The following is a 120,872-nucleotide window of genomic DNA, read 5'->3' on the forward strand; positions in this document are numbered from 1 at the left end:
GCGGATCGTCGATCACAGTAGTCCCGTCCCCGCAGCTGAGCAACAGCTGACCAACAAGATTGGTATAACTCCGTCATTTGTGGATCCCTTAGACATCCGGCTCATACTTGGACAGCAGAGGAGAGGGGAACTTTGTCCTTTGTATCCTTAGATCTGAACATCGGGTTTGGTTTGTCGTCATCTATAGGCAATAAATCAAGCAAATACCTCAGGTAGGTATTACCCACCTTGGGTACATTGCTCCCAGGTAAGCTTTGTGTTAGTGTAAGTTCCTGCCTTCGTTGACCCCTCAGATCATCCGCAATCCACACTCTGCACTTCGGACGCCAAGCCCGATATGCCCCCTGTCAAACGCTTGGGTAAGCTGAGTGGGTCAAGATCACCAATGACAACCTGAGATGCGCAAGTAGTAGTATGTACACTGTATAGTTGGGAAACCCTGTTCTCAGCCCAACGGGTCTCTGGTTCCGAAAGGCATGGCCAAAGTCCATGCTACACGTCATCTCAAGTATTGTCGCCAACATGACATTCCCGCTTGCTAAGAAAGTCTGTATCGTCGGTGAGTTATTCTTGTTGTCAAGCCTCTGAGTGTCGACTCTTCTCCACCATACTAGACGGCTGGATAGCTGACTGCTTGTTGTATTGCTCATTATGAGCTGACTCGTGATAATTATAGGCGCCGGACCCTCGGGTCTCGTGGCTGCGAAATCACTTCTACACGATGTACCCAGGGGAACCTTCGAGGTTACCATTTTCGAAGCCAAAAATCGCATTGGTGGTATTTGGCCATCAGACAGAAATGACACTGATGGCCTGGTGCATCCGCTAATGGCTGCGAACCAAAGCAAGCACACAGTTCAATTCAGTGATCTTGCTTGGCCAGCTGACAGCCCTGAAATACCTCGCGCATGGCATATTGGTCAGTATCTCCGCCGTTATTTCAACAGATATTGCACCAATGTCAATCTTCATCTTGGCTTCAAAGTCGAGAGCGCACAACCGGTAACTATTGGAGCTTTGGATCACAATGGGTCCTCCCAGCTGTCGGGTTGGCGGATCCAAGCTCGATCCTCCGAGGGAGAGGTCAAAGAAGAGACCTTCGACTTTCTAATTGTGGCTTCTGGCTACTTCAGCAAGCCAGCTATACCAGAATTCCGTCACGAGAAGCCTGACACCAACGTCCCAATGATTCATAGCAGTCAGTTCAGCGATCTCCAGAGACTCTTCGACAAAAAGAGCCCTCTGGGAGGTAAGATCCTCGTCGTTGGTGGTCAAATGTCCGGGGTTGAGATTGCGAGCACGATTGCTATCCAGCTTTCATCTGCCATGCATTCTCCATCTGCGAACACAAGCCAGGCTGCGGTCAACAACCCCAGAGGATATGCAGTTTGCCACCTTATCCAGAAGCCTCTCTGGATCCTTCCGTCTTATATTTCTCCGAAGGTGAGGTGGAAATGCTGGTGAAGCTTTATGTTGGTTACGGATGCTAATGTTTCGCAGCCAGATGAGCATGCACCTCGGTTCCTTCCTCTTGACCTGGTGTCCTTTAATCTTTCCAGGAGACCACAGCCCCTGACAAATACTCAGGGCCACATCTCCGAGGACTTGGCAAGAGACTTCCATAGGAAGTATCAAACTTCACTTGGTACTGACCAGTCGGAATTTTGTCCAAAACTCACTATTACAGCTTCAGACACAACCAATCCTCCATTGATTGCGATCAGTGACTACTACCTGGACCTGGTCCGTTCCGGTCTCATCACGGTCTGTTCTGGAAAATTGGAGGCACTTTCTGGCTCTCAAGCAATCATTTCTCCTTCTGGTGAGCACATTGATGACATTGCAGCCGTTGTGTTTGCCACAGGATTCGAGGCCTGGCCTTCGCTTTCTTTCCTAGCTCCCCTAGTCCTGGAGGTTCTGTCAGTTCGACCCTCTGACTTGTACAACACTGTTGCACTCGGATTCCACGGTACCTATCACCCTGAAATACCAAATCTCGGCTTCGTTGGCTTCTACAGGGGTCCCTATTGGGGGATTATGGAGATGCAGGCACGGTTTCTTTCCAGTCTCTGGGCCTCGGGTGGTCCGTCGTCGCCCCGACTACCCCAATCACTTAAAGACGCCTTAAACAACGATACGTCGCTTGATCGAACTATACGCCTTCGATCTGATTCTCGGTCCTCGCAATTTCCAATGGGCGATTATGTTTGGTTAATGGAGCAATTCGCCTCAGCGCTCGGGATCAACCGTCAGCCGATGCACAGGATCTCAAGCCTGTCATCAGATCACGATGACATGGATATTCTAACACCAGCAAGATACCCTTCTAAATCACTGAGCGAGGTACAGCAGGCAGAGGTGTCAGAGTCACTCCGACAAACGCGAACAGTTGTTCTGGCTGGCATATCATCTGCAAAATTCGTGGCCCGCGCTGTTTTCCGCTCTCTCCTCGGAGAATGGAAAGTGGAGCGTGATATCCGCAGCCGAAGTCCTAACTACCCTGCCGGTTACTTTACTGGGACCGCCAAATTTCTATTGCGTCAAGGGACTCGTGAAGGTCACGAGGTTGAATTTGACGCTCTTATCCAAGATGGCTATCCAAGTTTGGAATACCTCTATGTTGAAGAAGGGGTATTCAAGGCTGAGAATGGCTTGGAGTTTCCAGCGAATCGCCGTTATGTGTGGCGCTATAATGAAAAGACGGATAAGCTTTCCATCTGGCATATACGAGCAAACGATCGTGAGCGACTAACTGTTGAGAATCTCTTCCATGAGATCGAATTCACTATTGCTCAAGACAGTCGAGGCTCTCCTGGCTGGGCAGGTAGAGGAAGCCATTTGTGCGGCTGTGACTTTTACAAAAGTTACTATCTGTTTAACTTCAAGGCTGTCAACCTGGTCCACTGGAAATGGATGCATGTTGTCAAGGGCCCTAAGAAGGACTACACTCTTGATGCGAAATTCATCAGGTGAGAGGAGTTGGTAGTCCTCTAAGTACTGAAGCTGCAGTGGACGATCGACTAGTCTCAATGACTGCTTAAAAACTTCTTGCTTTCAATCATATCACATGCTCGCAAAACTGCGCTTGTCAGAGACATAAGTAGTACATATTCAACTGGAATTATAGTACCCCCACTTTACATCTTCGGGGTGCTGGTGTTGGGTATGGTGGGAGGGACGTAATGAGTGCAACTGACAGCGAAGGTCTCGGAAACAAGCAACCAGGATATTGCAGTGGTGCTTTAGCAGGATGAAACCTCCCTCAGAAACAGAAAAAAAACTTGCATGTTAAACTGTAGGTTGTATGGCTCACACCACTCCACGATATTCAACACAGTCCCAGGGGCTTGGCACACAGGATCCCAATGTTCGTGCTCTCCTACTGAAGTATCTGATGAAGACCTGAACAAAACTCTCCTCTACCGTTCAAGTATGGCTGGTAACACAAGTCTCTAAGCAGTTTTACCCTTGTTCGTTTGTTAGCGTGGTACCATTTTCCAAGTCACATCCCCTTTTTGGCAGGTAGCTTGAAGCTCTCACATTTCGAGCCCATCATCATTGATTGTGAGTATCCCGGACATTTTTAGAGGCAAACTTGATTGGGAGGAATTTCGCGCTGTCAGAGAAGAGATCCGGCAGCTGCATCTGCGATCTTCGAGCCTTCTCAACAGTCGCCGACCTTCGGCTGCTAGCAGTCTGAATCAGCAACCAAAACCTTGCTGTGGCTTGCATCAAGTACCACTTTAACGAACCAACAAGGTTAAAGCTATATGTACAAGAGCAGTGCACGAAAGTAAACAGAGTCAATGTCCTGCGGTCACTGATTAGTTAGAGAAGTGGGCGAATATCTTCGCGTGTCAATGATATTTAGGCTTTAGAATCTCTTGAGTGACAACTGAGGTATATGCTTCAAAATCGGCCGGCTATTTTGAGAAACGTCACACATACTGCGTGTCGAGGGAGTAAGATATTAGCAAGGCAAGCTTCGATCACACTTTCGAAATCACACATCCCTGGATTAGGTGGGACTTTGTCGAAAAATGTACTCCCCCTCCCCTCCCCTCTTCTCTCTCTCTCTTCTCTTTCTCATCCCTGATCCCTGGGCTCTACCCTTGCTCATGGGCGGTTAACTGCACCGTCTGCATTATGATAATGTGCAAATGCTCGGAGGCGATTCCGTCTTGACATGACGTCCTAGAAGTTATACAAGCAAGTATTAGTCCAAGAGAACTAAAAGATATGGAGTTGCAAGTCGCACTAAAATGTGTGTCATCCCGTGGAAGGTACAACCAGTCCAATAATACCAAAGAGCCAGAGAGGGGGATCTTGACTTCCTTGTTACACCTCAAGCATATATGGCCAATGAAAAGAAACTGATGTGGATATTTTTGCAGATCAATGCGCAAGCAGCCGTTAAGCTCAGATAGGGCTAGCCTACAATTTAAGCCTTTCTTTCATGTATCGAGTTTCTTGTCAAGGAACGCAATTGCTGTCTTCGTTCGGGGTTTTATCAACTAGGGTGTTATAGACCTTTTGATAGGAGCTCCGTCAACCGCCTTCTACTCGAATTATTCGGCTAAACATGATGCAAAGTATTCGGGCACCGGTGTCGGAATGGTAACACATGCACCAGCGTACGCTTGCCGTAAGCGCAAAAAATACATGGACAGCTGCATGTCATGGAGCCGGGGTTTGCACGGCGATGTTGGCAGCGACAAAATCTGGGGGTAGATTTAGTGTACAGTTGAGGATTTGTTGTCTTCATGCTCAGTGACAGCGCCTGCCTACTGAGGCCGAGACCTTTCTGTGGCGCATGCGGCCCGAAAATCGTGTTGGATCCGATTTCTGCTTTATTTGCGGGAGTCGCCACACAGCTAGAAAGCAGACCCTACATAGTGTAAGCAATCCACATGATGGTCGTGGTTGGCTAGCAGAGACCTGAAAGACTTGTTTGTTTTCAGCAAGTCCTGATGCATCCTTCGCTCGTGGCTAGCAGTGCTTGGAACTCTCTCGCCGAGCCAGGCACAAGGCAAACGGGTACACAAATAGTCTACTTTTTTCTCCATAATCAATGATGACTGTGCTATAACCAGTAGCAGAAAGATCACATGCATGTATCTTACAGAAATGCAGACTGAACTGCGAAAGTGAGTTGGGCTTCAAGAAGTTCTATACCTTCAGAACCAAGTTGCGGGCTTGGGATAGTTGCAGAATATCGATACAACGACACAGTCAGCTGCTAAAGCATCCCCCTTCGACATGGTCTAGCCCTAGATCATGTCCCGCTTTCCGGACACAGTCTGATGTTAAGCTGCACATCCGCGACAGACAGTCTGTTGTGACCATATTGGCGTCCAATCAACATGACAAACGGTCTCATCAAGTACCACATACCCCCAAATGGCGTTCATCCGCTGGCGGTGCAAAAGGTAGCCAGGGGCAAGCAAGCTGCCGCTTCGATTTGAACAGCGCAGACACAAATCTCACAAACTCCCTTGTCTGGCCTGCTCAAAGATTGGTGTTGCCTTACACCTAACAAGGGGCAAAAGTCACGGCTCAGAGGCTGCTACAACTGTCATCAGGATCTGCGAGTACACCACCTCTTCATCTTATGTACAATCAAATCCAGCACCCTTTGCGCCAGTAACGTTCGAAACTTCCCAGCCAACTAAATATTTTCTCCTCCTATTACCCTCAAGGAGGTGACACCAGTGACCGGATAGCACATATTGCATTTGCATCTACTATCACAGCACTCTTCAACTTGCTAGGTGCAAATGTTTTTATCATCACCAGTATTCTAGCAGCCCTCTATCTCCATCAGGGGTACGTTGTCCTGGCTCACAGTGTCAAGTTCTCGAGCCTTCATATCTTTTCACGTTCACCTACAGCTCAGGTTCTCATTTGAAGTTTTGGCCATACGCTTTATCACTACTGCCAACCTAACCTGCTCCTTTAAACGAGTATCACATAACTAACTAACCAGAGGTTACTCAGCAATTACCTTGGGTTAACGTACATCCCGCTTCAACTGCTCCATGTACCTTAAGGGTGCCCACTTCCAGCCTATTTCGGTGTCGAGATCCTTGCTTGTCAACACTTTGGTGATAAACATTAATGCCACCACCTTCTCATCAAGAGCTATTCGCTACAGCTGGTCGTAGCGCGTCTCGAAAGAAGGCTACAGAAGTGGTTTGCGGGGCCGTGCTGGGGGGTAAACTGACTCCCTTGATTCTTTGTACTTCCTCAAGCCGAAAGCTGCGACCGCCACAGTTCGGACAAACTGACCCTCATCGTCTGCAATTAACGACCGACTGGCATAAAGCTCGAAACGAAGTCAACTCACACCCGTGTGGCTGCCCCGGCACATAAAACACTGCTGCGAGCAGGAGAGCAAACCCATACACTTCAACTTCACGTGCGAAAACAGTTACTTCAGCTTTTCTTGCGTCGCCGGATCTGCATTCATGGCCTTGGGTTTTCTGCAGCCTGTTTTGCAACATGGAGCCAGCATCTTGGGTCCTGATATACGATCGCTCTGAAAGCATCGCGAAGATGAATCTTACAGACAAGGAGCGTCTCACTATTCAAGCAATGGAGCGGATCGGTGCATCGTTTAGTCTTGTCGGTATTGCATTCATCATCTTCGCTTACGCAATCTTCAAGAGGGCTCGAACGGTCCCAAATACCTTCATTCTTTTTGCTTCGATTGCCAACTTTGGGGCAAGCATTGCCTGTTTAATCGGATCCGCAGGTCTTACGGATGGATCATCGTCCGCACTCTGTCAGACTCAGGCATTCCTCTTGGAAATGTAAGCATTCTACTTTCTACCCCTTTCAAATTCGCTGAAGGAATGATTCTAACTTCATCTTTTCAGGTTTATGCAATCAGACCCTTGGTGGTCATTCGCCATGGCAGTCAATGTCTACATGATCTTCTTCATGGCCTACCATCCCAGTCATAGACACATGTGGTTTTACTGCATTATCTGCTTCGGTGTTCCTGCAATTCCAGCCACAATCTGTCTTCTTTATTCCCCTAATGGGTCTAAGATTTATGGGGATGCTACAGTAAGTCGCCACTCATCATTTCCAATCTACATCAACAGACAACTTAGGCTGACAACCGATCCTAGATGTGGTGCTGGATTGATGACGAACACAGCCCCCTGAGGATATACACATACTATGTTCCCATATGGACCTGCATTGTTCTATCTGCTGTTATCTATATTGCAGTTGGCTACCACGTTTTTCGCCAGCGAAACCAGCTGCGAAACCTCACCTTGAGTAATCAAGTAAAGGAAGCTCAAGATGAGCTAGATGTCGAATTCCATCCACTACCTGAAAAGGTCTGTTGTTCTTCTCTCGGGACTGAGACATCTTCCGTTCCATTGATCCAGTCTTGACCAATAGTATCCTTTCATATAATACGGAACTTCGTGATTCTGACATTTATCTAGGGATCATATGGAGCAAATTATGGGATTGTAACAACCGAAGTCCGCATTACTGCTGAGTCTTCTTGCAGTCAGACTCCTCCTGCTACGCCAGCAGCCTCTGTCGATCCAGTCATTCACAAGCTCGACACACGTACAGCCCCTATCCATTCGTGGGGTTCTCCACCGGAAGATGGTATCGAACTAATCACACACACACAAATGGCTCAGCCCAGGCCATATACAACCATTGCCACCATCACAACAGGGCACGTAAAGGAAGAGGAGGCGAAACACAGCTATCTCCGTGAGCTATGGGAGAAAATAAAGTACAAGCTGCACAAACTTGACCCAGTCAAGCTTGCATACCTGCGAACGTCCTTCGTTTTCGCCATCTCCATCTTGGTGACTTGGACCCCCAGCAGCATCAACCGAGTTTACTCCTTTATCTACCCCGAAAGCGTCAGTTTCTCTCTCAATCTCGCTAGTGCTATCGTTCTTCCTCTTCAAGGTGTGTGGAATGCCGTCATCTTCATCGCAACCAGTTGGGGAATACTCAAAGAAGAGACTCAAATTTTGCTGTCTAAGTGGGCCCCTCGGTTTTCTCCCCGTGATCGAAGCCGTGACCCTTCGAAAAGGGCAATAACATCAGACAATCGAGGTCACAATCCTCGAGGGAGCGTAGCAGGGGCTGAAAAGCACAAAATGGCTAATATTAGGGTCATTCGTGGGGGCTCTCTTTAGAGTTGGTCAACCCCTTAGGCTGACTGGCCAAAGAGGCTATGGCTACTTGTGATGATGATTTTATTTTAAGAAAGGGTGCTCAATCACCACTTGCATCCCTTGGTCTTGCTTTCCAACCTTTCATTGGATCTACTTAACCACCTTCTCAAGCTCATATGATCGAGGGGTGCCTTGGGAGGTTCATATCTGTTAACGATGATTTGTGATCGGTGTGCTAATGAGGGAGCTCTGAGCAAGTTGGTACATTCTCCACGAGAATCACAGTTATGATTATTATGATAGCAATATACCCACATTCATGTTTGGATTCGTTTCCGAATCATAGTGTTATGATCTTTGATACCTCCATGCTTCTTAGATTCGTCAGGGAGAGCATGCTTCAATGGGTAGATAAGGCATTGCGATCTCTAACAGGCAAGGTTGCATGCAGTTAGCTTTCTACTCGTCTGTGCTTTTGAGGTTATAGTGATCCGTAGAAAGTGTAGGAAAGATCACGGATTCAAGTGTTTTAAGCCTCAAGTGTGTAACCGTCAAACTCTCCTTAGCTGGCCTCAGTACTTGATTAGAAGACTCTCAGGCAATAGAAGTCACCAGCCCGCATGGCTCAGTGGTAGAGCGTGACACTAGTAAGCGGATTTGGGGTGTCACTGGGTGACATGTTTCTTCTAGCCCGCATAACTATGTCAAGGTCGTCAGTTCGATTCTGGCTGTGGGCATTACCCTATTAACAGGGTTTGGTACTTGTTTTTTGTTTAGGCTTGTTAAACCCTGAATGTGTGGATGTGGGGTGCAGAGGAAAATCTTTGCTGGTGTGTTACTTTAGTAGGTGTAATCCTGCAACCAATTGGTGAAGCGTGAGTGTGTGACTTTCTCCACCCAGCAGTGACACGTGACTGTCACATGATCAGGCCAGAGGAGCACCTGGTTTTCAGAAACTTTCCCAATGGCTCGTCATTTGGTTGTTCCGTGAATTGATCATCCACCCACCTTCAGTCCGCTTTCAGCCATGTTGGTTTGTTGAAGTCTTTTACATATTGCCTGACTCTTCAGCCATTAAAAACATGCAAACACATCCAGGCTTCCCAGTTATGTCCTTCAGGATCTTTGTTATGGGTGAAAACAGGATTTTTTTGCCAATCTTCCTTTACCCCAGGATGCCCCTCTATTAAGGCAGATAAGTCGATGGGCAAGCTGATCACTTGAAACGCTGGTTTCTGGTGCAGTGTGCAACTTCTACAGATGACCGGCCTATCAGTCTAACGAAAAGTATGGAATGTGAATCATGATTGATTGCATTAATAGGACGAGCCATTGTCGATTCAGCAGACAGAAAAGCGATCCTGCAGGTGAATGACATGCTTGCAACACTTTCTCACGAAATCCTGTCTGTAACATAGTTCTTCTCAGTAAAACATTGTTATACGTTACACCTTCAGTGCTGAGCAATAAGCACTTCGTATCCGTTGAACGGCATTTTGAAGGGCATATGATGATATCAGTATTTCGTCAAATGAGGTTCAAAGTACTATACGTGGTGCGACGGAGTGCTATCTCAGTTCCAGAAGTGTCACGACGTGACCCACCATCCTATACAATTCCACTCGAATTACTTTTTCAAGGTATTCACTCTGCCGGAAGGCCGACAATATATCTGAATGGTTACAACTGTAAGATCACATATGCGAGCCTAGGACAAAGTGATGTGTCTACCTGATTGTAGTTGACCAACAGTTCCCTCCTTTCCCGGTTCTTGGTACCTCACTCCCCATGACAACAATGCCTTAAGACATATCGCACAAGATCTTTGATGCTCATGCAATAGCGACAGATGGGAAACCGAAATTTCTATCACTGCAGTACAGAAGTATATGGAACTGAACAAACAGGCTAGGAAAATACTGTTCTGGAAAACAGTCTAGCAAGTGGTCTGGTTCCTCGCCTTGTTCAAGATAAACATTCCGTAAACAGATTCGGGCTCTCTGCCTAAGGACTCTTGTTGTACTGTTCGTGATGAGGTAGGTATATTGATCCCTTGAATTGCCCCTGGCCGATCTTTTCTGACAATCCGTTCCTGATGGAGGGCCTCACCAGTTGGAGCAGCACTCAAGTAGAGATCTACTCTTTGTCAAACGCAGTCTACTTGATGGTGATTGGGCTCTTGAGGCATTCACCAGCAAAACCCATTGCTGTTGCCACAATGCTCAGCACTTTTACACAACACGGATATGCTTTGCCATGGTCCAGATTCAGAAAGTTAAGCTCCTATCTCTTCTCACGGGCTTCTCAAACGTTAGCTGTAGTTTGCCAATACCAGGAAGGTGTGGAGCAAGCAGTAATCCGTTAAAATGAGGGTAGGCCAGAAACGAGACACCCATTTTGCAGTCTTTTAGAGCAGTGTATTCTGCACCTGTGGTGCAAGTAGCTCGGAAACAGTTGAAGAGGGGCCTGACCAGGAGATGATCATGAAAGTGTAAGAGTGTACAAACAGAAAGGTCCACAGAACAGTGGTAACAACCACACATTTTATGCCACGGCAGACCAAAACATCCGAGAATACTGTATCACAGATCACAAGCACATACCAGCTAGCAAGGCGGGGTCTCCAAATCGGAGACCATGTCTAGAAAACAATTGCGAAGGTGTTATTCACTGTAAAGTGGTACGGTGCCATCACAGCATATACTGTGGATCCTAATGGAGCATGCCATACTCCTTTCTTAGCATTGATATGGTACTGACTGACCTTGCTAGTTAGAGACCGAGAGCCCATCGAACAGGCCTGGCACAACACACATGACTCTGTCATAACAACAAATATAAAGGGACACATAAGTAGAATTACACTTGCATAGGCAGCGCGAGCCTAAGACAGATGTGGGTTGAGCCGCACAGAAATTGTTGTAGGACGCCGGAAGGGCACTGAGCCTCAAGTGGCCGGTAACAACGTACATGAAGGTATAAAAAGTGTCGTGGAAGATCAGTAGCAAGTTGCTTCTTGCCGCTTTGTTGGACCAAACAATCTGTGAATTGGACAAACGGCTGTCGAGCACACAACATAGGTGGTTTTCACCCAGCCAGGACATTGATACTAATCCCCAGGAAAATGACAGCAATAACCGACCGGACGCCAACAGCGATCCTGTCTGATGGCAACCAAGAACCCTCCTACATGCTCAGTAGCGTCTCCGAGCATCATTACCAAAGTTGTGGACATGATGCAAAGGCAACACCTCGGATGTCTAATGAGCACCAAACTCAGGTTGCATCAGGGCTCCCATCACTAGAACTTTTCAATTCCATTACCATCAAATCTTCTGCTAGTTCAGTGGTTTTAGGCGAAGTCGCAATGCACAGTGCTAGCCAAAGCTACTATATGAACAAGGATTTTCAGACACCAGAGGAGACCTCCACTACCGCGATACAATACGAGATTAGGACAACATCAGCAGTTACCAACCCTCTTGTTTACCCAGTTAGCGACGTCTCCAATATCTTTGAGGAATCAGTATCACCAACCTCTTCGGCCCCGTCAACAGCCATTTCGAGCCTGTGCCGGACCGATAGCTCCAGTGCATCACAGACCGAAACTGCCACCAGCATTGGGAGCTCAAACTCTGCGGACGAGCCCTCCCACCTAAGCTCAGTAGACCTCAACATGATGCTGGCTGTGAGCCCAGAACACGTTAGTGAATCCAACCTGTCACCGCCCATATTGTTACCGAGTCTCGATACACATTTTCCGCAGGCTAAGCCTTCCACCCTCACAAGTACATTCCTCACCTCTCCAATGCCTACTGTTATTGATGCGGACACGGGGCCCAGGGGCACTGGCTCAAGCGAACAGGGCAGCAATAACCGGCAAGAGGAGGGAGATGGGGGTGGAAGTAGGGAAGGCATAGAGGCAGACTGGTCTACATCCCACCGACATGGGCCGACCTTTGAGGATTTGAGGCGGACAGCAAACCTTTTTGGGCAGCTCCGTCAGGCCAGGGATGAGGCTGAGAGAGCCGGGCAACCGATCGAGGACGAGGATGAGGTGGCACAAGTGATTTTGAGCCACCAGAGTGCGAGCCAGTGGTGGGGAAACAACACGGAAAGTGACCTGGTTCTGGAGGAGTGATGGGGGAAGGTGGGGAGAAAGTCGGGACTCTTACCTCAATGTATTCCCAGCCTATTCGAAGGGTTGATGTGTACCTGAAATGTTCCATTTTCTTATGCTCAGTTTGGCTCACCGTTTTCATGCTGCCTTCCGTCTAAGTTCCATCTATAAGTGCTTGTCAAGTCAGCTCAAGTCTTATGTTCTCTTTGTGAAATGGATGTAGTTTGTGACACCCCAGCCTTACTGAGGATGATGGCAAAGACTGTTCGGTGAACGCAAGTAGAAATGATGATGCCAGAAGGGTAACACCAGAACTGTTGTGAACTCTGTGAGAAGAAAATTCCCGGGATGTGAGCATCGAGAAGTATGGGTGATAGTATGTTTTTGCACCCGGTGTCACATTTTAGGATGAGTAAAGGACAAAAGAAGTGTATAATGTCTCACCGCCACAGCTAACAAGAATCTCAGTTTTCTGAAATGTCAAAGCAATAGTGACGAGCAGTACTTGATGACAAAACAGAATCTGATGTTTTCAAAGCAATGAAAACAGTGCAGCAGCAACACTAAACAAAGCAAAAGGAGCCAGTATGTGGCTAATGAAGGTCTATCAGTAATATTAACCATGTCATATACACATTTCAAAACCTATCCTCTGGTCTTTTCCATCCAAACGACGCACCAACCTCCCTTATCCCATTGCGAACGCTATCGACAAGCGCTTTGGCCATTCCTTGACCGCGCCTCTTGTGCGAATTGACAGTGATAGCTCCACCGGCACTTATGGAAGATGTAGACACTGGCGGCTCACTGCCCATTGTGGGAAGGACGTTGTCGCTGGCTGAGAGACTAACAAATAGGGAGAACGGAACAAGCCAGACACAGAGACCAAAGTAAGAAGCAATTTCAGAAAAGGTAGGCAGATCGTGCGGGTGGTCGTAATAGGAGGACATGCGTTGGTATGCTCGTTCTTGGCGGTGGGAGAAGTGTCTAAACCAGACGTAGTGGTTGATCAGAACGAGAGCTGGTTTCAGTGTCAGCACGCCTTGTACCAGGGAACAGGTACTTCCAAAATGACCCAACCAGACGTCCATACCGCATGATGCAATGAATAGAGGATCCGTGAGCTTGACAAAGGGGAACCGCCGCATATTGCCAAGGTAGATGAAGTGGGAGAAGACACCCAGGGCAGTCGGCCAGAAAGGAAAGCGGTCGACGAGGCAGAGAAGCAGCTGGAGAGCCATCACCGAATAGATCATTTTCGTGAGGAAGCGCTTTGCAATTACGGTATGCTCTTCGACAATCTCTGACAGGTAGTATAGCCCAGACGCTGCAAGAAAATCGCCATAGTCAGCCGACAAGAGCAAAGCAAGAGGAGCTCCAGGTAGCTTGGTGCTGCGTACCGATGGCTAGAGTCATGAAGCAGAAGCCTAGGATGGTACCGAAGTACCCAACAAGCGGTAGAAGCCACATGTTTTCTTTCCCTAACACCAGTCACCCGGATATCTACGTAAACGTTTTAACGTTCGAGCATATCCAGAGGGGCGACGGCGGCGTGGAACTTCGCTGATCAGATGTAGTAGTTTCTTTGGAGGTCTTGGCGTTCAGGAGGCTGTTGCCCGGCAGAGCGTGCCATGACGTTTTGTAGCGTGTCAGCTGCCGAACCACAGGGGGGGATATGTTCTTATCTTATCGATAAAACTTGATACGTCTTGGCCGCTCTTTTATCACCCACAACAAAGTTGCGCCTGGCCATGACAATTTTGGAATCCGATAACATTACGAGCATCAGAAACTCTGTTGCATCGCCGCCCGCTTTCGATGTCGAACTGCTCTGACGGGCTAATTTATTGATCCATTGACTGGAAGATCAAAAGCCTATAACCGGCTCAACCTTGGACATATGTAGTTTGCTGTGCTTCAGTGTTCAAGATCTTTGCAGAGCCCCACCACGGCCGCCAAAAATCTGACACTACTTTTGCAACGGCGCTTCCAGTGGCCTTGCATTGTACACAGCTCTCTCTGGACCATCTCAACTTCCCCAAACACCATACGTGTGGTTTTATAGCCTAACGCAACGATCCGACCTTGACCATGTCTCGCCCCGAGGACACCCTGTAAGCCTGCCACCCGTCACCCTGCCTTCACCACAACAGACACTGACAACCATTTAGCGCGGCCGATGTCCACTACAACGATGCTGAGGCTCGCAAATATACCACCAGCTCTCGTATTCAAAATATTCAAGCGGCAATGACTCGCCGCGCCCTTGAGCTCCTCAACCTCAAATCGCCCAGCTTAATCCTTGATGTTGGCTGTGGGAGCGGCCTGTCAGGCGAGATCCTTTCTTCCGTACCACCCGAAGAAGGCGGACCCCATGTCTGGGTGGGAATGGACATAAGCGCGTCTATGCTGGATGTTGCGCTACAACGCGACGTTGAAGGAGACCTCTTGCTATCCGATATTGGCCAAGGTGTACCCTTTCGCCCAGGTACGTTCGACGCCGCAATCAGTATCAGCGCAATCCAATGGCTGTGCAATGCCGACACCAGCGAAACGTCGCCTGCGGGGCGGCTGACACGCTTCTTTAACGGATTATATGCGGCGCTGAAGCGAGGAGGAATGGCAGTGTGCCAGTTCTACCCAAAGAACGATGTGCAAAAACAGATGATTACCAGCGCGGCTATCAAGGCTGGCTTTGGCGCGGGTCTGCTTGAGGATGATCCAGGAACAAAGAATGTTAAGGTGTACTTGGTGTTGACGGTTGGCAGCACTGCTGTTCAGGCCAAGGGGGGTGACATCACTGGTGTTGTGGAGGGCATGGATAACGTCGAGGTCCTCGATAACCGCAAAAAGGCTAAGCCAAAGAGCGGCAAAGGGGAAATCAAGAAGGGGAGCAAGGCCTGGATCATTAAGAAAAAGGAACAAATGGAGCGAAAGGGGAAAATTGTCAAGCGCACATCTAAGTATACCGGACGGTCTCGCGGGCCTAAATTCTAGCTTCAGCCTTCTTGTTGTAAGATTCTGTTGTATCTGGGACGGCGTTTTCGGGTCACCTTGAGATATCAGTTTGCTTAAATTAGTGCCTCACAAATCGATACCCAAGTTCTTCAATTTATATACGATGAATTAGTCACTTCGGGCTTTGGTATGATTGAATTAGGTGACACTCTGTGGCCCATCTCCCCTTCAGCACAATCGTGAAGAGAGGCCTCGATGACCGCTCTCTTGCAGGTATGTATGCTACTCTAAAGTCTAGAGCATATCACCTGATGATAGATTGAGTCGGCAACCTCCGTTCTTGGCTTCGATCCTGGTGGGCTGGGAGTAGGTGTCAGCTTGGGATGTTTTGGCCGACCAACCCACGAAACCCCACCTTGCAAAGCCCGCTCCACTTCGATCCGATAACTCCGCCGGCGATCCGCTCGCTATTCGGCCGCGACTCGAAAACACCGGAGCCAAAAAAAAAACAACTCTCGTCTGTTAGTCTCGGCCGATTGACAGGGATTGCGACATTGGAATATCCTAACGGTTGGATCCACAAAATTTTCGAGAAATGAATGTGCGCGTGTTGCTTTCAACTCTCATACCCAAAATGTACAGACCATCATCAGCCACAAAGAGGATGTGTACCTGTCTGCCCACCCTAACATCACTACTGTAGTAGTTTGGTTAGAGTACATGAGTGTCGAACAGCCTGCCATGGCTATATGGATATAGCTGCTCCCCTTGACTCAACGGTTGTTCTGTGTTGTGTACGCCCGTTATGCGCCGTGCAAATCTATTGACGCAAATGCTATTCACCTGTTTCCTACCCCCATGGCCTAATGGCTAGCTGATGGGTTTTATCCTATCAGCTGTGGAATGCCGCGAACGTTGTCAGGGACGCGGTGCAGGTGGTGTTTCAACGTTTTCGCCGTTCCCACCGAAGTATGACATGACGGAAACCTATCCCATTTAAAGAGCCTTCTCCATGGAGTCCAGAATAGCACGAGTGAACTCGTGGGTACTGGCGTTGCCCCCCATATCGCGGGTACGAACTTTGCTGTAAGAACAGTCAGTATATAACAGCACTGATGCTACCTGGTTAGCCACTAAACGTACCCCTGAGCAATCACATCATAGACCGCGTTGGAAATGCGGTTGGCGTGGTCATCAAGGCCAAGGTGGCGCAGCAGCATGGTGCCGCTAAGCAGCAGGGCGGTGGGGTTAGCCTGGTCCTTGCCCTTGATGTCGAGACCGACGTGACGGCAGCCGGGCTCAAAGACAGCGACGTCACGGCCCATGTTGCAGCCAGGGACAACACCAGGGCCGCCAACGAGAGCAGCAGCAATGTTGGACAGAATGCCACCATACAGGTTGGGCATGACCATGACATCAAACTGTTGGGGCTTGCTGACGCACTGCATGGAGGCGTTGTCGACAATCATGTCGTTGCACTCAAGCTGGGGGTAGTCCTTGGCCAAACGCTGGAAGGTTCCACGGAAAAGACCGTCGGCAAGCTTCATGATGTTGGCCTTGTGGATACAAGTGACCTTCTTGCGGTTGTTGGCAAGCGCGAAGCTGAAGGCAAACTTGACGATGCGCTCAGACTTGGCGCGAGTGATGATCTTGAGGGACTCAACGACACCTGGGACGCTCTGGTGTTCGAGACCGCTGTACTCGCCCTCGGTATTCTCACGAATGATGGCGAGGTCGACGTTCTCATGGCGTGTCTTGAGACCAGGAATGTTCTTAATCAGCGAGATGGAGGCATAGATGTCGAGCTCCTGGCGCATAGCCACGTTGAAGCTCTGGTGGCCGGACCGGTCGATAGGCGTGTGCAGGATGCCCTTCAGGCCCAGCTTGTTTCTCCTGAGCGAAGCGACAGCCTCCTGGAACTTCTCCTCTCGGCGGGCAGCGGTCATGCCCTCATCGAGACCGGAAACCTCGATTTGCTCCCAGGTAATAGGGACATTGTCGGCCTTGAAGATTGTCTTAACGCTCTCGGCAACTTCGGCACCGATACCATCACCAGGAATGAGGGTGACAGTGTATTTGCCACCATACTTGGTCGGCTTGAAGATGTCGGACTGGACGGTCTGGGAGGGAGCATCGGCGATGCTAGCGAAGCCGCGCGCAACATTCAGGCGCTGCTGGGACTGGGCGGCGGCCCTGAGCACGCGCTATGGATGATGGTCTCAGCAATCTGTAGGGACTTCACATGGTGGGGACTTGGTGCATCTGGGCTGGCATTTTGTGGCAGCGAGCGCAGAAGAGCCCAAAGCAATACGACAATTACATACCTGGGCGGTGCGAGCCGAGTTCCGGGAGAGCATGGTAGGCAATCGGATTGTTTAAATGTTGGCGTTCGCAGGTCCAGCAGGCCGTCAGGGTGAGATGGGAGCATGCAAAGGGCAGCGCAAGAAATGTTCAGAACAAAATACTGGTCAAATGCCGCAAAAACAAATGGCCATTGCGGCACTGAATGCTCTGCCCTGTTGGTCGAGCTCTTTTTCGGTCTCCATCTTGCCGGATGCGTGGGGCTTCAATGAGAACCTTGTTTCCACTAAACCCCTTTAGTCTTAGCGTCGTTTGGCCCGCGCGCCTGTGACGTCTGCGCGTGGAGGGCCTTGCAGCCCAGCGAAGAAGACGGTGCGGAAAGCTGCGGTTTCTTTCACATGCTGTTGGCTCGATTGGTCCTTTATCTCTGCCAAGGCAAGCTTGAGGGCACGTTTACATCAACGCATCTGCAATTGATAACAACATCGGCTCCCACACCTGAGGTTCGAACACAGATCAACGACCATAATAATCCAGGAGTCCGACAAATAGGCTGCGGAGAAGGTATCTTCCGAGTATCGTGCACTTTGACGACATTCGCTAATTATCCCTGCTCCGAGACAATGGTGCGGGCTTCCCATTGCTTCGGCCCCTTTCTTGCACTGGCAATAATTAATACCATAAGTCAATCCTCTGTTTTCCATATCGCTCTTCACAAAATAGCCATCTATTAACAACTGATTCGTTATTCATGGCATTTCTGGGCCGACTAAACGAGAGAACACCCTGGAAAATTGACAACTCCAGGAACGCGGATCACACTTTGTCTTTGATTCCTTGTGGAATATTCTGGGATTCTAGTCTACCTGACAGCCAAAGGGTTTTAGCTATTAGAAACGGATTAAAACCATTCCGGATGCATCAAGCCGTCGGCAGGGTACGTGAACAGATTGCCATCCAGCAACAGACGTGACTTGAGTCGTCTAAGGCCAGCCGCGCCCTCATTTGGACTTGCGCTTGATAGCTCTTGCGGGATCTCTGGCTCCAGGCTGTTGTCTTGGCATTCTGGTATGAGCTTTCCGGAAGCCAAAAAACGGTTTCCTTGGCCCCTCCAAGGGCACACAACCTGGCCTCAACGGTCGGCCCCACAGACCCAACAGCGACGAGAAAAAAATTGACCGATTCTTCGGGTCACGGTCGGGAATTGAGCCCGACGCGGGGGTCGAACCCGCAACCTTGAGATTAACGGAGAATCCTTAAGAGTCTCACGCTCTACCGATTGAGCTAGCCGGGCGAGGCTGCTTATGATAGCCGAAGGTGTGAGAACTTTGCGAAATACAAGAGTGATCATGCCATCATAGCTTCTCCATGAGGCCCTTGGACTATTGTGACTTGAACTTAACATTCGGTCGAAGCTTCCATCTCCCCTCCGCTGGATCAGGCTATGCCCAAGAATCCCTTCGATCAGCGCAGCAATCATTGGCGTCGTCAACCGAAACTGATTGGTGTACCGTGTATTCTCGGTGCTCAACACCAGCCTGTCAAACAAGTCACCCAGTCCAGAACATGACTGGTGAAGTTGAACTTTAACGGCAGGTGGCTGGGTCGGGGTAAGTCGGCCGACATATAGGCAGTGGTAACATCATCCCGCGGTAGAACAAGCTTGCACATACATTCGTCGTACCATGATGGTTTACCCGACACCACCGTTTCAAGTTGTTCGCAAGTAGCTGAAGAGAACGGTTGTGACTCTTCTGGACTTCGATGACTTTATGACTTTCGGGCATAGTGAGGTAGTAGGGTTGTCGGACGAGCAGGTTGTTTGGACGTGGAAGAGACGCCACTGTGAGGAAAAACTCGACCTTTGTCCTTGTTCCTCCTTCAGAGGATCTAGGCCTGTGGGCAAGCTCTGCGACCTCTTTTATTCCCAGAGCCATTCGATCTTCGTCAAAGCATGTCTAGATCCCGTCTCGGAAGACACAATACAATTCTGCTGGATAAACGACCGGCTTTCGTGGTAGGCCAATGATAAACCCGTCGCATACTTCGACCACGTCGCTTCTGCAGTTTCGGATTCGGCGGCTTCAACAAACACCCGCATCCTCACGGGAACCATCTCGAGCAGAGTGTCTATCCATGTCTCGTTGGATGGATCGTCAAGCAACTCCTCCATAATCTTCAGCCAGACCTTGACGCAGTCAGTAGCAACAGTAACAAGGTTGCCTTCGTTTGGATAGAAGGCGTCAAGTTCAACCAGTAGTAGCTGTCATTTTGACTCTTATGACCACATCATGTCCGAGAAGGTCCTTGACAGAGGCAATTGACTGCTGCACTTAGCTTTCCTCCTTGTCCCAGTAGTCGCTTATCGCTAGACGTGCCTTGAAGGGTCTTTAATTACCCAAGTTAGGATTTGCTTGTTGCCCTGATCTTTCTCCGGAAAAGTCGCTTACAGAGACGAAATTTCGCTCCTCGTTACTTCCAATCCTTGTTTATTCAAAAAACACTTCGTTTCTTGCTCGAAACTGTCAACAGCTCTGGCTGCTTGGTTTTTTTTTTCCTATTTATCAAACATGGCTTCTCAGCGAATGGCCAGCTCGGCTTGGCTCCCCAAATCAGGGAGGTGACGGGCCACATCCCAAGCAACGTTGTTTAAAGCAATAATAACGAGAAGAATGTCGAACCGGGACTCAGATTGTTGACACGTTTTGCTATCTCCTCGGAATACGAACCAAAAATTGGCAGCGTGAGAGAAAAACTGGTTAGCTTACTCAAGATCTCACCCGATGAAATCATTCTGACACCAAATTTCGAGACAACTTTGGCCAAGCTTGCCGATCTGCACTCATCATCACACCAAAATCTCAGTTCAACAATCCAGAGAAGGGCCAGAAAAACGGATGGCAGCGCAGCCTGCTTGCCTTTACCCTTGAGCATTTCAAGTCCCTTGTCCGAGGGTTGGGCCGCATCAATGTGGGTACTGATGACCTTGTGCGGAGCGCGGTGCTAGATGCGGTGAGCAAAGAAGCATTTTGCATTTCTTATTGTAGACTCTTTGAAGGGGAATGGCGCAGATGATCATTGTGAGATAGAAGTTTTTGTTGGTGTGTTGTATCTACAATCCACTGCTAAGGGGTTTGAGCTGAGTATTGCAGATATTGCGGTCAACTTGTTGGACCCGTTGTAAGGACTCCCAACGGCAAATAGGACTGCAGACAGGATGAATCACTTGTACACCGGATCGTAGGGCACTTTTCCCTTAGATCAGAGTTAACAATAGCCGGAGTTATGGATACACATCTTCGTACTGCACTGATCGTGCCTCGTAGGGCTTGGAAATATGGCTGGTAGAAGGAAGTATAAAATACCTACATTGGATGGCTAGTCTATATTCCCGAGTCCGCGAACTCTAGCATTTTCCCGGTTTCCCATGGCCTTCTGCATCAGCAGCAATATCAGTTGTTAACGAATCCGCTATACCAAGCGAAGTATTACTGGCTCTTGCAAAATAAAGCTAGGAGATGCATGGTGAATCATCATACCTGGAAACAGGTGTTTGCTTTTTTGTTATCATTTGCCAAGTCAATTACAGCAATTCGTGGACAGAGGGGGTAGCGAGACCGGTCATGATACCACTGGAAAGTGTTCCATGAATCTCTCAGCAACTGCTAAGTGTGACAGTAACACGGGATGAATTACGTCTAACGGTACATCCCACAGCCAAAATCGCAATATGCAGCCGTATCCATCGAAGAGAACAGCAGCCTTGCTCCCGGATTCAGTAGCACAACTTAGAATGCCGACAAATGCCGAAGAAGAAGATCAAAGTCTGCCATCTTCTTCATCCAGGGGCTCCACCCTGACCAAGATCTCTTCCAACAATCCTTCGAGGAAGGTCCCGACATCATTCCCCATCCCAACCGGCTCAGCTTTGTCGGTTTGGTCGATTTCTTTGCAGATATGCGCCAGCTTATATACCAGTTTGCGAATCTTCTCATGAGCAGCCTCTGCCCGCTGTTGTTTTGGAGTTATCAGGTGATGTTTATGCTGCCCCTCACTGTTGGTAGCGCCAGACGGAGGGAGCTGGTATTTTTGTTGCAGGTTTACTTGACGACGCCGGAGAGCCTCTTCGAGGGCAGGAAAGATCACGTCGTTGAGGGCATCTAGCTCCCCGTTAGGGTTGGGAGGGGCAGGGGAGGGGAATGAAAGTGGAACTTCGTTGGCACTGCCGCCACTGGGGTGACGGGGGACTTCTTTGGAAATGAGGGGTTGGATATGAGAGCTGGAGTAGACTGGCCGGGGAGGATGGCTTTGGGACAGGTGATGACTGGCTTGCGATTGGGGATATTGAGGATGATAAACTGAAGGTTGAGCCAGGCTTTTAGGTGGAGGATGCAAGGGCTGATGTGTCGATGGTCTTGATGTGTGTTGATACTGCTGTTGCTGTTGCTGTTGTAGGAGATGCTGTTGACTTCCGCGGAACGGAGGAATATCTGGAACTTTGTATGCGGACAGCTTTGAGGAAGCTGAATGCAAAGTTGGGCTGCGCGGTTCGATAGCTGCACCAAGATTCAACAAACCCATTTCCTTTTGTAGCTCCTCCTGAAGCACACGGTCGTAATCAGGCGAACTGCTCTCCGGGAGTGGGGCAACTGGCCTCGAAGCAATCGAGGAACGGGGTGTCTCGGGGACAGGTAGTGACTTCTGGGGGGAGGGTGGAAGTGAAACTTTGCTTGGTGAAGGAGGTCCAACTGCTGAGGATGGAACAGGTTTTCTCTGAGGAGACGTCTGTCGGGGCGTTGCGGGGATACTGGCAACCTTCATAGTGTCCCTCTCCATCGAGACTTTCGCAGGGCTGGGATCCCGTCTCCTCTCTGAGTTGTTATCGTTCTCGAGTGTCCGCGAAGCCCTGGAATTGGCAGCCGATTCACCCATGTGGTTCAACATAGCTGGCCTGTGGATAACGTTGCCCTTCTCATTCACAAAGCGCACTGTGCCAAAGTCCCACATGTCCTCGTCTGCAGGGTTACGATTCTCGGGCTCATTGTCTTCAGCGGCTTCATACTCCTCCTCTTCTTCTTGCTTATGGGTGGCAGCCCACCGATTGTACCGCTCAATAAGTTCTGTAAGATAGCTTGTTTTCTTGGCTTTCCGGACAAAGGGATGTTTAAGGAGCTCCTTGGCTGACGGCCGTTCCTTGGGATCTCGTTGTAAGCACAGTTCAATAAAATCTTTGAAGGCCTTGGTAAAGTTCCCTTCCAGTCTCGGTGGCGGGTTCTTGGGGATCAAGAAAAGCACTTTCATGGGATGGATATCGGCATAAGGCGGTTCACCGTTGGCTAGCTCCAGTGCCGTAATACCCAGGGACCAGATATCCGCCTTTTGGTCGTAGCCACTTTGCTTGATGACCTCAGGCGCCATCCAGAAGGGTGTCCCGACAAATGTATTCTTCTTCGTCATCGTTGCTGAGAGTTGACCCGATACGCCGAAGTCTGCCAGCTTAACCTGGCCGTTTGCCGCCAGCAAGATATTTGCGGCTACTTCGGGTTAGCAAAGTCACATCATGTGTATGGCGTAGAAGAGAGCCACAAATCTTCGTTACCCTTGATATCTCTGTGCAGCTTCTTGTCTGAGTGCAGGTAATCCAAACCCATGAGTAGCTCACGGATGATTATGGCAATGTATTCTTCGCCAATAAGTCCAGGCTTCATCAGATCAGCACAGCTTCCGCCTGCGCAAAATTCCATGACAATCCATAACTCTGCGCCCTTGGCGTAGGAGCCGTAGTACTTGGTAACATATGGCGATTGCAGCTCAGACAAAATCGCGATCTCTTGGATGATATCTTCGACCTCATCTTCAGCGCTTTCGATGTCGATGATTTTGATGGCGACAGCCTGGCCGGTGCGCTTGTCGATGCTGGAACCAAGTCAGCACTTGGAACGCGAGAGACAAAAGAGGAGTCAAGAGCTAGGCAGCACAGGCGACTGACATACCCCTTGTAGACTTTGCCAAAGCTTCCGCCGCCTGGTAATTGTTCAGCAGTGAGGACTTTTCCAGATGGATCCCACGCTACCAACCAATGCAGTATTCTTTGGTGTAAATCGTCTCCGGGTCTATGGGCCCATCGCTATCGTTCAGGTGGCGCTCCCGGTCGGCCATGGTTCGTCAGCTGCTTCAGTCAAAGGTCCCCGGTGTTGTGACAACAAAATCGGTGCTCCAAGACGAGGGGTCGCTCTGATCGGTCGAGGATCGTAACTCGAGATGGACGTGTGAGGACGATACAGGGGGGCGGCGGTGATCGAAGCCCCAGTGAAAGGCTATCTCAAGTGCTCTGCCGGATTTCAGCAAACTGCCATGGCAATCTTCGGTTATTGAACAAGTTTGATAAATAAGAGCCAAGGTCTAAGGACATGTTGAAGTAGCGAAAGGAAGCAATTCAACAGGGTGTGATGTGAAGGTTGCCGAGCAAGGCTGGCCCAGCGCATAGGGGTCGCATACCTCAAGCTTTTCTCTCCTTTTTTTGTCTTGCGGTTTGAGTGAGGTATGTAATCTGTGCCTCTCCTGGGGCCTGACACCGGGAACGAACAGTTCGGGGAAACAGATCGGCGATGCAGCGGTGCGGACAAGCAAATGGGGCTTGTTGGCAAACAAAAGAGCTGCAAGTTGGACTCAACGGCGTCCTTCGCCCTCAGGAATTTCGGTATGTCAACTGCAACAAACATAAGCATACCTGAGTCGCACCACCAAAGGCGGGCAGCCATCCATCACGGGCAGGAACCCCTCTGCCGTGCTCTGTGTCTCGGCGTCGGTGTGCGGTTGCCATGGGATGAACCTGGCTGGAGCGGAACCTGAACTCAAGCCGTGTGGGGTCATCGCGCATCAGCTGCTTGCAGGCAGCTACCTAGCCCCCCCCCCACTTCTCCACACCTGCCAGGGGGTATAACGACGAGTCACAAGACAGCTGGGACAAAGAAACATGAGGAGGGCCACTCATCTGTTTCCAGCGCATCTACGGCCAGTTGAATTGGAGAAATGCACCAGCAGCAAATCATGTTTGGTCCCAAGAGGCGACTTGAAATCCAGTACGCATTCGCCGTCAGCGTGGAGCGACAGCATCTGCGGCTGTTGTGATCCAGCCTAGGCATGATTTACTTTCACTGGCCTGGGCCACCTTGTGCTTTCTCAGTACGTCCTCTCTGTGGTGAAGAATGCTGCAGGTAATCTGTGTCGATAGGTGAACCCGTAAAATGTTTGGACAGACAAACCGGCATAAGCTCATTACTTATGGCATCTTTGACGTCTACCTTCCTTGAGTCTAGAAAGGAATTTCTTATGACGGCTGGTCAATGCTGTCATGCACAGTAACCAGCGGCAATAGTTGTCACGTCCAAGAAATGACTGGGAAAACCAAGCCAAATTCAATTAAGTGAAGATAAACTCCTATTTCGTGAGCAGGGCTGTGACATCGTGCCCAATGGCCCATCGACAAAGTGCCTTATCCACCAACAAAACTCCAGAAGTCGATGAGGTTCAGAGTGAAGAACTGAAATACCGAGTGTCACCGCCCATAAATCATGCCATGGTGGAACGAAAACAAACCCAACATTCTGTTCCGTCTATGAGGTGTAAAACCACCGCCATCGCTTCTACGACACACATCCCTCAGAGACAACCTTTCCATCCACTTTAAGGAAGTCCGCAAAGCATACTTAGCCCATGCAGAAAAAACCGCTCCCAGAACGAATCTAATATCAGGAAGAACGGCCTTGGATCAATAACCAGCACATTTCGTTTCGTCATCTGTCCCCTTGGAAACGTATTTCCTTGTTTATTCCTCCTCGACAAACTCTAGCATCACTGTCCCATTTGCGAGCCCTGCATCCTTGATGGTCTCGTTCAATTTCTCGATGAGATCAACGCCCTGTGGCATGGCCTTCAGCTCGAACACAACACCCTCTTTACCAGGGAAGAGGTTTGCCTGGTCAGCTTTGATCCACTCGTAGATTCGAGACACAGGATCATCAAGGAGGAACCGCCGGATAATGCGCCCAGCTGGGTTCCTGACCTGTATCCTGGTCGTCGTCTTGGGATCTGCGGATGGTTCCGTGTGAGGGCGGTCTGACGGGATACGTGCCCAAGGCGATGCCTGTTGAGACTGTTGCTCCTCCTCTGACTCAGGGGTCGAAGGCTCAGACGAGCTCTCGGATGTCGCCCTCTCCTTACCCTTGGCATTGGAGAGATCGCTGGAGGACTTGGTGAGAGCGTCGGGATCAATGACTGTAGAGCGGTTGGCAGATCCACCGTTCGGCTCAAGACTGTTCTTCAGAGCCATCTCTAGCATTTCCTCCTCTGTCATGCGGTCAAGATCCACGGTGCGTTCGGAGCGCTTGATCTTTGAAACCGGGTTCTTGCTATAAACATCCAGGCTGTACCGGTCGAGAAATTCAACCAACTGCGAATGGAACTCAAGCGCGGTTGGGAACGGTCTGCCGCTCCAAACCTTGACCTGCTCGCCTGTACGGGGATCGATAATAGACACATGAGGGTAGTTGTTGGGATTATGGTGGGCATCGTTCTGGAAGTAGTAGGTGATGTATCGCTCCGCTTCGAAATCATTCTTCTCGTATTGGAGAAAGATGAAGTTTTCCCGAACCAAGGACTTCACCGCATTGTCCTTCCAGATATCGCGATTCAAGGCCTGACAGTTGAAGTCTGACATGTCCTGGAGGTTAACTAAGAGCCATTTTTTCTCCTCTTTGCCGGTATCGCGAGCCTCGTCCCAACTCAGACGGGAAATAAGCTCGTATGGAGGACGGAACAACTCAGCCAAGCGCGAAGCTCTGCTATTCTCAGCCCCCGATGCAGATCCCGATCCACTATAGTTGTCTCCCCAAGGTGATTGTGCGAAAGGATTATTGTTGCGAACTACTTCTCCAGCGTGTTAGCTAGGAGATAACAAAAGTCGCACAAGGGTAGAAACTGGTTATTCTCGGAGACTTACTGCGCGCTTGATGCTGCCTGCGACGAAACTGCTCAAGCATGAGAGAATGAGGGTCGTCCTCCCCATAGTCGGGCCCAATCAACGTCTCCGTCCTGCGGGCAATTGGGGCGCGCACATTGTCTTCCACTACTTGAGCCGAGTACAGTTCCTCCTGAAGACGCTTCGCCATCGCTGCGTCCTCCTCCTCCTGTGCCTTCCTCGCGATGTTGGCAGCCTCGGCTGTGTCGTCGCCACTATCAACTTCTGTCATTGGGGCATCATCATCAGAGTCGATGTGGATAACCCCATGTTCATCTTCACGTCCGATCCGCGAGCGATTCAAACGGCCATGTTGACTCGTCGTGCCACTAACGGCGGCGATGGACGAACCTGTGTCGGCGCTGACAGTCCGCTGCAAGTCTTCGTCGGCAAACCACAGCTGAACGGCTTGTTCGAGATCACCACACATATCCAGCATCTTTTCAGCAACAGCCATGGTAGCGCCTGTGATACCTATAAAGGCATCAATGTCCCCCGCCCTCACCATGTTTGGTTGAGTCGATGCTGTGGAAGTACGGTTGTTAATGATGTTGGCTGTTCTTGCACGTTTCACTGGTTGTAGGAGTGTGTTGCCAGAGAGAGCTCGATTCAAAAGGATTTAGCTTGTGTAGGTGAAAGTTTGTTGGGCGAGAAAAAAAACCAAGGTAAAGCAGAGATGTAAACCAGCTGCCAAGGTGAGAGATCAGATTGATCGATGAACCGTGCCCCGCGCAAACCAAGTGTTAAGTCCCGACGAGGTTGTGGGTCCGAACTCAACAACGAACGAGCGGTTGATGCACCAAATAAATAACCGCTGCTCAATCACCTCAATATTCATGCAATGAATGATGCGGCTGTTTGGTGCCAGATGATGGATGCGGCTCCATAAAAAGATATTGTCGAAGGTGCGTCTTTGGCTTCTGGAGCTTTCGCAGGCCACCGCTGGGTGACGCAAGAAGCCCAAGGCTGCTAAGCGACCCCACCATGACATGAGCTGTGGGGCTTGACAAGTGTCAGGGTTAGGAGTATTTCAGCCACTTGTGTTGGTTGCACTGTGGTCCCAGCCAACCGGGGCTAATGCAAAGGGGTAAAAAAATCATGAAAGGTGAACGTGTATGACTGGCAGCATGTAGCACAAATCTGGAGTCATTGGTTGCCTCTTCTTCAATTTTAGTAATTATAAAGTTGAATTAACTGCCTATTAACATGGTACACTACATCAACTTTCGGCCAGCGGCGTCCATCCAGCGCTGGCCTCGATGGATTTGGACTCGAGCTGCGACTCCTGCAGCATGAGTACCAGCGGCCGAGAGCGTAGATATTAGTGTAGTAAGAGCCCATGCTCATGCAAGTGCTAACATCTGGTCACCAGTCTTCATCTGTGCCTTTGTGCTAAACCTTGAACAGTAAGTCCAAGCACTCTCTCAAAGTCGTTTGGACATCCAGTGATCTTTCTTGGGAGAGTGTCTTTTCTAGCAAGCCCTTGACTTCACTCTTCCACTCGGCACTCACTACGGGGGAAACTTTCGAATTCACCAACTGAATGAGAGCTTTGGCCGCTCTTGCTCTCGCGAGACGGTGGTTTTCTGTTCCTCCATCCTTAGCGCCAAAATCCAAGGTGTGAATGAACCACTCCATGACTTCCACCACACCAGGTCCCTCCTGCTGCAAACTTGAAGCGACCTCCCCTTGACCACCGGAAAGAGCATCTTCCAGAACCTCCCGGACACAGTCGTACCAAGGTCCTCTTCTGATCACCGCGTATTCTTCTTGTGCCACACAAGGTGACCGAGCGTTGAGGGTCTTGCACTTGCCGGCAGCAGCTTCAAGTGCCGAGGCAGCTTCGTGGAGCACTGTGATGGGGTCTCTCCTCATCTTAGGCCTGTTGTATCCTTTCATCACGGCTTGAATTGCCGCCCAAGCTGTTTGTGTCCTCAAATCCAGTATAGCTTTGTCCTTCTTGCCTGCTCCCGTGCTGGTTGTGATCATATCAATGTCCATCGAATCACTGTCCTTCTCTCGTTCTAGGACGAGAAACTCCCTGACTATATCAACAATCTCTCCAAGAACATCAATATCTTCCCTCTCTCTGGCAATTTGCCACAAACACTCAAAAGCGTATGGCCGATAGGCATCATTATTCCGCTTTGCTTCCCGTACCGCCACGTTCCATATCCTTTTTGCAAACTTGGTGTCCGACTCCCAATTACTTCTGGTAGCCTTGACAAACATTGAGAATGGCTTCAACAACTTATCTTTGCCATCGAACGTCTTTAATGCTAGTGCCCTGTCGTACACCGGCCACACTGTCCCAACCAAAGCTTCCGGAGACACAATTGGCTGCGATCCATTGCCAATGACTGCATCAACAGCGGCTGCCATCGACAACGCTCCGGCATGCTTGAGTGCCCATTGCGCAGACTCAAGGCACTTATCAGCAAGCACGCAAATTTCGTTCAAGTACCTCGCCACAACCCTTGTTCCTGTCCCTGCATGGAGATCCCAAGCTTTCACAAACCCGGTCGAGACGTAGGTATCCGTATCATGCTTCCCAAGAAACACAAATGGTAGTAATAAAGACTCCAGGGCAGAAAAGTGATCGGGAGAAACGGTAGCCAACGCAAGGATGGCGTCAGCGACTTTCTGACGGCGTGTTTCAGCCTCAGATGCCAGATATAGAGAAGACAAGTTGGCAGCAAAGGACTGCTGGGCTTGAGGAGGGCAAACACGCAGGACGTAGGCAGCTGCGCGGGCATAGTGAGCTGAAACCTCGTCATTGCGGTCAAAGAGTGCCTCTTTCTCGAGAAGGGTGAGGAACGATGGCCCGTGGGGAGCGAACGACAGAGAGTGACGTGTTGAAAGGGTCGAGAGGACACGAGAGCACCCAATCTTCGTGGGCATACCAAGCGCAGTTTTCACGGTATCCAGAAGAACTGGCGCGAGATCTCGCATGACAGTATCGTCAACATTACGCAGACAGTTGTCAATAGCCTCAGCAATGGGAGACTGAGAGACCATAGCACTGCGTAGCTTGTCGATCCTCTCGCGATTGTCTTCTCCTGCTCTCTGATAGTGGTAGTTTATGGCTTCGGGTTCAATTGTGCTCAGCAGTCCAAGCAAGTGAGGGACCATCATGGGAATGTATGGCTTGAGAGCCCGTCCGCCACTCTTGGCAATCTTGATCACGGTAATAGTGGCAAATATCTTGACTTCTTGGACACCACTCTCTATGCCTTTGTCAGAGAGAAGGAACGGAAGCGCCTGATTCATCATGGCCTGGGATGTGATGGTTGATCCTGACTCCTCAAGCTGCCGCACTAAGGTATTGGAAAGAGAGATGCAGAGATGGAATGCCGCAGTACGCACTGTCGCTTTGACATCGTCCAGAACCTTCAGGGCAACGGTCCAAATGTCTTTGTAGTACCGCTCATACGCCTCAAATGGGCGTCCAGAAAGCAAATCGGCAATGGCAGCACAGCTAGCCTCTCGAACGCGCCATTCTCTACCAAGAACGCTCTTCAGTAGGTCACTTATGATGCTCTCAAAGTGATGTTCAAGAACAGCTCCTGGGTTCTTGACTATGGCCTTCCAGATATCGTTCATTGAGCGCTGAACGTTGGGGTTTGGGTCGAATCTGTACCGATAGAGCTTTGGATACAGTTTCGGGTCCACCTCGGATTCTGAAAGAATATTACTCAGCCCGAAGCGCCCGAACGCTGACCGCGTCGACCAGGTTGCCGCGTTGGTTGCTAATGACATGAACTTGTAAACAAGGCTGGGGTCGCCAACTTCATTTGCCAAGCTGATTATATCCTTGTAGGAAGTGATTGACTTGCCGTCGCCTGTAGAAAGGGCACCGGTATCAAAAAGTTCAGTCTCGTGATCGACCTTGAGCTGTGGTCCTGATCCAGTGAATGTCGATACAAGATCGCGGACGAGAGTCTCTTTAAGAGTAGCATCCCCCTTTTCATACACAAGAGATAGTCCGCGCGACGCTGTCTCCTGTACTACTTCATCTCTTGCGCTCAACAGTTTCATGAAGGCGAGCTGACATTCTCTGAGTCTTGATTGAATTTCATCGAGATGCGAGCAATACTGGATCAGGCAGAAGAGCCAGATGCCAGATGCCTTGAGTAATGACGGCTTCGTTTGTTTGCAGTCTGTGAATAGCTTTTGAAGAACTGCTGTTAGCCGATTCGACTGTCGTGGGAGTTGAAGTCCATTTTCTCCAATTTCCACATCGATGGTGAGCTGAACGACATCGGCGTCCCAGCATCCTACTGCTGCGGTAATGGCTTCTCCGATGGCAAACTGGGTTTCTAATTGCTTGATCTCATACAAAGAATAGAGCTTTTCTAGGATGAGGTCCAGAATTTCTTCCGCTTTGCCCTGTGGAAAGGGTGCCATGGAAGATCTGAGAGCAATCGCCAAGCGTCCAAGAGCGACTATTGCCTTCTCATTTCCCTTTTTTCCTTGATTCATGAGCGGTTCAACGAATTGAGTCAAAACTTTATCCCGAAAACTCTCGTCATTTGTGTCTTGTTTCATGATGAATATGCCCGATGTCCATAGCTGAGCATATGCATCAAACAACGCTTCCTGGGTAGATAAAGAAGTCGACGCGAGGATTGAGAGAGGAGGAAAAGTTTGGCCGACATCAGAGATTTCGCCAGTGATGTCCAGGCGTGAGTAGTAGATTAGCCGAGAGGAGAGGTGACCGAGGGCAAGGAATGACCCTTCAGCGGCATTGAGGTCTGACCCAACCGAAGAAGCATAGGCGCTTGCAGTTTTGATCAATCTGATCTTTAGCTGCCTGGCTTCTTTGAGGCTAACAGATGGATGTGCTGCAAGGATGCCAAATGCCTTGGCCCCCAAAGCCCGTAACTCCTTTTTGTTTGAGCAGATCAGAGGCCACAGTTCGGTTGAACGAGGAGCTAATAGCTCCAAGGCACTGCTTGGAGAAAACGAGGCAATATCCACGAATGACTGAGCACAAGACTCCGCCATTTTAAGATCATCTGGCTGTACCATGCCTTCAAATGCTGCGCGGAGAAGGATGATAAGGGGGTTACCTTTGTGTGCGAAGCCAGTCAGATACTTGCGAATCGCTACGCGCGATGGGAGGTCTGACTGAACGATGATGTCTAAACGCCTTTCCCAACCAGGCTCTAGCTTAAAACTTCCGAGGGCCGTTAGAAAAAGGATTCGGCGACAGTAGTCAACAGCCACGGGGAAGGCTCCTATCGATTCTGCTGAGAAGTTAACAAAGGGATTGTAGTCATTAACGTCCATCCGTTCGCCTTCAGAACGCGAGAAGGGTTTAACGGGCGCAATGGTTTCCATGAAAAATGCTTTCGTCATCTGCTGCCAATCCGGAAGGTCTGTGTGACCATCGTCGTTTGCATAATACGTCCAGGGATCGAGCCCTTTATGACCTTCTTCAATTACTTCGCTGCGCTCGCCGGAGCGACCTGAGATCGCAAGGATGTCTATCCAGCGGGCATACACATCAGAAAAGGGCAGACAACGGTTTGCCCATCTTGTCACAGCATGTCGGACACTCCGGACAGTATCGCCCTCGCCATCTTGGAGAGTCATGTAGGTGAGAAGAATGGAATGTAGCTGCGTACTGACTGCCAAGCTATGGGGCGGTTTGAAGAGGCCGGTAAGGCTCGACAAAGCCTCATCGATGCTGACTGCCACGTCAGCCGTTGGATCTTCGCTGAGGGAGCGAAATAGCCATCCAGCAAGAGATAGTCTGTCGGATTCTGACATCGAAGTGCCCTTAGCCAGCAGGCCAATAGTCTCGTAGGCTCTTGAACGCAGAGCAATGTCATCCAGTGACTGACGCTGTGGTTTTGGCCAGCCTTGGTCCGCGACAAACTCCTTCAGAAGCGTCACCAAAGGAGGGCCCACGTAATTGTAGTCTGCCTTCCCAGGCCCTATTCGAGCCACCCAGTTGATAAACTCAAACAAAGCCCGGTGAAGCCTGGTTTTTTCCAATCCAGAGGGCTTTGCCGTTGATAAACTGCCATCATGTTGTATATCATCAGCCGGCTCAGCTTTAAGGACGACGTTGTGGCGAAAAACCGCAAGAATAGCATCGGTGAAAGTAGTTGCTAGCTCCGACTTGCTAAGGAGATTAAGAATGCGAATTCGATACGCTGCAGGCAGCTTCATGTGTTGATCAAAGAGTTTCTGGAGGAGGGCTTGATCCTCTAATGAGACTGAGCTACGCTTGAGCATATCCTCGCCAACACCAGACACACGATAGTCGGTACTTGCTGCAGCGTACAAGGCAGGCATGAACTTTTCAGCGTCAGTAAAGGCACCACTTGCCAATAGGTGGACTACCCGAATCCGTGTTTCGGGCAGGCTCAGTCCTCCTGTACTCGGATCCCACGTTCCCGGCTTTCCCAGGGTTAAGGAGTGGACATCGGCATCTGTCAAACCGGGCGATGGTAATGCTCCCGTTGAGTTGACTCGAAGAAGCAGCAGCTTCCCAAACCATTCTGCAAGGAGCATGGCATCTTCAGGCTGTGTCAGACCCAGCGCTTCTCGAAAGCTAAGATCCTCCTTGCTTCCCCGTTGTGGAATTTTAACGGCTTGAAGGAGACGAAGTACGATGTTGAAAAGTTGGCTGAATGTTGTAGTTGAGGAGGTGCTGATACCCTGAAGGGCTTTGGGAACCAGAATCCGCTGCTCATCTGGACTTAGCCTTCCCACACTGTGCTGGATGTAGACCAAGTCGAAGTGTTTGATGAGAGGAGACGCGGTCGTTTTATACTGATCCAGGAGTGCGGCGACGGGGAGAACGATGCTTGGGAAGTGTCAGTGAGAAGAGCTGAATGAGCAAAATCGCGTTAGACAAAGGCAGGGATAGAGATCTTCAGACCTTGGGGACTTGATGAACTTGTTGATAGTTTGACATGTCGAGATCACCTAGGCCAAGTAAGCAGTCTTGGTTAGCTTATATCAAGTGGTATAAAGCGACTAGGGTTTTACCTTATTGCGAACGGCGACATGTTCGCTGCCTGCCTTCAGAAGGAGCGGAGCTAGGTAGACCTTCAAGAGCCGATCCAATTTTTCATCATCGGAAGAAGCAGACAAGATGCGCCATTCAACCTTCTCAATGAGCTGAAGTTCTCGCTTCTCGTCCGATGGAGCCGTCATTGTTCGAGTGATCCAATATATCCTATGCTTGTTCGCTGCTTCTTATCGGGAGCCTGAGCACCATTGACTTGCTCCGTGTGATGGAAAAGTACAAATGAGGTAAGGATATGTCAGAGAGACTTGACTTTTTGAAGCTTCCTTCTGTATCGATGTAAGTTGGTGCTAGTTCGTGCGCCTCTAATTATCAGTAATGTAGGCACCTTTGGACACGCAATGCGGTGGGCTGTGGAGGAGCTTGGCTGGGCGCCATGGCTCGAGTAGGGGGTCAGAGATGACTAAGCAAGAACAGAGAATCCCTAAGAGGGTGAGAGAAACTCCCCAGGTTCAAAGACCTTTTGGTATATTACAACCCCGGAAATCCTGAAGAAAAATTAGAAACCCGGTCCAGTCTCTAGATGATTAATCCGGTCCGCTGTGGGACAAGACTGGCGCAGAGTGCTGGCAGAGTATGTCCAGAGAGTCCATTTGGGTTGTATGACGTAATTTACATTTAGTGAGACAGTTATTGGAAATCTAAGTTTGTGCATTAGAAGAATTGCCTGAAGTGCGGACAAGACGGACAGCTTGCTCTTGACTCTTCGTATCTGCGTCTTTTGTTTTTTTATTTTTTTCACATATGCATACAGTCCAGCATATACAGCGTACTCCAGAAGTAAACATCTTCCGTCGCCGGCAAGTGGTCAACGTAGGATTAAAAGTGCTTAAGTGATCCATGCCGTAACAAGCACCTAGCGGCCCCAATGTACTTCTTGCACTAGAGATGATTGAAGACAAGCTTGGGAAAAAAGCATAAAATGGAGTGTACTATACCCCGAACACTCCGTACTGTATCCTATACTAAAGGCATTTTCTACAGCCGCAATATCTCTATACCAACTTCATAATCTATCATTTATACATCGGATTCTACTTACAACTGCAAATGCTCGTCAAGGTAGGTGGGACACCCGAGGGTCGGGTTTTGGGGTAAGGACCTCTTAGCACCTATCTCCACATAGACACATACTCATGGGCTGCGATGGAAAGTGAAAACAGCAGACATAGAAACTTAATACCCAAAGGAAACAGAACACTTAGCATTGAGAACTGACTGGCTGTACTCTGTAGAGAGATTTATATGCTGTTGCGGAGTGCCTGTCCAGACTGAGGAACGGTTGAAGCATACAGAGTACAGAGCATCCGAGGTAGAGCTGCTACAAGACGACGTTTTAAAGAATAATCAAAACGTTTCAGAAATATTCAGTTCTATAGCCGGCAGATGAAAATTCATACGATGCAACAGGCACCTCTATTTTTGCGTGTCACCGTTGGGAGATGCTTCTATTTTGCCCTTTGCCCTTTACAAATCCTGGAAAATGGGTTAATGTTAAGGAAGGAAACTAAATCGCTCCATGATGTAAGGTTGCAGCGGTTTTTTTTTCCGTGACCTTACATTGGTTTGTCTTGTTTACTTCTGCTAGGCGTTACTCAGGTTACACCGTATAGTTATTTATGATCCACTGTCGTGAAACTGCCACCCTATTAGGAAAATCGAGACTATCAATCCTATCTCGCGGTTGGCACGACAGTGTGTCCATTTGAATTACACTTCAACGGTCGTTATACGTGAGTCATAATCCATAGCCTTCTTAAACGATGTCGATTACCTTCAAAACTGCGTTTTGTGCCTGAGGTGATGCAGCGAACTTGTAACTAGCTTGCCAAGCTGTTAGACACGTGACGTGTCTGTTAGTTTTAGCGCTCGCTCTCAGATGATGAGCAATGACTATTACCTTGTAAGCTGCCGCTCCGTGTGGCAGTTTATGGTTTAGTAAAGTGGTACTTTGAGCAGTTCTGGAAGAGATTGCTGAACATTTTTGTACTAACGACACGGGTCTTGCACATTGAAGCGTCTGTCAACCGGACAAGACTGATACTGAGTATATGGTAATAGGTGCTTGGTTTCCGAGAATGGGAAGCCTCTGGCCTCAAGAGTCCAACTGCAAAATGCTTCATACTAGAGCAAGGGTCCGTGACGTCACAACATAGAAGTTGTAAATTTGGAAAGTTTATTTTACTCCATGTATTAGGGTTTAGTCCTATGAATGTGAAAAATAAGAGGAGTTTTAATTTTGGAAAACAAGAGGCCAAACAAGTGCTTATAGGAAAAGGAAGGGAGCTGGTCATTCGGTTCCCTACGTACGACGCCATTTGCAGTTGTGTTCTCTTGCTGCATCGTCTGTAGCTGACTGTTGCATATCCTGAAAATTGCGTCATGATAAGCGTACCCAGCATGGGGTACCCTTGGCTTACTGAATCGCATTCGGTGGTCGGAGCGCTCGGCGAGATGAGGGAGAAGACAACACAGATCTAGGTAGAAGCAAGCACGATGTAATTTTTACTGAGGTACTGGCATCACGATATGGTTCTATACTCGTTGACACATTACCTGCTGTCCTGAAGGCATGGTCAATGGATGCATATAATTTGCTGTTTACAGGAAAAGTTATCCGTACCTCAATAAAGACTGGATGCAAATCTATCAGAGTTGGTGGTGCTGGTTGACTTGCATGCCGCTAGTTCGAAGCAGAGATCGGCGTAGCCCGCGGTTGTGTCGGGATGGCCGAGCTTGTCCTGGGCATTCTGCATGTTGTTAGCACCAGAGAGAGAAGGCTGTTGTCAACCATGCGAAGCTAGAAGGTTTGGGTTTAGACTCAAGTCCACACTGATTTCACTCCGGTACACCGCAGCCAATGCCGTTAATTCTCGGTTTCGACTTGAATTCCATGCCAGAACCGTTGCGCGTCCAAAGCTGTCAATGCTGACCTTTGTGCCAAGCTCAACAGGCAATGATGACGGAAGTCTGTTGCTTTTGTATGTCCCTCTGATGATGTCCAGTCAGACGCTATCCTTGTCGGACTGCCTGTTGCCACACCATCGTACTCGAGCCCTAAAATGTGGACCTGTTTGCATCCAATCCGTCCGCATACAGGGTTATGTACAATTTCCACCATGGCTTTGTAAATACCGAGTCTTACCCTTTATACTCATGGGCAGGCAGAGAGACTAGTTTGAGCGTTCGCAACACAACGATTCCAATTGACTTGTGGTTAAGTAGAGTAACTGGGATATTTCGAGGCGGTATACAAAAATACAGAAAAAATGTGCAGTTAAATGATGATTTGGGTTTAATATGTCAACTGCATTAATCATTGACGCCGTTTACCGTGTCCACAAACTCTGGGATTGGCTCGTGGGCCAACTCGTCCACCAAACGAAGCTGATCACCCTCGCTCGGCGTGTACTGATGAAACGAAACATCGAAGTATCCGATTCTCACATCTCCAACTAGGTAGCTACCCATGAACTGTGGAAATCATAATTAACGGAGCAAGATCCGAGGCTCTTCGTCGAAGCTTTTGAAGCTGGATAACGTTAATATGATCAAGGAGACTTCATTTTAGAACCAAGTGACTCGACTGCCGGAAGAGGAGCCTTTGTAGAAAGCTATCCTGTTGTGTCTGGCCGCGTCGATTTAGCCCGTTTAAGAGAAACGTTTTCAGACCCTCTGGCGTGCTACTTGAGTTGGAACAGGAAGAATGTAGTGTCCCGAGCACGTGTTTCAAACTTATGAAGTCGCTTCTCGAGCCCGTCACCGTCCAAGTTCGCTCCTATTACACAAGGGCCCGGGAAGGTTAGGTGCCATGCCAAACCCCGTTAAACAAACGGTGCATTCCAAGGTGCTTCGTCCTGCTAGAGGGAGCAGCAGGCTCACCGGCACTCCGATAAACGCACACCCCGATCAAAATGTCACGCCGTCCCAATTTTCGCAGCGGGTTCTAGTCAGAATTTGCACTCCGAGCTTCCGATCACCCCACTTTGGCAGGCTGGGACACCCCGCATTCACACCTACCGCGAGAAAGATCTCTGCTCGCTGGTCCGAAGCTGGAGTGGGGCACAACTGTATGTCGAAAGGCTCAAAAGTCTGAAAGCCGCTGCCTCTACCAGCTAACGCAGAGACAGCGGCCATCACCAGTATTGTGTTCGTGGGCGACACCAATCGCCCGTTAGGAGTGGCAGTGTTATCGAGAAACACGACCAGTTATGTTTCAACAAGATTCCTAAGAGCAAATTCTACGTTGCTCAGTTCCCTTGTGGTTGGCACGTGTGTAACTTTTGCGTTGGTTTGCAGGGGGGCATGGACAAAACATTATGAATGCCTTGTCCCCGGTCTACCGCAAGTATCAACCCTAAGCGCTGCCCGAGCATTTGACACCGACAGGAGCCCGGTGACTGTCTGGCCGTGATGGGGAGGGTACAGAGGATGCGGTGCGCACCAATCCTTATGAAAGCCAAACAACCAGGCACATGCCGTAGGGTTTCCAATGGAATACGTTATCGTGCGATAGTGTACATACAGCACCAACACCGGTAGGTAACCTAGTCTCAATCCCAATCCTAATCCATTCCCATCCAGACGATCTCCCGCACTGGGTACCTGAGGCAAGGCTCGATGTAGTGAGTATGGATTCTGCACGCGTGTGCCGGTGATGGCAGCGCAAACTTTTTTGTTTGAGAGGACGAGCTGTATTCGGGCACGCGGCCTGTCGGCTGTGATGCGGGGACCCTGACACGGTCACTGTGCTTTGCGCCTGCCTGCGCGGCGCTGGGGCCGCTTTGGGCTGGGCCTTCCCCACTTCCAGGGCAAATTCTCCCACGGTGCTCGTGCTTTCCCGGTTTTCGTCTTTTCCATCCCATCTGCTTCCCCGAAAAAAAAACTCTCCACCAGGACCTCTGCGTCTCTCTTTTTCTTTTCCTTCCGTTTCACCCCCGGCGCGCAGTTCCTGCACTTCTGCTTTTTCTTTCCCCTGCGCCTCGGATATTCTGCGATTTCACAAAGCATCCTTTTTGCGTGTGTTTTTGCCGTTGTTTGTTGCGCGCTCCGGCCCTTGCTCTCTGGCATCGATTGGTTTTGCCGACAGCCGACTGCACTCATCACTCTGCTCTCTGCTCTGCCCGCCTTGTCGCTCCCCGTCCTCATAATTCGCGCGTCCCTTGCCTGTTGACATCCAGCGAATCTCGGCGTCCTTTGTTTCTTTCGCCGACCGTGCCGATCGACAATCATTCGCTGCTCTGCGAGTTGCACGAGGACCAGCTGCCCCTCCGCAATAACCCCGCGCACGTTGGAGTTTGGTACAGTCAGAGTAAGTAATGCCTTATGGACACAGATATCGCGAGATTCCGTTTGTCTGGGTGCCCCGCCCGCTGCCGATCGACGTATGGCTTGTTGTGGAGTGTATGGACATTAGGATGATGGGCCGAACTGGAGTTGCTCGAGGAGATTGGGGGGGGAGGGCTTTGTCGGGAGAACGTCATGGTGGGCGGAGGACATGGTGGTGGCAGTGGGGCTGGAGGACGACACCAAGACGCTCGATTCCTTGCGCAATCAACCCCTCGAACAACCACTTCGCCCCCGATATCCCAACCCATTGGTCGACTCGGACCTCCGGTAGTCGTTAATCTTTAATCCTCTCGTCGATTTCGCCCCCCAGCAATTACCGTGATCTTCGCTTTCGTAAAATCTTCGCCAGAAAGACACTACCTGGATGTCCATCCGCAACCTTATACAGCATTTCCACGTTGTCGGAACCGCGAGACAGCGACATGGGCATTGGTCTGAGATAAGAGCCATCTGGTCAGCTCTAAGGCCACCTCATGGCCGCTCTCGATCTCGGCATGCCCGGTCCTGAGCCCTCCAGCTCTCTTTGGCCATGTGGCGCTTGTCGACATCGTCCGTCGAGTTTGTCACCGGGCTGCGTCAAACCTGAGATATTCCCACAGTTCCCCCCTAAGCCTCATATTGGTCGACAAGGGTCCGGAATCCCATCATCATATTGGTCAGGATGGTCTTCGCCTTCCACCATTCAAGAGCCTGCCCCAGTACCACTCTTCGGTGATTGCAAACTTCGCAATATCGAGGACCCATGGCGCTTTGATCCATGACATATATCGCATACCCTCCGTATCCCCATCTCGCGCTCGCTGCCAATAGCACTTCGGATATGGCATGACATTCGTTGTTTCATGCTGTCACGAGCGTTTGGTCAACGTTCTCCCTGCGTCTCTCCAGCTCATCCTTGCGTAGCCAGCCTTTTGAGTATTGAGCATGACAAGCCATGTGCGTCAATACTACGTTTCACTTTCACGAAAGTTGCCAAGGGCTCGGATACTTCGGGAATGGATCCAACGTGACTTCACCGATGATTGCGTTTCACCGCCATCAACATCTGGCTTTTGGGGACTCCAGAGAACAAGATATGGTGGTCATGGTCAACGATTATCTCTTACATGGAGACGGATCAGGTCGACGAATCTTCCGAGGCAGCTTGAGCGGGCGGGGCACACCTCGATTCTCAAGCATTTTATAGCTGACTCAATCTGACAGTTCTCTTTGATATAGTATTTCCCTGGGGTATCATTCGAGACTTAACCTTCAGTCACCCCATCCGAGTTTCCTGGAACTCAGCCATCTCTTCCCGTCTCTTCCACAGTGCGCCGTCAAGACCTTGAGTTACAGGCGTGTGGACATCGTTTTCAACGGTGCTGTTTCAACTCCGGCTACTGTTGACCTCCGGCGATCTTGCACCGTATTCGGACTAAACGATTGTACCTTGTTTTGTCCACCAGTGTTTCTCTTTTGTAAGTAGGTCGTTTTCTCATTCACAGTTTCCCTTGACTCTGCTCTGTATAACTTTGAATCATTAGCCAGCCTTCGTGATCAAGCCCGACGTCAATGATGTCTGGTGCTTGCTGTTTCTCTGTCACTAGTGTGATAGTCTGCTTTGAAACACTTACAGCAATTTAGATGGCTCGTCACAAGGCACAGTTCTTCAACGTCTTCTGTTCAGATGGCTTTCACCTTCAATAAATCAGTTGCATTCAGATGGCTCCTATTCAGACGAGCTTAACGTTGGCGATGTTCAGACCGATGGTTTTCAGGGTCGGACGAGCTCGCCTTTAATGTGAACCTGGAATTTCAGTGCTCTAAAAGCAAGCCACCAAGACTCGTCTGTTTAGCCATGCATTTAGCCATTGGCGAAGCAAACATTTCAATGGTCGAATTTGTTCGAAAGCTTTGCATGGCTGTCCTCTCTCAGGGGTTCTGTCAGCTTTGGACACCAACATTCCCCTTGTTTTTCATGCTAGGCTATTGGCATCCACAGTGTGGCTGCCTCCGGCCAATATAGATAAGCGTGTCTCAGTGCTTCGGCCTTCGTGCTGGTCCTATCGTGTCTTGCAAGCTCGGCTAACGTCAGTCCGTCAGATTCACTTTGACCATATTGTCAAGGTACCATCAACCGTTTTAGGTATGCTTGTTTCATCTCCTTCTTCTGCTGTTCTTTATGGATCACAGTCGTCGTATGAAGTGTGACGGCGGCTCGTTGCACCCATAGGGCTTGCTCCTCTATTAATTTGCTGCTCCTCCGTTTTTGCTTGTCAGTCAATCCGGAGATTTCATGCCTCTACCACCTCCCCTCCCCTTTCCAGAAACAAAATTGCTTTTCTTCATTGTTAGCATTCTAGTCCCTAGCGGGATAACATTTTGGGTCCATTCTGAAGGTCTACCCTTTCAACAAAGCTCTGACCTCGTCCGTATGCGTCTCTGGCTCTACCCGCCCCGTCGTCTTGGGCATGATAGCCATATATACCTCTTCCCTCATCTCTTCTATTGATTTCTACTATATCTTTGCTTAATGCGTCTCGATTCGAGTCTTTCGCACATTACTCATCCTGTATTCTGCGATCATAACATTCCTCGGTAACCTTCCCGTTCTCTCCTTGATTCCTGGCCTTTGATCGTTCGAGTTGAACCTTCTGTCTTACCATTTGGTGCCATAACTCGCGCCGATATTGGTGCCGTCTGATGCGATGTGTTGAAGCCTCAAGAGAGGTGTTAAAGGCAGCATGCTATTCAAAACGTCCTGCTTTTGCTGTCGGAGATGACTACCCCTCAGTGAGGCGGTTTGAGTTCTCTTCAGGAAATCGCGTCGACTATGTGTAACATCAAATCAATCAGACTGGCAATATCTCCTGGAAGTGAGGCGCCAGATGTGAGACGAAATCAAAACTTGAGATGAGCCGGAAATTGAGTCTCCTCAGTACTGTTTAACTAGCTATCTATGCAGTTATCGACATCATCTCTTGGTATTTGGGAGGGCACGAGTCTAATCACGTGCTCCCGTCCGAACTCTGGCAGTCTTCTGGGCCCGAGTATATAGCGCCACTTTTCTTCCCCCATCGTTCCGCTTCCTTTCCTTCACAATAGTCATTTGGGACGCGTAATCTCCGTTCCCGCGCTTCAATTGACCATTTTTCTCACACCAACGATCCCACTAACACATCGTGGTCAGTTAGGACAGTGACGTGACAACATCGTGAAGCCAGGTAAGTAACCAGTTCTCTTTTCGTTTCACTTGTCAGCGTTTTTCCCCTCAACCTGACTTTCTAAGTCCGCGTGCACGCTGTCTGTTTGGGTGAGCTCAGTCGATCTCCCGCGTTTCTCTCGGACTGGATCGCGTTTCCATCGGTCCAGCTCCTAGATAACACGGCGTCGATGCCATCTACGCCCCTCCAGACTCCGACACCGCGACCTTATCCATACGTTAGTCAATACTTCGGTAATTTTCAGTTCTTTTGGTGGTGCAGTTTTCAATTTTTGATTTTGCTCATTCCTGGCATACACGGCGCTGGAGATAAATTCAAATATCGCCCGAGTGGACACCGACTTGCTTTTGCTAACCAGCTTCGTTTCAGCAATCATGGCCGACTACTCTTCTACCGCCGCACCCGGTACTGGTACCAATGGCCCGAACATGAACGGTACCAACGAGGCGAATTTCTCGGCGCCTGCACCCATTGCCCCTAACCCCGATGCCCCAAAAACACTCTGGTACGTTTTCCCTGTTTATCAACTTTAACATGCATTAACGGTGTCTAGGATGGGTGAAATGGAGGGCTGGATGGATGAAACGTTCATAAAAAATGTGTTCCAGACCGTTATGGGGGAATCTGTCCAGGTGAAAGTTATTCGCGACCGTAACTCTGGGTAAGTCCATTTGATATTTCAAGTTTTGCGTCCGATTTTCTATGCCGACTTCTTTGATCTCCCACCATTCCTGCGACGCTCCCGTCAGACCTGTCAAAAGGATAATCTACTGACTCGTTATTAGCAACGCGGGTTACTGCTTTGTTGAATTCCAAACTCCGGAAGCTGCTCAGAAAGCGCTTGGTTTGAATGGCACCCCCGTTCCCAATTCAAACCGTGTTTTCAAGCTCAACTGGGCCTCTGGCGGTGGCCTCGTTGATCGACGGTACGTTTCTGTCCCGGGATCAGAGTGATTTTTCAAATCTTGATATTAACAAGGCTTCAGCGACGATCGCGGTCCGGAATACAGCATCTTCGTCGGCGATCTTGGCCCCGAAGTCAACGAATTCGTCTTAGTCTCCTTGTTTCAGTCTCGTTTTCCGTCATGCAAATCCGCCAAGATTATGACAGACGCCATGACAGGCCAATCGCGCGGCTACGGCTTCGTTCGCTTCAGTGATGAGGCTGATATGCAGCGCGCTCTGGTTGAGATGCAGGGAGTTTACTGTGGCAATCGCCCAATGCGCATCTCTACGGCTACCCCTAAGCAACGCTCTCATCATCATCAGTATGGTCATCACCCGCCCGCCCCGATGATGCCCCCGGTTCCCGGCCATCCGGCGGCCCCTCCAATGTGGGGTAACTACCCGTACTATGGGCAGCAGTACAACCCTATCCAACCTATGAACCAGTTCACGGACCCGAACAATACCACTGTGTTTGTTGGTGGCCTATCCGGTTACGTTACTGAGGACGAGCTCCGGTCCTTTTTTCAGGGCTTTGGAGAGATCACTTACGTCAAGATCCCCCCTGGCAAGGGCTGCGGCTTTGTCCAGTTCGTTCACCGTCACGCCGCAGAAATGGCCATCAACCAAATGCAGGGCTACCCAATTGGCAACTCGCGTGTCCGTCTATCTTGGGGCCGCTCTCAGAATAACTCCGGCGTAGGCACTCCCTACCGTCCTGCTCCTCCGCCACCCCATTATATGGGTGGCATGCCCCCCCATGGTGCTCCCCCGGCTCCCGGCTACGGTCCGCCGTTCGGTGGGAATCCCCCTCAGGGCCCTCCCCCCGGCCCTATGGCCGTAAGTCTCTGTGCCTCCTGAGGCTTTGAAAATTGTCCACTAATGGCTTTTCCCCAGTAAATCTCATTTTGCCTCCTCTCACTTTTCAGTCCTTCATCGCACGGCGTTTGGTGGTGATGGCGCAACGGGGGCACGAAAAGCATGAAGAGGCTGGTTTTTTCTCAAGCCACCGTCGCAAGTTCTTTTCTCGTTTGGGCCTTCTCCGGTTTTCGGTTCTCACGATCAGCTTGCTTTGTCCTTTCGGCATGGCTTGGCGTTCTGGTCTCGTCGGCTGCTTTGGTTCGTGACGTTTCCGGCATGCATATGTCAAGAGACATGCGAGAATCGGATGGAGGTAAAGTGGAGGGCTTGAGAAACTCATTTCGGTTTTTCTTTTCTAGGTTGTTTCATGCCAGGTTTTACTCTGCAACATTTCGAAGCGGTCACGGGTTTGCGCGATCTACCATGCCGTCTCGTTCTAGGCGTTTGGGAACACATTGGTCAGTTGGGAGGATGGTGAGGTCATTGGCCGATCTTTTCACCCTTTGGCGACTCGAAGATTTCTTGATAGATTCTTCGATTATGGTTTCCCGGCGTGGAGGCGACAGAGGTTCATCGGGCACAAAATTCTCTTCGGGACAATTCAGTACTGCAGTGGTATCGCAATGAGTTTTTTATCACCCGTTTTGATGCTTGGTGACTTGATTGCTTCAATCCCTCGTTTGAGTCTTGTTAACTTATTGATCAGTAACTCGAACTCTCAGTCTGGCACGATTGCCCTTGTCCCATGACTGAAGTATGCCATGTACTTCAGATCACAACGAGGAACCCAGATGTGAGCTCTAACCTATCGCAGGAATTCGTAAACGGAAAGGAGCTAAGTGTGACTGGATTAAGTTCTATACGTCGCGATGATGACCACGATAGCAGCCAAAGATAGGTGTTAACGAAGCAAGGCGATATGTTTTTTTCACGCTGTGTCTCATCACAATGGAATTATGACCGGGGTATGACCAAGGTAAGCTAATTGCTGAGCTACAACCCTGACAACCATGGTGTGTAGATGGTATGTTGCGGCGACATTATTGTTCGAACCGTTCCAAACCTCGGGTACGTTGACAACTTTGTCAGTCTCTCCCCAGGTGTCTATGTTCGGTTATTCTGTTTAACCTTTGCTGTTGAGATTCGAAACCATAGTGTCAAGACTGACGCTATCATCATGGATTTCATTCGGCATTTAACAGGTAATGGGGGAGTTGCTTGTGATACGGAGCTGAGATTTAATAAAAAGGAGGGAGAAATACAAAATATAAGAAGGGATGAATGAAGAAACTGAATAAATGAATGAACAGAAGAATTAATAGATGGAAGAAAAGAATGACAGAATGGGAAAAATCAGAAAATGAGAAAAATAGGACAATGGGGCAAGAGATAAATGCAAGAAGTAGTAAAATAGTATCAGCGTGCGTGGAGATCAAATGACAGTGTCCAGATTTGTTTTAGAGCCTGAGCATATATGTGGGAGGTTGCACGGGAGAGAGCAGTGTATTGAAAACAAAGGGGCAGACCTGGAGATGGAGAGTTCCGAAGAACTTTGCGATCCCGGCCTCGACTGCCAAAATTTTATTTTATTGTTCTGAGCTGCTCACTCACAGGCTTAACAGCAAGCTTTCTGAAGATGGGAACTCACCAAAGCTATCTTCAGAAGGACCAGTGACTCAAACGATCCCTGTGATCCCATTGTGGAGTGGTGTAGTGTTGTCGAGCTGTCGGAAGCAGCTCTGTCGCTCATCTTGTCGAAATTTGAAGGAGTGTACCATTGGGAAGAGACAACCCAAAAGCTGACATCCCATGTCCCATGAAACAGTAGTCGTTGGTGTTGGTGAAGCTTTGGGATACAAAATAAAAAGTGTGGGCGCACCTGACGTAAATTGGCTATCAGGTAGTCTTGTTGGAACAGCCATGAGCCTGTGTACGTAGTATGGACATGGAGCTGTGAAAATGAATCGTTAAGATGACCAGAATAGGAAGGTTATTGAAGGAGAGGGAATGGGGTGGAGCACAGGTTCCAGTGCAAAAGACAATAATCGGCGGCGGGAGAGCTTGAACGAAGAGATGAAGCAAGGGAGAAGTCCAAAACTATCCTGGAGCATGGAAAGCTAAAGACAACAACCACCGATTTCCCTAGTTGAATATTACCTGGCACCTTGAGAGATGAGTATCATTGGAACTATTGACTCAGCTTGGAGGCTGTCAAGATGTGGCATGCACCACTAATATAGGCAGTAATGCGCCCTTTTATACGTACAACAGAGGCTGATGTGACTCGGAGGTGTGGGGCCATGATGAACCGGAATGACTGGGACCTTCGGCGCTGGAGGTGGGTCACCGCTTGGGGTGAGGCCGCCAGGTCAGATTGGCCACTTCCTTCTGAGACATCAACGCCGGGAAGACGTGATTTCTTGAATGTAATCAGCAAGGTCTGCATTCACAGCAAGTTGGAGCTTGAACGGCCTAACTTCGTTTGGCTCTGGTTTGGTCTCAACCAAGTTGAGCATGAATCGATATTTTGTCAGCGATAGAAAAAAGAGAATGCGGAAAATTCAGGGGCTTCAAGGTAAATAGGAAGAATCAAAAGCCTTTGTCGAATCAATTCCTTGCACTAGTGTGCGGTAACAGGAAACGAAAGTAAGTGCATGAAAAAACAACAACGCAGCTAATGGTTATCATTAACACAGCGAATAGTTATCGCATCCAGTATGGAAGACAGCAGAGTCGCTCTCTATATTTTGTTTTCTGAGAGATATTTTCAACTCTCCCTTTTTCCTTACCTAACAAGAGCGGGGTATCTCCTTACCAATCTGGAGTCCGGATCTCTGACTCGGAGCAGAACTAACCAAGAATATTGGCAGTCAGTGGCCTTTGCAGTTCATTTTCTTGTCAAATTCACCAATACCACATGGGTATGGTCCTTCGCTTCGGAAACTTTGTTAATCTTTCTCTCACAAATGCAGAAAACCAATGAACACAATGTGTGTTACAATAACAGAGCACTGTTGCCTGTGTGGCTCTACCAGTGCCGGAGTGACGTTCAGCAAGAGATGCATCGATTCTGAGTGTTGTTCTTATCATAGTTGATTTCCGATCCCCGTATATTCCCTAATACAATGAATGCATCAAGCACTTAGCAAGAATCTCTCAGGTGGCAATCATGGAATGTCACATGGACACAGCAGTCCAAGGAGAAGAAATATCCCTTGACAGTCGATATATAGAACACTAGTGACACAAGAGCTGAGAAAGGGCAAAGGCATATCTGATTGGTAGAGACCGGAAAATTTGAGGAGGTGGCAAGAATGAGTTAGATAACCTTGCCACGCTGAAAAGAACCCTGATGATTGCAGGAGACCGCGAGGTGCTCACAAAGGGCAAAGGGATTTTATAGGGGGGCTACTTGGACACGATGAAGTATTTCCCTTGGGCTTTCCTCTCCCCAACACAAGGACACTGAGGACCAAGAAAGATTATTACATGTAGTAATTGACTTCGCTGTGCACCCACATCGTCAGTGGTCTCATTTAACCCATTTGACCCATTGTCGATCCATGTCTGCACCAGAGCAAGTCACCCGTTACATGGAAGCTTCCCATTCTGCCAGCATCACAACATTTCTAGGCCCATCAAGAGCCTGAGAGAGCTACAACATTTCTCTGTGCGCAGCACCTTGGACATGCTTTGTACATATGAGGATATCAATGTGTTCTTGACCTGTGTCATGGACCAACAAAACCGCCACTTTCAGCTTCATTCAACGTCCAATATCGCTAGAACCATGGTTTGTGGATGGAAAACAGCAAGATTGTTTCACAGTCCAGCACAACAACTCTACTACCTTGTGAGCGGTGATATTGGTTTTGATATAAATGGCTTTAGCTTTGACATTAGCACAGAAGTTGTCACAGAATACGACAGTCCAAGGAAAGGGTATACTGACTGCTAACATAAGGACACCAGAGATAGAATGAATGTCAACGACACAAATATGTGGATAATCGCTGAAATATGTGGAGCCATACGACCGAAGAAGTTAGATGGCCGATGCAGAAAACCCTGGAAAGCCTGGAAGGCCGAGGCACTCACAAAGGCAAGAAGATTCCATAAAGGAAGCTGCCTTGACACGATGGACTTCTCTTGGATTATTCCTCCCCCTAACACAAGGACGCTGAGGACAATGAAAGATTATTACACGTATCAACTGACTTCGTTATGCATTCCACATGGTCAGTGACTATCAACTAGCCCATTTGACCCATTGTCGATCCCTACCTGCACCAGACCAAGTCCCCCGTTACAGCAATACAGCCCCAGCCATCCCTACCAAACGAGGAGATTGAGGTGACAATGCTTTTTAACAATACGGTTGACGGCAGCGTTGAATACGAGAGTCATACTTGGTAGTATCCCTCCTGCAACCACGACCTTTGCTTCGCCTGCTATTGCCAAGGAGCCTGCCGCCGCTTCTGCCCCTTTTGATGAACCGGATCTATTGCCACTGGTAATTCTTGTTAGAGCCAGATGCCTTTTTGGGCGTCCGTCGTCTTCTTCGCGTGCTGCTGCTCTTGATAAGGGTTCAGTTACGATCCCATCCCCTATGACTTATCAAGCCCAGCTCACAACCCCACAGAAGGGAGTAAAAGGTGTCACGCGCTAAGCGTTGAGAACCCGAAGAAATTCAAGGCTTCGGAACTTCACCACAAACACCCCCAGATGACTTACGAACAATGGTGGCATATCGCTTCTTACCCGCCATTGTTTGAGATGCAACAAAGTGAATGGTATCTTGACACAGGACAATGGTCTCTTCCCACAGTGGATCTGGAAAGTCCTCGAGTCTCGCTACTACGTCCTTAACAAGAGACACTCGGTCTGTAGTCAAGAGAGTCCTTCAACTAAGAAGACACAACGGCCAGCGTTGGGTGAGGAAGCGGGATTTGATGGAACTATTTTGATGATGGGTGGGACTAAAGATATTGAAGCCACGAGATGATGCTACCCGCTTCTCTATGACGAGCGTCTTCGCCGAGTCAGACTACACTTACCAATGATAGCAACAGGGCAGCAGAGCCACTGGGGAACCATATGGCGGTATGAAGTCATTAGACAGATAGGAAGTCTGGACCATCGATCTTCTCGACTTGCTAGCCTCTAAAGTGTTTCCACAAGATTCGACATCATCCAACTTTACCATGCGGGGACGTAGTAACGTCATAACGTTGGACCATTGAATCGCAAGCTTGCCAGGTCTTACTGAGCAGACAGGTTTTGGGACTGTTCCCCATCGATGACGTTGGTTGAAGACGCTCTCCACAACGACCCAGCTGGGGTCGTCTTTATCAAGTCGGCCTATAAGCTAAACTAATCCCTATGTTTATAACACTTTAGCCACCTATCTTTTTCCATCGCACCCAACCTTGTGGTCAATTTTTGATTTTCCACTGTAACACTAAAATTTGACCTTTCCGCAACCAAAAAATAAGCCCCAAACATGAGCGACCCTACCAAGAAAAGCCCCTCTGATACAGGCATCACTGGTGCGGGCAAAGCTGTGACATCAACCCTGGGTAACACCGTTGGTGGCTTGGCCGACACGGTTGGGGGTGTCTTGGGCGCTACGGCCCGCGGCGTCGGCGAAACTGTTACTGGCGCCACTGGAGGTCTTGGCAAGCCCTTAGGGGAGGCACTGGGCAAGGCTGGCTCGGGAGTTGAGGGAGGAGTGGCGAATGTCGCTCAAGGAGTCCGAGATGCAGGCGAGTGGAAGATGAACTCAGAGGCCAAAAAGTAGATGACATAGTACTCATGTATTCGGTTTCTTGTTTGGTGCCACTGGACTTTGGGGACAGAGGAAGGCGAAAGGTGGTGGTTCGTTCTACTGTCTTCAGCCTTCAGCAGCATGTTCGAGTGAGACATTCATCAAGGTTCTTTCACTTCTGTATATCCACATTGTTACAAAGATGCTGTCAACAGTGACATGCTTTCAACACAACAATCACATTCAAAGGCCATTTACCAGTATCATGGGAACTTCATTTCTCAGCGTCATATTTTCCTTAGATCACATGGTAGAGCCTTCAACAGCAAGCTGAAGTACACTACTCACAGCCCACAGGCAGAGAGGTCACAGTATGGGTTAATGTGCTGTTCAGGTAGGCATAAGAAAAGGGCAGTCATTTTGCTCCGCAGGTCTTAGGTCCTTCGTGTGCGATATGCATGGTAATGATTGCTTTAGTTGAATCCCAGAGACATCGCCAACACATGAGTGTGGGGTCGGGCGCAAAGGGACCTCTAGGACCCTATTACGTACCGGGTACTATAGGTACACAGCTAGAGTTTAGCTGTATGGTAAGTGGATGGAATATTCAATGCTTCGTAAATGGTCAACAGCTATCTCGAAAGTCTAATATAAACATTGAGCTTCGCAAAAATACCTATCTGCATAAACTCCCCAGTCCTCGTGCTATGCATATATGTTTTCGGCAGTGTCTTCGGTGGATATTGCCCCGAAAAGCCGATGCAAGCTACCAGCCCAACCATCAGGCAGGCTGAAATGTTGATAACTGCGGGCTGTGGCAATGTCGCTGACAATTTAACCTCGCTCGTCGGTGTTCTATCCAACAGAATGAAACTTAAGGAAACGTACGGTGTTGAACTCGTGACAACAGCCATATGCTGAAGGATGCCCAATGCACTGCTACATCTTTTACAGACAGTTCGAGATGCGCATGTTGCCTGATATTTCATGAAGTCTTTGTTCCTCGAAACCGGAATATGACATTCCATGTACATGCATGTACCAAAGTGCATTTCCATTGGACGTGAGTAATGCCTACACTGACTGGTTCCAACCAGCAACTAATTAATGACGAATGACAACAGGATTCGCACTTATCTAGCTTGCTGCTTCGTAACGAGGGCAAAACAGGCGATAGAACGGAAGCATGGGGGCTAGCCCAGGACATGTGACCCGTTGGCTCTTCTTACCCCCCTGTCACCGACTTCTAATGACCAGTTCACCGGTTCAAAAGGCGACCTGCCATGACGGAAGTAGCCGCCATCGACCCGGTAGTTTAGCTTCCAGAATCACATCCGAACTCTATGACTAGCAGGCTGGAGCGATCAGGGGATGGATCGACGAGATATCTGAACAGGCAACTTTGATCCTTTGGATTCCTTAACTAGTCGGCGAAATCACATCAAGGTGAAGTTCAGTATCTGCTAATGCATTAAGTACAATCTATTGGAAGGGGTCTATCTCCATTTTAACTTTGAAGACTGTGGTCCGGTGAAAATTTCCAACTATCTCGTGATGTCAATCCTCCAAGTCCCAGTTATCTACACTACTCCCTAACTTCGTTCAGCGGTGAGAATGGAAAGATAGTCTGTGCCATTTGCTGCACAGGTCCATAGAAACGTTACTACTGCTGTCAGGCAGCGATGTGTCGGTGACGATTCACGAACTGAGCAATCGGAGCCATTCCCAGCGATTAACTTTGCCAAAAACTAACGTGTCGAGCAACGCATGTACACTTGAAGTCTACAATTAGCACGGCCTTTTTTTCCGATATCGGATGTTATTCTAGTTAGATCCCGAAAACTTGTCAACCTGTCATCAAGGTTGCTAGCTTTACATGGAAGTCAACGCGCAGATACTCGATCTCGCAAACTATAATCCAACCAAAGTCAGACAGCGTTCCACAGAACTCCAAAGGTCGGGCCGGTGTGCCAAGTAGGGAAGTTCTCGGGTTGACACAACGGCACAATGACAAACAGAAACTGTCAACACACTTGCCACATCATTCTTGATCTGAAAGGATGAGTGCCATCAGCAGAGCGGTGAGAAGGATGGAAGGGAAGGGATATGGCCTACAAGAAGACGCGATGCGCCCATGCATTGCGTTCAAAGCAGTGTAGATATATCTGCTCTCTTGTCCTTCTCACTCATCATAGGATGCTAGTACAGAGTCATAGCAGCCCAGGGTTCTGAAAAAGCTGTTTTTGTTGCATGTACCGAGCAGATCGATTCCCCTCCTCGGAATGAAGTCACTATGGCTCTATCATCAAGCGAACATTTAGACGAAGCCGACAAAAAGCTGGAAGCTATGGGATACAAACCAGTACTGCTCCAATTTCTTTGCCATGCCTTCCAGACCTCAAAATACTGGCAGATACTGACTTTGACCAGGTGTTCAAGCGCGAATTTTCTTCCTGGTCCACATTCAGCTTTGCCATGAGCATATCCGGCATATATGGCTCCTTGATATCTACTTGGGTCTATGGACTTCAGGCTGGTGGCGCTGCAGCCATCATGTGGAGCTGGATTGTTGGTGGTGCAGGCGCTCTAGCGCTTGCTGTAAGCCTTGCCGAGCTGTCATCAGCTTATCCCAATGCCGGGGCAATGTATTACACCTTACGGTTTCTGGCGCCTGAGAAGCACATGCCTCTTCTTTGCTGGATGTCAGGTATGTGTCCCTTGAACACCTAGGATCTTGTAAGACAGATTGTGTATACTGATAATGACGGTTGATCACACAGGATGGATTACATTGATTGGGACAATCGCTGGCAGCGCCTCGACCGAGTATGCCACAAGCCAGATGCTCCTTGGTGCCATCTCTATCGCCACAAACTCGACATACAAACCCACTGTTGGTCATGTTGTTGGAGCCATGGCGTTGCTGACCTTGATTCATGCCGGCATCAACACCTTGCCTACACTCTGGCTCACCCGTCTGACCAGCAGCTATGTGGTGCTCCATATGACCGTGCTTGTCAGCGCCTGTGTTTACTTGCTGGTTCAGACGAAGAATAAGAACAGCCTAGCCTATGCTTTCACAGACTTCCAGCCAACATCAGGATGGTCTCCCCCGGGATTCGCGATTCTGTTTGGCTGTCTTACCCCCGCGTGGATCATGACAAGTGCTGACAGCACTGCTCGGTATGCTCGCACTGATCTCATAACCCTCAACGATACCACGCTGACAATTTGGGCTTCCCAAGCATCGCCGAGGAAGCAAAATCCCCAGCATTGACCATCCCTCGCGCCATTTTCGTTGCATCATTGTCAACATATATTTTGGGGTTTGTGTTCAACCTTGTTTTGGTTCTTTGCATGGGCCCAGGAGGTCCCTTTCCGCTGCTAAATTCGCCATCTGGCCAACCCGTCGTGGAGCTGTTCACTCAAGCACTCGGACGGGCTCCAGCCATCTTCTTCACACTTTGTGGAGTTATTATCATGAATATGGTTGCCATCCCTGGTGCTCAGGCTGGTAGCCGTATGGTCTTCGCTTTGGCTCGCGACGAGCTGGTCCCTTTGGCACGCATGTGGACACGGGTGGATGTCAAGAGGGGCACGCCTATCCTTGCGGTATGGGGGTATGCCGTAGCTGTCGTGATCGTAAGCCTCCTCGGGCTTTTAAGCGAGATAGCTATCGCAGCCGTGTTCACTGTGTGTGCCATTGCCCTTAACGTGTCTTATTTATTGCCCATACTCTGCAAGATGATGTATCCAAGTCGTTTCGAGCGAGGGCCCTGGCATCTCGGACGTTGGAGCATTGCCGTCAACGTCATTGCTGTCCTTTGGAATATTTTTATCGCCATTATATTGTTCCTCCCACTGCGGTTACCTGTAACGCCATCGAATGTGAGTCGTGTTTCTTTAAAGTACTGACCCTTACGCAGTGAGCCTGAGATCTAACATCAATATTCGGAGTAGATGAACTATGCGATAGTCGTGTTCATTTCAGTGGTAATTTGTGCATGTTGCTACTGGGCGCATGGAAGGAACTACTATATGGGGCCAGGGACACAATCCTTGAAGCCTTCCCACAGCACAACCGGCACGACAACTGAGGTTGGAGTCTAAGGTTTAGAAAGGAAGAACCGAAGGTGAACCATCGGAAAAGGGCAGGGGGATCGAGGAAGAGGAAAATAGAGTCCTTATATCTTAGGAGTTTTGATGACTGGATAGCATAGCGACACTCTACAGATTGATTCTTGAAAAAGCTGTTTGTTTGAGGTCGCAAGACAACTTGTAGTGCCGACCTTAGTAACTTCATCCCTGGCATCCGTGTCTCGGAGTGGATCCTCGGGAAGTGAACCCATCGTCCGAGACGCCGGCGCTCGGCGCTCACTCTCCCGAACCCCCCACCTTGCTGGTTCTTTGCCGGAGCTTATCAAGATGCCAGAAGCAAAACATCCCGTTCCATACGAAAGGAAACAATTAATTTCGTCATTTCTGCAAGATCGGTGGCATGTTATTGATTATGGCAGTGAAGGTTGCAATTCGAAGGAACATGAACGAAGTGAGTCCTCAATACCACTAATCCGTTTCTTAATGCCATGGGCAATAGTCCACAATGATATCATCTGCCCAAGAATCTTTAGTGCTAACCCGTGTTTTGAAACACTGGGTAACCTGTTTGTCTTGGCTGACGGAGCGTCAACCTTAAGATGGATGTCGGAGATGGACAATCCGCGTTACATCGTCTCTTTTGGGACTCTTCATCCATGTCGTCGGTTAAGGAGCTTTTTTTCATCACTCAACCCCTGAGCACATTCACATCATGGCAAGGTTGACCACAGCTGAGCACGCCCTGGCAACCGCCTCATTTTGGGAAATCGGTCGTCCTTGTACCGCCCTCCAAAGGCCTTGATGGGAACTTCGGCGGGCTCCATTCCATGGGATGGGCCCGACAACAAGCTTGCAGCGCTGCTTTCGCGTGAATACAAGCATTTACCATGTAACCATGTCCCAAGATATCCCCTGCCCGGCCCCGGAATTAGGGATCTTGTAACCTGATTACCGCTGGTCACGGAGGGTCCACATCCCGCGATCCCCATGAGCCTCACTCCTAGCTTTGAACCGACGTCTGGCTTGTTACCGACAACCTACAAATTATAAAAGTTGTATTCGAAAAGCCCAAGAAGTCTTATAGATGTCTTGTCCTCAGATCAAGCTCATGATCGCCGATCGATCGAAGTTAAGCTTGCTCGGATCGCCAAGATGAAATCTTATATCCTCGCTGGCGTTCTCACCACTGGCGTTGCCGCTCAGAGCGGACCCTGGCAGCAGTGCGGCGGTATTGGCTGGCAAGGCTCGACTACCTGCGTCTCTGGCTACCACTGCCAGTACTACAACGAGTGGTACAGCCAGTGCATTCCCAGCCAGGGCTCGACCACCCTCCGGACCTCCACGACTCAGGTTGCCCCGACTTCGACCATCTCGTCTGCCCCGGCGACTACCACCACCAGCTCCCCTGGCGGCGGCAGCAAGAAGTTTAAATGGTTTGGTGTTAACCAGTCCTGCGCTGAGTTCGGCAAGGGCATCTTCCCCGGCCGCTGGGGCACCGAGTTCATCTTCCCCTCTACCTCTTCCATCTCGGTGCGTCGAACCTTGTAACGATCGTTCAAGGTCACTGAACATCACTAACTGCTCATCCAGACCCTCATCCGCGATGGCATGAACACCTTCCGTGTGGCCTTCTCCATGGAGCGCCTGGTCCCCAACACCCTCACTTCAGCATTCGACCAGGGTTACTTGAAGAACCTGACCGAAACTGTCAACTACATCACCAACAACGGTGCTTGGGCCGTCCTCGACCCTCACAACTTCGGTCGCTATTACGATAACATCATCACCGATGTAACCGCGTTCAAAACCTTCTGGTACAATGTCGCCAAGGTCTACGCCAACAACCCGCGCGTCATCTTTGATACCAACAACGAGTATCATGATATGGACCAGAACCTCGTTTTCCAGCTCAATCAGGCTGCCATTGACGGCATTCGCTCTGCTGGTGCTACTCAGCGTATGTTCAGTCCTTCGAGTTTGTTTACTTACCAGCGTTTTCAACCAATCAAGTCCCCAAAACCCAAGTCAAGACGACCCTTACAATTTGACTTGACTTTGACTTGTTGGAAACGCTGTTATTTATTCTGTCTATGGGGACATAGTTATCACATTTCCAGACCCTCCACGGTTAAGGCTGGGTATGGGGTCAGGCTTGATGCTTGATTCAAGGGCTCGATGTGTTGGCGCCAGGAACTTTGTTCAATCACAGCTAACTTATAAACAGAGTACATCTTCGTTGAAGGAAACTCCTGGACCGGTGCCTGGACCTGGAATGTTACCAACACCAACCTCGCCGCGCTGGCCGACCCCGAGAACAAGATCATCTATGAGATGCACCAGTACCTCGACAGCGACGGCTCTGGAACCAGCGAGGCTTGCGTTAGCACTGAAGCTGGTGTCCAGCGTGTGATTGGTGCCACTCGCTGGCTGCGCGAAAACGGCAAGCTCGGCATTCTGGGCGAGTTCGCAGGCGGTGCCAACCCAACCTGCCGCACCGCCATCACCGGCCTGCTCGACCACCTCCGGGAGAACAGCGACGTCTGGACTGGCGCTCTCTGGTGGGCTGCTGGTCCTTGGTGGGCATCATATATTTATTCAATGTTCTGTTCCCCCTTTTCTTATTGTTTTCTGCATTTCGAGAAAGTTTGGCTAACATTATGTCGAACAGTGAGCCTCCCTCAGGCACCGCATACACTTATTACATCGACTTGCTGCGGCAGTACGCTTGAATCACTTAAATAACTGCAAAGAACGTCCAAAGATCGCTTATGAGCATACATCCTTTGAACGCTGCATTGCATTGCCAGAGTTAGAACTGTGGTTAAAACTCATGCAGGACAAGCATCCCAAGATCAAGTCAAGGTCACATGACATGGATTGTACATAGATACCTTGTCAGCTTTTCTGTACATACTTTTGCTAACCTATATTGAGCTGGAGACTGCGCTCGTCACTTCATTCCTCGCTCCGAACGGAGGGTTTGTGTCGAATTTGACTTAGTTCCCACCCCTCCAAACTCATCATACCTACCACATTCCTTGGTACGCCCTTCCGGGGGCTTGGAGTTTTTTCAGAATCAAATATAAGAACTGGGAACCCAAGCTCAAAATGCCGTCGATTTCAAGCAGTCCCGGAGTTAAAACTAGCAAATCGACGAATAAAAAGCTAAGCCTTAAAGTTAGGTATATCGTAGCTAGAAACAAGGTAAATGGAGTTACAGGTCACAATAACAAGTCAGAAACAGTACTTTAGGAGGGAAACAGCTTGTAACTCAAACCCGCTAAAGCTCACTAAAGGCCAACTGTGCTAATCGGAAAATACCTACTTGTGTGTGGAATATGGGAAAGGGACCCAACAAACTAGTTTTCTCGAACTACGTTCTCCAAAAACTGTTATGGTAGCAGGTCGGTCAAGCTTCATGGTGAGGTCGGAAATCCGGCATCCAGAATTTTGCTGCCCCACTTCCTGGTTACGGCCTGCATCGACGTCATTGGTCCTTGCAGTCGGGTACATCGCACACAAGGGCCACGCCGCGCTGCATATGGGAACAGTGCCTTACATATATGTGGGAAATTACCATTTACCAACATCATATCCCTTGCCAGATCATTGAGCTCGCAAAGTCAAAAAGTAAAAGCTGATTGCCCACATGGCGGAGCTCAATTAATGCATGCGGCGCGCTGCCCACCCGCCCCGCCTTCGCTCAACAAACGGTCAACGTCTCAACGACAGTGTTTTTGGATCAGCGCTCTAGAGCCCACGCTCGAGGTTTACGTTGTTTGTTATGGGATGCGGCTTCTCAATTGTAGCAACAACGTAAAACTCTTTGCGCTATCAACACTTGCCAACTTCACAAGGAACTGATCTTAGATATTGATATGGAGCAGTAATTGCCTGATTTAAAAATCTTCCAACCCCCCCGTGCACCGACTCAATACCTCCTCCGAGTCCCCCTCTACTTTTTTCCGGCCGACTGCCAGTTCCCAAACCACCCGATACAACACAGTGCTAAAAGATCTATTTCAGTCTACCTAAAGCTGATCCGAAAGCGAGCAGTCCTTAAGTTACTTACAGCAAAATCTTATTTGACGATTGAAACTGTGAAACGCGCTCTGCATCGGCTACAGCGAAGCTGCATTGCCTAGGTGACACCACGTGGAGGTTGCAGAGCCCGACTTCGCCCTGACCAGAACGAATTAGCTATGATCGAAGTAGGAGATCCTCCTCGATAGCTGGGGTCATACTCAAGCCATCGTGCCGAACAACGGATAAAGAGCATGGCGATTGGAAGTCATGCCAAGGAGATGTAGGACACCTCAAACCCTCCTTTCGTCGGATTATGACACGATTTTTGACTGTCCCTAACTGTTGTCGACCAACAGTCGCAAAGGTAAGCAAGAACCAATAATTTGGAAACGCACCTCCAGAGAGATTTAAACAGAAGATTGCTTCGTGCCATCGCCAGCTCCACTCTCCTCTTTCTTTAACTTTCTTACTGTGGTTATAGCTTTTTAGGCACTTGGAATACCCCATAAAGTCAGCCTATCTCAGCGTGCAGTCAGCTGGGTGAGGTTTGCTGTAAACTTGGCACACATCGGCATGCCTTGAGCAAGTCATTTCTCATGTTTCTTGAGCACGCCAAGTTCGATCCTCTTCTACGAGGACCCTTGTAGGTGCCGTTCCCTTTCTCAAGGGCCCGGTTCCTCGCATCTTCCACCTTTTTTATTTTCCCCAACAAACATAGACACCATGGCAGCAGGTCAAAATCGCTTCTCTTTGTGCCTATGATGGATCGCTTCTCCTCTGATCTCTCCCTGTTTCTTTATCATATAATCAGACACTAAGACTAATATATTTCTCCTTCCTTGTTATACTCTTCGCTTCCGCCTTCTTCTTCTTTCCTTTGTTCTCTCTTTTCGTCTCTTCGTCTTCTCTTGTCTTTCTCTTTTTTTGCCCTTTCCTTACGATAAACCCTGGAGGTAGGTATAAAACCGAAGAATTAAGGCTGCAAGCTTTATTAAATACGAATGATAGCAGGATCTCAAATATCCCTGTAATTATCTGCAGGACACTGAAAGATGTGGGTTCATTTTTCCACCAATATCTTCCATGAACAGTGACAGCATTTGAGTAATTTGATCAGGAACGAGTCTTTTGCCGGCAGTTGGGAATAATTCGCTGAGATTCTGCCGTCTTTGAAGCAATGCCAATGCTGCCAACCCCCAGCATGGCGGAACCACGCCGCGGTTCAAGCGAGAACTCCACGTGGGGATCCCGAACCGCCAAATCATGATCCCAGAAGGAAACATAAACGTCAGGACGTTACCCACTAGGTAGGGCTGAAACGAAACGAAGAGGCGTGGTTGCCATGTCTCGAGAGGGTTGTGTCTGAGCTCCGAACGATGCCTTCGATCAAGGTACGTACTCTATCTTCATCACCAACAAGGTCAGAGCAATAGCCAATCGGAGATGAGCATCTCATCATCTACGTCTTTAAAGCTCAGCCATGGCCCGGGGGTTCCCCACAATATCGGACGCCAAGAGTACGGGGTTTTCGAACCAGAGTCCCCGATCCAGGCCGGCTCCAGCTGGGTACGACCAGTTCTGGTGTTGTTATGAGCATCGATTTCCGTCTGCTGTATGAACGCGCGATTTCCCCATCAATATGCATGCAAAGATACTAGGTATGCAATGCCTTTTTGGATGGCTGCAAGCCGAGGGACTTTGAGTACTTCAGTTGGCAAGTACTGTATGAAAATCGGGCAGCCAGCTGACGAAAACAAACTTGTCAGAAGTCAGATTGGTATGCTGAAGCAGTATAGCCGCCAGCCTAAGGTTGCGTATCATCTAATCTTGGTTACATTACGACAAGTGGTGTCTCGGCGAGATGCCGGGGCGCCCCAGCTCTCAAATTTCACTTCTTTTGGAACTTTGACCCCATCACTTCATTGTCTTTCTCCCCATTGCAGACAGAAACACTCCCTTTTTTTCTCCAAGCCAGTAAGTTTCTCACAGCTAGTATTCTCGAGTTTCCTATGTTTGGGCCCCCTTCAATCTCGTCTTGCATTTTCCATAGTACTTAATGTATCATGCACTGTTGTTTTTGGTTGTTTTTGGTATACCAGCTCTCAATTTAAGCGCTTCCCCGCAGATCCAACGATAAAGTCCGGCCGGCTCACTGACCGAACTTTGGGTCCATGCCACCTTGAGTCGCATTTTCTGTCGGCAACCTCTTCTGCTCTGCTTTGACCTGAGACCCTACCGCATTGTCTCTTGTGTTTCTGGTTGGCCCCTCAAAAAACGGTGGCTCGCCTGTTGTTGCTTGCGCGTTACCTGCCTACCCCCGATTCTGCCCGCCACCAACGGTAAACCTCCCCGATCAGCTGCTACCTCAGATAGATGTGCCTCCTCCGGACTCGTTCCCTTGCAACCATCAAACTGTCTGCGGAGGGAACGCGTCCGCCCCTGACAAGACCGAGTCCGCAGGGCGCTGTCAGTATATGTCGGCGGGCGCCCCAGACCCCCCTACATCGCGGACGTCATCTTCACTATATCAGGCAATGAGGAGTTGGCCAAGATGTCTGAAGTTACAGACGTAGGCGTTGTGTGGATATGGCCAGACAACACTACCGTACCGACGAACTTGAGTGATTCGACCAGCACGACGCCTGCATTTCCGACACCATCGTGGATCATACCGCCGAATCCTGGGCGATCGCTACAAGTGGATATCGCCGTTTGTACAGTTATTACCTTTCTCATCGGCCTTGGGTTCGTGATAATTCGCTTTTACACGAGATGGGTCAATCGCGTGCTATGTCACTCGGATTGGTGCATTTTGCTGGCTCTTGTAAGAACATGTCTACTGCTTTGTTATGCTAACAGCTCTGCTGACCTTCCTAGCTCTGCTCCGCCGGTCTCGTGGGCAGCACCTTTGAACGTTAGTTGCTCCTTGCCAGGTTGAGTGACATGCCGGTTGCTGACAGAATCCATAGAACTCTCTCACGGAGCGGGAAAGCATGTCTGGCAACTGGAGCTCTCAAATATAGCGAAGTTCCAACGAGTATGTTGACATGTCCCTTCCCATATTTCCCACAGTCTGCGTTTGCTAAACGTTCGCCAAAGGCAGCATGGTATGGTATTCTCTGTTACACCTCGTCTCTTGTCTTCACCCGGGTGTCCATCCTCTTACTTTACCGGCGCATTTTCAGCTCCAGCTCCAAGATGAAAAAGGCGATACTAGTTGTCATGGTATTGGTCTTAGCTGTCAGCATCTGGCTAGTCGCAACTGTGTTCACTGTCTGCGTCCCCTTACAGGCCTTTTGGGATTGGACGCTCGGCTCCAAGAAGCTTGTTTATTGCCACCCCGGTAGCATGTACTGGTTTAACTCTGCGCTCCATATCGCCTCTGATCTCGTTATTATTGCGCTTCCTCTGCCGATACTTTGGAAGATGAGGCTTCCTCGCCGGCAAAAGATCGCTCTTGTTGGCGTATTTGCGTTGGGTTTCTTGTAAGCAAGTCCTCCGCTTTTCCTAGGGCAACCAGCTGACCTGATCCTTTTTAGTGTCTGCATTGTGTCCATCGTTCGCCTGACGAAACTCATCGATATTTATGTTCCATACCCTTCCATGGATGCGTTTTACACAAGCGCCCCCTTGATCTACTGGACCACTGTGGAGGTCAACTCCGCAATCTCCTGCGCCTGCATTATGACCCTCAAGCCCCTAATCGAGCGCGTCTTTCCGCGACTGCTTTCCCCGGAACAAGACCACCGCGACCCGACACTGCCTTGGATCACACCCATCAACAACGACGACGTTGAGTCACACTGTGACGCTGCTAGCCAGGCATCGAAAGTAAATGGTCCCGCCGACAGCATCACAGATCCCAGCTCGGATCCTAATAGCAATCACCGACATCCAAGCCGACGTAGTCTCCTCCCAGAATGCACTTGCAAACGAGGACACGGAAACAGCAGCGGAGTGCTGTACACTGCAAACTCTGAGGGTGACGGAAATACGAGCGATGGTGACGACCCGACCGAAAAGTACCATGAAATTTTGTACCTACATCACAATGAACTCCACGGCCACAGCCATCATCATACAATGTTTGATCTAGAGGCCCAACGCTCCATCGGCAGCACCAACTTATCAAGAACAACCACGACAGCTGTTTCCCCCACAGCATCTGCCCCTGCAGTCGCTAGAGCCGCGGATCCCTTGACAACGGGGCGTGCAACGAACCGTGAAGGAGACGATGACCACGACCTTGATGAGAAACGAGACGAGATACCTCTTACGCAGGGTGAGGAGCATATCTTCACTCTGCAAGCCCCTCCCAGAGCTCACCTCCGATTGTCCACGGCCCAAACGGGGACCGAGAGGCGTGATCAGAAAGAATCGGAGAGCCCGACGAATATAATGTCCGCATAAATCAAGAATTGGTTCTCCTTAATTCCCGCCGACACGCCGACTTTTCATTCTCTAGACCATGAGTACGGGCTGCAGCTTGCCGTGAGCATGCTTCATGCATCAAGATACGCTTTCAACAAATTTCCTTAGTCCAATTGCCTGTGGCTGACAGACGAAGCTGCTTCGCTCATGATCACGATTTCGCATTACGTTAATGATGTTTACATTCTTTCTATCTGTTGATACCCGACGCGGATGTCATGTTTGTTCTCATGAGGGGCGATGTAACATATTCGGTCACTACCACATTGTTGGATGGTAAATTCAATGGGATTGGGCGTTCAGGGTTGATAGGTTGGTTAGAACTGACAGTTGTGCACTCTTCAGTTCTCAGAAAGGTTACTTCGTAATACTCCGATATGTACTTGTGATCGTGGTGGGGAATTAGGCTGCGTGCTAAAATTTATGTCCTCTTTTCGTCAAGTATCTGCCCTTGAGTTTCAGAGGGTAAACCATACGGAGGTTTAACGGCGCAGCGCTAACATCTCCATTTCAGTGTTGAATGGCGTGCCCGGTGCCGTTTACCTCATGTCACAAGCCATGCCAAAAGAAATAGATTGCCTCGGAGGGGAATGACTGGAGGGTTAAACATGAGAAACAAAATAACAATAAAAATGATGAAGAGTAGGAAGGAGGAAAGGAGGGAAGGAAGGGATGCAGGAGTGAAAGAATAGAATAATGAAGATAGAAACCGCTGCATTATATGGTATAGGCTTAGCGTCCCTTCTACCACAGATGGTTCTTTGGCTGCTGGAGCTTGATGTTATACCTTACTGAGGTTGCAAGACCTGCCCTATGTAGAAGGACACTCGGGCATTCAAGTCACATGTTCAAGTCGCATGATTTTTAAGTTACTTCACCAAAATTGTTGAAGTGCTTACCTAGTAAACATCATCTTTTTTAGCCTAACAATTGTGCACTCATCGACCGAAGATTGTTGTGAAACATCTTACCCTTGGCTCTATATGAGCACTGGAAAGGATTTTGGATGATACTCAACTTGAGCCTTGTTTGCTCCGCATCTATCATCATTTTCTGTTTCTTATAATGTCTGCTCTGTTTTACTTTCTCATGGAATTGCTCTTCCTTAGCCTGTGTGAGCAAAATGGTGGTGTAGTACAACATTCTTTCTTTCCACCTTCAAAACAAGGCTTTCACTGCAGTTTCTCCATTGCTACAATGAAATATAGCTACCTTGGTGGAAAAGTGCTTTCATCTCTAAGCTCCAGAACTTCCATGGTCATCTTCACAAAAGTGGGTTTGGCCGAAGAGAGGAGTCTGTGAGCTATAAAATTGTCGACACAGCCAAAAACCAACATTTTCCTTTCTCTTCTATATCGCTCTTTGCGTTCAAGTGCTGTAGGCGACATTTAGTTGGCCTCGCTAGCGATCGTTCGCTGTGGCCAAAGTTGGCTGGAGTGGTTGAACCTGTCTATAATCGGCTAGAACTTATGGTTCCGGCCCTTCTCCCCCTCTGCATGATTCCGATTGTCCTCAAGATGACATGATCTAGAATGAACCCATAGATTCAGAAACTCAATGCCCACCAGTCTATGAACATCATGCACAAACGGCTCGATAAATCCACTGATACAGCATGATGTGGATGTGAAGATGCAGCAGTGAAAAATGGTGAAAACACTTTTTGAAAGCGGCACAACAACACTGCACCTGGCTTGCATACACACTTTCACCATATATTGCGAGATAATGAAGGCTGTATCACAAAACTTAAGCCATTCATCGGCAACTAATGTTCAGGTAGATGCAGCTTTTAGTGAGCGGAAGAGTGTTCCGGGCGCATGATTGTGCGAAATCTCATCATTAGCACTTCTTGAAAAGATAGTAACACACATATTCTTGTGCTTTTCATCATCTAGGTCCCCCCAAAAAGGGCATCGCTCACATTCCAAGTTATCGAAGATGGGTTATCTCTGTCTTCTTTTGCGGGGGCTCTTTTTCTCAAAAACGACGGACATGCAAAAAGTTAATAGCCGGGACGTCACCTCCACATTTCCTTATCCTACTCTCTGGGATGTGTTTCTTCCCTAGCACAAAGAAGCATTGAAGTGCCATAAATAGGACCACATCTTCCAATACAACTCGAACCGTTGCATGCAATCATACCTCGAGGTCCAGGACAGGTTGCAATCTCCTACTCAGTTTTTGCACTAGGCTCTTTTTACCACCCTGCGTATGCTGTAAATGCAGAAGTTAAGCTTACCATGGGCTGCTCAAGGCAGTAACAGGACAGCCGATGGGTCCCCCAGAGAAGTTTCCGGGACATGAACCTCCATGCTAGTCGCATCGGAATTGACCTCCGCTACATGTGCCACCCAGCAGCATTCCCGTCGTCACCTTACAGCGCACCCCATCTCCAAGCATCTCTTATAGCCAGGCACAACGCTACCCAACGTGGCCCGACAGTGAGTAAGACATTGGTTAAGCAAGGGACACAAGCAACAGGTGGTGTGACAAAGCGTGAGAAAGGGCTGGACTCAATACTACTCAGATGCATACCTTCAGACGGAGTCTAACAGCGCATATATCAGTAACATGAGATGTCTTGGGGACGAGTTGTCTCTGTTCCCCTCTCTGGTCCATACCTCGCCTACTTGCTTGCCTCCGGGGTTCCCGCTCTGGTTCGTAGCGACGCTTGGCACTGGTTTGTACCAAGGGTTAACGGGAGGACCTATTTTTGGATCTTAAATTAGAACAGCCAACTTGCCAATCCTGGCAGTCGGATTTGCGGGAGGCAATATGGATAAATTGCCTAGCTCCGCAACCAAAATCTTGACGACCTGACATTCGACCGACAACATGGTGGCGACCCAAATCCAACCTTCGCAATGCATCGGGACCGTCACCGTCACCATGGGGCTCTCGAGGGGCCTGTTTGGCATATAAGGACAAAACGCTACTCTGCAGAATCACGGCCGTGAATCCTGGAGAGTTTCAAACCCAGCAACTTTTCGACCCTGATCTCCTAGAGATCCCTCGACCAGCCTTTTCGCACACTCACCGATCAACGAAACTTCTTTGGAAACCACTAAACCTTTAAACTATTCAGCCATGGGTCTTCTATCCTATCTTACTGTTTTCCTGGCGGCCACTGGCTCAGCCCTCGCCGCTCCAGCCGCTGAGTCTCCCGCCGACATCGCCGTTCCGACCCCCAAGATCACTAGCATTACCTACTCCGGCAACGGCTGCGTCAGGGATCCCAAGTTGTCGGGTAGCTTCAACGACCCGACCTTCACCTACCAGGGTTTCACCCTGTCTCTGCCGACCAACACGACGGCCAACTGCCAAATTCACATCCAGGCCAGCGGTGCCGGACCTGGCTGGCAAGTCGCACTCAAGAGCAGCCAGGTTAAGGGTCGCCTGGTCCTGACCCCTGGCACATCGCTTACACACTACACGACTGTGTTCTTCAGCCAGAACCCCACCAAGACTGTGAGCTAACTTCTCAGTTGCCTTTCTTTGCGCTATGAGGCTAACATCAGCTATCAGAGCACTGTCTCCGGCACCGTCAGCAACGACAGCCGCAACACCATTAGCCGCAGCGTCACTCTGGTCAGCAAGGCCGATAGCAGTGAGCTCGCCTGGTCCCCTTGCACCGGTAGCGACGGCTACACTGGTATTATGAACGTCAACTTCCGCGGCGTGCTCAGCGGCAACAGTCGCGCTTACTTTGAGGCTCAGACCGAGACCTGGGAGCTCCAGTGGCGGCGCTGCTGAGCAACCCAATTTAGGAAGGGTAGGGGATGGCAGATTGTGAGTTTTGTTGCTATTAAAAAGCTTTCTGTTATATAGTTGATTCGTTTCTTTTGTAGATGTTTGCAGAGTACAAAAGTTTTTGATGCAAACGTTGGGTCTCTCTTCCAAAGCCAAGAAATCTGTAATTTCATGCTTGAAGGGGTCTGTGGGGCGTTTCGTTGCTTTCGCTTCTGGAAGTTGTAGCATCTCCGCATGAGCCATTCGCGACTGGAATACCACGCAGTTGGCATGAATGTGTATATAAATAGGTACCGTTGCATACATGATGGTGCAGAATATGTCGTAAATAAACTATCTGGGCCAGGGCAAAACCGGGTAACATCGTCTCGCTAGCAGCGAGCATATCAAGAGAGGGCAGCCAGAATGTCTTTGACATTTGTCTTCTATTACTTTACTTGATGTAGATATCTATCTGGTATCCAATGCGGCCCATCCGTGTAACCTTTGCACCGATGCCTATGTTAAAGCAGAGAAAGCCAACCCCTGAACGGACAAAAAGCACCAACGCCAACCATCCCCAGCCAACAGTAAATATCAACGGCGTTCTGAAACCGCCAACAGCCGCCCGCTTGTCTGTTCCAGTACCCCCTTTTGGTTAAGGCATCTGTTTAAAATGTTGGGCCGAAGCCAATGCTGCGATCAGGCTCTGGTTCTCTTCGTTCCCAACCCCAATGGCGCTGACTCGACCAGCTCTCGACCCGCTACTTGGGGTTGTTGTGTTGTGAGAAGATCGTTATGTCGTTTTGCGACTTAACAATTAACGGATGGACCGCGTTCCTGAGGTCAATGGCTCCAAAGAGTGGGCCCAACGGGACAGAACAACTGGGAGAGCAATCTCTGCCCCCCCCCCCTAATAGGGTTAAGACTCGTCGAACTCCATAAACCTATACACCAGCTAACCGTTCAAGGGTTGCTGACGTAACTGCGGGCACGACGCAGATCCTCAAGATCATGGTGCAGCGGCGCATTGGGGTCAATGTTCTTGTTGTCCAGATCCGAGTCGGAGGTCTCGTCGTCGCTATGGTAGGCGTACTTGCTGTGCTTGCGAATGGCTGCGCCATACTTCCAGAAGAGGAACGGAATGCCGCAGCAAGCCAGACCCAAGAAGGCGAGGAAAGTGGAGGCCCACTGGTCGCCCATGCGGTCGTACATCTGCTCCGTGAAGAGCACAACACCGGCGCCCCAGAAGGAACGGATGAAGGTTTTGGCGGCAAGTGCCGACGCAGCCTGGTGCACGTACGAGTCGACGAGGTAGTTATTGGCCGCGTTGTACAGGAAGATGAAGCCGAAGCCGATGGGAAGACCCGCCAAGCAAGGGCCGACCCAGATAAGACGGGGATATGAAGTCCAGGCGAATATGAACAAACCGATTGGAATGAACCAGCAGCTGAGCATCATGGGAATGAGGCGAATCTCAGCCGGCGGCTTGCCGTTGTACTTCTTGACCATCTTTATGTAGTGATTGTTGACAAAGGGCGAGCACAGGGCGGAAAGAATGACACCGACGGCGACGGGAATGAACATCAGACCCGTGATGCCGGAAGAGTAGCCCTTGCGAACTTCGAAGATGATTGGATAGGCAACGAAGAACATGTAGAGCAGGCCGTAGAGGACAGACATGTATAGGCTGATAAGGAAGACGATGAGCTCGCGGAAGAGCAGCTGGAAGGGGCGAATCAAGAAGATGGCGATCTTCTGACCGAAGGGAGTGGGGTCGAGATCTTCCTCAGTGATGTAGCTGTTGTCACCGGTCTGCTTCCGCAGCTTGGCCGCACGACGTGCCAGAATGGTAGGCGCGTAAGTCTCAGGCACGGTGAAGGAGATGAGAACCCAAACGACGAAGGCAAATATCAGCTGGATCCAGTAAAGCCACCGCCAGCCAGCGCCATCGGACAAGAAACCACCGATTAATGGACCGACTGTGGGAAAGTGTTAGCATGCAAGAACTTGAGTCTTGACAGCAGACTGGGGTCGCATACTGGCAGGACCGATGAAGGGAGCAGCAGAGAAAGCAGCCATTGGGACACCACGTTCTTCGTTACGCCACAAATCGGCAAGAGTACCGCCAACCAGGGTCATGGGAGCAGAGAACGCAATGCCATCAATGACTCTGCACACAATGAGAGTGCCAATGTTCTTGGAAACGGCACAGGGAATGATGAAAACTACGGCGACCAGCAAAGTCGAGGTACTAAAAATAAGACAGGTCAGCAGCTAGATCTCCCAACTCTGCGGAGGAGACCTACTAGATGATCTGTCTTCCGTACACCTCAGATAAGGGGGCGAAGATCATGGGGCCTAAAGCATCAGTGTCAGCAAGGGCTGTCTCAGAGCGAGGAACAGAGCCGACAGATGCTTACCGACACCAAAACCCACGACGAAAACAGTAATTGGGAGAAGAGCCGCTTCGTGACTGACATTGAATTCCTTGGCAACGCCGTCCACATCGGAGGTGATAACACTGGAGCAGAAGGCGACAACGAAACATGTGATGGCGACAATCATGGTGCAGTACCATTTGCGGGCCTTGGACCAGTTTTGAGGATTACCAGGGTCGCCTTCTTCGAACCTGACTAACTTGTAGTCTTGTCGGGTGTCCCCGAAGGGGGCCTTGTTGCCTTTTTCCATGACGTTTGCGATGTTTGGTGGGTTCTTTATGTTGCTATAAAACACAATGATCGTTGAGTAAGAGTAATGTCGAGACAAATGTAACTAATATTTTCTCCGGGAGTCGGCAAAAAGGTATCAAAGTGTTTTCGTCAAGATTTACTGTGGTTTTCGTACTGCTCACAAAAGTTGGGGAAACGAATGGAAGTGCTCGAATCGAACTGGAAAGGAAATGCAAAGTCCGGTTACTGCCAATCACACAACACCTTGCACATGAATCGGAATGGCGAATGGAACATGGGAAAGACTCTACACTTATATCCAGCAGCTCTGTAGACGTGAAGCCTTGCTCGGGAAGGCTCGGTAATGACTGCACAGCAAAAAACTTCGTCATCCCCTGTGTAAATCTTAGCCCAACGCGACGACTGTTCGCGAGCGGGACAATCGCGAATCTGCCTTCCATCGGCCCCAGACCTTCGGGTCGCGGTGGACTTTCATTGGCCAGAGCCGCCATTCTTGCAAGGAGCTGGCTTCTGGTGTGCCCGAACGCCAAGTGATATCCAGAGCCTAAGACGGCGTGGCCCCTGAAGTGGTTCTCAAGCATCGCAGGAGTCTCCGAGTCGGGGAGTGTGAGTATCCTTTCTTGGCAACGCCACCCGCGCCAAGTTCCACTGGACAAGCGTCCCCGGCATCGGCATGTGGAGATCAGAGCACGGCAAAGACATTGGTTGGCCGGGCTTGGCCGGATGGCTCGGCGTCTCGCCGTCGAGAAAAACGCGAGACTACAGTCGTCGGTGTCGATAAGTGCAGCCACGTGCTGGATTCGCGAGACGAGAGATGCAGAGAAAAGAACGTGTGAAGGAAAACAACAGCCAAACGGTGCCTCTACGGTCCAGAACACCAGAAACACGGGCTGCCAGAAGAACATCGACGTTCCAGAACCTCTAAGCTGAGATAATTGCTCGAGAGTTGAGTGTTGGCCCTTTTGTCTTCCATGGCTCATGGTGTTATAAGTGGGGGAGGAAAGGGCCCTCGCCGGACAGCGCGGTATTTGGAAACCAAACGGCCGGATGAAGTGGAGCGTCTATTAAGGCTCGAAGAAGATATTTTTCCCCTAGCGGTACTTAATTTAGCTGGAAGAGGTAGCCGTCAGCCGTCTTCCTTTCAGCCTTCCGCCTTCCCAGGTCTGTGCTCATCCAAGCTGATGGTGAGTGGCGGATGAATCAAGTTGAGCAGAGCATTATTGCCACAGATGTTGATCGCTGTGGGCACAAACCTTCGATCTCAATTTCCCTGGCAGCCGTTCATCCTATCAGCTTGATAACAGAAACTGGCCGCTGGCCGTTGTCGTCTTACGGGACGACAGGCCCTCTGACTGCATATTGCATGGAGGATTGTGGGCCGCAAGTGTGGAGTCAAGGTTTGGCTGTTTGGTGCTGGGTTCGCGTGAAGTCGGCCTATGACGTCTTGCCGTACTTGAAATTCACAAAGCCGAGCCGGTGAGACGAAGAAGTGCCGAGCAGTCGGCTTGGGCTCAACATGGCCTGCGGACTGGCCGTCTCTCTGGTAGACGCCTCTCTTTTGCTTATGAAGTCGCTCTCGACGGCAGACGGCCGAGAGACAACGGAGTCGCTGCTCAATATTCATCAGCCTTCGATCATTGATGGACAAAAAAAAACCAAAAGAACAGGCTCGCTCTTTTGATCTTCACCGATCAGCGCAAAGGCGACCGCGATAGTTCAAGAAATTGCAGCAAGGCAAAATTGACTCCCCACCCCACATCAAGTGACCAACGAGTTTCCACCATTCCACATTGGGTGTGGAGTCCAGGAAGAACGGACACAGTCAAGCTTTTTCGGCCCGCTCCCAAGTTTCTGCCCTATCGGATGGTGGTGGATCCCTCCGAGTTGAAGGCAGGTCGCAGCAGGGCTCCCAGATGACCAGGGACAACAACATCAGCTCATTGTCTCCAGTCATCGATGTCATCGACGGCATCGGGCAGCATCCTAGTTCGTCATTGACTTTTTCGGGCGCCACTGTGTTGTATATCCAAATGGTTTATCTCGATGGACACATTGCCATGGAACATGCCTTGGCATACTGAAGGGACCGACCCCGCCTCAGAGAACCTATGGGTTAGCGTCTTGTTTTTTATTATTTCCACTTGAGAGGACCTTCAAAGAGCAGTACGAGTTGTAACATTCAAAAAGCTTAAAGCAGCTTACCGTGTCAGGGAAACTGCTGGGATGTAGTTTAGTCAACCTTGGAAACATTTAACCTCGATGGGGAACTTGACATCAACACGTAGCATGGCTTTCCTCACTCTTGTTCAAATCTCCAGCATTGTGTTTACATATAGAACGCATGCTGTCTTCACGGTGCTGTTGGGATATGCTTGGCAAAACTCACACCACCCTTCATAATCTCTTTTCTGATCACCGCAGCTGGCTTACCTTATATGGAGCAGCAGAAGGAAAGCAAGGCAGACATGAGTGGACTATCTCGAAGTCCTTGTTTTCTGGGAAAAAAACAAAAAAAATTCAACTCACTCTTTGTCGAACATTACGCCTGCGCGCATGAGACATTAGTACAGATAACGGACGTGAGGTACAGCGTATCCTCTGAAACCAGTCAACAGAGCGGTGAAAATCGTTGAAAAGTTACCAGAGCACGTGATATATCAATCACAAGAAGTTGTAAATTCCTTCATGGCGCAATTGGCTAGCGCGTCTGACTGTTAATCAGGAGGTTGGAAGTTCGAGCCTTCCTGAAGGAGTTCAATTTTGTCCGCGCGGGGTTTTTGGAAGTGAGGGTGGTTTGCAATTGCGTCAGAGCAATTCTCTGCAGGTTCAAGCTAAGCATTTAGCCTTTTTTTAAGAAAAAGGTGGCTTTCTGTGACCCAATTTTGGGTCACCCGGATGTTCCAGGCGCGTAGTTGCCCCACAAACTTACCGCAGGCTGCCTTTGCGTTTGCGCACGTCGCACGCGGTGGCAGCCATGTAGCGCCTGTCACGTGACAGAACTCCACTCCATTACAGTAACTGCTGTTTCCAAAGTTTCCAGGTTCGCTCTCGACGCGTTGCTGCGAAACCTGTGACCAACAACGCCCGCTCTCCTCTCAAGTATCAACATCGCATATTCCGTGCGCCAGGCATCGAAACAATGCCAAGGCACATTGATCAAGACGTGCACTCCGCGTTTGTGGAGTTTCGCGGCGATGGTAAGTGGCTGGAATTTTTCCTTACCCTCTGTCCTGATGCGACGAAGGCTGCTGTACACGCTCGCCGTACTCTCCGTACTCTCTGTATGCGTATTGCAGTCACCGTCACCGTATTTTGTTTCTGTCATGTACCCCATCCCTATCCCCATCCCCATCCCCATCCCCATTCCCTTTCCCATCTCTGCCCATGCCCATACCCGTACCCATACCCATACCCATAGCCACTGCTCTCGCGCGCCACCCCCGGCTGGCCGGCTGATGTGACTGCTTCTCCACAACTAGATCCCAGCGCGAAATGCCTGAGTGTGCAGTGCATCTACTGCCAGCAGACCCGGGCCAAGAACACGACGCGTCAGAAACAGCATCTTCTTCAATGTGCGCCCTACCTCCAGGCACATCCTGATGTTGCTCTCCAGATCTCGGGCGCTGCGTCTGCCGCCAGTGCCCAGGCTTCCCAGGCCCAGGCCCAGGCCCAGACCCAGGCCAACGTTGCCGTGCCTGGTCAAGCGTCCGGAGATGCGCCCGCCGACGGCACCTACACCCACGACGGCACCGTGGGCGAGCATACTGCCCTGACTTTCGTGCCGAACCCCCGCATCAACGGCACGCCCAGCCAGGGCCGCCCGTCTCTGGGAGGCGACGGCACTCCGGCCCCCAAGAGGCAGAAGACCAAGCCGACCCCCTCCAACATGCCCGAGATCTCTCTGCAGGATGTCCATAAAGCCTTCGTTGAGTTCCGCGCCAACGAAACCGACAAGTGCCTCTCCGCCCGGTGCATCTACTGCAATCAAGTCCGTGCCAAGAACACGTCTCGCCAGCGGGAGCACCTCTTGACTTGCCCAGGTTATCAGAGCATTCTGAAGGATAAGATCCCGGCCAATAACCTGCGGCATCAGTTCGACCAGGACGACGTTGCTAGCACTCTTGCTCTCCCCGCGCCGACCATGGACCTGGACTTCCGCATCAGTATCAAGGTTAAGCCAAAACTCAACATCGGCCCGAGCCCTTCGGGTCGGCAGAGTTGGATTCCTTGCATTGGTGGGCAGTGGGCAGGCCGCTGGGGCAAAGGAACCATTCTTGTAAGTTGTGATCCCACCCCTTCTTACTCCACATGGGTCCCGAGCGTGTGAGGCTAACTCCAACTTCCAATAGTCAGGTGGTCATGACATCCAGACGAGCGTCAAGGACACCGCCACGCGCATCGATGCCCAGTTCCTTCTCCAGACTAACGATGAGCATCCTGCTCAGATTGTTCTAACCATGAAGGGCTGGCTGACTGCCGAGCGTGATGTTATGGAGCGCCTGCAGGACCCGGTGGCTGCTGATAATGTGGTGGCTCATCGGTATCGGCTCCGCGTGACGTTGCAGCTTGAGACGGGAGACGAGCGTTATGCCGATGTCAATACAGGTGTTTGGGTTGGCAGTGGTTGTCGTAGGGGCGGCGAGATAGTCTACGATGCTTACCGGATCAGCTAGTTATGTGGCTTTTCTGCCATCTTTGATTTGAGGATGATATGAAGTGGAAGTGCGACTATCCCAATATTCGTTCGGATGGAATTCGCGTCATCTATGGCGAGCTCAGCCCATCTCTTAGCTTGACATGGCGGTAGGCTATGGACGAGTAGTTCTAATCTTTCAGGACGGTATGGCCAATGAACTTACGTCTGCTTTTTTCACCCACTATTTCTGCTACTTATACAAGGGGTTTCGTTATAGCTTACGAGTAAAATGTCTTGGTTCTCGTCGTTCTGCCTTATTGCAAATGGCAGATAACTGAAATGCAATATTATGAATGATTCACGGCCTACAACATTTCCATGGATTCAGTCGCCCCATGTCAGTTGAGGATTTGACGTTTGACCCATGCGAACTACTCCATTATTGGTGCGGAAGCCAAGTCAATGGTCCATTCACTGCCAGTATCTCCACTTCCTCCTTGCATCCTGCTGACCACATCGCTTCAGTTTGTAGGGGAAAAAAAATCCAGCCGTGAGATGTCGTTCATATCGGGAAAGTAGTTCGCCGTAGCCCCACGATTGGTTTCGCCAAGTGCTCGGCGCCATGACTTGGGTCACTGATTTCCGCAGTGCCGGCCTTCACCGGTTCTGTAACCCAAGTTCTTTTCGACCCTTCTCGGCAATAGTGCTCGACATCTTGGGAACCGGGGTCCCGCACCTTGGCAGCCACTGTGTTACAAGCCAGCCCGAAACGAAACACATAGCTGGGACAGCCGAGCTTTGATACAAATGCTTATTGCCTATTAGAGAGTGCCTTGAGCCGCCCGAACGGTGCAAGTCTGAGATAAGGTAATACGGTTGGGTCAACCTTGCCTTTACTTATCGACAGTTACCACTGGCAAGCATTAAGCTGACTTTGGTGGATAAGTATCAACCAAGAGTTTCAGAACACCTTCTGCTTAGAGGTTCTGCGATAAAGTTAGGGTTGGCAAACCAACCACAAAGCGACTGTTCACTGTTGCTCATCTGCCAGAAAGAGAGATCGAGTTCCAAGTTTTTAGCCAGATCTTGTGATCCAATCTACCAGCACTGCAACGACTAAGGTAACTCGAGATCAACTCGACAGCAAAGAGGCAGTCCCAGCAGAACGGAATATCCACTCAGTGGCTGCGTCGCTAGACAGGGATGTACATAAGCTGCCTGGCATAGAACGATGCTTCAACATCAGTAGCATCCCCATAACTACACTTAAACACTCTCCTTTTCATCTGCTTATACCCATTGCTCTTGTTCACTGCTCTCCCTGCCAAAGACCCAAACCACGGAAACTATCCGCGTAGCCCAGCGGTCATCTTGTGCTGCCAATACAAGGGGGTCGATGAAGTCGTTGACCTGCTGACGCATTAATCCCACGAATATTACGCCTCAACTACAGGGCTCAGGGGTTACACAAAGCTTGATTGGTGGAAACCTTTCCGCTAGGGTTGGTGATTCTCAATTATCCCTTCGACAACGTTAAGACCTGGCTCTCCTCCAATTTACCCAGCCACAGAGCTAACCGCGAGGGGATCTGGAAGCAAAGGGGCAAGTATCCGACGGAGATATTTCCCAAAGTACTAGACTGCAGGATCCCTCCCCAAGGGGGGTCATCCCCAGTTCGAAGGGAAGTTTTTCTCACTGCTTCTGCGAACCCATAACTGGATGTTAACTGAGCGTCTGGATTTGTGAAGAAAATTTTGGCCGGCCCTATCGGTGATGTGTTCTAAGTTGAGCTATCACACACAAACTGACAGTCGCAGTCACGCGATAACATCAGAACAACGACCAACGGGTCATGGCCAGCTCCACTGCAGCCAACCAATGGCACGCACATTGTTGTTGACTGTGTTCGTCACTTGCTCGGCCAGTATTCCAACGGTTCGGGCACTCAAAATCTTGGCGTTTAGCCCATTTGAGAAGATGAGGGCTCATTTGGTGACAAAGCCTGCTGATATCTCCAGAGTACTATCTTTTCCCAAGAGATAATCCTTGAATATTCTAGATGGATTGATAGACTTGGCCACTCAGAGTTACAATGTTCTACTTACCCCCTGAAAGCTTGTTTTCTCAAGTGTTTTGCCCAACCAGTATCCAATTCTGTCAGCGCAATACCTTTGTTTTTTTTATTTTTTGGGATTTCACTCTCTTCTCACTACCGGGCCAATGGATACTTAGTTGACGTTGAAAGTGGTGTGGCTGAATCTTAACAGCCTGGTGCTTGGTGCTCAAGTCGGTGCATATTTGGCCCCCTGATCAGCACCCTGGCGCCCAGTCAGCTTGTGTAACTCTAAGTACACCCCCAACGCTCCCTCCCAGAACGGGATGCCTTTTTGTCCATGGTTGTATTCACCATTAGTAGACCTTGGGCTCTAGCCTGCGCCTTTTTCTAGCTCTCCCCAGCGTAACTCGTCGGCATCATCAAGTCATTTTCGAGCTTCCCCCTGGCATTGCTTGGCGATGTGGCAAGAATCGGATTCTTTTACCCCTTCTCAAAAGCGAGCCCAGTTTTGCGGGCTTCCAAGCCCTGCCTTGAGTACTCCAGGCGCCCCTTCTCCTATGTCAAGAGTCAGCCTACGAGCCCATCCTGCTGGGCCTAGGAACATCAACACATCGCTGTCACCGTCGCCCATCATTATGATAGGCGGTCATACCGACTCTATTGTTTCTTTATGGAACGGCTATGATGACGAGGCGTTACCAACTACTCTTGGCTACAAAGAGGGAATTTCCGCCTTTGATGCCGATCCTACAACTAATCCCGGGGTTATGCCTAATCATACACTTGAGCACTTGCCATGGGCACCTACGAATCCCTTCGCCGTTCCCCATCCAACTGCATGGCAAATTGATGTGGCTGGAATTACCGCCGGACCTGGAATCGCAAGATCACTCCCCAACGGAGCGTCAGGAAACACAGTCACCCTCAGTTTGCAACAGCCAGCTACATCCAGCCTTTCCGGCCCCCCAATAACGATTGAAAGCTCGCAGTCCAGTCCCCTTAGCTATCTCTTTTACGATCGAAACCCTGATACAGCATGCTACTCTCCTATCAAACTGCCTACGACTGAGTTCCAAGCGATAACCAAGGACATACCAACTCCACTGACAGGCTGTTCTTCTCCAGGCCCGCAAGGCCCCTTGTCGCCGATTGATCTATCATCTCTGACCTCGCGACATGCTTCGATTGGAGGAAGAAACTCGAAGTCAAATGCTACAAGACCTACAAAACTGTCATCACTGCAAACAATGGCGAAGTCAATAATCAACAAACATAGAAAAAGAGGAGTCCAACTACGGTCAGCCCCTCGCAAGTTCAAGCCAACATTGCGCACAAAGACACATAACTCTATCACAAGGCCCAAGTCACCTCAACAACTAGCCAAGGAAAAGGATCATAAAAGCGTAACCAGCAAACGGGATCCGAACAATAACAGCAGCAGCAACAGCAACAACAAAGACAAGAATGTTACCCCTGAGCAAATCCGGGAGAAAGCACGTGTCAGCCACAATCTAGCTGAGAGACAATACCGCGCCAAGTTGAATTCGAATTTCGAAGTCTTATTAGACGCACTACAGGAGTGCGGTTACTTGATCGAGGATATCCCGATAACGATCGACGGCGAAGACTCTGCGATGGACGACTCGGCGGCTGGAGGACCTGACCCCGAGGATCACAGGGGGTATCACCGAGACAATGGGGATAAAGTTGTCGCAGCGGCTGCCAGGCATGTTGGAAGACCAGAATGTGGGCGAGGTGACGCTGTACAGGACAGTAGGGGAAGGAGCGGCAGTCAGCAGCAGCAGCCTCGCCGGATCAGCAAGGCCGATGTCCTCAACTTTGCCGCTCAGGTCCTTTGTCTTCAGAAACATAAGCTTGAAGAAAAGGAAAAGGAGGTACAGGAGAAGGATGAAAGACTATCGAGGTTGTTGGTCTCATTGAGGAGCATTGGTATAAAGCCGGCGGACTCTTTGATGTTAGGATCTGAGTGACTTCTACAAGTGCAAGGTTTGATTGATGTGTTGCAGCTTCTATGTAACGGGGTACAGGGTTCAACGATGGCCGGTGAGGCCTCACAACATTGAAGAGTGCCTGAGCCACTGCCTGTTCAAAGTTGTTAGAGTATATTGGTCCTAACAGCATCTGGCTTCTTGTACATAGTTTGAAAATGTCTTCGCCCGGCCTCTTTACTGTTTTGGGAGAACATTGCATCATCAATCCTACCTTAAGTCACGATATTGTCCAGGAACAGAATTGATATGACCTAACATGGGATCTGCCCTGCTGGTGCTGACAACACATTAGTAATACACTCATCCCTCATTCACACTACTCCAAGCTTGACCCCTGACCCTGTTGGCGTTGCTGGATGCCGAGTTCCGAGTGTTGTTCCAGACCATAGGAGCACACTTTGCTCTTTGAGAAATTCTATCCTTAGTGCGAAGTCAGGTATTCTCCTAGAAGCCACAGATTCTTACGTTCATAACCTGCCCAGAGACCCCATCCCCTAACCTGAGTCCTCACTTTCAACACCGGAGCCAAAAACACCAAAATGGTCAACTCTGAACACATGGCCATGCATAAAGCCTGATAGGCTGATGATAGTTTGCTCTCGATTGAACCACATTGCTGTCTCTCGCTCTCTGCTTTGTCGACGGAGAAACAAGGTGTACCGGAAGCAATACTTAACAGCTGAGATGGGGTACATGGTGCCAACCTGATATTGCTATCACCCCGGCATCCCCATTGGCTGATATTCGATTGACCGTTGATCAACATTGGCATTGTTCCATCATTGTTTTGAAAAAAGCACTCTTCATCCAATGGACCAGCATGAACCAACAGGCAGTGTCCTGAGGGTGTAGATCAGTTGCAATGTCTTCGAAACTCTCCAACGGTGCGTCGCTCCTGTCATTATTGATCATAGACAAGTTGGTTTCAGACCCCTTGGCTCTGGAATTGATGTTTCTACAATTCTACATAGACTACATACTTTGTAAATAGCAGTTACAAAGTCAAGAGGTCTCGGTTTGAGTTGGGCTAGTCTCTCGGAAGCACCTACTGACATTGCACGTGGCTTTCCAAATCTGCGTATCGGGGTAACATCGATGGTGTTTGACGTTGCACTCTGCCAACGCCACAGCCTCTGCGCTAAGCCCGAAACGAGCTCATCTGTCCAGGAATAGGCTCTTGAATGAGTATTACCACAGCCGACCAGGCCCGGCAGAGCTGTCTGGGCCCTCGGCATTTAGCATTCCGTAATCAACATGTCACAGCTACCGACATTATTTCTCTCCCACACGGCACGAATGCCGGGAGGCACAGTCATGGAACCTGGTAGGCTGTGGCAGAGGAGGCCGTGTTGCTGGGAGTGGTATGCACGGCGTTACACTACACTATATACCGCAGCGCTGTCCGCTCCGGTACTGAAGCAGTGATGAGGGTTGGGTTGCTGGTACAACTCAGCTGAGAACAGTCTGCGAGCCCATACGACACGCTGAAATAAAAACTGGTGTGGCGCTGACATCCTCCCTGCGGGACATGGGAAACAGAGGATGTTACCAATCAGGAACATTGATAACCATCCTTTATCCGCATCCTCAATGATCGCCATCCGAGATATCAGTTATCACCGGCTTCTACCATGAGCCCGAGCCTATCTGCTGGATCCCGCTCACAGTCATCAAATGACACATGGCGTCGAGGACTGTTGGGATTGGATGGATGAGTTGGGATGTGACAACGAAATGTGACGACATCTGAGCTCGGCCCAACGATACCCCCTAGGCTGCAGGGTTCAGCCATGTTGAAGAGGGTAAGGTACCCGTGAAAGCGAGGACGAGCCAGGCTATCAGGCAGCAGGATTCCTGTGTCCCTGGTCCTCGGAACCGACGTGCCCTTTAATTAGAACTGTTATCAAGCTCCCACTGCCCCCAATCACCGGAAGAGAAGGATGAGATATGGAGAAAGGCTCCAGTATCAGAGTTCGGCAATGGCTAAAAGCACTTGTTAATAAGCCAGAGAGTGATGAGCAAGTGACCCAGAGCCACTCTGCTGGATACGCCAAGTCCATAAGCAATAATGATGTATTGCTTGTCTTCCTTTACCTTGGACCTCAAAGGCTATTGTTCTCCAGTGCCATCAACTATGAGTACAATGAGACCATCCGGACGAGTATGTGAAACAAGCATATCGAGAGTGTATTATTCACCTTTAGCCAACCAAATCCCCATAATTGCACAATGTCTGAACCAAAAAAAAAAAAATAAAAGCCCCTATTACACAAATACCAAAGATACCCAGTATTAACCGCCCCGTCTGATAGTTATACACTACTCATGCCATGCTTTTATCCAATGAGGTCCGTAACCACAGCGCCATGCCTTTCGCACATGCCATCGTAAGTATTGAACAGTAAGAAGCTGTAGATATGATCAAAAACATTCACACCACCCGCTCGTGGGATGCCTAAGTCCAACTCGCTGCACGATGAACTCGAGCTCCCATTGACTGCTGTCATCCCCATCGGCAGTATCTTCTCCTATCCTTCCTGCTTTGTCGCAACACCGCCGTAGTGACACTCTTGCCCAGCAACACAAGTTGTTGTTCTGTGACCAATACTCGGCGTCATCTGCGCTTAAGGCAGTGAAATCTGTGAGGATGCAGCGAGAGTAGACCCAGTCATCTTGGTCGTCAAAGTGAGGTCGGATGCACACTTTTTGTTGCGATGGTAGTTGGCGAGAGGCTGTGTAAAGTTGTTGTGATGATGATAATGATGGTAGAGTGGCTAACGATGGCGAAGAAGAGGTTTCAAAGGCAGATTGGTCTTGTTTGAGGAGCTGGTCTACTGGCATCCTTGACAAGGCAGTGGTAGATATCCGCTCTGCAGACATGGACTCGATGCGGGAGATGATGTTGCGAACAAGAGACCCTGGTAGACCAACACACTCGTACTTGTTCATGACTGATGATTCAGGCAGGTCTGGAAATTCCTCGCAAAGCGGTTTGATGTCAACCCGACAAAGAGGAAAGTGCATAAGAGAACCTGGGTGTGCGTTGTGGTGGCAGTCGAGCCGCCCGTCCATTGGCGAGGACATGGTAGAGAGGCGGAGGGAGCTCAAGATGCGTCTTCGGCGTGGTGTTCGGACGGTGCTGCAGTAAGTAATTCGTAGTGGATGGCGATGTGAGGGGTCTCTCAGATGTTCCAAAGACCCAAGCTAAGGTCAGAGAGTACACATTTGCTGATAAGCGCAGTCGAAGATGATAAGCAAAAACAAGGCTCCATGAAATTGCACTAAGCTCTTGATGATGGGGCACTTGCGGATCTTATGTGTTGCCGGCGGCGAAGGCAAGCTCAAAACCCCAGCAGCCCAACAGGCCAAAAAAAGATGGCACGTCAGCAGGGTCAGGCGCTCCAAACACAGTGAGCTGGGGGCAGCTGGGTGGGGAGGGGGGGCCACAACCTTATGAATTGAAGCAGCGGCATAAGACATGCACCTAGTCGCTCAGCATGCCAAGCCTGTTTGAACTTTTTGCTTGGTCACGACCAGTAACTTGGCAAGATGTGCAGATACCACCTTTCGGAGCGACTCCTGCTGGGTGATGGTGCTTGCACAGACCACAGCGGAGGACCGCTGCCGGCGGCAGCACTCAGCAATGGAAAGGAGACGAAAAAAAAAAAAAAAAGCTAGGTCAGGATTCCCGGACCAGCTGCTGCAACGCAACGGCACGGCAAAGAACCGCGTCCGCCTGTGGAGATGGTCTGGTTTATTGCGGACTGGGCAGTTTTGGGAGTGGAGGACCTGCTTGCGCCGTGGGGTTCTGCGCAACAAAACCGCGGACCTGCTGGCTGCAGGGACAACAGAAACACGACTGGCCTAAAGGCTGGGCAAACTGGGGGCTAGCACCCAAAGCGGTTCGCTTCTGTCCCGACAGTGTGGCAGGCCAATTGAGCGCAACCTGGGCTCCACATAAAATCTTTTTATTGGCCGAAATTTCTGGGGTTGATTGAGGACATGTGCAACTGGTCCATACGATACCTGCACGAAACGAGTCAGGGCAGTGACGCAGCTTACCCACAGTCCCAGGCCTCGAGTCACCCTCGCCCGTTCACTGTACGACATGTATGAAGTTGTTGTGTTATGCCTAACGCCAACACGTGTAAACCAATCACTCGGTAAAAGATCAGACTTTACAGGAAAATTGAAGCGACCTCAAAGTCGCTTCTGAGAACGCTACCATTTGACAGCCTTCACTATAACCCTTGTGTGGCCTTCCATAATTATTCAGCTCAGCTTGCGGCGGGTGGTACAGGACTGTCTGCTGTGGAAGGCTTCATCATCACCACTTTGAAGTTAGAGACTCCGCAGTTGAATCACAACAGAGGCTATTACTCCGCTTCGATACAAACAAGCTTCAGCGATCATGCAGCTTCTGAGTCCAAAGTCAATTAAGCCTTGTCTAATTGCAGATCTCCGAGGACCTTGACTCTCGACCCCCAAGGCCCCGCTCAAAGTTGAGACCGTCGTCGAAGATCGATGCTAAACTACTTAGGAACTTCCTAAGAGAGCAAGGTTAACGCAAAAGATTCTTAAGACCAGAACTTTCCATGATCGCAGCCTTGCCTGCACTATGCAGTCTCTTGACTCAGCCCTCGCCATTCAGCTGGACGCGGTCCTCGAAATCTGCTCACAGGGGGGAATTGGACGCTGGCCAGAACTTTGGTCTAGGACAACGCGGTACGTGCTCTGGTATTTTACGCTGCTGCTTCTAGAAGCTGCATGTACATCCACACAGACATCCAGATATTCGGCGTCAAACAAAGCGCTACGCGTCAGAAAAAAACAATCGCTGATAGCGACGGTTTGAACCGTGTTGGAAGGATTGTGGCGCCTGCCTTGCAGCTCGGCTACCACATTCGCAGCTTCACCGGCCTGCTAGATGCGCGGTAGGGTTGAAAGGCCAACAGTCTTAGCGCGCGGCCTTGCCCCTGCGGATTCTCCCGACAGCGTTACCCTCGACCCCGCAACTTCGTTGCGGCATCTGCAATTCCAGGCCTTCGGCCGTCTGAGAGTCTTCTTGTGTGTATGCACCGCCGGTGAGAAAAGTCATATTCGGATCTCACCGAATGGTTTTCAAGGCTTTCCCCAGAAGCAAGTTTTCTCTTAGGTATTACTTTTACTGTTACTCGAGATTGAAATGGAGCTGAAGCTCATGCAAGGCTTGCTCTCCAAGTTATTGTGTTGTAGCTGCCAATGTCGATCACTTCCTCTTGGAACCTTTGGCTTCCGGGATTATAAGCATCTTACGCTCGACGAAATATTTCATGCAGCATCTTTCTCCCTTCCAGATAGTTCATCAACATACTCTTGGCGCCGGCCCAACACATCTGAAAGTCGACAAACTTGTCCCTAGTTCTCCTCCCCTGGCAGAAGGATTTTGGATCTGTATATAGGGGGTGCGACCCCTTGTCAGCCTTGATTGAAAACACGAGGTGCCGAGTCGTCCAGAACATTCTGTTTTGGCATCTTGCCAGGAAGCATGATAAAGAGCCTTCGCCCTCCCTGAGCAGAAATACACAGAGCCGATCACGTCAAAAGGGATCACCTTTCCCCCGGTTCTGAGACTGCAGGAACCCTAAGACAGGTATACGGTGCTAAGGTAGGTTACATGCTCTCACCAATACGAAAAGAATAAGTCTTCTAACTTACCGCTTTTCGCGATCTTCGGCTCTGTTGCAGTGTGGCTTCATGAATCTATAGGTTTTGAAGCTGACTACCTCAAGCATGCGACCATTATCGGAACCGAGATGGCATTGAAGATTCCAAAAGTTTCAGCTCCATTATCTAGCTGTTCTCCCTTGGACAGCAGCTTCAAGGCAAAATAAGTGGAGGATTGCATGTTTTTTGTACTCTGTGTTCCATTGAGAAATGAGCTAAACTTCAGTATGGACTAACAATCCTCAACCAACGTTGACACTATGATCTGTCTTGAAAAGAGCATATTCAGCTATTGTCGTCGTACCAGAATCGCCACATTATTTCTCGGAATATAAAGCAGGCAGCCACCATGTGGTGGCTGTAAGTTTCACTGTAATGTGTATCGGCTCAACTGTCAAAGCGTGTTTCGTTTCATGGGAATCTCGCGACGTTGTGACATGATAAGCTGACTTTCCTGTCCCATGTAAGCACGATCATCAATTGCTTGTGACTTGCTCATTGAGAGCGGGTCCGTCATGCCAGATAGGCGGTCTAATTTCATTAATTATAGCGGTAGCCATGCAGGCTATCAGAAGTAAGGAATATGCTTTTCAAGACGCTGCGCTTAGCTGCCCTTTTTATTAAAGGCATAAACTCCTTTGGGGTGCACACAATCGAAAGATGATCCGGTATCATAACGCAACTAAACGTGTGGATTCGTTGTCATTCTGATGTTGAAGCCAGGGCATCAACGCCATGTTTAACAGCAAAAGAGGTTATCATGGCGCTAGCCAAATACACTTCACAAATGAGCATGCATGTTCTTGCCCACCCATTCTCCAAGCCTATAGCCAATACAGACCACGTTATTTTTACAGCGCAGAGTCCACCCATCAACGCGAGCTGTTCGAAGTGCTGCTCTCGGGGAGAATTTTTTCTGTTTGCCATGTTCCCCGTCGACATACGACAGAAAATATGGAGGAAAGTTGCTATGTCACCATATCAGCAACGAAAAATCCTTCAAGTTTGTATCATGCCGACGCTCAGCCCCTGTGGAATGGTCAGCTTGCAGCTCGTACCAACGCCACGACTCTAGGAATCAACACTCAGTACTCACAACTTCATTGCTCCATGTGCTGAAGCCCGAAGTGAAGTATTAAATTACCTGGTTCTTGTCCCGGAGGCGCTTCCTCTCCAAGGCGATGGCATCCTCCGCTGCAGCTTGTCCCGCGATCTCAATCATAGTTGCGGACTTGTCACCAAACCTGCTTTCCAACTCAACGAATACTGGCGATGATCTCCTGTGGAGCACGGTCCGGACAAAGTATGTGATAGGTTCCAACCCTTGTGAGAAGTTAAGCAAAACTCTGCATATCGGCCTTGATCTCTTGCCACAGGCCCCTGAATGTTTCAATCTCGACAGGCTCGCTGGTGTACTGATAAAGCTCGAGTCTGCACTGCTCAGCCTTTTCGCCAGCCTTCCATCTCTTGAGCACTTCTACCTTCTTCAAGCACCCTTTGCCAGTAGGCCCAAAGTCTGTCCATGCTCAAGAGCCTGAGCCGACAGAGTGACAACAACTACTGGAAGTCTCCAATATCTGATAAAGATACTCCACTTTACCCGTGGGACATTGAGTTGCTGGCAATGACCAGCAACATACCGTCTCTCCGCGCAACCGAATGGTATCCAATGCGTTACATGCCACGGTGTCTGGTCTCACAAGCCTACTACACCCATCTCATGCCTCTAATGCACTTGGTGTGTGAGTTACGCCAGGCTATGGTCACCTCATCTGAGGAGATTTCGGGCCGTCTCGAGGCTTTTGGCCCACGAGAGGACCACAACTCGATTGTACCACAGGGCAGGAGGAAGCAATACAACGAAGGTTAAAGAGTGTGAAGATTAAGCTCTTGTGACGCTATCTGACCGCCCCATCCCCATCGCAGACTGCTTCCTGCGGGGACGTGCTACGCAGAGAGAAGTATACACCAAACTTGTGTGCAGAGAAAGAGCCCAACTGGATATCAGAGATGTAGTCATCCAGTCCAGAGAAATTCCAGGAGGTTGAGCCGGAAAGGAATCCTGGTAGGTGCAGTGGAAGTGGGTTTGTCAATGCCTTGACTTGAACCATAATGACGTCTGATAATTATGTACCTATGTCCTATGCATGTCATGGTTTCTTATGGATTCTAATGATAATGTTAATCTATTGAAGTCAAGGAGTCATTACTGGTGTTGACTAGGTATGCCATAGAAGTCAGTGGAGATTTCCATGTTGATGTGTCAAACCACATGCTTCGGAGACACGTACCACGATTCGATGACATGGCAGGGATTGCAAGGGGCTCCGTATAAGTTCCAGGCTCCAACAACGTTCAGCGACCAGCGGGGTGCGCAGATTTAGCAGTGCCATTCCAGTCATAATTCAGAAGTCTATCGTTTCTTCATCCTCATAACCGCCATTGTGATGCTCTGAAGAACAATACTAAGTTGGTGCCCCCATCCTAGTTATGCCTCAAATGTCGGAAGCTGACTTCTAGAACAGACTTTCTCCCCCAACTTCTACCCTTTTTAAGGCTTGATATGCAGTCCGCTCTTGAACCGAAAAAGTCTAAGGCATGGGTTGACGAGACAGTAATAGACAGTGATGCTGGTTGTCAGCTCCCCCTTCTTAACCCCACGGTTACACACAGCTATGACCGGGATTGTGTTATGTAACAGAGTACTGATCAGGGACACTGTTTAAGTCCAGGATACAAAATTTTTGTAGTCCCGTGAACGGCCATCAAGCGCTAGTGTTGTCGTAATGCAGGGGAAGGAAATTTGATATGATGGAGACGCTGGGCACATGACAACGTCTCATCGCCCAGGCTGGAATGTAACTTCTGGAGTCTATGCGCTGACATACAAACATCAGTCATTTTGCACGCCGACAACTTGAACGTGGATGGCATTATGTTTGTGGAATAGATGCACGCCGTTTTCTGCATGGTATTCATGAGACGTAGTAAAAATCGTAACAAATGCAACAAATGAAGTAGTAAGACTCATAACCGCCCGTCGCAAACCTTGAAGGTAAGGGTCTTGAAGCTGTTCCCATAAGAGGTTAGGCCTGGAGCTATAAGTAGATCATCATCTGGGGATCTGGGGGAATGTGGGACAAATCCAAAAAAATATCAAGTCTCTCCTATTTTTTTTTTTGCGGTGACTGTTGGCAGCAAGAGGAATGATTTCTGTAGTTGAGACAACACAGGAGGCCACTCCCAAAGACATCGTCCCGATACTGGAGTGAATTTAAGCGTTTTTTGTGCGACAAATGTTCGAACGTGCAGCCCTCAATAAGCCCCACGGAGGAACCAAGCTGCTGGAATTGGTGGGGACGGCAATGCAAATGGCGGCAACGGAATAGGCTCTGGTTGGCCTGTCTCGCCGTGGCCCCTGCATGCCGCTGACTGCCGGGTGACAAAAGTCCAGACCCTGAAACGTGGGGGGTTCTGCCCGATCAGGAAGCTTCCACTGACACCCGTTGTGACCCGTGACAGAAGTCACGGCCAGCTAAGGTTCTTCTTCTCAGGTTGTCAGCCTGCTCACTCTCTTTCCTTTCTAGAATGGAATGCCAGGCTCCAGCTCTGCAGTTTGGCGCTTCTCTTATCAGGTTCTCCTCGTCCAGGCTTCAGAATCCTCGCAGACGGTGTTTGCGTTCCCGCTACAACGCTGTGCAACGTGCTTCTCCGCAGATTCTCTTGTGTCTCGGGCCTGAACGAACAGCAAAATCCCCTGTTCCGGCCATCTTGCGACCTGTCATATCTGGCAAACATGAGCTATCGGGACCGCCTGGGGCTCGGAGAGGTCTTGTGATCATGTCAAATGGCCTTGGACATGCCACGCACGATCCCCCTGGGTGATGACGTTGAGGCTGTAGAACACTGCCTTCAGGCCCCGAGAGAGTCCCTGAGTCCCCGAAAGGGGCCGATTGCTGCCTTCTTGGCCGTTTAGAGCCTTGTGCAACTACCATCCCTGGACAGACCTGGGCTTCTCTCGTCCTATCGTTCATCTCACTTAATCTCAGACCCCCACGCTGGGCAATCCCGAACTTCCAAACAATGGCGGTGATGCGCCCCGGATCAGTTACCCGGCTCCAGGGGTCCTGGGTAGTGAGGTCGGAAAGGCCACAGAGATGTCTCCTTACATTGTCCTCCCGGCTGCTGTAATTCCACTTCACCGGCGAACCCTTGTCTCAAATCACCCTGCTCCAGTTGGCGACGGCAAGACAGGGTTGATGTTGTTTGCCTTTAGTCTGTATAAATACCTACCCGCCAAACTCCAGCTGGTTCATCGCAATGCTGTGTCGTTGCCTTTATTTGTTGACGGACGTTTACTCTCAACGCTCTCCGCACTATACTCTCTTCATATCTTCCGCTGACATTATCAGTATAGACTATCAACAATGGAGTCTTTTCAGCTAAGCATCAGCAACCCCCTCACGCCTACGAGTCTGCTCAACGCAATGGATCAGATGGAGGAAGATGACGGTCCGACCGTTCTGCCCAACGGCGTTTATGTTCCCATGCCGGCCTTCTTCACTCCGGATGACGAGCTGGACATTCCCGCCATCCAGCGGCACACAGCCCGTCTTCTGGCCGCCGGTGTCTCCGGTCTGGTCGTCCACGGCTCAAACGGCGAGGCAGTGCACCTCTCCCGCGCTGAACGCCGCGCAACCATCAAGGCAGTAGCCGACACCGTCCGCCACGAGAAAACCGACCTCCACAGGCCAATCCCCATCATCGCAGGCTGCAGCGCTCAATCCATCCGTGAAACTCTCGAGCTTTGCATCGAAGCCTACGAAGCGGGCGCTACCCACGCCATCATTCTCCCTCCCGGCTACTATGCCTCGCTTCTGACCAAGCCAGCCGTCATTGACTTCTTCACGACCATTGCCTCACGCTCGCCTATCCCTATCCTCATCTACAACTTCCCAGCGGCCGCCAATGGCCTCGATCTCGACTCTGACACGCTGCTGACCCTCGCTTCCCACCCGCGCATCGTGGGCGTCAAACTTACCTGTGGCAATACAGGCAAACTCGCCCGCCTGGTTGCCGGTACCGCTTCCTCCGAGTTCTTCATCGCAGGCGGTTCAGCCGACTTCATCCTTCAGGGCCTGGTGGTAGGCGCGCACGGCACAATATGCGGCTTCGCGAACCTAGCCCCCCGGGCGTGCGTGCGCATCTTCGAGCTATGGGAGCAAGGGCGTATTAAGGAGGCACGGACGCTGCAACACGAAGTTGCCAAAGGGGACTGGCTGGCGATTCGGTACGGGTTTGTGGGTGTGAAGGCGGCGATGCCTATATTCCATGGGGATGCGGAACGAGGGTGTGCGGTACCTCGGTTACCGTTTAAGCCGCTTATGAAGGATGGACCGGAGGTGGAGGAGATTCGGAGGGGGATGGAAGGTGTGCTGAGGGTAGAGAGGAGGTTGGCTGAGGAGGCGAGGGCTAGGGGAAGGTAATATCTTGAATGTTTGGGTTTCTTGGTGCATCCTTGTTTGGATATGCTGTTTAGTTGTCCTTTTCTTGGCTTCTACTTTCTGCTTGCCAGGTTACAGAGATTGTTTAGATGGGTTCACATTGGTCAGGGAAAAGAGGCTTCCTAGAGGTAGACGGGTTTCAAGGTCAAAACAAAGATTCCTGAAGCTCACGCAGCCATTATTGGAAGGCATATTGAGCCATCAAGCATAAATTCAATCAGTTTTTTGTCCGTAACGTCCGTTACATTCTAGGGATTATGCTTACCTGGGGAATCTGAGGCGTTGAGCTGCCAAAATTACGAAGACAGCTGATAGCTCTTAGTTTGGAGGATAGCACTCGTAGTCAGCAATTCCAAACCAAAGATTTGAGGTCTGAGCTTTGTACGTAATCTGGTATGTTATTCATAGTGTCCCGTACGCTAGATCGGAGTTTACACAGCGAACGTTAATGGTATTTGCATTGCAAACGACTGGCCCGCTTGATGCGCAGCATTTGGCTACTGTGACAACGGGCCGCAGGGCGTGACTTGGTACGCTACCTTCCTATACGTAGGTAGTAATAAGTTGGTAGCATCAATTCCGCAACTCTTTTTGCTCGAGTCCCTCGAGTGCCGAGTGGTCGGAGGTTCGGGATCGATTGGCATCATCATCGTGTAATACCAAGCATGCTATCCCCAGTTCTCTGTTTAGCCATCCTGGTCTCCGTGCAACGGCGCAAACAGCGTGGTGCGTTTCCTCGTCTCCCCCCACTCACCCCCCACACCACGACACGCCCTGTGTTCCTGTGACCGTAAGGGCGTTTGCACTCTCCTCACCAAGTCCTTTCATGTCTTTACGTTCCTCCTTAGTTTGATGGTGAGGTACCTCCATCAGCGCGAAAAAGTCCGGTTGTACCGAGCCAACGTATTGTCAAACACCTGAAATCCCGACTTGGGTTTCGTCACCGATGGCCTAGACTCATTGGCAGGGCCAACACTCCCGAGATTCTCGGTCACGAAGAACTGCTCCTCAGGCAGCTTCGCCTCGCTATCTGTGTCCTGGATCACAGGTGGCGGTTGCTCATCGATGCCCCCCGCAAACGCCTCCGCGACAGTGCGGTACGGAGTTGACGAGAGGAAGTGGCGCAGCGTCTTCTGCCGCTTGACAGGCGAAGACTTGAGTAACCCGGCTGCCTTCTTTTGTTGGTACTTTTTGATGAGCGCCTGGTCTTGTATGTTTTCTTCTGGCTCCCACGTCGGGTTCTGATCAGGCGGCCAGTCGCCTTCCCACAGGACAAGGTACTTGTGAACCTTGACTCCATCCCCGAGGAACCACTTATCGTCGAGAAGCCCTTTGACTTCCCATTCGTCGTCTTCCGGCTCGGGTTCTGGGTCAGTGGCCTTTTGCTTCTTTTTGGTAGACGGGGGTTGTCGTCGTTTCGCTAATGAATCCTTCAACTTTGGTGGCCTTACTTTCTTTTTAGCCGTGGACAATACCGGCGCATTTCCCTGACTTTGGCTGACGCGCGGGGTTGCAGTCCATGGCACTGACTCATTTGACAAAGAATTTGGCCTGGGATTAGGAGTTAATGTTTGCCTGGAAGTATTGGTCGGTGTGACTTGGGTGACTGGGAGAGTCGATAGCTCAGCTGTCGATCCCTGCGACACGAAAGTAGCCTGTTGGGCCGCGGAAGTGCTGCCATATTTGCGCTGCATCATAGGAGCCGCACTGTTTGCACGAAGTGATGTGGCCCCGATAGTGTCGTCGTGTGTGAGCGCAAACTGATCCATAGACTCCGACCCCAAGTCTTCACCCGTCTCCTCAGAACCTTCGATGACCAAATCGCCTCGAAGTTGTCGGCGAACAGCACTGCCATCCGACTCTTCAGTATTGCTCATCTCTCCGGTCTTCTCCTCCTCCAGCATCGCACTGAGTTTTCTTTTCTGCGGTGTTGATAACGAAGGGCCGGCAACCTCTCGAGAGAGCAAGAGCGCGTCGTCTGCGGAGCTTAATGTTGGAGCATTGGCAGTCTTGGCCTGTGGCTCAGAAGCCTCAACAATTCTTTTCTTACGTGGACGTCCTGTGCGCTTCGTTTCTTCTTGCTTGCGTACCCTCTCCTTCATCTTTCGCTCCCAATTGTGGTACTCCCATTCCTCGAGCTCACGAGGTGAAACATAGTCCAACACCTCAGTACATGGGAGGAGGATCTTGACGTGCGGTAGGTCTGTGAAGCCGACGTGGTAGTATATGAGTCGCCGGGACGTGAGAGTGGCATCCTCGTCGGTAGGCAAAACGAACTGGTCGATGATGTATGCAGTCGAGTCGCGCGGTGGTAGTAAGGATATCTGGGGGGGAGGAGGTCCAGAGCCGGGCTTATACCGTCGTATGGATGGGAGGGGGATCTCGATTTCAACCTTGCGATAGCGTGGCTGGGTGACATTTTTGGTCTCCATGGCGCAAGCTCTCAAGGTACCGCGAATCGTGGCGCAACACGTTCAGGAGATGGGTAATTGACCGGTGCAAGCTTCAAGCGCCGCGCGTCGAGATGGAGGCGCGACGAGGTAGGGGTTTGAATATCGTAGGCAGTAATACCGGCCATTCATTGAATCCCAAAAACGAGCGGAAGAAGAGACGACATGTCCTAAGACGATGGGTGTTAATATGGATATTACCGTGATAAAGGTGTTGGGTCGAGGTTAACGGGTGTGGAGCCGGTTCATAGTATGGAGCAACCGGAAGGTCGCAGCTGACCTTTGCACATGCTTGCTTGGCATACCTGACCACTATCTTTTATCATATCTTATCTCTTATCAAATCGCCCAGCCCCAAGTTCGAGTCTCAAAGCTGCTGCGGTTTGTCCCCACCACATGGAGCTTCACAAACATTCCATCATACGGCACCCCTTCGCCAGACAAATTGCTTTTGTCTGAAAGGTTATACTTGTCTGCGTTGCCATTCTAATTGACGGTGCCGGTACCCCTCTCCGCTCATTCTCAATCCCATCTGCTCCATTCCATCCGAACTTAAGTATTAAATAACGACCCCGCTAGCGCCTTCGGAACTTTTTTGCTCCCGCAAGGTAACCCGAGCGCTTGCGACCACGATGCTCCCTCCTTCGACCGCGTCGACGATGCTTCGCGCGAGCGCCGGCCGCTCGGCTGGTCTGCAGCCAGCCCTTTTGCGCAGTGCTACCTGCCCCTACTCGGCTGGGCTGACCACGATGTCTCCTTTCCTCAGCACAAGCCCCCCCCCATCCAAACCGCTCCAGCTCCGGCTTCTCTCAACCCGCCCTACCGTCATCACCTATGCCGCCGCGAAGTCACTCACCATTAACATCTCCCGTCGCCACTCCTCAACTCGCAGTCAACCCCCGCGCGCGGCGACTCCAGATGCCGAAATAGATGCCAAGGCTGCTGAGGAAGCCGCCAAAGCCGCGAAGGCGGCGCACCCGGAGCAAGTGGTGCTGGACTGGAACACATTCTTCCAGTTGCGTAAGGCGCGCCGTAGGTGGCAGTCTGCCTTTAGCATTCTCAGCTCTGTGGCTGGCGGATTTGGCGGCGCGGCGTTCCTTAGCACGGGCATGGCCGACAGCGTTGTGTCGCAGATCCCCTTGGATCCCCTTATCACTCTTGGCCTGTTGACGCTGAGCTGCGCGGCGTTGGGCTGGCTAGTGGGACCTAGCCTGGGCACGGCTGTTTTCAATACGCTCAAGAGCAAGTACAAGGGGCCGATGGCCATCAAGGAGAGCGAGTTTTTTGCCAGGATTAAGAAGCATCGTGTTGATCCGAGCGCGAGCTCAGTGAGAAATCCGGGTCAGTTTTGTATCCCTTTCATTTGTCTTCTTGGACAGCTTCTAACAGGACACAGTACCCGATTTCTATGGCGAAAAGATCTCCAGCGTGGCCGGCTACCGGCAGTGGCTGAGGGACCAGAGAGCCTTTAACAAGAAGAAGGAGGGGGCAATCTAGCGTAGCAAAGTGCAAAACTGGCACGTTCTACTTGTGTATTATGAGGTCCAACGCTGCTCAAGGGCTGATATGAATGTAGGAAACAGTTTGCTGGCAGGCTGGGCTGCTTGCTCCAGGTTTGCCTTGCTATCCCACTTCCATCCGGCGTTCAAGGGGCTTGCTTATGGGTTGTAACATAGTCGTATAAGAATGAACAGATCATAAGCAACGATCTTCGCTTGACATTTCCCTACCTGGGTATATCCATATGAAAACATTGATGCTTGGTACACTGTCATCGAAGATGTTGTACGATACGGTGTCATATGAAGGGGAAGTCTGGGTCTACCTCGTCCCTCCAGGCCTTCATACCACCGACAATATCCATAATCTTGCGCTTTCCACCATTGTCCAGCCCCAGCTCCTTGAGCTTTTCAACGACCTCTTGAGAATCTTGCCCTCTCCGGCAGACGACAACGATAGGTGCCTCGTCGCTTGCAGGTTGCATGGGCAAAAGTTCAGCGGGAGAATTGCCCTCTCTCTTAATGGAGGACGCTTTGACCAAAAACTTGCTAAATGGTACATTGACAGCTCCTGGGATGCTGCCAAAGGAAAAGTGCTCCTTTTCACGGGTGTCGAGAAGGATATGCTCTCCTAACTCTCCATTTCTCCTCTTCTCATTGTACGCCGTGGCTGTGATTCGATCCTCCGGGGCAAGATTCGTGCTTTGCGTCATGTTGCCGCAAAATTGCACATAGTTCGGGTTCCCTGACTTAATCCCATCCAGCGTGAGAGTCGAGTTCTCTCCGCAAGCGAAACAATCCTTCTTCCTCCCACCCATCTTGAGTGCCCGGAAGGAGTACGGCCCAATCGCGCTGTTCAGATCATAGGTATAAATCAGCAGCGTCGGCTGAACCAGATTCTTCTCAGGAGACACTTCCTCGCCCTCCTTTGGTGGCATATGCAGCTGTGATACCAAAATTTTGATCGCCTCGCCGGCCTGCGCGACACCCATCATGCCAACCACAGGTCCCATGATACCCGCTTCACCGCATGATGTTTGTGCGCTGGGCGGCGGGGGCTTCTTGAAGCAGCACCGGTAGCATGGCGCAGCCTTCTTGTTGACCACGCCTTGCGGAGTCGGCGGGCAATTCAGGACGATGAGCTGGCCGGATTTTTGCACTGACGCTGCGGAGACCAGCGGCTTGCCCAGGAGTACGCAGACGTCAGAAATGAGGTAGCGCGTAGCCGGATTGTCGGTGCAGTCGAGGATGACATCCCATGGCTTGATAATTTGAGCAGCGTTCTGCGGGGTCAGGTCGAAGCGATAGGGGACGTAGACGGGGAGTGGGTTGATCTCGATCAGGTGAGTGATGAGGCTGTCGACTTTGAGCATGCCGACACGCTTCGTAGCGTGGGCGACCTGCCGGTGGAGATTAGATGTTTCGACCGAGTCGCCGTCGACGATGCCAATGGTGCCCACGCCCGCGCCGGCAAGATATTGAGCAGCTGGGCAGCCGAGACCCCCGGCGCCGATAATGAGGACCTTGGCGTTCATGAGACGAAGTTGGCCTATTCCATGTATTAGCTTCGGCTCTCTCCCTGGGATGGCACCAGACGAACCTTACCCTCCTTCCCCATACCGGGGACAATCATTTGGCGCGAGTAGCGCTCAATCTCTTCTTTCGATAGGCTTTTCTGAGTAGACCCCATGTTTGGCAGCGAGCTCCGCTTTCAAGGCTTGGTTCAAGTAGTCGATATCGTTGGTTCGCGAGAGTAAGATGCAGGTATGTGTGCAAGACAAGTGGTATGGGCGTTTCACTGTTGTGAGCCTACAGATCCTCCCTGCGGTCCTTTTCCTCCCTATATATGTGGTTATGGTTCCGAGATTTAATGTGAAAATGACAAAGTAAGCCCTCTTGCTGCTTGACGAACTCGAGTTGTTTTCATATACCCTACCCCTTCTGTTGTCTTCCCGTCGCTTCTATGAAGGTGAGCGCTCAGGAGCCAGGAATATATTGCCCCTCCCCCACCATCGTGGGGTAGGTCTTGGCATGGCTCTCGGTCGGCCCCGCCCAGCCATTGGGAACCTGCCCAGAGCCCCGTAGCCCCACATCTGGATAAGAACAGACCCACAAAAAAGTCCAGCAGTTGGCAGCCATCTGCTTTACCACAACAACACCGCCTTCGACTCGAACAACAAACCACTTCAGCAAATGCAGAGTCGCCAGTTGCCACAGTTGAAGCATTGACTGCTTTCGTGTGCTTATTTTAGTCTTAACTAAGGATAAAACTAAATTCACACGTAATTCATAATGGTATGTTCTCCATTCCCCAACTCCCCCGCCCTTGTCCCATTTGCTAACCTTCCATCCCCAGGGCAAAACCGCCCCAACTCCAGGCAAGAGGCTTACGGCGCGCGAAAAGGCGCGCATGCGCCTCGCCGACCCCTTACTCCCGCGCAAGCTGCACCGCGAAGACAACGTTGTGGAAGATCGCTTCATTAACTCGAAGAAGGACAAGCTCCTGATCAAGCACAGCGCCTTCGTCAACAAGATCATCAAGAATGCGGACAAGACCAACACTGGTAAGAGCGCGCACAAGAACAAGAAGCGCAGGCGGCCTAATAAGAAGCTCGTCGCAACGTTGGAGTCGCTGGAGGATGCGCTTGATGATATCAAGGCTGAGATGGACGCGCGAGAGGCTGCCGATGGAGCTGACGGCGAGACGATGGACGAGACGCAGCGCGCGCAGGGAAAAATCCGGTTGAAGAGCTTGAGGCCGAAGCCTGGCGCGCTGAAGAAGAAGGAGAAGATTGTCAGGGGAGAGATGGAGAGGTTCAAGAAGAGTTTGGCGCAATTGGCAATCATCTCGAAGGCATCTTCGTCATCTACGGGAGCTGCGAGCAGCAGCACGGTAAGCGGTACCGAAAAGATCTCAGAGAGCGGAGCAGTGGATACGGAGATGGGAGAGGCAGCTCCAGCGCAGGAGCAGCAACAAACGGCGCCGTCTGCGACATCAGGCGTGTCGAGTCGATGGGCAGCTTTGCGAGGGTTCATTGCTGCTACCATGGAGCAAAACCCTGCTTTCATAAACAAGACTTCTTAATTCCAACTTTTTTGTATTCAGTTTAGTTGCATAGTACGGCCCAGTGCGGTGGTCATGTTGGCGTTCAGGGATATCCGACATATCATATTGAGGAGCAGAACTAAGATATACCCATCAAAGCTACCAGAATTCTAGCCACTTCTTTCTACCGTTTTCTGTTGTCGCCCATTCATCCTACTGTCTAGCATCATCCCAAAACATCTGCTCATATACCATCCACCCGCAAGCTGATTCTAGTGACATTGACCGCAACAAAACCAAAGAGAAACAAGCCAATCACTTAAGAGCCATGCCAACGACGCCAAACACCCTGTCTCGCAAACGCCGCGATATCCAACCCAGATGAAGCCACCAATGTTCGTCAAGTTAAGCTTCAATGCAGTCATGAACGCAAACGCAACATAACATGCAAATGCCATCCGCCGACAATTTTTTCTTTCTTTTCTCCTTTCAACACCAGAAGAGATATTACTCAATCCGCGGTGGGGTATTCGGCTTCGCATACGGGCTGGCACTTCTCCTGCGCTCGCCCTCCTTACGCAGCGATTCTATGATGCGCAGCATCTCTTTGCGGCCGCCATGGCTGTCAATCATCTTTCCAGCCATAGACATCGAGACCTTCTCATTGGAGCCAGCCACGAGCAGGCGCTTAATAAGCAAGTGACGCATCAAGATGCACACAAACACGCCACAGTCGCTGCTGTTGGGCTGTTGTGGGCAATCCTCGAGCTGATGGAATCGAAGTGGGATGCCCAGGACGCGACCTAACCGATCAGTACACCGTTGTGCCTCATAGAAGTTGGCGCCGCCGAGCGAGTCGTAATGAAAGGCGACCCGATCGATGACAGACACGAGCAGAAGCGACCAATGGCTACCACCGTCGGCGCGCTCACGGTCGCGGCTGTCGTTGATTGGGAGGAAGATGTGGGTGACGTTGCGGAAGTCAGGAAGGGCACTGCTTATCCCCTTGATATCGATCGTTTGCATCAAGAGGAACGTTATGCTGGGCCGGAGGAGGACGACGCGGGCCTTGGGATAGTTAGGCAAAACCTCACGCTCAAGCCATCTGGAACCTTCAAGTCAATCTAGGAACATATAGGTCGGTCATCAAGGTGAGAGACATACTCCTCCCAGAAAGCAATGTTCTAGAAAATAGTTAGCGAATGCCAGCATTGACAGACAATCAATCCAGGGTACACACGTTGTCCGTTAGCCAGTCGCCCTTGAGCGCTCGGATATCCTCGGTGGTGACTGCGACAGGTATTAGCAGGGGACTTGAGGCAAGCGTAGTGGTTGGAGCTAGAGACGTACGAAGAATGTCATGGTCTGCAACAGCCGTTAGCTCGGAACCCCTCGGAAGAATATTAAAAGTTAACTTACAGGACAGGTATGGCTGTGACGACGAGCTAAACTGTGTCAATTGTTCAGCACGATGCCTTAACAAACACAGTTCGGGTGCATATTGCGAGAAGAGCGGCACACAACAGCTCGTATCACACAATCAAGTAGCCAGGGCAAAGCTTTCAGTTTCCGGCCACAAGTTCCTCTCCAGCTGATATCCCACAAGGGAATTGTCCAATTCTTGCCAACCCCCTTTCATTTTCATCGTCATCATCTCCATTGCGCGACCAGAGATGAAAAGGGCACCCATTTATCAAGAGACGAAAGAAAACAAAAATGGACTCTTACGCTCTCGCTTAGATGCCTAGCCATGCTACGGAATCGCATTGTGACGGCGGATTTGGCTCGAGGCCACAGGGACGACAAAGGCTCGAAAATATTAACGATACTGTCGCGAGCGCTTGTCAGCAAGACGGTTGCCATAATTCTGGTCAGGTAATTGGAAAGACTGGAAACGACAAGCCAGGCAAGGTGCGAACAAACGCGAACGCACAGAAACAATCAGCCACCGCAGAGCAGAGCACCTGTCGGGGCGAGCGACGGAGTTTGCGCTTTCGGCTCCTTTCGCAGGCACTAGTTCTCGGCTCGTGTGGTGGGGAAGGCAAGCTCAGGGCGAGATAAGGGTGAACGGGGGGACTGTGGTAGGACTTACGATGAAGGCAGCGAAAATATAAGTCTTCGGAATCGGATAGCCAGATGCTTGGTGGCGCCCAAGGAATTGAAGACGGGATGAGGTTGTATTCTATCGTCGAACCGCCGGACGTTGCGGGGAAAGATTGTAACAGATGAGACACCACGCAGAAGGCGTCCAGTCCCGAAAAACATTAACAGGACAGGAAGCTTTGTCTCGAGGCCCGCGGGAAGACCCAGCGCCCCGCAAGCTTTTTAGATCCACGGCCTCTGCGGAGGAGCTGGAGCGCCGTGCTGGCGATTGTGGCTGTGTCTGGGCAATGCCAAGGCGTAGAGAGCTCAGAACGCCTAGAAGCCAAACGACGCATCATACTGACTTTCTTATTCAGAAACGACGGTTCTGAGGGTAAGCCAGACTTTTTACTAAAGTCTGAACTGCTATCATGCAATTCAAACCATCTCGCTAGCAGCTGGTTCTCCGTTGATAGTGGCAGGCCTTGACACACATTAACTTATCTGGTCTCTTGGACCAAAACTCCACCCCAGGTGTGGCTCAAATTAGCGAAGGTTCCGAGCGAGTATGTGCCACCCCCAAGAACCGCGCAAACACCCACACCGGCAGTGACCTGCTGCGCTGGCTGGCAGCCAAATGCATGTCACTAACTCACGAACTGGTCACGGGCACTGTCTTGGCTCTCAGGAAACGACCCGAGGAGACCACGTCTGCCATGCAGTCTCCATTCAGCACTCCATCTCTAGGCATAATCGCATTTGTACCGCTTAAAAGAATCCATTCTACTTTGTGTCCGTTCCTTGTGGCAGATCCAGGACACCGGTCCTGGCCCCAGCACACAACCAAAGCAAGTTCAGATCGGATTAGACCCTCCATCAGTGCGCGGGCGGTTGTCATGTGGGGACATTCCCATCAGCCGCATCAGGTCCTGTCATGAATGAGCCGGATATCAAAGACGGACAACCGTCCACCTGCAGCCAGAATATTGTAACTTTTGTTCGGTTTTGTTGAGTTGGTTCAATCCATGACGGAATACTTGCAATGAGAAACAACTCGTCCTTTCGGTGGTGTTTCGGCTTGTCTGACCGGGCTGAAGGGTCGGTTTTCAGGAGCCAGCTGGCCGACTTGTTTCAACGTGATACTGGCTTTGGGCAGTGTGACTCGCCATCCCGGTTTATCACTTTTGTCCTGAGATGGATGATTTTCGGTAACCCAGGCGTTGATATCAATTTGTTTTGGAGGGACTCTCAGGTAGGGGCTAACTGTAGTGAGAGTGCATTGTCCCTGGACAAGCCACAGTTCAATCCCACAAGCAATTGGCACGTTTGAAATTCCAATCTTCCTTTGTGTTAATCATTATTTTATCTCCAATACCCGAAGACTCGATGTCCTGGTTAGCAACACTAGTCCAGGATTATGCCGGGGCCCCAGTTTCCCCAGATTATCTGCATCTGCACTTCTTACCTCAAGAGTCACAAGACATGGTACAAGGTTTGACGGAAGATTGGTCATTGTCTCGAGTTACGATCACAGGTCCAAAGTATTAGCAACTTCTCGCAACAGCAAATTGCTTCTTCTGCCTGGTGTTATCAATTGACGACAATTCCAGATTACGGGTGGTAACTCCTCTGCTTCTTCCCATTTTGTTAGAGATTTCATCCCATTATACGTGTAAAAAGGAAGGTAGCAAAGGTAGTCCTCAAGAACTCCCCACAGCTGAAAGCTTGTCAGCCTCGTGATGCTTCTTGACCATGGCGGAGTTCAGAGCCGCTTCCAACTCTTCATCTATCGTCAGGGGTGTAGCAGGTTTTGGCTTCTGCTTTGCTTCAGGACGTGCCGCTTTTTTTATATCGCCTGCCAAGCACTTCTCAATGAAGTCATTGACCTCTTTGACCATTGACTGGGCTGAATCAGGATCTTGATTATCAGAGTGCTGCATGGCGTCAAAAAGCCGCAATCGATATGTAGTCGCAAGAGCGTCCAATACTTCGCTCTGGGATTCGCTGTCGCTCACAGGATTAAAGTCATCAGGCATCAAATCATGTATCGATCCAGTCTCGGTGTGGTGTTTGACCTTCTGGTAGAACGATCGTGTCGCAACACCAAGCTTGTCCGCAAGACCTGATTTAGAGAGTATGCTCGTCGTCTGGCTGAGATCCACTTCTTGAAGCCTGTTGGTGAAGGTGCGTATGTCGAACGCTGCGTCAACTACGATAGAGAGAGCTTTGCGAGATGCCTGTTGGAGAAGATTGTACATGTCTTCTTTCTCGTCCCAATGACGGGAAGACATATTATCAATCATGCGTAGGGCATTTTGCTCATACTCAGCTGCAATGTCTCGAACTATCTCTTCTTTGGGCTTCAAGGAACGATGTAGCAGCTTTGTGACAATGCTCTTAGTATAGGTGAACTCAAAATTCGCCACTTTGTACAAAGTACTTACAGTCGTAAGCCTCTGTAAAACCAGTGGTGGAGAATCATCGTCAATTGCTCTCCTCCACATCTCTTCTGGGGCCAATGCATCTGTTGCTGACGGATCCTTTAAGTTTGGCAGCGGTGAGGTGTCTTGAGGCTGGGCATTGGAGCGCACAGCATCATTCTTAATGGCCACGGGATCCTTGCTAAGCCGTTCGGACGATCGTCTGATGGTATTCGATGAATTATCCAGATGTATGGAAGGCAAAACGGCGGCCTTAATATCGGGTTTCTCAGCCGAGCTTCCTGCTGCAGCACGATGGGTCGGTTGATTTCCAAGGCAGGCCACTGCTGGACATTTGGAATCTGTGTGCGCGGGATCCTGGTCAACTAAGAGAGGAGAGGTCGAGCATTCATTACCATGATCACCATTTTCTCCTGTGTCGGTCGTAATAATCTCCTTGTGCACTTGTGTGTGGAGAATAGGAGGTGAGGACGCTAGCTTTTGTTTTGGCAGTAAGGGCTCGAATTGGTTCATGAACGCTGACGTCGAACGTCGCTGATCTGCTTCTGAGCTCTGAAGAGCAAAGGGAGGTAGGTCGGTCAAGAAATCTGAAACCACACCTGAGCTTTTCTTCGATACCCACTCAGCCTCAGCTTTAAGTTTCATCTTAGGAGAGCGATGACCAACGTCTGTCTTTGATTTGGGATTGCTTGGTTCAACTTGATTCGTTGTCGGTTTGATCTCTGGCTGATTGAGAGTCTCTAGAACCATCGGATCCTTTAGGACTTTGGGGCGTCTCCGAGGTCTATTTGTCGCAATGGTGTTGCCGTCCCGATCTCTGACTGAAACCTTATCGGTGGTACTGTGTTCCTGGTTTGTCTGCTCTTGGGCTTGCCGTTTCCTTGGTCTCTCAGAACCATCACTCTCCGTTATATCGCTGAGATCAAAGATGTCATTGCCCCTTTTTTTGGTCCTGGTTTTAGTTACAGCATGGCCAGACAACAGGCGATCATACTCAGGGGAAGTTTGATCTTGCTTCGTTCCTTTCGCTGGTTGCCTCTTGTTGATTTTCAAAGTCCCTTTTTGCTTAAACTTTGGAGCTGCTTGTCTCCGAGTAGCTCGGGCGGGAGAAGAGGCTTTCGCGCGGACATACTCACTGCCGACAAGCTTCGACTCGGAGTTCTGCTCCTCCAGCCGGCTCTTTGGCTTGACCTCTAAAGACTTTGTTTTGCGTGAAGAAGCTGTTGGTGAAATATGAGTCTCTGGAAGAATTTCTTCGGCCTCGTCATGGCTCGAGGGGTCATCATGACCGTCTGGTAGTGGTTTACTCCGTATAGGTAGTTTGGGCGTTGGAGTTATCACCCCCATGATCATGTCGACAAGGGGATCTTGTTTCTTTATCTTCGGTGAGAAAACCGTTGGCGTCTGAACATGCTCCAGGTCAAGGTAACTTTCTTGAAAAACGGGGGCTGGAGTCTTTAAGCGTTCTGACTCAGGGTGTTCAACAGGCCACATCTCTGCAAGATCGGCCCGCAGAAGACCGACAGAGGCCGGAGTGGGCGACAATCGGCAGGAATGTGCGTCCATTGTCCCTAACTGACAGCAGGCCAAGTAAATAAGCGGTAATATTGCTCAGAAGGACGAGGCTGAGTCGCGTAGTTCCTGCGTCCAAGACCCCGATGTTTGTCGAAGCCTGTCCCATAACCTGGAACACAACCATCAAGACTTGTCAAGAACAAATGGAATAGATCACCATCGTAACATATCCACAGAAATGAGGGACACTGCACTCTGTAGAACGCCTGATCGTTCACATTTTCGTTTGTAGCTCTTTCCTCCTGATAGCACGTCTGCCACCTGCAACTTAGCCATACCTTCAGCAGAAGGAAAGCGCAACCAAGAATAATTGGCATTGCAGTACAATCTCCGCTTTCTGAAATTGTTTCATCGAATAGAATTGTCAGGTGGCAATATTCACAGCATCCCAACCCCCAACAATTATAGCTCTCAACCACAATTTTTCAATGCAGCTGTGGCAGCTGGTTGGTGTGTCTGGAGACAAAAGACAGTGAAGAATACCCAAGGTATAAGCACCTAGGTAGGGTTGTCGAAGGCCTTGAGTTTTTCATATGTAGGCATCAAGAAGAATAGATATGGATTATCTGGAACGCTGTATAAATCTTTGCTGATCTGGATCAAGTCACGTTATCGTTGGTATAGGTTCCTGTCTCCTCAGGCCTGTCTGCCTGTCAAGCATGTCACCACATGTGAGCAGTGCCGTTTGAACAAATATCCTTGACAGGAACGCCAACCTGGTGATAGGACAGATCATTCCCACACATCGAAAGTGCCATCTTAAATGCAAAGGCCTAAACCCGGCCCCTGTGATATTGATCTCCAGATCATGTGTGGCTACAAGGAATCGATTAATAATCTTGGCTGCAGTTCCAAACGTTTCCAAACCAAGCGGAACGGTCGGAATATTTTGTCGCCAATTGTTGATGTGGGTCTGGGGGACTAACCCCTGAAAGTCGAAAACAAGCCGAACGGCACAGAGGCGTAAAGCGCAGTGACAACATCACCAAACCGGGGGAGCTGAAATTCAGGGAAGCAGCTGAAATGACAAATCATCTCCGACCGAGGCACTTATAAACACCCGGCTTCCCGACTCCCAACCCTTTCGTCATCCCGCCCCCGGATTGCAACACCAGCGCTTCGCCAATCCTTGCCAACGGCGTATGCCGTATGCTCTGCATACGCGGCCTCCGAGATGACGGTTGCGGAACCACGCCGGAACGGAGCTCCACACGCTCTGGGTCACGGCAACGAGGCGAACGGAGGCTCCAAGAAGGGCGGGAGTACCCCAGCTTATCCTCCCATCTCTTCGATTCCGTCCACTCCTGCCGCCCGTCTTGACGAACCGGACGCCCGTCCCAGCCCATTCCCGAAGGAACCAATTCTCGCGAAAGATTTTCATCCTAAAGATGGAGTCCCCGTGCCGGCGACAATCCTCTACTTCGCCTACGGCTCCAACATGTGTGCCAAGTCGTTCCTTGGTGTGCGAGGAGTCCGGCCCTTGAGCCGGATCAACGTCTGCGCGCCAGCTCTGGACCTTGTCTTTAATCTTCCAGGAGTCCCCTACCTAGAGCCATGTTTCGCCAACACCGCTATCCGACAAGTCCCCGCTAAACCGCCAGTCCCTCCAGTCAACACTACAACCGATGACGATCACCATCCCATCGACCCCATCTGGACGAAAGGCGTCTACGGCATTGTCTACGAAGTCACACCCTCCGACTGGGCCACAATCGTAGCCACCGAAGGCGCCGGTACAAGCTACCAGGACCTTCTCGTCCCATGCTATCCCCTCCCCTCGTCATCATCAAACGCCAACCCCCCTCTACCACTGGAACCAAGCCCTTCCTCGCCCACACTCTTTACGCCCCTCCTATATCGACCCCCCTCTCAACAACTGGCGAGACCTTTGGGGCCGCCTAACCGCACCTCGGGGCGCAGTCCGCAAAATCGGGCATGCCCAACCCTCCTTGCGGTACCTTAACCTTCTCCGCACGGGCGCCAAAGAACACTCCTTGCCCGACGAGTACCAGGCCTACCTCAATGCATTGCGGCCCTACACAGTGACAACACGACGCCAGCGCTGGGGACGGATCCTCTTCTTAGGGTTTTGGGCACCGCTTGTGATGCTGATGCTGGTAAGCGGGAAGATCTTTGCGGACGAGAAGGGCCGGGCGCCGGGATGGTTGGCGCGGGTGATGGGCGTGGTGGTTAATGCAGTGTGGTTGAGTTATGACTATGTGGCGAAGCCTATTTTTGGGGAGGGAGAGAGAACGATTGAGCACAAGATGAATGGGAGATGGGAGGAGATCAAGACGAAGAGGAGGAGGAAGAGTTTTGCGAGTGGGCTGCGGGGCAGGGAAGAAGCGGTTGATGAGGAGAAGAGGGTGCTGTTGGAGGGTCACAGCGGCTGAGTTGTGCTTATACCCGGGTGTGGCATTCGACCAGACGTTCAGGGGTTGGATACCAAGCAGTTGGATATCACGACAACAGCATGTGTGCGACGGTTGGTGTATATTAAATTTGTGTACTTCCTTCATCTAAAGCGTATGCCGGGTTGTCACGCTACCTGTACCGGACCGAGAGTACCTGAATCATGTCGTAGAAAGTGTTTTGTACTCCGTACTTGCACCGCACTCCAGACCATCACTCTATGCATTCAGACCGACCCCACCCCCTCTTTTTTTACACCACTTCTACTGCACAAATACTCCTTTGTCTAACCTCTAGACACTTTACTTCCTGAACAGAGACGGAATATCCTCCACCTTAACCTTCCCATCGATGATACCCGAGACCATCTTGAAAAGCGGGTACCGGTCCTCCGCTCCACGGGCCCTCAAGAAACTGCTGACCTCCCGCGAAGTGGAAATGCCCTGCAGTTTCTGGCCGTTGAGCTCGGTGCGCTCGATCTCTTCAATGGGCACACCACGCTCAACAGCCATCTTGGAGTACCGCCAATTGCGGGCCGACGTGCAGCTGACGATCATGTCACCCCAGCCGGCGCTCTCCTCCCAGAAGGTCTTCTCCTGGATGGTCTGTGGGTAGAACTCGCGTGCGAACTGGATGATCTCAAGCATACCACGACGCATGACAGCTGTCTTGGCGGTCATGTTCCAGCCATGACCCTCGACGAAGCCGCAGGCGATGGCAACGATGTTCTTGAGCGCACCACCCAGTGACACGCCCACGACATCCGACACCATCGACACGGTGAAATAGGGCCGGCTGAACAGCGCCGAGATCTCAGCATGATCCAGCGGAGGGTATACGTGCGGTAGCGGGGTCAGCTTTGTCCGGATGATCTGGCCGCGAGAGTCAAGGTGCTCCTCGACAGGCTCGCCGTTGGCTGTGCCGTTGGTGCCGTTGACAGCACGCTTATCGCACGGAGGGGTGTTGTAGGCGATTGTCGTCTCGCACCACATCTCGTTGGCAATCTCGCTGGCGATGTTGGCGCCGCTCAGGGCGCCGCAGTAGATCTCCAGCTGCTCGCCAATGAACTCGCATATCAGTTCAATCTTATCATCTGTCACCGTAACGCCCTTGATGCAGCTGATACCACGGGCATAGGGCAGAATCTTGCCCTTGATCTGCTTGCAAATATTGCCGATAAACTCATGGGGCAGGTTGAAGATGAGAATGTTGGAATCCTTGACGGCGTCGACTAGAGAAGGGTTCGCCACGATATTGGTGGGCAACTTGATCTTGGGCAGGTACTTGACGTTCTCGTGGTGCGTGTTGATGATGGATGTGAGCTTTTGGGGCTTCTCGCCAATCTCAGGGTCGAAGTGCGGCGAGCTGGACGGAATGACAACCTCCTCCTCATACACCCACATCTGCACCTCCTCCTCGAAGAGGTCCGGGTGCTCCCTTGTGTTCTCGGCGACTAGCTTGGCGACCGTGGTGCCCCAATTGCCGGAGCCGATCACGGTCACCTTATGTTTGCGCTGCGGCGAGGCCATTTTTGCCTTTGTTGTCCTGCTGTCTGCCTGATCGACTTTGGATCGGGCTGAATGGGCGAGAGTGGAGGAGGCAACGGTTTGAACCAGGGAGCGGCAGCGAATGCTAGTAGCAGGCTGATCTGGGCGCGGGAAGCACGCTACAGGCTTCGGGAGATGTTGAGGCAGGGACGAAGGCGAGAGGCAAAAGGATTTCTTGATTTGAGGAGCAAGATGGGACACGAAACGACGCAGTGGCTCGCGGGATCGTGCGGACTGGGGAAGCCGGGATGTGCAGCGCAGCAGCAAGTGGAGATGCTGGGAGAAATGGGCTGCCCGTGGATGGGTCCGAGGGGTCTTGAGGGCCCTCAGGGTCCTGGGGCTGTTGGGCGAGGAATATGCGGTCGGTGGGCGACGGTTGCTGTTGCTGGGACTGCTGGAACAGAAGTTGCTGGCAAAGAGATGGAACGAGGAAACCAAGTCCTGCGCGGTGATTGGCGCGGAGACTGACACTGTTGACACTGGCACTGGCAATGCTGGCGTTTGTGACCAAGGGTCGGGTCCTGGATGCCGTTGTGCTGGCTTGCAGTCGGGTCCTTTATATCGACTTAACAGGAGGGTCGGCCGCCCGCTACAGCACCCTCGCAAGCTTCGCATCATCTCACACCGACCTGGACCGTCGCACTCAAGTTGCTCTTTGTCTTCAGTTTCCCTTTTAGTACAAAACCACCGCCGCCATCAGATCTGTGCTCACATCTCACACCCTACCTATGGAATCACTCCCCAGTTTGCCCCAACTTGTGCCAATCTCAAAGCCAGTCACTCTCAGTCAACAGTCGGCTGGGCGGTCGGGTCAGCATGCGGTGCCAGGTGCTAGCGCTGCGGCGGGGAGGGGAAATCCGTTGCCAACGGTTGGCCGGTTCCGCGACCCATGACGCAAAGTGGTGGGAAACCATGGGGAACTGTGGGAAAAGACCGGCAGAATTCGCTCCCCGCCTTCCACATTCAGCCAAGACTTTCTCAACGAAATTTCTGCCCGAGCTTGTGACAGGCGCATCTCGACCATCGTGCAGACTTGTGCCCCTTTGTCGTCCTGGTCGGCCTCGGTCGATCCCTGTCGCCTTCTCCGTTCGCCGAGGGCGTCCTCCTGCCAAGCCTGGCGGTGGTCTTCCCCCACACGGGCAAAAGGGCCGACCAGGACCACATTGTCATTCTACGGACTTCTCGATCCTCCCTGGCCTCACCAACTACCCTTGCTTCCCTGCATGCTGCTGCATCGTGCTCGAGCGTGATGTTTCGGCAGGCCGATCAATCTTAAGCTTCACAATTTGTCCTCTTCTCAGCAAGTCCCGCCGATGCATGCATCCTGGACAAGGATCGCAGCGCAGCATTCCGAGGCCTTGGAAGTGCCCATCAGCTTGCTTCTAAATCACAGCTCCTCGGTCTTGGCATACTCGGGGCCGTTCGGGCCCGGCGAACAATGGCATGTTCGCATTTTTTTTTCATCCGTAGATGTAGTCTGGACGGATCTGTTGTCCGTGGGCGGGCAGAGGCGAGATGAACGGGATTCGGGGCGCTCCCCCGTTTCGATCTGGGGTTATGGTGATAGCCTGCATTAGACTGGGCTTGCAGATCCTCGGATGAGAGAATTCATGTGTTCCATGTGCTTAGGAAGATGGCTCTTCCCATGCACGACATCGTCGAGGACTATTGAACTAGCCGTGTGATTTCGTGACTAAGATGCCATGGATAGCGCAATTGGGCATCAAGAAGAGGAGTCTCTCCATTCCAAACTTCGAAACTGTATCCGTCTTCACTTCCGGAGGGTTGGGGGTCTCAAGGTGGGCACTGGGAATCGCCACACGCAATGTTGCAAGTTCAAGTTACACAAGGTCATATTTGGGGCAATGCATATGCTTCGATGTTTTGCTGGATGGACCGAGGTCACCGGAATTGCGCAAAACCACCAGATTCAACTCCGGCTGCTGGAAGAGGCATGGGGCCGCTCTGACGAGGTAACAGGGCCTCGGGATACACCGCGACGCGAAGCCCATAAGACCAAAACACAGCATACAGTTCGCCTGCTCTGCCCATTCTTAGAAGTCCAAGCGGTTACAAATCCCAGGCGGACTTATCCCTCTGAGACAGCACCCTGTGTTTATCACACCATGTACGGGAAAAGGCTGCAACAGTCTTATCGGCTGCTGCCAAGACTGGCTTGTCGCTGATGTCATTATACATTTGATCCATGAGGGGCATATGCGGGGCAAGGTGTAGATAAACGACGAGAGGAGGTTTAGGCATCATGCAGAGCTCTAAACACACCTTGGTAATGACGAGATGAAAAACAAGATCTGGAAATTGGGTATATAGGTAGTGCATCATTTTGCGATGGGTTAAGAGTCAATCAGTGGTGATTTTTTACGAGGAACACTTGGGTCAGCTGAAGCGGGGCAGTCTTCTGCCCCACCGACATCTTCAGTTGAAAAGATGGAGGGGCAATCTCCAACTGGTAGCAATGCAGCCAGCTGCCAGCCAAGCACGTAGCACTCTCTCAACACTTGGGCAAGATGCACCAGCGGGCGATATCAAAAGACGATAACAACTGCGATCAATAGCGGCGAGTCTCCAGGAGGCCTCTTCCAATACTGCAACATGCCCGGTGGTTTGCCATGCTGGATAAACTACAACTCGAAAAATGAAACCAACTGAATTTCAAAGCTGTGCGTTGGGCCGTTCTTGGCGCGTCTTGTCCAGCCGCCACGCATCTGTGCCTTGCGCCCCGCTGACGACATGTGCTAATGTTTGACATCCTGGGCATTTTGATAGGTTGACAGCTTGGATTATGGCAGCAGTAACATCCACCTCAGTCAGCCCGGCATGTATCAAACCCACGGGCCGGCCTGGGAGTTTCCGATTTTGCTGCGTAGGCGCTTGCAACAGCTTGCGACTTGCATTTCTGGCAGGTACCTAACTTCTTACAGGTGTAGTAGGCGACGTCAAGTGCCCTGTGACGGAGTTGCCCTGCATCAGCTGTCTCGAAGCGAACAAGGACGACTTGGCCCCCGGGTTCCGACAACCTGGTTACCACTGTGAAGCAGACATCCTCTCTACGAATCCATCCGCTACCAACAGCAAGCTTATATGTTAGCTGACTTATTCTGACCTTCCCCCCCCCCTCCCTCTATGCCTTGTTCTCGCCCTCATCCCCCAACAAACCTACGCGCGTCAGCGACAGCTAAACGACCTTAATTGCCCCTTGGCATTGATCGATGTGATCATCATCCGCCCTGAACCCACTGGTATTCCACGGATAGCTGCTTTGAGGAACCATTTGTTATAGATTGCTCGAATGTCAAACAGACTGATCCGATCGCTTCTTCTGTGCCTGTGCCTCGTGTGCTGCTTCGGAAGGTCGCGAAAGTGAAGAAGGAACACCGCCAATTGGATCTCAACACGAACTCGTCTTCAGTTCGTCAGCCGCGAAGGCGGGACGCAAGGCGAGCCAATCGACAACATAAGCTGGATACTGTGGTACCTATATCGCCAAGCGAGCCGAAGCCCAACTTATCCACCCTAGCTACCATATCCACCAACTTCTTGGACAGCTCTACCGCTAATATAAGCTCCCTGAGCTCGGAGGAATCTCCACCATCAAAACTATGGTGCCCAAAACAATGGTCTCCCACGACGTCTATTTGCTGCCCCTCAACGACGACGGGTCGCCGCAAGTGCCGGGCGAGTACGTCTACCTGGCACCTACGTGCAGCGACCCTGTCATCATCCGCTTTGCCATCGAGGGAACCTCGAGCATCTGCTGTCATGGCAGTCTTTGGGTCAACATCCCCGAGCGCGGGGCTGAATTTAGGAGAGACAAGTTCCGCGAGTTCAAGTAAGACAACGTCCCAGTACAATTATTCCGAAATGCAGATGCACTGACATCTCCGCGTAGACTAGTCCCTGATTTCAATCGCACCATCGAAATTTCCATCCCTATCTACGAAGCCGGCGCGTATGCCTACTACATCACCTACGCAGAGCTGCCCGACCTCGCGGAGCACTTGGCCGAAACAAACCACAACACCCCTGTGAAGAAGAAGCAAACTCCGTGGTACTACATCGATGTGGCTCCTCGTCTAACACTTGACGGACAGCCCCTGCCCTTGCCAGCCTTGTCAATTTTCTCCGTCATCAGCAAATTCATGGGCAAGTATCCCCACGACTGGGAGCGTCATCTCAGGGGTATTAGTGATCGGGGATACAATATGGTACACTTCACACCACTACAGGTTAGGGGTGCATCCAACTCTCCCTACAGTCTGTACGATCAGCTCGGCTGGGATCCTGCTTGCTTCCCCAACGGAGAGAAAGACATCGAGCAGTTGGTCGAGAGCTTAGAGAAGAACCACTCCCTGCTCAGCTTGACGGATATCGTCCTCAACCACACCGCTCACAATACCCCCTGGTTGCAAGAGCACCCAGAGGCTGGCTACAACTTGACGACGGCCCCATGGCTCGAGTCGGCTTATCTCCTCGATACCAAACTCCTCGAGCTGAGCTACCGGTTGGAGGAGTTGGGCCTCCCTACCGAACTCAGATCGGTAGACGACTTGATGAAGATCATGGAGGCCATCAAGAAAGAGGTCATCACTTACATCAGGCTCTGGGAGTACTATGTTCTTGATGTAGACCGGGACGCTGATGCTATCGTGGAATCCTGGGTTGTCGGGAAGGCCACCTTCCCAGAGGGTTCCCTCGGTTCAGATGGCCCGGATGCACTTCGTGCTGCCTCCCCCGAGGAACAGGCGAAGTGGCTGACAAAGCACGGTCTGAAGGGCATGGATCGCCTCGGAGAGCGCTTCAGGAGGAAAATCGATCCCAAAGTTGGCGCTGCTCTCTTGTCCTCTTTGTTCGGCAAATATGAGGTGACGCCCGAGGGCACCTCCGACCAAGTGGCAGTCCGCGCCGCGATGGGCAAGATCCTCGACATCGTCAATGTCCAGTTTTACGAGGAGTACGACAAGGACGTCGCTGAGATCCTCCAGCAGCTATTCAATCGAATTAAATACATGCGTCTTGATGAACATGGCCCAAAACTAGGACCAATCAACCACCAGAACCCCCTGATTGAAACGTACTTCACTCGTCTGCCACGCAACGAGGTGACAGCCAAGCACAAGAAGGAGGATCTGGTCCTGGTCAACAATGGCTGGGTCTGGGGCGGCAATGCACTAGTCGACAATGCGGGGCCGAAATCCCGTGTGTATCTGCTTCGCCAAGTCATTGTATGGGGTGACTGCACCAAGCTACGATATGGCGATGGGCCGCAGGACAGCCCTTGGCTTTGGGACCACATGACAAAGTATGCGCGGATGCTGGCCAAGCACTTCCACGGATTCCGGATCGACAACTGTCACTCAACACCCATCCATGTCGCTGAGCATATCCTCGATGAGGCCCGCCGCGTCCGGCCTAACTTGTATGTCGTCGCTGAGCTGTTCACCGGCTCTGAGGAGACAGACTACATCTTTGTGAAGCGACTGGGTCTCAGCGCTCTCATCCGTGAAGCCATGCAAGCATGGAGTACGGGCGAGCTGAGCCGCTTGGTCCACCGGTACGGAGGACGGCCGATCGGAAGCTTCGAGGTTGATGAGATCTCCACCAGCGAAGTGCGAACCATGGTCAATGGAACTTCTAATGGCGAGGAGTACACCCGGGAGATCATCCGCCGCATCAAGCCAGTCACCGTTCAGGCGCTGTTCATGGACTGCACTCATGACAACGAAACGCCTGCGCAGAAGAGAGACGCCAGAGATACGCTGCCTAACGCGGCCTTGGTCAGCATGTGTAACTGCGCCAGCGGCAGTGTAATGGGGTATGATGAAATCTACCCCAAGTTGATCGATCTTGTTAACGAGACACGTTTATACACCTCGGAGTCGTCCAAGCATGCGGTTAAACTGGGCGAAGGCCAGGGGGGCATCGCCGGCGTCAAGAAGCTGCTCAACCAGATCCATACCCTGATGGGCATGGATGGCTACGACGAGACGCACGTCCATCATGAGGACCAGTACATCACTGTTCACCGAGTGCATCCGGAATCTAGGAAGGGGTACTTCCTCATTGCTCATACAGCCTTCCCTGGCTATGGTAACGGTAATGGGGCGTTCAACCCTGTGCATCTCAAGGGCACCAGGGTCAAGCACCTGGGCAGTTGGATGCTTGAGGTTGATGATAGCAAGGAGACTGTTGAGGAAGTGCTTGGCGACAAACGGTATCTGCGTGGTTTGCCTAGCCGACTTGTTGCACTGCCAGGTGTTCGCGTGGAGGTCAAGGGTGACGAAACAATCATCACCGTTCGCGATAGATTCCCTCCGGGCAGCATTGCCCTGTTCGAGACGTGGATCCCAGCCGCAGAGCATTCCAGCGGGTTAGATACTTTTGTGACATCCGGCGCAAAGGCTGCCATGCAGGAGTTGGATCTGGTCGATTTAAACTTCCTGTTGTACAAGTCCGAGCCTGAAGAGCGTGACTCGAGCGAAGGGCGTGATGGCGTTTATGACATTCCCGGATATGGCAAGCTCGTGTATGCCGGTCTGCAGGGTTGGTGGAGCGTGCTCGAGCCGATCATCAGGGAGAACAACCTCGCACATCCACTGTGCCAGAACCTGCGTGACGGTCAGTGGGCGCTCGATTACATTGTCGGGCGGCTGGAGCGTGCAGCAAAGCTGCCGCAGTACGCTCGTTTAGCAAAGCCGGCAGAGTGGCTCAAGGAGCGATTTGATGCTATCCGGAGCATACCCAGCTTCTTGCTTCCGCGATACTTCGCTTTGGTGGTCAGGACTGCGTACAGAGCTGCATTCGAACGGGGAATTTCCCTCATGAGTCCCAACATTCAGAATGGCCAGTGGTTCCTCAAGAGCCTGGCTATGGTTAGCGTGCAGCAGACTGGCCTAGTGAAGTCCGCGTCCTTGTATCCCGACCGTCTGGTTCCTTCGCTGGCTGCTGGTTTGCCGCACTTCTCGGTCGAGTGGGCTCGCTGTTGGGGTCGGGATGTCTTCATCTCCTTGCGTGGTCTGTATCTAGGTACTGGGCGGTTTGAGGAGGCCAAGGAGCACATTCGCGCTTTTGCAAGCGTCCTGAAGCATGGAATGATTCCTAACTTGCTCGGAAGCGGTAATAACCCACGGTATAATGCCCGCGACTCAGTCTGGTTCTTTTTGCAGTGTGTGCAGGACTACACCCGTCTTGTCCCTGATGGGCTGGCCATTTTGGATGAGAGGGTCAAGCGTCGGTTCTTGCCATATGACGACGCTTGGTTCCCTGTCGACGATCCTCGTGCCTACAGCAAGGAGAGCACCATCGGCGAGATCATCCTGGAGATCTTCCAACGCCATGCCGAAGGCATGAAGTTCCGTGAGGCCAACGCCGGTCCTGGTCTCGACTCCCAAATGCGTGACGAAGGCTTCAATCAAGAAATATATGTTGACTGGTCCAACGGTTTCGTTTTCGGCGGCAACCAGTTCAACTGCGGCACGTGGATGGACAAGATGGGCGAGAGCGAACGTGCTGGCAACAAGGGCATTCCCGGAACCCCTCGCGACGGTGCGGCAGTTGAGATAACCGGCCTGCTTTACAGCGCCCTGAAGTGGGTTTCCAGCCTGCATGCTGCAGGCAAATACCCTTACGACGGTGTTCGTAAGGTCGATGGCTCCCACATTACTTTTGCCGCCTGGGCCGATCTCATCAAAGCCAACTTCGAGCGCTGCTTCTACATCCCGCTCTCCCCTGAAGACGATTCGAAGTATGATGTCAACCCAGCAATCATCAACCGCCGCGGCATCTACAAAGACCTGTACCGCTCAGGCAAGGAGTACGAAGACTACCAGCTGCGGCCCAACTTCCCCATCGCCATGACTGTTGCCCCGGAGCTCTTTGAGCCAACCCGTGCAATGCACGCACTTTGTGTCGCTGACGCCGTACTACGCGGCCCAACCGGCATGGCTACTCTCGACCCTTCAGATCTCAACTACCGCCCTTACTACCGCAACAGCGAGGACAGCGACGATTTCGCGACCAGCAAGGGTCGGAACTACCACCAGGGACCAGAGTGGCTCTGGCCAACGGGTTTCTTCCTTCGGGCGTTGCTCAAGTTCGACCTGATGCGTCGCGGGAAGGGCACCGGACGGGATACCGAGGAGGGACGGACCGAGGCGTTCCAGCAAGTGACGAGGCGACTCAAGGGTTGCAAGGAGATGATCTTGACGAGTGTCTGGGCTGGGTTGACGGAGTTGACGCAAAAGGCGGGAGAATTTTGTCCTGATTCGGTAAGTGGTTGAGGATCCTGTGTTGAAGTTCCATTCATGTTACTAACAATGTTGTCACAGTGCCCAAGTCAGGCCTGGTCTGCTGGCTGCTTGATTGACTTGTACATGGATGCTGCAGAGGAGCAAGCCAAGTTCGATGCCGAGGGCAAGGGACAAGAGCTGCCGCTGAGATGATCGCTGTCGAGTGGTGGATGCGAAATTGGACTTCATAACAATGGAGTTGCGGCTTTTCCCACTTTCTCGATGACAATCACTTTCTGGAGAGACAAGGGACTTTCTTGAAAGTTCACACTTGGTACAGGCATTCTTCAACTCTCTATGGATCGCATAGACATCATGACTACGGATTATTATTATGATTATTATTGACTACCGGTCAGGTATAGAGATTAAACTATGGATAAGACAGACAACTTCAAGATTGGGTTGACTCTAACTCATCATCATTGCTGACTTGCCTTAAACACCATTAAAAGAGGTAGTTGACTGGTGTGCTGCGCCTTTGTAGTGAACGTGTGTCTTGATCCTTCTCCAAGGGACGGCCCGGGTCTCGTGCGCTGACTGCGGACTCTGCAAGGGGAAAGAGGCAGTGCCGACTTTATACGAGTCCGCGCTACATCAACTCATGTGTGCCTGCAGATAATTATTTCTAAAATATATCAAAATGCGACCCTCCCCTGCAGAGTGCAGCGGACTGTTCGCGCTGGGGGGTTCACAAGTGTGATAATCACGTGACAAAGCCAGGATTTTCATGGAGGGGCCATAGCCAAAAATGAGGGGTGTAAATAAGGACAAAAAATAAAGTCCCCTCGACCGGAATCGAGCCGGTGACCTTTCGGTATCAGTAAATCGTTTACAGCCGAACGTGATAGCCAACTACACCACAAGGGGATTAACGGGATTGTTATTAGAATTTCTTCTAATTTGGTTACTTATTCTGTATCAGTTACGACCTAGGATTGACTCGAGCGCTTTCATCTCAACCAGCTTGCTTCACCACAATGCCAGAACAACGAGGTTTGTATGGTGACCACAGCGCACTTGAAGCGCTGACATATCACACAGTGCATTCTTGGCAGGCCACTGATTGTCTGGGTTGAAAGTTTGGACCACTAGGGATAGTGAAGTTATGGGGTTAAGCTTTCTATCACGAAATCAAGCACCAATTGGCCGAGTGACTTGGTGGAGAAGACATGCTATTTTCTCCAACTCCTGACCCGTGCCTTGCATGTGCTAGGTAAAAACCGAACGGTACACAGACAAGAGACACACACACATATATAAACGTGCTTATATAGACTTTTGCTTGTGTGTGAAATTCGAAAAAAAGAAACCAGCCCCGTGGACCAAACGCCGATGACGCCCCTGAGCCAAGTGTGCTTCCCTGCCTTCAGCCGATGATGTCGTTCCTATCCACCTCTTGTAGTAACTCAACAGAAGAGAACGAGATTTAAGGGAAATAAACAAGAGGAATATGGACAAAAACAACGAGGTGGTGCTCCTCTAAGGTTCTGCGACATTGTACCTGTACTGGGGGTGGCACATCCAAGGTGGTTATGCTGTCTGTTTCTGTCAGGAATGAATTATCCATTCGTCCCTTACTACCCGCCAGTGCATCGGAAGGATATATATGGCGGCGGTATGTAGTCACGTCGATCATGTACGCTCCCTGAACACCCACTTCTTCGCCTTCGGCGGCTTTTCGTAAACAGCTGCTGAGCTAATTGGTGCTGGATCGAAGAATCCTGCCGTAGGGACGTGTACTGACCCCGCACTCGCGTTAGGAACGATGCGGCCGGAACTCGTGGTGTGGGCAAAGCCATTGCTGAGAGCATATTGTCGGTCCTTTTTACGGAGGTAGCGCTTCCGCCAGACGCAGGCGCCGATCCAAATCCCCACGATAGCGACGACCATGATGACGAGGAAGATGACCCACTGGTAATGGTTATCAAGCCTGACGTTTATTAGTTAGCAGCCACTTTTCGTCAGGTGGGTACAGGAAATCCGCAAAGCGAATAATCGCTTAGGTTGGGACGGCGTACCAAGTTCCTCCGTCCTGGCCTTGGGGTCGCGCCGTCGATGTCGCGGCCTTCGTAGCTTGAGCGCAAAAGCTGGTGTACCAGCCCTGGATCGAGCTCAGATCATTCGGATTCTCTGTGCAGGCAGAGTCACAGATTCCGAGCGGACCCTGACTGAAGGCGGCGAGACGGGGGTCAGCGCAGAAACAGCGGTTGTAGGTAGCCGCGTCGGCCTTAGTTGCTCCTGGAGGCACGCAGGCTCCGTTGACGTCGTACAAGACACCGCATCGCGTCACGCATGTGGGCAGCGCTGCTACGGGAAAGAGGGTCGTTTCTGTGAACTTGTCAGAAAAGAAGAGTCATGTTTACAAGAGAGGTTGATCTCACCCATCGTGTACGATTGAGAGCTGCACAGCTGCGATTACAGCTGCCAGCCAGTAGCTATAAAGGAAAGTTGGGGGGCGGGGGCCTTCAAGCCGCCGGGGTTGCGGGTTGTGGGATGCGTTGCCGCGCTTTTCAGGTCTGTCAATGCAGAGAGACGGGTCCTCGTATGTTTCCGGGACGCGCGCAAGTCAACGCAGATCCAGTTCTCAGGACAGAGGAGCGCCGTGCGAGGGACGTCAACCCGGACCGAGGAACAGGGAAGCAGTGTCGTCCAACACCCGAAGCTACGTAAAAATAGCTGAAGTTGACTCAGACTCGGGTCCCTTTGCCGGCAAACCAATCGCAGTGTTCGAGACGTCGATCAGCAGGAAGTGGTGTTGTTCGGTTTTCGAAGTAGCTCAACTTAAATCAAGAAGGTAGAAAGCGCCTGATCCGGTTTGTTGGGTGCGTAAAAAAGGCCCTGTTCTCTACGTTGACATCGCAAGGGCAGCAGTCGTTGACAATCGGTCTGACTGCGCACTGACAGGCAACTCGAAATTGATTCGTCGTATTCTCGGCCAGAATACAGGCAAAGTCCGTTTTGCGGTTCAAACGAGCGGAAGGGACCCGGGGGCTGTGCTCTCCAGCGCTTCGAGAGTTCACGGGTTGCTGGCGCGATAGGGGACAGCGGCAAAGGGCGAGGTCGAGGTTGAGGGCGATGTCGAAGGTGAAAGGAAGAAAAGCGGCAAGGAGAACGGCGGGATCAGTAAGAGTGCGACGGCAGAAACGTGCTTACGGAGTACCTGCGCTGCTGTATGTCGGCGAGGAGGATTAGGGCCGGAATAACTATGTGCTGGAATCCCAGAGCTGCGATCTATGGGACGTTACAAGTCGCAAGCTCGTGCGTTGTGCTGTTGCGTCGTGCAGAACCGGCTTGGGGGAGGTTCCGGGGTGCATGGTGCATTGGGTGCATTTTGAGAGGCCATAGGCTCCATTCAGAGTCACTAGAGTCCCGTGGAGCGGACAAAGCCGCCGGTAAACATGGGATGCTGAACCCAATTTGGCGCGCAGTGGAGTCTCGGCGGAGCCACTTCGGGGTTGTGGTAGGGTTGCCATCTTATTGGCGGGAGTCAGGTTCCATCCATGCGAAACTGTCATTTAAAGGCATCCATGATCGCACGAGCCCGACCTTTTTTGCAGAATTCAAGCCTTTCTGACAACAGTTTCACTCAGGCATTGGCGGCTCTCACCTTGAACTAGAAGTCGCTCATTAGAAAAACATTCGTTATATCGTAAAAACGCATACAATACAGATGAGTCTTGCTCTAAAGCTCAGAAGGGTCCAGAATCCATAATTGCCATCTCTCACATGATCCCCCAATCTCTTAGTTCATTATCCATACTGGGTAAGGTAGGCAGGCGATCCGGTATTGACAGCCATCCATATCCGTCGTCATTAAATATATCCTTTTCATCAGTTCCCTCCTTTTCCTTCTTGTTATTGAATGTCAATGGTATCTCTGTAGGGGGCATCAACCATCATTCATGTCGCTGGTGCAAATACACTATCAGTTTTGAGAGCTTGTTTCTCCCTTCTCATCTCCCACACCCTCTTGTTTGGATGCATCAGCTATCGGCTGCTGCGACGGTTGTTGCCCTGTTTCCGCTATGCTGATTGAATTTTGCGACTGTGGCTGGAAATAAAGGAAGTAACCTTGCTGAAAAGGCACTAACACCATTGTGGGCGCCGGCATGCCGTCCGATTGCGGGAGCGATACAGATATAGTACTCGTTCCCTCCGGCATAGGAGGATAAGGACAGAAGGGAACAAATACAGCCCCAGCCGATGCTTGAGAAGAGCCTGTTGGGATTGTAGGTGCTATCATGGTCGTTTCAGCTGCGACATATGTTGTGGCAGAATCACAGGTTGCTGTTCTAGTAAGTTCAGCCTGGCCCGCTGGGAAACCTGGGGCATGTCGCGCTTGAGAAGGCTGTTGTTCGACAGAAGCATCAGACACGCGTGGCTCAGACCACAGACCATGCTGTTGCTTGCGGGTTGCAATAACATAGAGCAGACCGAGTATAACACCCATCGCAGAAAAGTCGAGAATAGGGCAGACGACCCAGTAAAGTGCTGGGGCAGAGGGCCGCATGTCATCAGAATACTTGTCATAACAGTTAATGTAGACTTGTGTCGCAGCTGTCAAGATCAGGCGGAGGAAATTAACAGCCGTGACAATGAGGAGTATGATCGAAAGCTATCTTCCTCGTCAACATGTTAACACGGTAATAGCAAGCCGTTTTCGAAACTCACCTGGCAAACTTTCCAACGATTCCTGCCCTCACGCCAAAGGATGATGGAAAGGCATAATGTTGGGACACTAGTCGCCCAGATAATGATATCTATGGCAGCATTGTAGTGTCTGAGCCCTCGATGCACACCCCAAAAGTTTTCAGTATCGTTCAAAACTCCCCAGACCGCCCACAACGCAATACCCATAAGGGAGGTTGCGAGGGAGAAGAGGACAAACGCTGCAGTCAGAACAATATATCGAAGGCGTGTTGCGAAGGATGCCAACACGCTGCCAGTGCTGCAGGCTTTGCAACAGGATATACCGCAGGCGATCTCACTCAGGGTGATAAAGAGCACAATGTCGCTCAAGTGATGTGAGAATAATGCGACAAACCTGAGTGATCCTGCCGCATCGGTAGACTTTTGGTATCGATCTTTTGTCCAGTTAACACTGCCGAGTTCTTCAATGAAGGGCTTGACTTTCTCAACTCGATACCATAGTCCAGCACTGATTATGGATAACACGAGTGTCCTGAGACAAGTATTAGTAAAATGATCGCTGCCTCAGTAGCTCAGTTTCTACTTTTGATCTTTCGACTCGTGTAAATCGAGCTGAAAGGGGCAACCATCTTACAGCAACCACAGGGGAAAGGCTGTCTTCAGCCAAGCGATACCTGTGCGGGTTGGGTCCTGTGTTTTGCATGAGAGGCGAAGGGTTTTTGGCCATAGCATGGTCAATGGTATTAGCCATAGCCCAGCTAGCATGGGCACAGCTATAGGGAGGTTCGAGTTGACCATTTTGGGAAGTTATGAAGCAAGAAACCCTCTACTGAGTAGGGGAATGGAGCAAGACAACTACCCTCCATCTAAACTCTGTGAAGTTGAAGAGCGGTAGAGGGGCAATATTAACTGGCGGATGGGAAGTGACCGTACAAGCAGGAGTGATATGACGTCGTTGTATTGATCCTTGCAAAATACCCCGAAAGCAAAAAGACGTATGCCAGGAACGGCAAACCTTACACAATCCGAGGAATCTCAATGGCAAAACTGCATGTCAGATGGGCGGTGGTCGGCTCAGGGCAAAGACGCATCGTCACATCATCATACCATGGCGTAGTAGCAGCTGGTGCGTTGGTGAGGTCCATTTTTTAAGGAATCTGGCTTACTGGACACAATAAAGTTGACCGTATGATTAGCAGTTAAAAGTTTCGCGCATGGATGGCGCATTGGGTCGACGTGGCATGATGTCGGCAAGATGGGGGCGCTGACGTCTGCGCACCGCCAAGCATGAATGCTCTGAATCAGAGTTACATTTTACGGCATTTAGTTCAAGTATTTGATATTCTGCTTCGATATTTTCAAAGTTTCGTGCTCGAATCAAATGCCGTTTCCCAGCCTTTCGGGCATGAACTCACGCAATTAAGCATGCTGGGCACTAGTTATAATATCCTGTAGCTGCAGCAAATCACCCCATGTGGCGGACAAGTCGTTGGACCGGATAGCAGCGAAAACTACCGCTAGTCCGCATCGACTTGTCACTTTGCATTCTTAATGGGCTTCTGAGAGCATGGACCAGATGAGAAATCAGTGACGCTCTCTGATCAAGTAAAAGCAAGTGTAGGGAAGACACCAAACAGCCTATGGTACCCTAAGATAACGAAACCATAGTCTTGAGAAGAAATAGGAGGTCCATACTCCCCTTCTGCTGTCTTGTTTTCCCGTCTCACCGATAGCTCTGCTTTTAACCGTGCTAACATCAATTTAACATTGAAAGGTTGTGTCACCCTGCAGCTCTACCCGGCGCTCGGATATTTGCTTCACTGAGGATGCCTGACAAACCGTTGTGACGGCCCTGACAGTCGACCCAGTGGGTGTGCGTGTTTTTTTTTTTTGAACCGAGTCTGCGCCACAAATTCCAGAAAGCTCGGCTATGCCTTTTGGAAGACCTGGAATATGCTGCCCTTGCGTTTGGATAGGGCTCCCCAGAAGTTCGGTTAAACTGATTTGCTTGACTTTCGACTTTGTTCACTCATCGGAATCGGATGCAAATCACAAGCCGTGCTTTTCTCTTTATATGGCAAGGAGCCAGACCAAGCCGAGCATGGTACTCATGAGGGACAGTTCCAGTCTGTTAGCGCACTGCGCAAGCTCAAAGAATGACCAGCATGAAAGCTTAACCGAAAAACTTTCTAGCGTACTCTCCCTTGGTCCAATATGTAGATTACCAAACATAGCAT

At 50.6% G+C, this 120,872-nt stretch overlaps 28 protein-coding genes and 4 non-coding genes across 32 annotated transcripts; 18 read left to right on the forward strand and 14 right to left on the reverse strand.

Moving 5' to 3' along the window:
- Positions 1–522: 522 nt before the first annotated feature.
- Positions 523–2,973, forward strand: CTHT_0055750 (monooxygenase-like protein; the record flags this gene model as incomplete). The annotated part of the gene is made up of 3 exons (XM_006695842.1): positions 523–559; positions 677–1,443; positions 1,501–2,973. The coding sequence occupies 3 exons, from the start codon at positions 523–525 to the stop codon at positions 2,971–2,973; spliced, it is 2,277 nt and encodes a 758-aa protein (XP_006695905.1).
- A 5,803-nt stretch (positions 2,974–8,776) lies between these two features.
- On the forward strand, positions 8,777–8,899 carry CTHT_0055760. The gene is made up of 2 exons: positions 8,777–8,812; positions 8,864–8,899. It is a non-coding gene; the product is annotated as a tRNA-Thr (tRNA).
- A 2,630-nt stretch (positions 8,900–11,529) lies between these two features.
- On the forward strand, positions 11,530–12,303 carry CTHT_0055770 (uncharacterized protein; the record flags this gene model as incomplete). The annotated part of the gene is made up of 2 exons (XM_006695843.1): positions 11,530–11,865; positions 11,929–12,303. The coding sequence occupies 2 exons, from the start codon at positions 11,530–11,532 to the stop codon at positions 12,301–12,303; spliced, it is 711 nt and encodes a 236-aa protein (XP_006695906.1).
- Positions 12,304–12,875: 572 nt separating this feature from the next.
- On the reverse strand, positions 12,876–13,752 carry CTHT_0055780 (putative endoplasmic reticulum protein; the record flags this gene model as incomplete). The annotated part of the gene is made up of 4 exons (XM_006695844.1): positions 12,876–12,886; positions 12,962–13,303; positions 13,376–13,609; positions 13,683–13,752. 4 exons carry the CDS (start codon positions 13,750–13,752, stop codon positions 12,876–12,878), a joined length of 657 nt encoding a protein of 218 aa, XP_006695907.1.
- A 621-nt stretch (positions 13,753–14,373) lies between these two features.
- CTHT_0055790 (uncharacterized protein) lies at positions 14,374–15,279 on the forward strand (the record flags this gene model as incomplete). The annotated part of the gene is made up of 2 exons (XM_006695845.1): positions 14,374–14,396; positions 14,454–15,279. The coding sequence occupies 2 exons, from the start codon at positions 14,374–14,376 to the stop codon at positions 15,277–15,279; spliced, it is 849 nt and encodes a 282-aa protein (XP_006695908.1).
- Positions 15,280–16,236: 957 nt separating this feature from the next.
- CTHT_0055800 (mitochondrial isocitrate dehydrogenase [NAD] subunit 1-like protein) lies at positions 16,237–17,597 on the reverse strand (the record flags this gene model as incomplete). Its single annotated transcript, XM_006695846.1, has 3 exons — positions 16,237–16,324; positions 16,384–17,444; positions 17,565–17,597. The coding sequence occupies 3 exons, from the start codon at positions 17,595–17,597 to the stop codon at positions 16,237–16,239; spliced, it is 1,182 nt and encodes a 393-aa protein (XP_006695909.1).
- A 1,151-nt stretch (positions 17,598–18,748) lies between these two features.
- Positions 18,749–18,835, reverse strand: CTHT_0055810. The gene is given in 2 exon segments: positions 18,749–18,786; positions 18,797–18,835. It is a non-coding gene; the product is annotated as a tRNA-Lys (tRNA).
- Positions 18,836–21,360: 2,525 nt separating this feature from the next.
- On the reverse strand, positions 21,361–23,700 carry CTHT_0055820 (uncharacterized protein; the record flags this gene model as incomplete). The annotated part of the gene is made up of 4 exons (XM_006695847.1): positions 21,361–23,075; positions 23,141–23,457; positions 23,535–23,565; positions 23,619–23,700. The coding sequence occupies 4 exons, from the start codon at positions 23,698–23,700 to the stop codon at positions 21,361–21,363; spliced, it is 2,145 nt and encodes a 714-aa protein (XP_006695910.1).
- A 1,669-nt stretch (positions 23,701–25,369) lies between these two features.
- CTHT_0055830 (uncharacterized protein) lies at positions 25,370–27,017 on the reverse strand (the record flags this gene model as incomplete). Its single annotated transcript, XM_006695848.1, has 2 exons — positions 25,370–26,466; positions 26,543–27,017. The coding sequence occupies 2 exons, from the start codon at positions 27,015–27,017 to the stop codon at positions 25,370–25,372; spliced, it is 1,572 nt and encodes a 523-aa protein (XP_006695911.1).
- A 935-nt stretch (positions 27,018–27,952) lies between these two features.
- On the reverse strand, positions 27,953–33,733 carry CTHT_0055840 (uncharacterized protein; the record flags this gene model as incomplete). The annotated part of the gene is made up of 3 exons (XM_006695849.1): positions 27,953–33,380; positions 33,456–33,502; positions 33,566–33,733. The coding sequence occupies 3 exons, from the start codon at positions 33,731–33,733 to the stop codon at positions 27,953–27,955; spliced, it is 5,643 nt and encodes a 1,880-aa protein (XP_006695912.1).
- An 8,798-nt stretch (positions 33,734–42,531) lies between these two features.
- CTHT_0055850 (uncharacterized protein) lies at positions 42,532–44,002 on the forward strand (the record flags this gene model as incomplete). The annotated part of the gene is made up of 5 exons (XM_006695850.1): positions 42,532–42,662; positions 42,711–42,818; positions 42,943–43,083; positions 43,144–43,942; positions 44,000–44,002. 5 exons carry the CDS (start codon positions 42,532–42,534, stop codon positions 44,000–44,002), a joined length of 1,182 nt encoding a protein of 393 aa, XP_006695913.1.
- A 5,464-nt stretch (positions 44,003–49,466) lies between these two features.
- Positions 49,467–49,763, forward strand: CTHT_0055860 (uncharacterized protein; the record flags this gene model as incomplete). Its single annotated transcript, XM_006695851.1, has 1 exon — positions 49,467–49,763. The coding sequence occupies one exon, from the start codon at positions 49,467–49,469 to the stop codon at positions 49,761–49,763; it is 297 nt and encodes a 98-aa protein (XP_006695914.1).
- Positions 49,764–52,023: 2,260 nt separating this feature from the next.
- Positions 52,024–53,672, forward strand: CTHT_0055870 (uncharacterized protein; the record flags this gene model as incomplete). Its single annotated transcript, XM_006695852.1, has 5 exons — positions 52,024–52,092; positions 52,161–52,437; positions 52,511–52,913; positions 52,976–53,350; positions 53,657–53,672. The coding sequence occupies 5 exons, from the start codon at positions 52,024–52,026 to the stop codon at positions 53,670–53,672; spliced, it is 1,140 nt and encodes a 379-aa protein (XP_006695915.1).
- Positions 53,673–54,980: 1,308 nt separating this feature from the next.
- Positions 54,981–56,557, forward strand: CTHT_0055880 (endoglucanase-like protein; the record flags this gene model as incomplete). Its single annotated transcript, XM_006695853.1, has 4 exons — positions 54,981–55,358; positions 55,419–55,785; positions 56,053–56,404; positions 56,497–56,557. The coding sequence occupies 4 exons, from the start codon at positions 54,981–54,983 to the stop codon at positions 56,555–56,557; spliced, it is 1,158 nt and encodes a 385-aa protein (XP_006695916.1).
- A 3,848-nt stretch (positions 56,558–60,405) lies between these two features.
- On the forward strand, positions 60,406–62,264 carry CTHT_0055890 (uncharacterized protein; the record flags this gene model as incomplete). Its single annotated transcript, XM_006695854.1, has 5 exons — positions 60,406–60,564; positions 60,732–60,768; positions 60,824–60,891; positions 60,954–61,339; positions 61,394–62,264. 5 exons carry the CDS (start codon positions 60,406–60,408, stop codon positions 62,262–62,264), a joined length of 1,521 nt encoding a protein of 506 aa, XP_006695917.1.
- Positions 62,265–65,375: 3,111 nt separating this feature from the next.
- CTHT_0055900 (uncharacterized protein) lies at positions 65,376–66,041 on the forward strand (the record flags this gene model as incomplete). Its single annotated transcript, XM_006695855.1, has 2 exons — positions 65,376–65,756; positions 65,814–66,041. 2 exons carry the CDS (start codon positions 65,376–65,378, stop codon positions 66,039–66,041), a joined length of 609 nt encoding a protein of 202 aa, XP_006695918.1.
- A 942-nt stretch (positions 66,042–66,983) lies between these two features.
- CTHT_0055910 (uncharacterized protein) lies at positions 66,984–68,708 on the reverse strand (the record flags this gene model as incomplete). The annotated part of the gene is made up of 4 exons (XM_006695856.1): positions 66,984–67,999; positions 68,060–68,271; positions 68,327–68,378; positions 68,441–68,708. The coding sequence occupies 4 exons, from the start codon at positions 68,706–68,708 to the stop codon at positions 66,984–66,986; spliced, it is 1,548 nt and encodes a 515-aa protein (XP_006695919.1).
- A 2,681-nt stretch (positions 68,709–71,389) lies between these two features.
- On the forward strand, positions 71,390–71,463 carry CTHT_0055920. The gene has a single exon. It is a non-coding gene; the product is annotated as a tRNA-Asn (tRNA).
- Positions 71,464–71,849: 386 nt separating this feature from the next.
- On the forward strand, positions 71,850–73,383 carry CTHT_0055930 (uncharacterized protein; the record flags this gene model as incomplete). The annotated part of the gene is made up of 3 exons (XM_006695857.1): positions 71,850–71,907; positions 72,190–72,986; positions 73,060–73,383. The coding sequence occupies 3 exons, from the start codon at positions 71,850–71,852 to the stop codon at positions 73,381–73,383; spliced, it is 1,179 nt and encodes a 392-aa protein (XP_006695920.1).
- A 3,266-nt stretch (positions 73,384–76,649) lies between these two features.
- On the forward strand, positions 76,650–77,393 carry CTHT_0055940 (uncharacterized protein; the record flags this gene model as incomplete). Its single annotated transcript, XM_006695858.1, has 1 exon — positions 76,650–77,393. One exon carries the CDS (start codon positions 76,650–76,652, stop codon positions 77,391–77,393), a length of 744 nt encoding a protein of 247 aa, XP_006695921.1.
- A 10,154-nt stretch (positions 77,394–87,547) lies between these two features.
- On the forward strand, positions 87,548–88,606 carry CTHT_0055950 (uncharacterized protein; the record flags this gene model as incomplete). The annotated part of the gene is made up of 1 exon (XM_006695859.1): positions 87,548–88,606. The coding sequence occupies one exon, from the start codon at positions 87,548–87,550 to the stop codon at positions 88,604–88,606; it is 1,059 nt and encodes a 352-aa protein (XP_006695922.1).
- An 887-nt stretch (positions 88,607–89,493) lies between these two features.
- On the reverse strand, positions 89,494–91,056 carry CTHT_0055960 (uncharacterized protein; the record flags this gene model as incomplete). The annotated part of the gene is made up of 1 exon (XM_006695860.1): positions 89,494–91,056. The coding sequence occupies one exon, from the start codon at positions 91,054–91,056 to the stop codon at positions 89,494–89,496; it is 1,563 nt and encodes a 520-aa protein (XP_006695923.1).
- A 650-nt stretch (positions 91,057–91,706) lies between these two features.
- Positions 91,707–92,571, forward strand: CTHT_0055970 (uncharacterized protein; the record flags this gene model as incomplete). Its single annotated transcript, XM_006695861.1, has 2 exons — positions 91,707–92,415; positions 92,471–92,571. The coding sequence occupies 2 exons, from the start codon at positions 91,707–91,709 to the stop codon at positions 92,569–92,571; spliced, it is 810 nt and encodes a 269-aa protein (XP_006695924.1).
- A 301-nt stretch (positions 92,572–92,872) lies between these two features.
- On the reverse strand, positions 92,873–94,263 carry CTHT_0055980 (URM1 activating enzyme-like protein; the record flags this gene model as incomplete). Its single annotated transcript, XM_006695862.1, has 2 exons — positions 92,873–94,122; positions 94,179–94,263. The coding sequence occupies 2 exons, from the start codon at positions 94,261–94,263 to the stop codon at positions 92,873–92,875; spliced, it is 1,335 nt and encodes a 444-aa protein (XP_006695925.1).
- Positions 94,264–94,865: 602 nt separating this feature from the next.
- CTHT_0055990 (uncharacterized protein) lies at positions 94,866–95,658 on the forward strand (the record flags this gene model as incomplete). The annotated part of the gene is made up of 2 exons (XM_006695863.1): positions 94,866–94,868; positions 94,930–95,658. 2 exons carry the CDS (start codon positions 94,866–94,868, stop codon positions 95,656–95,658), a joined length of 732 nt encoding a protein of 243 aa, XP_006695926.1.
- A 468-nt stretch (positions 95,659–96,126) lies between these two features.
- On the reverse strand, positions 96,127–97,386 carry CTHT_0056000 (nedd8-specific protease-like protein; the record flags this gene model as incomplete). Its single annotated transcript, XM_006695864.1, has 6 exons — positions 96,127–96,724; positions 96,784–96,803; positions 96,860–96,909; positions 96,970–96,984; positions 97,039–97,069; positions 97,348–97,386. The coding sequence occupies 6 exons, from the start codon at positions 97,384–97,386 to the stop codon at positions 96,127–96,129; spliced, it is 753 nt and encodes a 250-aa protein (XP_006695927.1).
- A 2,015-nt stretch (positions 97,387–99,401) lies between these two features.
- CTHT_0056010 (uncharacterized protein) lies at positions 99,402–101,489 on the reverse strand (the record flags this gene model as incomplete). The annotated part of the gene is made up of 3 exons (XM_006695865.1): positions 99,402–100,061; positions 100,146–101,082; positions 101,275–101,489. The coding sequence occupies 3 exons, from the start codon at positions 101,487–101,489 to the stop codon at positions 99,402–99,404; spliced, it is 1,812 nt and encodes a 603-aa protein (XP_006695928.1).
- Positions 101,490–102,891: 1,402 nt separating this feature from the next.
- Positions 102,892–104,110, forward strand: CTHT_0056020 (uncharacterized protein; the record flags this gene model as incomplete). Its single annotated transcript, XM_006695866.1, has 2 exons — positions 102,892–103,450; positions 103,638–104,110. 2 exons carry the CDS (start codon positions 102,892–102,894, stop codon positions 104,108–104,110), a joined length of 1,032 nt encoding a protein of 343 aa, XP_006695929.1.
- Positions 104,111–104,431: 321 nt separating this feature from the next.
- CTHT_0056030 (glycerol-3-phosphate dehydrogenase-like protein) lies at positions 104,432–105,658 on the reverse strand (the record flags this gene model as incomplete). The annotated part of the gene is made up of 1 exon (XM_006695867.1): positions 104,432–105,658. The coding sequence occupies one exon, from the start codon at positions 105,656–105,658 to the stop codon at positions 104,432–104,434; it is 1,227 nt and encodes a 408-aa protein (XP_006695930.1).
- Positions 105,659–109,311: 3,653 nt separating this feature from the next.
- CTHT_0056040 (glycogen debranching enzyme-like protein) lies at positions 109,312–114,135 on the forward strand (the record flags this gene model as incomplete). The annotated part of the gene is made up of 3 exons (XM_006695868.1): positions 109,312–109,526; positions 109,587–113,961; positions 114,022–114,135. 3 exons carry the CDS (start codon positions 109,312–109,314, stop codon positions 114,133–114,135), a joined length of 4,704 nt encoding a protein of 1,567 aa, XP_006695931.1.
- Positions 114,136–114,765: 630 nt separating this feature from the next.
- CTHT_0056050 lies at positions 114,766–114,852 on the reverse strand. Its single transcript is given in 2 exon segments — positions 114,766–114,803; positions 114,813–114,852. It is a non-coding gene; the product is annotated as a tRNA-Tyr (tRNA).
- Positions 114,853–115,617: 765 nt separating this feature from the next.
- Positions 115,618–116,370, reverse strand: CTHT_0056060 (uncharacterized protein; the record flags this gene model as incomplete). Its single annotated transcript, XM_006695869.1, has 3 exons — positions 115,618–115,915; positions 116,004–116,313; positions 116,367–116,370. The coding sequence occupies 3 exons, from the start codon at positions 116,368–116,370 to the stop codon at positions 115,618–115,620; spliced, it is 612 nt and encodes a 203-aa protein (XP_006695932.1).
- Positions 116,371–120,872: the final 4,502 nt, after the last annotated feature.

The sequence above is a fragment of the Thermochaetoides thermophila genome (assembly GCF_000221225.1).
Source record: "Thermochaetoides thermophila DSM 1495 unplaced genomic scaffold scf7180000011820, whole genome shotgun sequence".
Lineage (NCBI taxonomy): Eukaryota > Fungi > Ascomycota > Sordariomycetes > Sordariales > Chaetomiaceae > Thermochaetoides > Thermochaetoides thermophila.